Below are 121,896 nucleotides of genomic sequence, written 5' to 3' on the forward strand. Positions count from 1 at the left end.
CTGATATATTAAAAAATGGTAAAAAAAAAATTATGGTTATCCCCATAAATGTAAAAGTCTTCAATTTACAGACACAATTTCTACTTTTGTCTTTTAATCCCTGGGCCAATATAATCCAGATCTGACTACCTTCCTGGGGGCTATATTTTTCAACTTTAGGCACTGATTTTTTTTCTCAAAGAATGGTGAATCATGAGACCAAATGTTCTTGTTGAAGACTCAGATGGGGATAAAGATTATTATGTATCTAATATTTGCTACACAGAAAACATTCCACCTGGAAATTTGTCTTAAAGCCCTATAGTTGTATTACATTACTAGCTTAACACTTATTTGAGCAGAGAGAAATGTTTAACACTATTAAGAAGACAAGCTTGATAGGAAGTGATGGAAAAGTCTCGTCTTGAAGAGACACATCGGTGAGCCAACTCCAAATATTCTCTAAAGGAATTTAAAAGGATTTACTTCAGTAAATCTGTATGTATACATAAAAAATGGACTGAAAAGAAACTAATAAAACAGTACTAAGTGCATGTTTCCACCCACACAGGCCTAATTTCAAGAATTATGTCAAGTAAACATCTACTTATTGATTTTCAGGGAAATACTATCCTGTCAAGGCTTCTTATGTTTCTCCTCCTGTGCTGGAAACATGTAATACGTTGGATAAAAATTAATTTGCTAACAATGGGCAAGATAGAGATTTGAAATATTAAACCAAGCATCCTTTGGAGAATCATTTTATCTTATGGCCCAGTTTCTAAATAGAATGTGTTGTTTTGGACTCCTGAATGTTCTTGACATGAACTACTGAGGCTGATATAGAATCCTTACCTATGAGGTCTTGAATTCCAGAAGGAATTCTGAGTAAAGTGTGGCTCTGTCAGACAGCAAGGGAACATTCTAAGGGAATTACATTCTAAATGTAATTTTCCTTTTAATAAGCAGGGCTGTCTGAAGGACAGCACTATTAGAGGCAGCACACCTGAGGGCAGGGTTTTTAGGTTACAAGAGAACTGAATTTAATGCTCTTCATCTGAAGGTCAGTGGATATCTTACTAAGTCTCCTTCGAAAGTAAAACTGTAGGCCTTAGAGATTGGGACCGGCTGGGATTGCAGAAGGGTCAACATCCCTTTGGCTACAGATTTACTACACCAACCTTAGGAAAGGAAAAGAAAAACAAAAAACAAAAAACAAAAAGAAATGGCTAGTTCAAAGCCCAGAGTCCTATTTGATGGATATAAGATGTTCAGGTTGCTACAAGATTCCCACGGTTTTCCGCCAGGCTCAGATGGTAGTTCAACAGTGTTGTGCCAGCCAACAGGAGGAAAGGGCAGACTCACAGAAGGATGCTCATTTAGAAGAAGAAAGCAGCACTAATGATCTATACCACCTCTTGAATTTGTGTTATACTGCAGAAAGTCTTATCAGTTCAGTAATTCGATTACTCTACCAAGATAATGTAATTATGTTTAATTTTGTAAGGTATACAACAGTGATCTCCTATCTTGGTGTTAGTGTTTCAATAAAGTTTTGGTTATGGGCAAAAAATAAAATTACAACTTTCAGAACCAAATCTTAATTTAAAAATGAGGGGAAACCCATAACCTCACTGCCTATTCAAATAAATTATTATCCATTTTTCTGTGTCTCTTATCTGTTTTACAAAAATAATAAATATTATAATTATAGGACAGGTAAGAGTTTGTATATTTTTCTACTAATATTGTGGAAAACACCTTCTTTTTCATGAGTATGTCATAGTCTCATAATAATTTCTTAACTATTTCTATTATTGTAAATGAAACTCTAATTTTTGCTACCATGAATAACATCACAATACCTTTTTGTATGATTATAACTTCTTTTTTTAGTAGAGAGATTATTCCTTTAGTGAGAAACTGCCAAGAGTGAGATTATATGGTCAACGCCTATGAGTATTTTTATGGCTCTGAAATGTGTTGCCAAATTGCTTGCTAAAAGGGTTGTACCAAATGCAAGTTGGCTTTTAAAGGTCAGACTTATTTTGATACAAGATCAACATATGTGCTATATTAAACTAACCACTTATCAACTAGTGAGGAACAAAACATCATTTCCTAATTCATAGAATTATGAATTCTGCCATATTGTGAATGGGCCAGGCAATCACAAACCTCAGTTCTGTTCATTTTGGTCTTAATTCTAAAGTGGATCCCTTCTGGAAGTTACATTTTAGAAAAGTTGTGGCCCGATGCCCAGAGAAGATAATCTCAGTGCTTCTTTCTGCCTTAGTACACATAGTAGGAGGACCGAGCCTTTACTTGTAAATATGCACAGTGAGCTCAATTTCATTTTGTAATCTTCCCTTGAAAGGATTAAGAAATGACGATTACACCTAGTGCCCAAACTCCCTGGAAACAAGGTAATTTTCCTTTTAAGAAACCAGGCAGTCAGAATCTGGTGCATAGTGTAAAAATACCAGGCACAAGCAGTTCTATCTGCACAATGACACAGTTGTATTATTTTGTTATTCTTGGTTTAGGAGATACATTTAATGAAAAGGCTAAAATGAATACATGAATGGATCCAGGGAAACTGGAGCCACAGGTGACCTATAAGAGAATGAATCCTTTCCATGGCATAGATTTATTTCAGGTGAATGATCACAGGATCCGAGATTCGGTATTTTAACAACTGCCCCAGGATGTCTTGGTCTCAGCGAAAGTGGCTAAATCCCTTCCTCTTTTCTTTCTCTAATATACATGAAGTCTTTGTGTAGGGTTTAGAATAACATTATTTAGTTGTTATTCCACAAATGCCTGCATTCATTCTTCAGGTTGTTTTCAGATATTCTCATTTGACTTCCCTGTCTGGAGTACTGAATTAAACTTCCTTCATAATCAGGGTATCTTTAATTAATGTAATAGCTGTCTCTTTCTCTCTCTCTCTCTCTTTTTTTTTTTTTTAAATTTCCAGGCACATCTTTACGGATCACTGAAAAAGAAGACTTCGTTTCTCAAACAGCACAACCAGCAGCCAGAGGACCTTATCAGGTGGAATTCTCAATGCAGGGAGACACCAAGAAGTTGGCAAAAGGAAACAGAAGGATGGATATGGTAACCCGTATTTTCCTGTTGGTGCCCTGGTCTCGGGACCTGACACAGAGGATGGGAGTGATGGGTGCCCATTTTAGCAGCATTAGCAAAATAAAGAAGTCCTAGAGACTAGACATTTACGCATAAGCTCTAGAGTCAGACAGACTTGGGGTATATGTGTCTCAATCACTTCATAGCATCTCCATTACTCAATTGCTTTGAGACTCTGGGCAGGATCCTGAATTTCTCTAACCACAAATTCAACTTCCATAAAACAGAATTAATGTCTACTTTTCATAGGGCCAGATAGAGGTTTTCTTTTCCAGTCTTCTTCCTTATGGTGGCTACTGGCTGACTACAAGCAAGGGTAGCTGATATTTGAGAAAGAAACCATGACTTCTAATTTTACTTTTAATCTGACTTATGTATCGTGAGTAAAACATTAGGCTTTGGACTCACTGAAAAAACTCCTTATATAATGAATTATTTAGCAAGGTTGTGGGATACAAAGTTGATGTATGAAACTCAATTTTACTTCTATAAAAGAGCCACAACAAGTGGAAAATAAAATTGAAAAATTATTCATTTACAGGAACATTTAAAAACATAAAATACAAATAAATTTAACAAAAGATATATAAAGTTCTACACTGAAATGTGAAAAACATTGATGAGAGAAATTTAAGAAGACTTAAAATAAATGGAGAAATATATAATGTCCATAGATTGGATGACTTAATATCATTAAGATCTCGGTTCTTCTGAATCGAACTATATATTCACTGAATATGTATGTGGAGAAAAATAAATTTCTATTCCAACCTCACGTAATATACAAAAATTAACAAAGATGAATCACAAATCCCAACATAAATGCTAAAACTCTGAAAGTGTCTAGGAAAAAAATCAGGAGAATATATTGAGCCTGGAATAGGTGATAAATTATTAGAGAGAACACATACAAAAAATGTAAGCATAAAGAAAAAATGAGTAACTTGGACTTCATCAGAATTAAAGTATTTTGCTCATCAATGAAACCATTAAGAAAATGAATGAACAAGCCACAGACTAGGGGAAAATATTGTAATACACCGGTATGAACTTATATCCAGAAAATACACAAAGAACTATAAATCAATAAAACAAAAAAATGAAAAAACCAATGAAGTCGGCAAAAGATATGAATACACAGCTCACAAAAGACGCATGATCAATTAACATAAGAAAAAAATGGTCAACACCATTATTTATCAGGGAAAGGCGAATTAAAATTGTAATGTAATATTAAGTTATTATTATAGTATTTAAAATTTAAAAGATGAACAATACGGGATGTAGGTGAGGACATGAGACAACCAGAACTGATACACACTACTGGTGAGAGTATAAAATCCAGCGGCCCCTTCAGAAAAGTGGCAGCTTCTTACGAAGTTAAACATACACTTAACCTATGAACCAGCAATTAGATATTAACAGAACAGAAATAAAAACATCCACTGTTTTTATTTTGATCACACCCAAAAACAATCCAAATGTCCATGGACAGGAGAATGGTTCAACAAATTGTGATATCTACATACTAAAGAATTCGCCCTACAATAAAAAAGAAAAGAAGTACTAATACATGCAAGATGGATGAATGTCAAAAACCCACTGAACAAAAGAAGTCAGATCCAAAAGCAAAACGACTCTATGTCTGCATTCGTATCAAGTTCACGAACAGACAAAACTAACCTGTGACAATATCAGAACCAGGTGTGCCTGTGGATGTGGGTGGGACTGACTGGAGGGAGCACAGGGGACAGGTGGGTGGTTTCGGAAACATTTTTCATCTTGGTCACTGTGTTGGTTTAATGTGTCTACGTTTACCAAAGCTCTTCAGATTTTATACATATGATCTGTACCCTATACATAAATTTTATTTTAATAAAAATACAAAATGAATGCATCGCCATTGTGAGTCAAGCTGGGAAAACCCAATGAAAGCAACTTAATTTTGTTTCTCTGGTTATTTAAAATTCTTAAAACATATCATTTACTCAAGTCTCTCCACCATCTGCTTTGTACATCCTTCCAATTTCAGGTGGTAAACTATGATATTTTCCCCCAAGTAGTTTCTGTCCTTGGAGGGAGACGAAAGGAAAGAACTATTTCAGTTCTTATAAATATTCTAATAAATATTTTAGATTTCAGTTCTTATAAATATTCTAATAAATATTTTAGTTCTTATAAATATCTATATCTTATAGCTATTATAAGGACAAAGAAAGAATTGCAAACTATGGTTTACATTTTCATCAGTTATACAGCAAGTAGTTTTTTTAAATTTTTGTTTGAGAGGGAGAGCAGGAGCGGGGGCCAGGAAAGGGGAGAGGGAGAGAGAACCTCCAGCGGACTCTGTGCTGAGCTCGGAGCCCAGTGCGGGGCTCCATCCCACACCCGAGAACCCCGAGATCATGACCTGAGCCAAAACCAAGAGCGAGAGGCTCAACCGACTGAGACATCCAGGCATCCCAAGCAAGGAGTTTTAATCACATGAAGTTTATAGCATCTCTAGGCGCTCCTGTCAGCCTTCTAACAGTCTTAAAAATAATAAATAAAATAAAATAAAATAAAATAAATAAATAAATAAATAAAAATGAAGATTTATTTGAGAGAGAGGAGAGCAAGAACAGGAGCGGGGAGGAAGTAGCGAGGGGCTGAAGGAGAGGGAGAAGCAGAGTCTTCCCTCCGCCCGGAGCCCAGCGTGGGGCTGACCCCACGACTCTGGGATCAGGACCTGAGCCGCAGGCCGAGGCTTAGCTGACGGCGCCACGCAGGGACGCCTAGTCCACACTTCATGAACTACGCTTCCTATAGATTCAGTGGAACTGAAAGTCGGGGGGAAACCGTGAATTACGCATGATTAAAAAAAAAAAAAAAACAGAGTCCTTTCCCTAACCCTTAACATTTTTATAAGTTAAAAATACCTGAGAGCACGGCGAAGAAGTCATACTCGGAGCAGGTGACCCGGAGGACTTGAGGCCGGATGACCCGCTAGGTGGACCAGGCAGTGGGAGGCTCCCCACCTCCAATCCTGGGCTTGGAAGGTACGTTCCGCTCATTGTTCCTGTAACCGGAGCCATTTCAAGGATGCAACCTTGAGAGAGCAATGCAGTGCGAGGCGCTGAGGGATGTGTGTGATTGAACCCGGTTAAGGCTTCTATATAAACTTTAAAGCTTCTGGCCAGTGAGTGCAGAGACCCGCTGGTCTGGCAACCTCCTATGACGAGCCTCCTAAGTAAGTCCCCTTGCTTATTAAAACTGCCACCTCCCTAGCTTATCCTAAAATGTGTGTAAAAAGCAGGTGCTTTATGTTAAAATTGTGTGGTACATGCTCTGTTTGGAATTCAGAGGAAAACCCAGATTCAATGATTAACAATGACAAAAAAAAAAAAAAAAAAAAAGCAAGTAATTAGCCATTATTCAAGGAAAGCAGTGGTGCTGTTTCCCTTTTGTGGCCTTTTAGACTTTTGTTGCCCCCAAATTCCATGTTACTGGAAACCTACTTTCCACCTAGTCTTTGATTTGTTTGTTTGTTTTCTTAGAGGGAGAGAGTGGGGGGAGGTGCAGAGGGAGTGGGAGAGAGAATCTTTTAAGTAGGCTCCACACCCAGCGCAGAGCACCAACCCCCGGAGGGGTCAAGTTTACGGTCCTGAGATCAGCTCCTGAGCCATAATGAATCAGCACCTCCACTGGGTCTTTCTTTTAAGTATTTTTTTTTTTTTTAAGATTTTATTTATTTATTTGACAGAGAGAGGGTTTTTATTTTGTTTGTTTTGTTTTTCTGCCCCTTTCTCTGGTCTCTCCCCGCCCTTCCTGTGCAGGGCCAGTTTCAGATTTCACCCAAGAAACTCCTCAGGTTGCAAACGAACAGGCTGAGATTCTGTAAATAAATGCAGTGCAGTCTAAAATGAGCTTTTCTTTTAATTTTAAATTTTGCTGCTACTTCATAGAATTATAGATTATGGATTTTTGTGCTCTTTTTTGTCTGTCCAGTTTCTGGAGTCTGTTTTCTTCCTCTTGGTCAGAGGAAGACTTGGTACCTTTCTAGGTGACTGGGGTAGGAATTAGCTGAAAAATGGAGCATGGGCAGGATTCCTCTTTTACTCTTGTTTACCAAGAGCTTTTTAAAATCTGATTTCATTTGGTAGAAGCATGGCATTACTTAATCTGTGCATTGAGCATAGCTTTGCTTAACTGGATGGTAGATAGTGACTCCCTTTTCTTAAAAAAATAGACCGTTTTCATTAAAGCAGTTTTAGGCTTACAGAAAAACTGCAGAAATTTCAGAGAATTCCCATAGTCCCCCCTCTTTCCCCTATTATTAATACCTTGCTTTGGTGCTCTACATTTCTTACAATTGATGAGCCACTATTGATGCATATTGTTATTAACTAAAGTCCATAGTTTAGAGTTCACTCTTGTTGTTGAACATTGTATGTGCTTTGATAAATATATAAGTGTATAATGGCATGTATCCACCACTGTTGTATCCTACAGAATAGTTTTAGTGCCCTAAAAATCTTTTGTGCTCCCCCTATTGACTTCTCCTTGCCCTAACCCCTGACCACCACTGATCTTTTTTACTGTCTCCAGAGTTTTACTTTTTCCAGGATGTTATAAAGTTGAATTCATGCAGTATGGAGCTTTTCAAATCGGCTTCTTTCACTTAGCAATATGCATTTATGATTCCTTCAGGTCTTTAATGGCTTGACAGTTCAGTTTATTCCTGAGTGATATTCTGTTGTATGGATATACCACAGTTTATTTATCCATTCTTTTCTTGAAGGACATCTTGGTCTCTTCCAGTCTTAGGTGATTATGAATAAAGCTGCTATAAATATTTTCTTATCAAAACCACTGTTAACAAGGAGACGATAATGACTTTAGAGTCCGTGCCCTCCATAAATGGGTGTGATACTGGGAAAATTTCTCAGACTTTCTGATCTCTGGTGTCCTGATTTGTGAATGGCGAGGTGGTGGGAAGATTGGAGGTGATGTGAATAAAGCATGTACTTCGCCTATGCCTGGCTCCTTGGGAACAGTCTGTTGATGGTGTGGTGATGGTGATGACGAACAGCAGTTGGGCATACAGCAATCTGTAACCCAGGAGAATTAGGTGCTTTGTGCTTCAATAGGAAAATTTTATCTGCAGAGTAAGAATGGTGACCAGCACGTATAACCGTGTCTCCCAATAGCCTCCCTTCTCCCACTGATGTCCACTTATGCTTAAAAACATTTGGAGCTGTCTCCTTGCCATTAATACCCCGTTCTCTTACTGACCTGCCAGCAGGGTTTCCTCCCATCCATCTCTGTCCCCTCAGGATCTAAGGACCTCATAAATAAGCATTTATTTTTCTTTGTCCATTCCCGTTCCACGTCCTATGGTCAATCTGGCTTTCCTCCTCTCCACGCTGATGTGAGACTTCCTGTTTATCTCCCGAAGCTTCACTGCATGCTCTGGTCTGCAGTTTGCGACAGTTGCCCCTTCTTTCCTGACACCTCCGGAATCATTGGTGACTGGCCTTTCATTAGCTCATACTCACAAACTACCTTCTGTTGTTGTTAATCCACCTAAGCAAGCTCTTGAACTTAGGGGGCCATGACTTCTGTTTTGTGTACAGGGCTCTAGCACACATAGATGTTTAATTAACCGATGAATTAGTTAATTTGACTCAATCCCAGAAACTAAAATGGGTATTTGGCCCATCAACTGATTTCTGGGCGCCTTTAAAACATGGGCAATGTTCATTTGCCCAGAAGAGGTTCAGGTTTATCTAGGAGTAAGAATATGGAGTAATAAAATATCTCTGCAAGTCCTTTCAGCATGGGTAGCTCTCGTTTAAGGTTTTGCTATCTGGGCAACCCTGGTTTTCTGTGGATGAGTTGAGCTTGATCTCTTACATCAGTCTCCAGTCTTGACTTCCACCGTAGCCATGCTGATTCCATCATCTCCTAAGGGGCTTATGCTCAACATTAATGACCCTGTTAGCCCAGGTCACATGTAATTAGGAAAGTGAGCCTTCTTACAACCAAAAAATAAGAAGAGACTCTACATCCAAATAGAATATAGTTGTGGATTACTTCATATCTGTGCTCATATCATTCATTCCTCCTCTCTCCACTAATTCAGCCCAGTGCTTGACTGTCCTTCTAGTCCTCGTCCTCTGTAACACTGGCAATGCATTCTGCTGAAGGGGAAGCTTAACAAGGTTAGTAACTTAGTGCAGGTTATTGGAGGACATTCATTCTGAGTTTCGAGTCCAAGTGAGTCCAGAAAGCAATGGAATATTCCATATATTCCCCCATGTGACTTCTGCTGCCTGCCAGGGTCTGCTTCTCTTGTGAGAAATCAGAGCTGTCTGGCTGTGGCCGGCTAAAATCAGAGAAATCCTGACTTTGGCCATTTCAGAAAGTGACCCAGTATCAGAGGAATGATGAGGACATAAATATGAGTGAAAGGCTTGGAGTTCTTCCTTTTCTCTCCCAGAATGGGTGCTCACTACTTTGACTGTTGTGACTATCGCTTTATCTACATTTTGACTAGCACTTGGAACACTACCTCTGGGCAACTTAAACAAAAACTTGTTTCCCAGGGTGAAGTAAACGAGAAGAAAATTCCATTGTTCATCAAATGTGGTATAAACGGTTTGCCTGAGCTGCCTATTTCTGGGTGCATTCCTGACAAAACAACCGAGGGGGCAATAATGGGTACTTCAAGCTTTTCTTTTCTACCCCCGATATGTGAAAAGATAGCCTAAGTTATCTGGGAAGGGACAGCAGTCAGCTGTGCTGGATTTCCAGTGCTTCCCAGATTCTGCACCATTAGCTTATTTTTTCCAACGTGGCTCTGTAATAACAACCCACTCCTTTCCCTGCACTCCTGGCCCCTTCTGATGTTTTGTTATGCTCATGCTGAAAGAAAAGGTGTCGGTGCATACTGTATCTCTTCATTTGGCTTCAGGGATTTCCCTTTGATTTGGAAAGAATAATCTCTCAAATTCCGCTATAAAATATACAGGAGAAAGAAAAAAAGATAAAGCTCCAGGAATGTGTGCTGGTGTTGACATTTTGTTCTAATACGGCTCATGTGAATGATCAATTACTCCAAGTCTTAATTATCCGCACTGTGGTTCGCCATGGATGTGTGTGGCCCGGTTTAGCTTTGTTGCCATCCCTCCAGGTATGAAAACAGCCACTCTCCCACAGGTACCTCCTAGACACCAGGAGCAACTCCACAGCCCCCTCATTGCTCTCTCCCTGGTTCTGCCCGGAATATTTATGGTGAGTCGCCAGTTATCTCCTCCCTGGCAGCCGTCCCTGCTTTCCTGCAGCAAGCAATTGCCCACACGCACATTTGCAAACAGAGGCTCACTCAAGTGTCACTGAAGGAGACAGGAGGTGGAGCCAAAAGGGCTTTAAAAAGGAAAGGGAGTCATTCTACTTTGCAAAAAGAGAAACTATGTTTGGGGAAGAATCCTATCTCTGTACTTCTTTTTCAGCCTCAGCAAGGGTCGGTCGGAACTTTCCATCACTTTCCTTTTTTTCCTCTCTCTCTCACCGCGGCCTACACTGCTCTGCCTGTCACAGGGAAGTCAGCAGCAGGCCTCTAGAAGTCAGCGGCCGTGAAACTGTGAAATTTGTCATACGGGTGTCAGGTATGTCTTACTGACTTCCCAAGAATTTTGATAAAGAAATCTTGCCCTGGGGGTCCCCGACAGGCTGCAGGCCACCGTCTTGAGTTGAAGAAGGAAGAGCTGGAAGACTATACAGCAAAGGAGCAGAGCGAAAGATGCCCCAGGGCTGCAGGCCAACCCAGGGGGACACGCTTGGGGTCAGACGTACCCACTCTGCCCGGGCTATGCTCAAGCAAAGTCAAGTGATTTTCTGTTGAAGGTTCAAGCCTATCAAGATTATGCTGCTCGTCCTAGTCATTCTGTTGCCAGTAGTTTTTAAATGTAGTTCTGCTAGTCTCTCAGTCCTGGAACACTGGAACTGCCCTGAAGCCTCTCCCTCAGGAAAGGGAAATTCTACTTGTGTGGGTAAGTCATCTCATTAAAAGGAATTCATATCCTCCCAGAAACTGCCTTCATATACCTGTCCATTCTGTTTTGTATACTTGGGTGTTTTTTTCTGATTTGTCTTTGGGTGGGTGTATTTGGGTAATTTTTGTTCTCTAATGCAAGTACATTTCCTTCTGGTTGTGAGAGGTAATCTGCTACCAACTCTAAAAATTCACAGCTCTCAAACTGTTCTTGTGTGTTTGAGTGAATATGTCTCATTTGTAAGTAACTGAACATTTCTTTTCATGTAAACTGCTGTATTTATTCTGACATGAGGAGTATCTATTCACTTGGCTAGTCAGCTTTATATTGGAAGCTGGGGAAACAGATGGATTTTTTTTGGGAAACTGTTTCTATATAAGCCATAAAGTTTAAAAAAAATCCTTCTTTCTGATAACTTTGTATAAGAACTCAGAAGTTGCTAAAACACTGGTGAAAAATGGGAAGGGAATAGGGAACAAATGTGGTTCTGTCATTTTGAAAGCCAAGTTTCAAGTTCAACCTCCTCTCCCCTCTCGCCTCTCCTGCTGTTTCTGAGCTCTGAGGGCAACTTCAGTTTTTGACTAACAGGTGCATTGAAACTTTGAGCACTGCTAAGAAATGACAGTATGCCACACACCCCTCCTATATTAAATGGGTTTTCCATCAAGGAGAAATGGAACTTTTACCAGACGCAAAGAATCATCATGCTTGAGAACTTTGTCTGAAAAACATCTCTCTCTCCCCCCAACTCCTGCTTCCCCTTCTTCCCTTCTCTCCACCTTCCACCCAAAAGGCCCCCACGAACCTGTTCCTCAGCTGTTGGAGCAGAAGTAAAAACTTTTGGACAGTTATGTCAAGTGGATTGGAGACTCTCTGGGGCAAAAGAATTTTCTGAGACTAGTTGGCCAGTGCCCCGAGGCAGGCTCTGCCTTCTGCATGGTATGTGAGGGGAGATGGTAGGAGCCAGTCAAGAAGCAGAATCTGAGAGAGCAAAATTTTAGAGAAATGAACTGCTGCACATACCTTTAGAGGCTCAGGGAACAAACTGACTGATTCCTGCTTGCAAAGGAGCCTCTGCCTTGGGCTCCTCGCTGCTCCTGCCAGGTGGCTCAGAGCTGCCATCACTAAGGCTGGTTGCACCAAGTAAACCTAAAGGCCAGGCTAGAGACAGTGAGTCAAGCGGGACTGGGTCAGAGTGGAAGGCTTTAGAAGCAAACACACCTCCTTTCAAATCCATTCTACCTATTGAATACTTCAGCAAGACTAGATTGTTGCTGGGAACTAAGTATACCCCCGTTTCGGGATTGCCATGGGGATGGCGTGAGATGACACATAAAATGCACCCAGCATGGAGGTTGCAGGTGGTGCTCAATAATGTCCCTTGGCCCTTCCGTGGCTTGACTAAAACCCTTTGATCAAGTCATACCAGGAGGTGCCTTATTTGAACAGTCCTGTGACATGGCACAGACCCCAGAGAGTGTAGAATGTCTGGATGCCACTTGGTGATTCTGCCTCTGCTCCCTTGTTCCTTGCAAGTCACTGGTTTAAACCCCCCTGCTTTACACTCCACATCTCATGTTAGCCGATAACTGCCCGGGTCACACCCTGTGCCCCCTGCATTTCAGAGGATAGTATTCCTCCCCTCTAAATAGATACAGTGCTATCTATTTTTCTGCCAATTAAATTCTACTGGCCTTTTTACTTGCCTTTGGCATTGAGCCAGACAACCTCTGGCCAGCAGGAAGAACGCTTTGTGGTTTGACAAAGTTCAGGTTACTTTGTGCAAGGTTGTCATTCATGTGACTGCTAGCCGGGTAAGCCACTTGATAACACGGAATTGGGTTTTTTCATTCTACCTTCCACCATCCTTCCTGCCTCTTTTTTTTTTTTTTTTTAATTGAATGAGTATTTTATTAGCCATATTTGAGCTAGAGTTAGGTGAGAAGAGCAATAAGGAAAACTGCTGGCAAGTGGCTTCTGAACTTTCAAGTTTGCCCTGGAGGAGAAAAATCAGTTGAAAAAAGGAACTTTTCCTGTTTGCCATGTGTACCTGTATTATTTGTCTGAACTTTCTTAGTAAATAAAGGGTGAGGAAGAAGTACAGGCCAACCGTGAGACAGCTGGCTGCAGGAGGGATCTGGGGGTACTAAGTTAGCCAACTGGGAAGATCGCTCTTCGCCGTAAACAGTGAGATCCTTGATTTCAGCACTGGCTGAGGCTTGGTCAGTTTCCCAGTCCTGTGCAAAGCGGAGTAATTCCAAGATCAGAATCTTGTTTGTTTTTTCAGCCAAGGTTATACAAAAGTTTTTTTTTTTTTTTTTAATCTAACTGCAAAGAAATTATAGAAATGATCTTCTACACATACCATGTGAATGAAACCACCCCCTCAAGTACTCAGTGGTTTGGGGCTTTTGAGGGGCCATCAAGCTTAGTGGTAAAAAAGCTTAAGTTTTGGAGACAGGCCGGGGTTCGGATACCAGTTCTACTGCTTGTGAATCAAGTCTCATTTTTCTTAGTGCAAAACAGAGATTTTTTCCTTAGTGCAAAACACCCTCAAAATTGTTGTCAGGATTATGTTAATGTATTTGTTTTCAATGCCGACCATACATTATAATCGCCAGTGTCTGGGTTACCACCCAGGGCCATCTGGGTCAGAGTCTCTTCTGGGGGTGCAATCCAGGCCCCATTTTCTTTTTTATTCTCCTTTGGCAATTTCACCAGGCATAATGAACAGCTTCGGTCCAGGACCACTAAATTAATACATAAGAAATGCTTAAAAAAAAAAAAAAAGTGCATAAAACAGAGCCTGGCATATAATTAGCTCTCAGTAAGTCTTAGCTGCTATCAGTATTTTTATCATTGTTAACTTTATTTTTATTGGTGGCAATAGTAGTAATATTTTCTAAATGGGGCTTGGTTTCTTCTACAATAATTAAATTTGCTTTTTTTTTTTTTTTTACACACAGAAAAAAATGACACATTGAAAAACTTGATGATGGTTTTACCACATTAAAAAAGTAGTCAAAAAAAAAGTAGTCAAAATAATTTCAACATTTATAACTTGTATTTTTGTAATCAGAAGAAATGTTTATTAAAAATACAAGAACACATCAAACTGACTTTAGTCAGTGTCCATGTGGAACTGCAATTCTGTTTGTCTTTCTGTGTGACATCAACTGATAAAAATTGCACTAAGCACCAATTAAATCTGCTTGCTAGATTTCTTACCAGTAATAATTTTATTTTAATAACAGTATCAAAAGCAAGCCATTTGAAAATGATTATTTAAATTTCTTGCATATTTTTTTCTTGTATTTAGAACCAGTTTCTCTAAGATGTTTAAAGTTGTTGTGGGCTTATAAAGAAATAATAAAATAATTATTTAAATGAATTTACATTTTGAACAAGTTGTGGTTGTCCAAATATTTGACATTTTAGTTTAGAAGTTGGAAGGTGGGAATTCTTTGCTTTTGTTCAGAATTGAACAGCTAATTATTTTTCATTAAAAGTAAATGGACTAGTAATTTGGCTCACATAAATTCAGAATCTTCTATGTTTTGGACTAGTTTAAGAAGCATAGATTTTTTTTTTTAAAGATTTTATTTATTTATTTGACAGAGAGAGATCACAAGTAGGCAGAGAGGCAGGCAGAGAGAGAGAGGAGGAAGCAGGCTCCCTGCTGAGCAGAGAGCCCGATGCGGGGCTCCATCCCAGGACCCTAAGATCATGACCTGAGCCGAAGGCAGCGGCTTAACCCACTGAGCCACCCAGGTGCCCCAAGAAGCATAGATATTAACTCTTTAAATGTTTGGTAGAATTCAGCCATGAAGCTATCTGGTTCTGGACTTTTGTTTGTTGGGAGTTTTTTAATTACTGCTTCAATTTTATTGCTGGTAATCCATCCATTCAAATTTTCCATTTTTTCCTGATTCACTTTTGAGGGTTATATGTTTCTAGTAATTTATTGATTTCTTCCAGGTTGCCCAATTTTTTAACATATAATTTTTCATAATATTCTCTCATAACTCCTCTAATTCTGTGGTGTTGGTTATTATTTCTCCTCTTTCATTTCTAATTTTATTTGTGTCCCCTCTCTCTCTCTCTCTCTCTTTTTAATGAGTCTGGCTAGAGGCTTATCAATTTTATTGCTCTTTTCAAAGAGCTAGCTCCTGGTTTTGTTGATCTATTATTTTTTTTAAGTCTGTTTTATTTACTTTTGTTCTAATCTTCATTATCTCCTTCTTTCTGATTTTGTGTTTTGTTTGCTCTTTTTTTTTTTAACTCCTTTAGGTATAAGGTTAGGTTGTTTGTTTGAAATTTTTCCTGCTTCTTGAGGTAGGTCTGTATTGCCATAATCTTCTCTCTTGTAGCAGCTTTTACTACATTCCAAAGATTTTTTTTAAAGATTTATTTACTTATTTTGAGAGAGAGAGAGGGAGAGAGCAAGTATACTTGAGAGCACATGAGCAGGGGGAGGGCCAGAGGGAGAGCGAGAGGGAGAGAATCTCAAGCAGACTCCCTACTGAGTACAGAGCAGGATGTGGGGCTTGGTCTCACAGCCCTGAGATCATGACCTGAACCTGAATCGAGTCAGACATTTAGCTGACTAAGCCATCCAGGTGCTCCTGGATCCCAAAGATTTTGGACCATTGTGTTTTTATTTTTATTTGTTCCATGTATTTTTTGATTGCTTTCTTTTGGTGTAGGCAGGCTGGGTCCAAGAACCCAGCAGGGGTCCCCCAGGACCAGCCAAGAGGGTTCTTAGGTATATGCAAGGCAAAAATCAAACAAAAGCTTTGAGGGAGTGAGAGAAGAGTTATTGAAGATATAGAAAAAGTACAGGTACTGGCAGAGGCTTTGAGACTCAAAAAGGAAAAGAAGAATCTCATATTTGCTTGGGGTCTGGGGTTTTTACTGAGGATTGTGGTCTGGTACACGTTACCTCCCAGGCATCCAGGAACTGGTCAGATCAAGGACAAAGGCCTGGGTGTCCTCCATAAGTTACTTGGAGCTAGCGGGTCTCGGCGCCTAGATGTCTAACCCCAGTTGTCTGGAATATGGACAAGAAGGCCTCACCCAGTCCTTGCCCAGTCCTTCCTTGGATGTTATCTGTTGTGCTGGAAGACTCTCAAGAAATCATTAACTCCTTGCCCCTTACAAGGAAGACATATATTATTTTACTATGAGGTATGTGTAAAATCGGGGTACAGGTCCGAGCAAGAATAGAAGCAGGAAGAGGAGCAAAAAGCAGATTTTTATGGAGCCCTTTAGTTTTCCTCTCTCACTTTGATGCAGGAATTTAGTTAATGTATGAAAACTTCAGTTGTTTCAGCCACATACGAGGCAGAAACTCGTGCTCTCATCACCTCTTGACCTTCCTCCTAAGCCTGAAGTTTGAGTTGGTGTGTGTGTCTGTTTTCACTTTATGACCTTGGTTTTCTGATTCTCCCAGGCCTGGCTTAACCATGCTAATGTCTCTCAGTGTCTGGGTTTCCCAAGGATTTCCCAGGATACTTAGTCCCCTGGAATTTGTGTGAGGGTGAAAGCATTTGAGAGCCAGCAGACCCCTGTGACAATGACTCATGGTAATCGTTGATTTATTTGCAAGCCCCCTCCCAGTGACAGGAGAGAATAGCGGGCTCAGAGAAAAGCACTACCTTCTTTCCTCCCTTCGGAACAGCCTATCAGTGTGCCTTCATCAGCTTTGTATATGTAAGTGGATTTCATTCACGAGGTGGTTCTTTCTATGGATAGATGGTTGCTAGGATACAGAGAGTCCCAACAACATCATGCAGCTGCCTAGTTCTTCCGCACATGGTGTGGCAGTTGAGAAATATTGTATTTTCTTTATTTCAATACTTTTCTGGTTAAAATTTCAAAAGCTTGAAGAAGGATCTTTCTTCTCCTGTAGATTCCATCCTTGTATAAACAGATCAATGATAGAGGATCAAAGTTGATACTATGAAGCTGCTGACACCAATCCTGTGTATTACAGGCCCTTCCCTTATGAGGGTTAAAACAGGCACAGAGACAAGAGCTACCAGAATATTCTGGTGTTTTTCTCCCTCCCTCTGAAGTATATAGTTATTCTGTTTACTGTAGAATTTGCAACAGAAAGGAATTTAACCTCTCCTTGGTCTGCAGGGAGACTGCAAAGGCTATTGTCTTTAACATTAATTTGTCCAGTATGTGGAAATGTACATCTTTTAGATTCAAGCAACATTGTTGAGAATTTTAAAAGCTCTAAGTGGATCCAAAAGTTTATTGTATTTTGGAAAGCAGATTTGGAAAAAACTGAAACTTTGATATGTCCTGGTTATCCTAATGAATCATGGCAGCAATTTCATCTAAGAAGAAAAAAAAGGTATATGAAGAAAAATTTTCATCTAAAATTTTAATACATTTAAAAGCACCCAGTAGGGAACCTGGGTGGCTCAGTGGGTTAAAGCCTCTGCCTTCAGCTCAGGTCATGGTCGCAGGGTCCTGGGATCAGCCCCGCATCGGGCTCTCTGCTCAGCGGGGAACCTGCTTCCCTCTCTCTCTAGACTGCCTGCCTCTCTGCCTACTTGTGATCTCTGTCTGTCAAATAAATAAATTTTAAAAAAATCTAAAAAAAAAAGTTATTTAAAAAGCACCCAATAATGCCCAAGAAAATATGATATAGGTGACTGTCTTTCTTTTTTAAATTTAACTTTTTTTATTTTTTAAAGGTTTTATCTATTTATTTGACAGAGAGAGAGAGCACAAGCAGGGGGAGCTGTAGGCAGAGGGAGAGGGAGAAGCAGGCTCCCGGCTGAGCAGAGAGCCCAACATGGGGCTCTATCCCAGGACCCTGGGATCATGATCTGAGCCAAAGGCAGACGCTTAACCAACTGAGCCACCCAGGCACCCTCTTTCTCCCTTCCTTCCTTCCTTCCTTTTTCTTTCTTTCTCTTTCTCTTTCGTTCTTTCTTTCTTTCAGATTTTATTTATTTATTTGAGAAAGAGAGAGAATGAGAGAGAGAGAAAGCACATGCACAAGCGGGGGAGGGGCAGAGGGAGAGAGAGAAGCAGGCTCCCCACTGAGCAGGGAGCCTGATGTGGGGCTCAATCCCAGGACCTTGGGATCATGACTGGAGCTGAAGGCACATGCTTAACCGACTGAGCCACCCAAGTGCCCATAGTGTCTTTCAATATTGATATATTGTCTTCTGGAAAAGAAAGCCAAAAAGAAGCACACTGTGCGTGAATATCCCCCTTTAACATAAACCAGGTCGATGCACATGAAATGACCAGATTTTATCACTTCCGACAGAGAGGATGAAATGTCATTTTTGAAACAAAGGACACATTTTAGGCAGAGTGAGTTGTGGTTGGTGCATTACCCAAGTGAATTGAACTTGTCACCAAAAATGAGGGGCAGTTGCAGACAGGTGATTCTGGTGTCACTTTGCTTGTTGTCTTATTTTGCATGAAAGCCTCCCCTACCCTCTGTCGATGTGCTGTGCCTGGCAGGTTGTGTTAGGTCTCAGCTTTTTAAATGGATAAGGTTCCGTTATGTAGCTGATATGAGCTGCCCCTGCTTACCTCATAGGATTTTATGAAGAGTCAGTTAATTCATGTAAGGTGCTTACAATCTTGCCTGATTTAGTGAGTTTCCACTAGACACTAGCTGTTACTTTGTACCAAAGACCATAAGCTGCGACATTAGGAACATCTTCACTTTGTGAAATTTTTCTAATGCCATTTCTTCAAATTTGTAATGATGCTTAAAGAAATCTGAAGTTAGTGTCTTGGGATGAACAAGGCCTCACCATCATCTTACCCACTCTTCTCTGATTTGTCATTATCCTTGATGATAAAGTATGGCACAAAATCCCCAATTCATTATTTTTTCCTAAGTAATTATTCTATTTGTCATATTTGCCTTCAACATTCTGAAGAAATTGTATGAAGCATTTTTTTCCCTCTATTTCTATAGCTATGCATGCAGCTGGGGCCTAGGACTAAGTACTGGCCAGGGTGGAATTAATAAGAACAATGAAATTGGACTCAGAAAACATCTAGAGACCAATGCTTAATTTTCTTTTGTTTCTATCTATTTGTTTAGGTATGCTCAGAATGTAGTATCCATGGGCAAATATTTATTTGTTTCACTTTGCAGTTTGGGAAACATTCTTTTAAAGGCAGTTGAAGAAGATAATTGTGTTAGTTATAGATGAGATCCACACCACATTTTGTACCTCCAATAATATTTTTCCAGATGTAATCAGTTGATGAATTTTCTAGAATCCCTCCAGAGGACCAAGCATATGTCACGGCAAGGGTGGGCATTGTTTTTTTCAGGTTAAGGTTTTATTTCCTTTTGTAGAGCTTATAGTGACACATTATTAACTTGGTGTTTGAAGTTGAGAGAAGCAGAAAGAAGAAGACATTTCACAGAAAATAGGAGTTAAGGTGAATAGCATCTATTTATGAATTTACCACAAGCTTTGGCTTCTTCACAAAATGTTCCAGACAAGGAAACTATTGAATTCTGTAAGACCAGCAGGTTAGGAATTGAATTGTTAATGTTAGATTAGAAAGACCTAGAAGATCATGTATCCAGCGGCCTCCTGTTACTGCTGAAAAGCTGAGATCCAGAGGGGCGAAGTAATTCACTAGGATTCTGTAATACTTTGAACTCAGGATCCTGGACTCATAAAATTTACCATGTATGTGCCACCTTCCATGACTGATGGTTGAAAGCCTGCCAGTGTAATGATTAGTTCTCCTTACCTAAAAGTATTAATAATATTAGGTTGGTTTAGGTTAAGTCTCTTAATATGTCTAGTGGTTTATATTTAAAGCACCTTGAAAGTAGGACTAAAGTTTCCTTTTATATAAATTATACCAATAAGTTAATTCAAATCAATTCAACAAATGTCTATTCAACATCAATTATGTGTTTAGACTGACAGTGTTAATATCATTGATTTAAATGCCCAGGGTCTCCTGAGGGGACAGAGGGGTTCCCAGCTCAGAGAGCTGGATGTGGAGTGTTTACCTGATGACTTATAGACCATATTAGTTGGATTTACCAATACTAACTTTGACAAAATCCAACAAGTGGCTTAAAAACCTTCCTGCAAAGGAACTAAAGATTGCAGACAATGCTACTAATTCAAGCTCAAGAGAATAATGAGGGAAGGACAGAAGGACACTTTTCTTTTTCCTAGAATAAGCTCTTTCTTGGTTGCATAAGAGACAAAAACAATGTAAGTCTCTTTAGACTTGACAAAAAAATAAGGAAAAAATTTAATAAGAATATAGTCCAAAAACTGGATTTATGTTTATTAATATTAGCGATGAACCACACAAGTGTAAATTTTGCCTTGAAATGTTAGCTAACGGTAACATGAAGCCTTCAGGACAGACAAGATATTTTAATATGAGTATCCAGGAATGCAAAATGACTTTTTCTGCTTTTTACAGATGTGCTCAAAATTTGGATATATAGGACTCTATTTACTAAGCTTAATGACAAAAATTTAGAAGGCTCTCAAGATTTCTGACATTACAGCAAAAATAGAAAAGCCTCTTACTATTAGTGAAATACATATTTCTCCTGCTTCCTGCTGTGGTAGAACACAGCTAAAATAATACATGGAAAACCGCATAACAACAGATTAAAATGTGTTCTTTTGTCAGCAAACACTGTTGAAAACTTCACAGAAAGCATTACCGAAATTTTGAAGAGAAAATATTATAAAAATTATGGAGTTGAGTAAAAATAAAGGTGTTTCTAAATATAGCTTGGCTTATGGCATTTTCCAGAAAGTAATAGTCAACACTTATATGACTACTCATTGTATGTGAGGAAAAATTCTAAGCACGTGGCATGAAATAATTTGTTTAGTTTTCATAATAATTCTATGAGGTAAGTACTATTATCATCTCCATTTAAAGATGATGAAACCAATACGCAGAGAGGTTAAGTAATGAGCTAAACGTCAGACAGCTAATAATTAGTGGTGCTGGGAAACAATCAACAGGGGCTTTCTGTCTCAGTGCTAGTGATCTTAGCCACTCTTGCATTCGTCTTTGTTTCAACAATGAAATGCACAAAGAATGAATACTTTTTCATTAACCAATAAAGGAAAAATGCATCAGAGAAGAAATTTTCCCCATAGTCAATGACTTCTTTATCTATTGACAAATGTGTTATGAAAAAAGTGGTAGAAGTGTACCCAGTGCCAATGGAACCATTGAATTTACTGGCATATCAGCAAAAGAGATTCTTAGGTAAGATCACAGCGGGCCCTATACCACAGTCCTTGGCAGTCTCCCAGGGCAGCAGTGTTGTCAAGAAATTGAAACTAGAACTGCATAAAGTGCAGTGGGGTATCACTGATGACTTGACTTCTCCAAAACAAGACTGAACTGGATTCTTTGTGATACTTTGTATTGGATGTGGGGTGGGGGTGGGCAGTAACCATGAACCTATTCTTTCCATAGGCTTGCCATAGAGCATCCTCAAGCAAAGCACACAAGAGAGCTGGTATTACATAGTTTTCTTTTCCTTTTCCTTTTCCTTCCTTCCTTCCTTTTTTTTTTTTTTTTTTTTTTTAAGATTTTGTTTATTTATTTGACAGGCAGCAAGAGAAGGAGTGGGAGAGGAAGAAACAGGGTTCCCGCCAAGCAGGGAGCCGGATGTGGGGCTTGATCCCAGGACCCTGTGATCATGATCTGAGGCCAAGGCAGACGCTTAACCAACTGAGCCACTTAGGACCCCATAGTTTTCTTTTTAAAAAAGAATAAGTGTTTCAGTGTATTGTTGTTGTTGTTGTCTTACCTTTTCTGTGATGACAAATAGATGGTACTAGTATGCTACTCAAAAAAATAAAATCAGACATTTTCCCCCTTCAAACTGAAGGTGATGTTCTAACCATGAGGAAGTAACTGCTGATTGTAAGAAACTTGTGTATGAAGAGAGCACTTTAAGACAGGTGTTTAGAAAAATCTCCATTGTTATGTGATTAGGTTGTTGAACAACCTAATGTCAGTATGCCACCTATTAAAAATTCTTATGTCTGCACTCTTATAAAACAACAACAACCTTGTGAGCAGAGTTTTTGGAACTTTAAAAAAAAACTTCTAAATAATTTTTGTTCTTTCTAATTGGTAAAAAGAAAATATGACACCTTCTGGTTAGTTTTCATTTACTGGTTGAAATCTAGGAAGATAGAGATTTGTTAGCCTAATTCAATAAAATCTGTGAATGATGTGTTTTATGATTTTGTGTATACAGCCAGTGAAGGCAGTTCTTCCATTTGATATAAATATAATTGTGAAATATGTTTGTCTCTGACAGCTATCAAAGTATCAAAACATTGAACTTTAAGCCAAATTTTTTAATTCTTATGTGATATTCAGTCTTTTTAGTAAACATAAACTAATCAGAACGTATTGCATAATCTCAATTTTTCACATGCACAGGGACTTTTGGGACTGTGGGATATCACCAGCTGGAAATGTTCAGCAGAGAGTAGGAAATATAGTAGAAAAACACAGAAGACAGATCAAAATGGGCATTTCTGAGTCTTATCATGTGTGTGTTTGTGGGTATGTGTGAACATCTGGAAAAACTTTTCTAATGCTTTAATGTTGGTGAAAGCAGTTTAGTCTGGTAGCAGCAGTCTTTAAATGAATTTGAGCATAATTTATGCCGACAGGATGAAAGAGATTCAAACATGCTTATTTGAGACGAGGGATTACCTACAGCACAGGAACCTTATAACAGGATTCACTGTTCTATAAAACTGCATTTTTATGAATTTTTAAAAAGTTACACTGAGCTGTAGTATTAATCAAGAGATAGATGCATAAATTAATGGAATGGACTAGAATGTCCAGAAATGGACTTGAGGTAATATGGTCATTTGATCTTTGACAAAAGTGCAAAAGCAATTCAGTGGAGAAAGGATAGTCTTTTCAACAAATGATGTAGGACCCAGTCGGTACCTATGAGCAAAATAATGAACCTCAACCTGAACCACCTACCTTTGCAAAGATGAACTCAAAATGGATCGTAGATCTAAATTTAAGATGTAAAACTATAAAATTTTTAGGGGAAAAAAAAAAGGAGAAATCTTTGTTTTGGGGTTAACAGTTCTTAGAAATGACACCAAAAGCATGATAAACAGAAGAGGGGGGAAAAGTTGATAAATTGTACCTCACCAAAATGAAAACTTTGGCTCTGCCAAAGGCAGTGTCAAGAGGGTGAAGAGGCATGCTGCCTGCTGGAAGAAAACATTTGCAATTCATGTATCTGACAAAGCACTTGTATCCAAAGTTTTTTTTTTTAAAAATCAAATGAGACAATAAGAAAACAAATAACATAGCTAAAACTAGGCAAAGGATTTAAGCAGTTTCTTCACCAAAGAGAATATAAGGATGCTAATTAAGTCCATGTAAAGATGCTCAACGTTATTGTTATAGACTGAATGCGGCCCATGCTTATGTTTTAATTTCTGGAACTTGTAAATGTTACCTTATATGGCAAAAGGGACTCTGCAAATGTGATCCTGCAATGGGGTGGATATCCTGGACTATTTAGGTGGATCCTAAAGGTAATCATCAGTGTCCTTATAAGAGGGAGGCAGGAACATGCAGGGGGAAGAAGACAGTGTAGGTGGGGAGAGATTTGAAGAGTCTGCACCACTGGCTTTAAAAATGGGGAAGGAATACATTAGATATAGGAAATATATATATATGGGGTGCAATATATTATAAAATTAGAGATGTAGTTATCCAGATGATGTAATTGTAGGAATCCATTTAAAGGGACCCACTTTAAAAACTCATTATTATTATGATGATGATGTAAGTTTCAGGTGTATAGCTTTATAATATGACATCTGCATATAATGAAGTCATCACCACCACAAGTCTAGTTACCATCCATCCCAAATGGTTCACTCCCTTCCCCTCTAGTAACCACTAGTCTGTTCTCTGCATTTATGTTTGTTTTATTTTATGCCTCCCTCCTGCCCGCCTTCCTTTTTCTTCCTTTTCTTTTCTTTCTTTTTGTTTTTTCTTTTCTTTCCTTTCTTTTTCCTTCTCTTCTCTTCCCTTTCCTTCTTCCTTTCCTTTCCTTTCCTGTTCTTCCTTCCTCATTCCAGATAGGAGTAAAATTTCTCTGTCTGACTTTTTGCTTACCACAATACCCTCTAGGTCCATCTATGCTGTCACAAATAGCGAGATGTTACTTTTTGTGTAATATTCCGTTCTGTACATCTATGTACCATATCTTTATTCATTCATGTATTGATGGACACTCCATTTGTTTTTGTTTTTGTTTTTTAAAGATTTTATTTATTTGACACAGAGAGAGAGATCACAAGTAGGCAGGGAGGCAGGCAGAGAGAGAGGGGGAAGCAGGATCCCCGCCGAGCAGAGAGCCAACCTCAGGGCTCGACCTCAGGACCCCGAGACCATGACCTGAGCCGAAGGCAGAGGCTCAACCCACTGAGCCACCCAGGTGCCCCACTCCATTTGTTTTCTTACAGTGGTGATTGTAAATAATGCTATAGTAAACATAGGGGTGCATATATCTTTTGAACTAACATTTTTGTGTTTTGATAAATATCCAGAAATGGAATAGCTGGCTCCTATGGTAGTTCTACTCTTAATTTTTTGAGGAATCTGCCTACTGATTTTTTTTAGCGACTGTGCCAATTTACAGTCCCAACAGTGTGTGAAGTTTCCTTTTTCTTCACATCCTCACCAACATTTGTTACACTTGCTATTCATTGTCTTTTGGATAATAGCTATTCTGACCGGTGTGAGGTGTTATCTCATGGTTTCCATTTGCATTTCCCTAGCATAATTAGTGATGTCAAGTATATTTTCATGTGTCTTTAGGCCATCTTTAGGTCTCCTTCGGAGAAATGTTGACTCAAATTCTCTCCCTACTTTTAAATAGGGTTGGTTTTTTGTTGTTGAGTTGTAGTTCTCTGTACATTTTGCATATTTACATCTTATCAGATACCTGCTTTGCAAATATCTTCTCCCATTCAGTAGGTCACCTTATCAGTTGATGGTGCTTTCCTGTGGTGTGCAGAGCTTTTTTATTTGATGTAGTCCCATTTGTTTATTTTTGCCTTTGTTACTCTTGCCTTTGGAGTCTCATCCACAAAGATGGCACTTAGACCAACATTAAGAAGCTTAGCTCTTATGTTTTCTTCTAGGAATTTTATGGTTTCAGGTCTTGCATCCAAGTCTTTAATCTATTTGGAATTAACTTTTGTGTAGGGTATAAACAGTAGCATAGTTTCACTCTTTTGCATGTGGCTGTATGAGTTTTCCCAACACTATTTATTAAAGAGACTGTCCTTTCTCACTGTAGGCTCTTGGCTCCTTTGTTAAAGGGATCCACTTTCTAATCAGTTCCTGGAACATGAATGCAGAGACTCTGGCCGTAGGGTGAACATGCCTAGAGCAGTGTTTCCTAGAATGGGTTTCTTAACACAGTTGAACTATCAGACAGTGCCCGGTAAGAGTTCCTGTTAAATTCAATTGTAAATAAATAGTACAGCATGATGTTTAAAAGCTAGACTCTGTGACCAGAAAGATATAACTTTATTATTTATAAATAATATAAATCTGTTATTTATTGGCTACATGACTATGGCAAATTAACTGCTCTAAACTTCAGTTTCTTCTTCTATACGGTGAAAATGCCGAGCCCCTACCTCCCTGTGTTACCCGATTAAATGAAATAATGCATCCAATGAGCTACCCTAGTGATAACACCCAAGATGTCAGCTATTATTATTCTGGTGATATTCACCACCTGCCTTCTTGGAGTGTCAAAAAGTGTCATGGCACATTAAAAACTGAGAAGTCCTATTGAAAAGAAACAAAACAATTTTTTAGAACCTTATAGTCTCAGTATCCTGAGAACCTGGAAGTGGACCTCTTAAGCTTGATGACACGAATCAGGCTGAGGGTTAGGTAGAGGCTACTTTCTGCTTTAGATGACACATGTCCACCACCGCTGTGGGACTATGTGGCAAACTTCACTCAGGTATTCCAGGAAGCAAAATTGAGCCCCAGAGCTTGTCTTACAGAATTAAGATTTAAATTCACCTCTCTGGCTCCCCTTTCCGGATGTATTATTTCTGGGTCACTTGGTGTTTCTCTCACCTGCCTTGAATGTTGACAGTAATGAATACGCTGAGAAGAAAGCTATGATTGCTCTCAAATTAAATATGTGCCCTTTCAAGTACGGTAATTAAAAACAACAACAACAACACCAAAAAGCCAGGAGATAGAGATGGACTTTTAGAGTGAAATAAAATGTCCTGCCTTCTCAAAACCCAAGTTACTACTCAAGTCAGCCCCTTGAGAGGCAGTAATAAATGACTTTTATCAGGAGTTTATGGGGGGGAGCAGTAAGAGGAAGCATGAAGCTTTCTTCCATCAGGTCTATCGTTTATTTATTTATTTTTTTAAGATTTTATTTATCTGACAAAGAGAGATAGCACAAGTTGGGAGAAGAGCAGAGGGAGCAGGAGAAGCAGGAGAAGCTCCCTGCTCAGCAGGGAGCCCGATTGCACTTGATCCCAGGACCCTGGGATTATGACCTCAGCTAAAGGCAGACACTTAACTGACTGAGCCACCCAGGTGCCCCAGGTGTGTCAGTTTAAATCTACATTCTTTTTCCATGGTGGTGTTGAATCCTGAAGGTCCAGAGCTCCCTTTTCACTGTCTGTCCTGTGAACTTTCAGTCTATCTCCAGATTTAGAGCTGGATACCAGAGGTGGGGAGAGCAGGGTACCATGCTGGCTTGAGAGACGACAAGGATTTGCTGTTAATCAGGTTGCAGGATGTTTCTGTGTTATCTAGGTCCTGTGCGTCTTTGCCCCCTGGATGGGACCTTTGCTATCTCCTTTTATTGACGTCTGTGAGGCCACTCCCACCAGTTCAGAGCCTCTGATGAGGTGCCTCTTTGAAATATTCTGTTTCTGCTGCCCACTTCAATCAAAACCTGCTTGTCCTAATTGACCTCTGAACCAGTTCTTGGAGTCACTAATAAAAGTCATCAGTGTGTTCCAAACATTCTGTCCTTCTTCCTAATTTCCGCAGATCCTTTACGAATCCCCAAGGTTGGGTAGTCAGAGGTTCTGATTGGTTTGCTGTGATCTGTTTGCTGTCTTTGGGTTTGTATTCCTTAGAAATGATGTTTGCTTTTCTATGCACTTCCCTTTTGCTGAATGGCACCCAAAATAAACGGCAAAGATTTTGACAGGGGCAAGTTTAGCTGTTCAAACACGCATACCCTGCTGACATTCAAATCCATGGATTGTACCACACACCGATGTGTACAGAGTCACTGACAGGTCTGAAAAACCTTAACTGATTTATCATTTCCAGTGGTAGTATAGAATGACTATTCCACCAACCCTGATTCTCAAAGTCTTTCATTCTTTAAAAAAAACTGTATTACATTTCAAGTCTACAGATACTTACCCAGGCCCTGGGCTGACAAAATGATGCCAACAGTGTAGGAAAAGAAATGAACAGTGTTTTGAGAGAAGTTACATGGGGTGCCTGGGTGGCTCAGTCAGTTAAGCATCTGCCTTTGGCTCTGATCATGATCCTGGGTCCTGGGATTGGGTCCCGCATGGGGCTCCCTACTCAGCGGGGAGTCTGCTTCTCTTTCTCCCTCTGTTCCTCCACCCCCTTCCCTGTCCCTCTGCTTGTGCTCTCTCGCTCACTCTCCCTCTCAAATAATAAATAAATAAATAAAATCTTTTAAGAAATAAAAATAAAATAAAATCAGTTACCTAAGTAAAATGAAGATTGTAACTCAGACCAAGGCAGAAAAAAGGGCAATATTCGGCTGCTAATTCCAACTCAACCACCAACCAGTGGTGGGTCCTTGGGAAACATCACTGAATTTCCTCATCTGAACTAGATCTATGATTTCCAATTTACCAAGTGTAAGAATCATCTGGAGTGTCTATTAAAAACACAGATTGCTAGCCCTCAGCCTAGCCCTACTGAATTGGAATCTCAAGGGAGGGGATCTGCAAAAAGACCCACACACACTCACAGCACCCTGTGTGATTCCTTTAAACAATTTTGGGGAACACTGAATTACGTAATATATAGGGTCCTTTCAGTTCTAAGAGACTATGATAAACCCTGGATGCCATGATTCACCAGTGAATTGGAAAAATCTGAAGAGAATATTCATTAGTTAATTCATACTTAGTAATTTAATAAATATTTTCTATTTTTTGAAAAGTTACTAAAGTTAATGTTATGGTTTGTGTTTTAGGGATCTAGGTATTCTTCAGATTTTTCTTTTCATTTTTTTTTAAAGATTTTGTCTATTTATTTGACAGAGAGAGATCACAAGTAGGCAGAGAGGCAGGCAGAGAGAGAGGGGGAAGCAGAGAGCCGAACACGGGGCTCCATCCCAGGACGCTGAATCATGACCTGAGCCGAAGGCAGAGGCTTGACCCACTGAGCCACCCAGGCACCCCAGATTTTTCTTTTCTCTTTGATTTATTCATTGTAATATCTGGCCTGTCTAGTCCATGGTGTTCTCTTAAGCATAAATGAGATCAGGATGTGAAAATTTGTTGCTATCATTATTATTATTATTATTACTGCTATTAGTATAATAACTGTAGGATTGACTCTGATTTTATGAATCTGTAATATCTGCTGGTGTCTTCAGCTTTGTTCTTTTTTTTTTTTTTAAAGATTTTATTAATTTATTTGACAGAGAGAGATCACAAGTAGGCAGAGAGGCAGGCAGAGAGGGGGGTGGGAAGCAGGCTTCTTGCTGAGCAGAGAGCCCGATGCAGGGCTCGATCCCAGGACCCTGTGATCATGACCCGAGCAAAGGCAGAGGCTTAACCATCTGAGCCACCCAGGCGCCCCTTCAGGTTTGTTCTTAAGGTTGAAGCCAGACAAATAAGCAAAACACAATTATTTCTTTATTTATTAAAAAATTTTGAGTATTGATTATGTACAAAGCATTATGTTACAGTCTGTCTAAAATGTTTAGAGTGCCTTTTCTTTCTCTCCCTTTTTTGTTTTTTAAAAGTTGGAAACATCCCATTTAGTAATACTTTTATTTATTTTTTTAAAATTTATATTTAACTTCTATACCCAATTTGGGGCTCAAACTCATGACTCCGAGATGAAGAGTCACATGATCTTCTGATGAAGTCAGCCAGGTGTCCCCATTTTGTAATACTTTTATTTTTTTTTTAAGATTTTATTTATTTATTTATTTGACAGAGAGAGAGAGACAGGGGGAGAGGGAATATAAGCAAGGGGAGTGGGAGAGGGAGAAGCAGGCTCCCCACTGAGCAGGGAGCCTGATATGGGGCTCGATCCCAGGACCCTGGATCATGATCTGAGTTGAAGACAGACGCTTAATGACCAAGCCACCCAGGTGCTCCCCCACCAATTTAAAAAATATTTTTAATGAATAAAAAGTTTTATTGGTCTTATCAATGTTATCAGTGCACTATAAAATTAATAATACAGGCACATTTATTCAGTTTATAGAGAATTATGACACACATTTCAAAGAAATGATTTCTAGTGCTAAATCTACAGGCTGACAGATCAGTTGCTCTCAGTTTAGGGTGTCTATTGTATGCCTTCCTCTCCTCTAGGACACATTGTTTTGGGAGAAATGAGTTATAACCAACATTTTCATCCCAGGGTTCAAACCTGAACAGTGGCACAAGACTATGTAGTGAGACCTCGGTTTTAGGAATCAACAATGGTAAATTATACTTATGTGGCGCTCCATAATTAATAAAATACTTTCCCATCTAAAATTTTATTTCTGGGACCCCTGGGTGGCTCAGTCATTTAGGCATCTGCCTTTGGTTCAGGTCATGATCCCAGGATCCTGGGATCAAGCCTCACATTGGGCTCCTTGCTTAGTTCCTCCCCTTCGTTCATGCTCTCTCTCTCTCTCTCTCTCAAAATAAATAAATTCTTAAAAAAACACAAAATTTTAGGGGTGCCTGGGTGGTTCAGTGGGTTAAATCCTCTGCCTTTGGCTCAGATCATGATCCCAGGGTCCTGGGGTTGAGCCCTGCATCAGGCTCTCTGCTCTGTGGGGAGCCTGCTTCCTCCTCTCTCTCTGCCTGCCTCTCTGCCTACTTGTGATCTCTGTCTGTCAAATAAATAAATAAAATCTTTAAAAATAAATAAATAAATAAATAATTTTATTTCTTCCCCAGTAATTCTCTGACGTGGGCAGGGGGGTCTTGTGAGATGTGTAGGGAAGCTGTGGTGCCAGTACTAGAAACAAAGCCTCTCAGCTCTCAGTTCAGTGCCCTTCCCATTTCTTCTATGGTACTTCTGGTTCCACAGCTGGAGTGGGAATAGAAAATGGGCTTTCCTTGGTGTGCCTGGGTGGCTCAGTGGGTTAAGCCTCTGCCTTCAGCTCAGGTCACGATCTCAGGGTCCTGGGATCGAGCCCTGCGTCGGGCTCTCTGCTCAGCAGGGAGCCTGCTTCCCCCTCTCTCTGCCTGCCTCTCTGCTTACTTGTGGTCTCTCTCTGTCAAGTAAACAAATAAAATCTTTAAAAAAAAAAAAGAAAAAAGAAAATGGGCTATCCTCCATATCTGCGCAAGGATCTTCTATCACGGGAAAGATACAAGAAGAGTGATGGAGCTAATTCGCTTGGACACTCATGCTGGCATCTGTTTCAGACTCTCAGGATCTTGCACTTCTTCCTTCCTCTTGTATCTATTCTGATATCCTCTAAAGTGGAGTTAATGTCTTCTGACTGTTGAAAATAATCCCTGAGTAAGAGGAGGTTAATCCATCATTTCATTTAATCCTTAGAACAATAAACACATTTACTATGTCACATTAAGGTATTAAAAGCTAATGTGAAAACAGAATAATGTAAACCTAGTGGGGAAGCTAGACTACGATAGCATTCATCTCCAGTGGCCCACTCATCCCAGAGTTTCCACAGTTTTTTAAAGGCACAGTGGAAGGAGCTCAGGCAGAAGAGACCAAGGCATTTAACCGGGCTGCAGGAGACAAAGCTCTTCTCTGGCGTTCTCCTAAAGCATCAAAGGCAAGCTCTGTGCGGAGTCAGCTAATCACTGGTGCTGCGGTTTCCAAAGAGAAGTATCGCATTCCCCAGCAGGTGTTGACTACTCAGGAGTCCAAGTGGGAAGGTGGCCATCGCCTGGAACAGGAGACGATAGGCTTAGGGTTCAGGGCTCGGTCCTGCAGGAATCAAAAATCCAGGGAGATCCACCACCCCAATTGAGAAATAAAAATATAGGGCAACTAGTTAAATGTGAATTTCAGGTAAATAGTGAAATAATTTTTTGGCGTAAGTATGTCCCGCGCAATATATATGCAACTCAAACTTGACTGGGCAGCCTGTGTTTTATATGGCAATGCTAACAGGGACAACACCCTTCAGAGCATTCACAGGGTGTGTTCCTTGCTTCCGCTTAAGACCTCTTGTTTTCGGGCACCTGGGTGGCCTAGTCAGTTGGATGTCTGCCTTCAGCTTGGGTCATGATCTCTGGGTCCTGGGATCGAGTCCTGCATTGAGCTCCCTGCTCAGCTCCCTGCTCCCTCTACCCTTCCTTCCTGCTCATGAGCTCACTCTCTCAAATAAATAAATAAAATCGTAAAAAAAAAAAAGCCCTTTGTTTCCCCTATCTTCTCTTTCATTACCCTGAAGTTCTGTTCATAAGGTAAGAAGAGGAGGTGGGTCCCATTTCCAAAATGATAATATCTGTAATATTATTTCCATTTTGCATAATTAAAATTTATATTCATCCAGAGCTTATCCAAAACAGAGTTTAGGAGGTGGCTTCTTTTTTCATATAAAATGGCATTTTACAGGTGAGAGTAGAACGTGGTTTTCTCTTCAAATAGTTCTTTTTTCCTGAACATTTCCTTGACAATGTTCATTTCTTACAATCCATTTGTGAAGAAGATGATTTGTGAAATTAATGGAGAACATCCGCAGGAACATGTTCTTCATATAATCTTCTTTACTGAAAATACAAAACCAGGAATTAAAAATTAAACCTACTTGTATTGGTTGCCATGGGGAAATATTTAGTCTAAATCAGATGAAATATTGAAAACATACAGTTTGGTTTCTCTCTTCCCACCCAGGTCCTGCACCCTTCTTAATTTTCTCCCATGGAAACAGTATCTTTAGGATTGACCTGGAAGGAACTAATCATGAGCAATTGGTGGCAGATGCTGGTTTATCAGTGATCATGGATTTTCACTACAATAAGGGAAGAATCTATTGGGTAGATCTAGAAAGAAAACTTCTGCAAAGAGTTTTTCTGAATGGGACAAGGCAAGAGGTAAAGTACAACCCTAAAGCCTTTAAGGGATTTTTGTATAGGTTGACAAATATGGTATCATTAATTTGTAATGAACAGATGAATGAAAATTACATTTTGATTGAAATATTTCTGACATTTGTAGGTATTTGTTTAATTTGTATCTGTGGCATGTTACTGAACAAACTCATCAATGTGGCACTGATACTCAGAAGACCCCAAAAGGAGTCAGGATGTCAATGGAATTTTGAAACTATATAAATTTATTAAGTCAGGTCACCACTTCATGGTTAAAAGAGATTACTTACATGATTACTTTCAGCTCCAGTGGTTCTCAGCTGAGGACAATTTTGCTCCTCCAGGGACATTTGGGAAAGTCTGGAAAGACTGTGGTTATCACACCTGTTCTGGCAAGGAGAGAGAATGTGCTGTTAGCATCGAGTGGGCAGAGCCCAGGGATACTAGCCATCCTAAAATATAGAGGATGGCCCCCACACCAAAGTATTATCTGGCCTCAAATGTCAGTTGTGCTGAGTTTGGGAACCTGATTTGTTGAATGTCATGGGTTTTAAAAAAGCACCTGATATTTAGGAAGAAAATATTTTTAATTCTTTTTTTTTTTTTCCAAGATTTTATGTATTCATTATCCATTTGAGAGAGAGCACGAGTGGAGGGGAGAGGCAAAGGGAGAGGGAGAAGCAGACTCCCCTCTGAGCGGGGAGCCTGACTTGGGGCTCAATCCCAGGACTCCGGGGTCATGACCTGAGCCAAAGGCAGACGCCCAACCATCTGAGCCCCCCATCCCCCAGGCGCTCTACCTTTTTTGATTCTTAAGGTGTTTGCACTCTGGGGGAAAAAAATAATAAAGCAGGTGTCAGATATAAAGTATTTTGCTTCAAGTACGTACAAAAGATCTTTGATCTTTCTCTGTGACTGGTGGAACCCTTAAATGAGTCCCAGGAGGAATGTTCTCTAGATTCCTGAGAGATGGATTACAGAGACGCGTGACTGGAGAAACTTTAAGCGTTTATTCCCAGCACAAAGTGCCCACTGTTTCATTTGTTTTTCTTCAACTCTTTCTCCCTTCAGTTATTCTTAAAAGCTTCACTTAAGTGCTAATTTCTTTTATCACATTCTGGGACTTACTAATGTCACCTTTAACAAGAATGGTTACTCATTATTCTCTAGCCATCTGTAAAATAGTTTCGAAAATCTTGAATCTCAAAATCTGGAGAGTTTCCTGCCACAGACTAGGGAAAAAAGTTAAATACTTGTGAATTTGTGTCAAAACATTAGGAAAGGATTGACCTGGTGCCGAAAATCCACCATTATATCCCTCTCCTTTGGGTTAAAACAGTGTTACAAAAAACACCTGTTAAAATTCACCTGGGGGATACCTGGGTGGCTCAGTTGGTTAAGCGCCTGCTTTTGGCTCAGGTCATGATCAAGCCCCATATCCAGCTCCCTGCTCACTGGGGAGCCTGCTTCTCCCTCTGCCTCTGCCTGCCATTCTGTCTGCCTGTGCTCTCTCTCTCTCTAACAAATAAATAAATAAAATATTAAAAAAAATACAATTCACCTGGGTGAGCTAATATATTAATATGTTGGCAGCTGGTTCAATGGCTTGGCTCGATTACTTTGCATGAGGTATAGGAATAGGGGAAGCTTGTGAGACTAATCTCTGCAAAATCTGAGTTCAGTGATGTCGTATCAGTGGCTAGAAATCAGCTGTGGTGGGAATATTAACAAACCAAGGAAATCTGCAACCACACAGATCAGTTTCTCCCTACCTCCCACCCTCCACCCCCCAAGAAGACTGACCGGTTTACCTGCACATGCTGGAATTAGGAGGTAAAAGAGGTTTTTGTTTGGTCATTTTATCACTACAGAGCAGGAAATGGTACCCAAGGGGCATAAGGAGAGGCTCTAGTCTTTGGGCCATAGGGTCACAATGTGAGGGCACCAAAGACTTGTAGAAAAAGTGGGGCCTGATGGAAGAGAAGGGGCCAGGAAAGTGGGGCTCTAATGAGAAATTGATTTATTTTAGAAGTCTGTGCACAAAGGTCAAGGGCATCTTGCCAGATTTTGGCAAAGCTTAGAATTGGGTTCAGCTGAGAATGTGGAAAATTCCATTAGTAAATGGATAAACTGTCTTTAAGATAGCATGGAAATCTCTCTTATTATAGTTGAATTTGTTAATGCATTATGGTTGATTGCTTAATTTCAATAAGCCTAGGATAATTTTTCACTTTAAAGCCCAGAAATATTCATGAGGGAGGGTTAACATTGCTCCGTCAAAACAATGGCACCGTATCTGTGACTATTTCATGATTTAAATAGTTTTATGAATGCACAAAAAAATGACAAGTATTTAAAAGAATAGACTTTTATACATAAAGATAAAAACAATGTTGATGTGAATGAGAAAATAGTAATATTTTGAAATTTGATTTTACAGAGAGTATGCAATATAGAGAAAAATGTTTCAGGAATGGCAATAAATTGGATAAATGAAGAACTTATTTGGTCAAATCAACAGGAAGGAATGATTACAATAACAGATATGAAAGGAAACAATTCCCGAGTTCTCTTAAGCGCCTTAAGCTATCCTGCAAATGTAGCAATTGATCCAGTAGAAAGGTAACTGCTGTTTTCAGACATTGAAATATATATAAAAATTGGATGATAATTCATAGAATCAACATTTTGAGCTCAGAAGGACCTCCTCCCTGAGAATGTTGCCTGGATTTGAACCAAGGCAGGCTTCCCTCTACAAGTGGGGCTCTTGAGTACCATGATTTCCTACTGGAGAAGCCTAATTCCTTTTTTAACTTGAAATTACATGGAATTTCCATAGCAGGGCAATAAATATTGATTGAATTGGAATTTCCTTCAAAATAGTCCAACTCATCCTGAGTGGCTATCCAGGGACCGCTGTCACACTGAGAGTTGGCCATTTAACTGACTTTACCTTCAATTACATGCCTATATAATGTGTTTGCTCTCAGGGTTATATTTTGGTCTTCAGAGGTGGCTGGCAGCCTTCACAGAGCAGACCTGAATGGCCTGGAACAGAAGATTCTGTTAGAGACGTCAGGAAGAGTAACAGCTGTGTCAGTGGATGTGCTTGATAAACGGCTTTTTTGGATTCAGTACAACAGAGAAGGAAGCAATTCTTATATTTGTTCCTCTAATTATGATGGAGGTTCTGTCCATTTTAGCAAACACCTTACACGGTAAGTTTGGGTTTTAGTGTAAATTAAAGCAATTGCCACTTAAAGTTTGTCCAGCTGAACTGGTAGAATGGCTTAGCACAGATTTGGAAGTCCAAAAGGCTGGATGAGTACAAGTCCTAGATTTATCATTTATTGGACAAGTGACTTTGGGAAGATTACATGACTTTTCCTCAGTTTCCTTTTTTGCTGTGTGTGTGTGTGTGTGTGTGTGCGTGTGTGTGTGTGTTTAAAGATTTTATTTATTTATTTGAGAGAGAAAACACAAATTGGGGCCGGGGGGAAGTGGGAAAGGGAGAAGCAGACTTCTTACCGAGCGGGGTACCTGATGTGGGGCTCTAAGGTCCTGACCTGAGTTGAAGGCAGACGCTTATCCATCTGAGTCATCCAGGTGCCCCTCCTCAGTTTCCTTTAATGTGGGGATAATAGCAGTAACTATTTTTTAGGGTTATTGTGAAGATTAAGTAAAGAAATGCAAATAAAAACATTTAACAGAGTTTTGGCATCTAATAAGTTCGCACATGTTGGTTATAGGTTATAGTTGTTATTTTTGGAATTACTATGTCCTATATTTGTAAAGCAATTATGTTTCATTTGATATGCTATCTTGCCTGTAACTGACTCACCAGCTTGTGGTAAGAGGCAGAAACTAGTGAAGTGTGAAATGGATACAACCAGAATCCACTCTTGGAGTATTTCTATTTTCTTCTCTATTTCTACTTTAATCACACTTAAATGCTGATTAGCAAAAGAATGGGACAATGGATCTGAAGCTAGAAATTATACCCCATTAATTCAGATTATGAATAAATAAAATTTTAAACTTAATATCTGCTTCTAAACCTAAGTGGGATATAATCGAAAGGTAGGTAATTAAAATTAAGTCAATAAATTGAAATGAAGTGAAACGTTAATAAGCCTGGGAACAAATGTTCTGCCATTCTTTATATCTTTCTGTTTTGTTTGTTTGTTTGTTTTGTTTTTTAGGCACAATTTGTTTGCAATGTCCCTTTTTGGTGATCGGATCTTCTATTCAACTTGGAAAAAGAAGACAATTTGGATAGCTAACAAACACACCGGGAAAGATATGGTTAGAATCAACCTCGACTCATCATTTGTACCACCTGGTAGAATCAAAGTAGTTCATCCACTCTTACAGCCCAAGGCAGAGAGTGATGCTTGGGTACCTGGTGAGTCATCTTTGACCTTGAACGGAGTCTGGTATTTTGTCCCCACCCATCTACCTGCTGAAGCCAGACAATTAGGGGCCATCCTTCGTGTCTTCCACTGCACCAATTTTCAGTCTACTGCCAAATCCTTTCCATTCTACCTTCTAAATACATCTCTAATATCCACTTTTCTCCTCTACAGTCCAACAACCAACATTTCTTGCCTGGCCAGTTGTAGTAGCCCCTCAACTAATCTTTCTGTTTTTTCCTCTTGCCTTTAAATAGTTAATCTGATCCATTAACTCCCCTGCTAAAAATCCTTCAAAAGCTTTCCTTTGCATTTAGATTGAAATGTAACATTTTACCAGGCCTATCAATATTTGATGAAACTGATCTAACACTCCTCCTCCTCCCCTCGCTAGAATCTGACTCAAGTCTTTCCATAGTTGCTCAAATATGCTGTCCCTTTCATGCCTTTAGGCTTTTGCTGTCACTCCTTTCTCAGCCTAGACTTTGTCTTCAGTTCTAGCTTAAGTATCATGTCCTCAGATTAGCCTTCTCTGGTCATCCAGTCAAGAGGAACCTCTTCAGTACACTCTTCTCTGAACTTATCCCAAGATGTAATTACATATTATCTTGCTTTCTTTTTGATTTTATCTCCCACTTGATTATAAATATTGTGCAGGCAGGGACCATGCCTATTATTCATTTGTTTGTTTATTATTTAAACCTCCCTACATTCAGTGGTTACTGATAAATTTATAAATGAAGAATTTTAGATAACATTAGTAAAATGGAAGGTTTGACTGAATCTAGTCGTAGTCCCAAATTTCTACTTCCAAATGCAGTCTCTGAATTCTTTAGCATACACTTTTTTTATTTTATTTTTTATTATTATTTATTTATTTATTTGATAGACAGAGAAAGATCACAAGTAGGCAGAAGGCAGGCAGAGAGAGGGGGAAGCAGGCTCCCCGCTGAGCAGAGAGCCCGATGTGGGGCTCAGTCCCAGGACCCTGAGATCATGACCTGAGCTGAAGGCAGAGGCTTAAACCACTGAGCCACCCAGGCGCCCCAGCATACACTTTTTTTTAAAGTAGACTCCTCAATATGGTTCATATACCACACAAATGATGTACTAACATTTTCTATATGTAAAAGTTTAATTTCAGGCAGGCTCTGACATATATTTACTCTTATCCTCAATTAGCCCGGAGAGGTTCTGAGATGGAATCCTTTGTTTTCCTTCTATCTGTTGGGTACCACTAGGGTTTGGCAGTAGTGTGGGAAATGGTAGGGACTGTGGGTCCCTGCTGCAGTTCGTAGATGAATTTGTCTTTTCCCACCCTAGACACAGGTCCTGAAGAGAGCTGTGGAGACTGAACAGAAGGACAGGCATGAGATTGCTGAAGGGAGGCTGGAATCTAGGGGAACTAACATTACTATTTCTTATATCCTCAAAGAGCTAACTAATAGTGTGAGGACTTTTTTTTTTTTTTTTAAGATTTTATTTATTTATTCGACAGATGGAGATCACAAGTAGGCAGAGAGGCAGGCAGAGAAAGAGAGGGGAGGAATCAGGCTCCCCTCAGAGCAGAGAGCCTGACACAAGGCTCGATCCCAGGACCCTGGGATCATGATCTGAGCCGAAGGCAGAGACTTGAACCCACAGAGCCATCCAGGCGCCCCCTGTGAGGACTTTTTAACTGATTTCTTTAAAAACTTAGGTAGAAACCATAATTTAACTTGGGTGACGACTCTGCTTTCAATGCAAGTGATGAGGAACTTCCAAGGATGAAATAAATTCCAAGAGATGAAGTGTTTATTCAGATAAATTATTTTTTAAAAAAACTGATTTAATTTACAAAGCGGAAGTTGTGGGAAACAATTCAGCTGTGGGTTGGAGCATAACATTAAGTAACTACCTAGTGACAGTGTTATAAATGAGATGGTGACCGTATTCTACGCAGTAAGGTGACGAATCTGATATTCCGCCAGATACCTTCCATGGGAAATTTTGACTCAAGCTTTCTTCACATATGACTCATTGTCCAAGTGGTGGTGACTCACCACCAAATTAGAACCAACAGTACTATGAATAAGTAATTATTGAGCCTCACTTGTAATCGTTATAGATACGTCCATCACTGTCGCTTACATTTCTGTATAAGTGCATGCTTTCCAAAGTGTTTTTGTGACCGTTATCTTACTGGCTTGCCATGGTAACATTGTGACGCAGAAAGGTTGGCAACTATCGTACTCATTTCATAGTTGAGAAATCTGAAACCTGGAGAAGTAGAGTGATTATCCAAGATTACACAGCTTGTTAATGAGGGTTTTGGGAGAGAAAACAATCCTGGTGATGAGTCTGTCAGTTTATTGTTCTTTCTACCATAAACACTTGAGCTCTTCAGAATCCTCTGCTATTACTCAGCTTTTTTGAAAGGGAGGTCAAATATGATCATTAAAAGCATGAAGTTTAGTAGAAAATCTACAGTGATTCATTAAATAACAGCTTCAACCAATCTGGCAAAACATGGACTTTGGTTGGGAGGTCACGGCCAGCTGCAGAGCTGCTGGCAGACCTGAAATGCAGAAGGCAGGTGGCATTGGAGATATTGGCTCCAGCTGGTGACCAACGAACAAAGCCACAAAACTTTGCAAGGAAGACTACAGTAATTTGTTGGTTTAAATACTCCTTGGCTTGTCCATTTGGTTGGGCTGGTTACAGAGGAACTGGCTGCCATAGGAGGCTGAGCCCCAAGTCCACTTCACGTATATGCCAAGGGCAAAGGACTCTTGATTTCCAAAATTACTGTTACAGTAGCCACCATTAAATAGGTTTAAATTATGTTAGTGCCTGGTAGAGCAGGAATTCTTCATGTGCGATTTAGGGACTGTCAATCTCTTGATTGTATGGGTGAAGATGAAAATGTGCAATCGTCACTCCCTACGCAGGTGATGTAAAGCTGCTCTCAGCTTCTCCAAGTGCCTTCACATTTAAAGACATGCTACTTCTAGAGGCTGGCTAGTTCCTCCTGGATAGTGAGCTTATGATTTCAGCTCCTCTGGAGAGGTGGATGGTGGTCGTACTTTGGTTTGCAAGGCATTTAGTAGTGAGATTACTTCAACGGGCAAATGACTGAGAAAAATCATGTAACCTAGTTGGCCTTATGTTTTACATAAAATTTAAGTATATGCATGTGAGTACCAATAGACTTTCTTCATGCAAATGCCTAAACTATCATTTATCAAAACATGTTCTACAAAACACTGGTTCTCTGGGATTTAATGGGGTCATTTGGGGGCAAAAAAGTTTCAGGGTCAAATGATTTAGACATACTGGGTTAAATAAAATTCAACAGGGAGTCTTTTCCCCGAATGACTTCTCAGAATCATTCATATGGTCAAGTGCGTTGTTAGTCTCTAAGGGCCATACAACCTATGGCATTTTCCTCTTTTATTTTCTATGCACCAGCCCACTTGACTCCTGAATCTATTGTTTCTAGCCCAGACCTTTTTCTTGAGATCTAGACCAATTAAAAAAAGAGAGACTGAGGCACAATAACAGTTGACCTGCAGAGAAAATTGATTTAAAACATTGGGGATTTATTCATAGCATGCAAACGTGAGCAGCCCCAATGAACACTGTCCACCCAAGGGCAAGGGTGAGGTTTACAAACGAGCAAAGCCACAAAACTTTGCAAGGAAGACTACAGTAATTTGTTGGTTTAAATACTCCTTGGCTTGTCCATTTGGTTGGGCTGGTTACAGAGGAACTGGCTGCCATAGGAGGCTGAGCCCCACGTCCACACAGCAGAGCCACTGTTTCACCATCAGGGTGGTTTCCTGATGTGGTCACCTCATCTGGGCCACACCTGCTTGCTGTCTGCACCCTGCAGGCTCAGGGTCCTGCAATGGCTCTTGGAAAATTTCCTTATCAACGCCCGTATATTTATCTGCCTTCTGAGCCTTTCTGCTTGAATATTTTGCAAATGCTTTAGGCTCAAAGAAAATAATTGACCTACTAACTTTCACACCTTATCTCCCAAGCTTCAGTGTCCCCATCTCAATGAGTGGGGACTCACCTCCATCTCCCAAGACAGAAATCCGGGCGTGAGCCTTTCCTCACTCTTTCCTCACTCCCTCTCCATGAAATTAACCTCCAGCCTCTAACAATTCCCCTGCCTGCAATCTAACTAGTGGTTAGATTGCTGCCCTATTCGGCAGCAATCCATCCCTACATTCTACTTAATCCGTATCCCTGCCTCCCTTCTCCATGCTGCAGGGGGCATAACCCTTCAGAAACGAGAGCCCAATCATGCCATTTCTTGGTTAAAACCAATCAACAATTCTGTTGCCCGTAATGAAAATCCAGTCTCTTTATTTACCCTGTTCACTGCGGTTCGCAGAAGGTTCTCCACTGCATCTCTCACCCTTGTCTGCATTACATTCCCTGCAGCTACCCTGCTCAAAGATTTCATTTCCTCCCATAGAACATGCTCGCTCTTCCCCCCAGGCCTTCGTGGCATGTTCAGAAACATGTTTTCTCCTTCTCTGCACAGACTTACTCTCTCTTCATCCTCTGAGAAGTAGCTCAAATGTTACATCTTTCAGAAACACTTTCCCTGCCCCACTCATGGTGAGCCTTGGTTAGCTTTTCTCAGAATAACACATTTCCCTCACTTGGCACTTCCTGTTAGTCTTCCTTACTCCTATGAGGACAGGAGGATACCTCTTCACTGTACTCCCAGTGCCTAGAAGACATTTTACAAATAACAGTTTAAAAAAAATTTGCAAGAAGCTCAGAGATATGTTCCAAGTGTTTTGTATAGCCTATTCCATAACAGAAAAACAAAAGATTTGTTCTATTGTATAGAACAAATAAAAAAAAAACAATAGTTGAAAAAAGAAAAATGGATGAACACCCTTTGTCACTCTCTCCTCTAAATAATATCCTGACAAACAAATTTTAAAGAGGTATCATGTCTTAGTACATGTTGTCTTCCTTAGGTGTTGTAAGCCCCTGTCTTCCCTTGGTCTGACAGACAGTCTGCTCCCTTTGGTGTTTTATGACTCAATCCCCAATGTTTTAAATCCGTTTTCTCACTTAACTCTCAGTGTGCCTCAGTATATTTTTCTTTTTTCCTTGAATTGGTCTGGATCTCAAGAAAGAGGTCTGAGCCAAAAATAATAGATTTGGGAGCCACATGGGCTGCTGCATAGGAAATAAAATAGGAAAATGCCACAGACTGTATCATCCTTAGAAATAATAGAAATCATCACAATTATCGAGTGTGTAAGGAATTATCTGTGCTGGCATTACCCATATCATCTCATTTAATTTTCACAACAATCCTATGAACTAGGTGTGATTATTACCACTGTTTGATTAAAAAGCTGAGTTGCAGAAGTGCCATAATAGCGTGTTCAAGGTCACACTGTGGAGGAATTGGGATTTGAACCTAGGCAGAGTGACACCATACTTCTTCCCCAACCACAGTAAATAAATTCAGCAATATTTTATATAATGGCAATGATATTACTATTCTCTTTCATTTCATATCTTAGATTTTGCCTTATTTGTTCGAGGGAAACCTTTAATTTGGCATATTCTTATCTATCCATGGCCTCCTGGTGGTTAAATGCTTTGGTGTGCATAGATCATGGGGCCAAAATCTCTCTCTCTCTTTCATACACACACACACACACACACACACACACACACACACACACACACACACACACCCCCTTCTCTCCTGGCTGTCATAGAATTGGCCTCCCATTATTTCAAGCTCAACTTCCAGGGATTTTTGCAATGAGTTTTACTGCTCATTTATACTGCTATAAAAGGTTGATATATTTTTGCTTTCTTCTCTACTCTTGAGATGTAGATTCCAGTTTTATGTTCATAAGAGATTTTCCAAGACATATTCTTTGGAAAATGAAGGGTGTCTACCATCAGGACTGTGTGAAATACTTCAGATTCATTTCATGAACAAGAATATTGCTGAATTTCTTTGGTTCTAGATTTCATGAAGGAGAATTGCTTCCACCTGGAGATCTACCTGCTTTTGGAAGTGATAAGTAGAGTTAAAACTGCTCAGGTGGGACTCCAATTCATTTTGATTATGTCATTGCTAGAATGTCTACTGTAAAGCCTTGGTTATTTGGAAACCTCTAGAAAAGAATCATGCAGAAATTTGAGTATTTTTTCCTTACAATTGTTTTCCACATTTTTTTAATGGTGGTTAACTACACATAACATAAAGTTTACCATCCTAAATATTTTTAAGTGTACATGGAGCATCTGGGTGGCTCAGTCGTTGGGCATCTGCTTCAGCTTAAATCATGATCTCAGGGTTCTGGGATTGAGTCCCGCATCAGTGTCCCTGCTCAGTGGGGAGTCTGCTACTCCCTCTCCCTCTGCCTCTCCCCCCTGCTCGCTCTCTCTCATTCTCTCTCTACAAATAAGTAAATAAAACCTTTAAAGAGAAAGTATTTTGCAGTGTACAGTTCAGTGCCATTAAGTTATCCATACTGTCATGCAACATCATACTATCCATAACTCTTCTTATCTTATAAAATCAAAATTCCATACACGTTCACTGTACCATCTCCCAGCCTCTGGCAATCACCATTCTACTTTCTGTCTTTATGATTTCGACAGCTCTCAGTGCCTCCTAGAAGTAGAATTGTACAGTTGTCTTTTTTGTGACTGGCTTTTTTCACTTAGCATAATGTTCTTGTTTCATCCATGTTGTAACATGTGTCAGAACTTTCTTCCTTTTAAAGGCTGAATAATATTCCACTGGGTGTGTATATTACCACATTTTGTTTATCCATTTATCTGTCGATGGCTATGTGGGTTACTTCCATGTGTTAGCTATTGTGAATAATGCTGCAGTGAACCTGGGCATACGAATATCTCTTCAAGACTCTGTTTTCAATTCTTTCGGATATATACCCAGAAGTGAATTGCTAGATCATATAGTATCTCCTTTTTAATTTTCTGAGGACCCACCATACTACATTCCAGACAGTGGGTATGCCATATTACATTTATACCAACACTTATTTTCTGTTTTCAAATGATTTTAAATGATCAGTTCAAACATCCAAATCTCTGTTATTTCTCATGGAAATCTTGGTAAAATATGGATGGCTATATCTTCCTAAGATTATTTTTAGATAGTTATTGACATTTTGTTAATGAGTAGGATCATACAAAGATACATGCTGCTGGGGCAATCATCAGACTGGTTTGAGGCAAAGCTGGATTTTATTTTTATTTTATTTTATTTTTAAAGATTGTATTTATTTATTTGACAGAGAGAGGGACAGTTAGAGAGGGAACTCAAGCAGGAGGAGAGGGAGAAGAAGACTCCCCACTGAGCAGGGACCAGCCCGGGCTGATGACCCGAGTGGAAGGCAGATGCTTAACGACTGAGCCACCCAGGCACCCCCAAAGCTGGGTTTTAAATGCGAGTTTGCTCTGATACAAAATTGCTGCCCCTTGAAATGCCTTTTAAAAACTTGGAATGGTTCTCTATCACTTTTCTGTCTTCTTTCTTGCCCTCTACTCTCATTTTTGCTGGTTTCCACATGCCTGACTGTGGACTCTGTTTATTTTCTAATCTGAGGCATTTCTTTGCCATTTATTTGTTGAGGAAACAGGATCATTTGTCCTGTAGAATTTTCCACATTTTGGATTTTACAGAGATAACCCTATGGTGTCATTTAACATGATTCCGTATTTCCTATACACAGCTAGTTTGGATCTAGAAGCCTGATCAGATACTTTTTGTATGAATGGTGGCACTGGAGATAGTACTGTATGCTTTACTACTCATCAATCACACCAGGGGCCATGTGATGCCTAGTTGTGGTTTTTACTGTGACGTTCAAAATTTATCAGCAGTTTAGGTGTTGCAAAGTGGTCCATCCATTGTAAAGTTTCCCATCAGCCTTTCACATAATAGCTTTTGAAACTATTGATTATCATTGCCTAGAGCCTTTTGTCATTAGATATTCAAGGAGATGACATTGTATCACTGCTTATGCACTTGTTAGCTGACGAACTTTTCTACATCAGCTATAATTTCCCTGGGGAGGATCTTTTATAGGAAAAGTAAATTAAATATTTGATTCTTTCCTTTATCTGTTTTCAGAATAAAGGGTCTTTTTTATTTTTAAAGCATCTTGATAAACTCAGAGATTTAAAAAATATTTGACGTGTTTCTATTCATTGCTGTTAATATTTTGACACTCACATTGCACCATCTTTCTCCAGGAGGAGCCCCAAACTGAGGCTTCTAGCCTTTGTGGGAGAGATGACCAAGAGGGACCTCAGCTGCCCTCTCCTAGTAGCTGGCCCTGGCAGTCTGGAAAGCTGAGCTGAGGCTCTGTCTGGGCTCATCATGCAGTCCTTTCTGGGGAGTGCAATGGGAGTGGGGTGGTGACATGGGAGAGGCAGGGACACCTTGCATTTCCATCTTTATGCTAGGGGCTAGCCATGGTCACACTTGTCAGAAATGGGTACAAAACAAGAAATGACTGAGTGGGTCCAAGGGGCTCATCTGGAGTAAAAAGTCTATATATTTTTTTAAACTCTTCAGAGGCTATTGATTCTTAGAGAGGTTTAGATGAATGAGGATACCAAGTAGATGAATTCTGGCTAAGTGGCCTTTGTTTTTACTGTAGTTAAGAATTCCAAGAGACTATTCTTGTATTTTCTTCCTCATTATTTTCCATTAACAAGGAAGAATAAACCTATATTATACAGTCTGGGAAGGTGTTTGAGGAAATTGAAGAAGTCATTTATTCAGGAAACTCATTAGTGAGGAAGACAATAAATAAATGAAACAAAACATAACTAGGTTCTGGGGCACATGGGTGGCTCAGTTGGTTAAGCGACTGCCTTTGGCTCAGGTCATGATCCTGGAGTTCCAGGATCAAGTCCCACATTGGTTTCCCCGCTCAGTGGGGAGTCTGCTTCTCCCTCTGACCCTCCACCCTCACGTGCTTTCTCTCTCTCTCAAATAAATGAATAAAATCTTAAAAAAAAAGAAAAATTATAATATTGTATATATAATATATATTTATTCTATAAAAACCTAGCTATATATATGCACATACATATGAGTATACACATAAACATACACACAAGCGTGTGTGTATCTATCTATCAGTCAAAACATGGGTCTACAGCCAGAAGGCTTGAGCTTGCGTCCCAGGTTTACCCCTTATTGATCCTTAAGACACGGTTTCCTAATCTGTAACGTGAAAGATACATGTGCACTGCATAGCTCAAGGGCTTGTTATGAAAATTAAATGAGATAATGTAAATGATTTATAAAATGTTCTTTGAATTTTTTATTGTATGTGCTAAATACTAGGGGTGCTGATAATGAGGTATAAGAATGGTTAAAGGGAATGGGTTCAAACTGAAGATACTAGAAAGGCTTTCTCTATGAGGCGAGTCTTACACTGAATTTGAGAAAAGTCGATGGGGGGGAGCCCATCTACATTATTTCAGAATTGGGCCAGGGTGAAATCTACAGATTAACTCAGCGGTAGAAGAGCTCAGAGAGCCTGTGTGTTAGGCAGGCAGGTATCCAAGGCGCAATTGGTGGTGGACATTAATGCCATGATTAGGAGCTTTAATTTGATCTCAGAGGTAATTAAGCTGCCCTTCTGAGCTGTGGGAAGGGGTGTTATCTGAGGTCAGCAGCAGCTGGATGAATGCTAGCTTTGGCCTAATTTGAAGCTAAAGAACAGCAGAAGATTAAGAAGATTAAGCAAAAATATAGCCTTCAATCCTCTATGTTTTGCCACTTCCTAAAATGACCTTTTAAAGTGTTTAGCGCTTGGGGCACCTGGGTGGCTCAGTGGCTTAAAGCCTCTGCCTTCGGCTCAGGGCATGATCCCATGATGGAGCCCCTCACTGGGCTCTCTGCTCAGCAGGGAGCCTGCTTCCCCCTCTCTCTCTGTTTGCCTCTCTGCCCACTTGTGATCTCTGTCAAATAAATAAATAAATACATAAATAAAAAATAACATGTTTAGCGCCTGAATTCAGGTGCATCCTTAGCCTAACCATTTAGAGGAGAATAGTGATGCTGTTCTGGCTATCTTCATCGTTGAAGAGTGATAGATATGGCTCATGAGGACCATGCAAACCATGGGCACCATGGTAGCTTGGAAGGGGTACTGGGCAAGTGGACGCTGACTGTCTGAGTTCTAACACTAAGTGGGAAATTGTAGGAGAAATGAAATAAAGGAGTTAAGTTGCAGGTGACATGATCACAGGGTTTTTTTGGTGCATGAAGCCTATGTCTATAGTATACCCGTGTTGTGAAAGGCACCATGCTGGGTGCTGTTTGGGCTATAAAATGTGGATGGGATTCGCCCCTTAGCCTCAAGAAGCTTATTGGTTAATAGAAAAAAGAAGCATATTTACATCATCGTCATGACCACGGAATGAGTGCGATGATGATGGTAAGAGCACAGGTACGTGGAGGCGAGAGGTAGGAGAAAAGTACAAAAAAGTGATAAATAATAGTGGATCTAGATGAAGAATGCAGAATTTCCTGTACCCTGGATGTTAATTGTGTTTCTTCATTAAGCAGTTTGACTCCTTATTAACACATTATAAGCAGTAATTAGGGTTTGAGACTCTTTAGAGGTACAAACTTAGAGGAATTTACCACAAACATCTGATTCTGTATAGAACCATAAAATTTTTTTTTTTTTAAATAAGGGATCTCGGGCACTATTCCAAACTTTTATTTCATCTATTAAGAAACCAAGATGAAAGAGATCATGATGCGATGTACAGGCAGAACCAGAAAACTTGGTTTTCCTAGTCCTTAATCCTGTACTCACCTGTCATGCTGGGTTTGGTAAGATTTTTATGAGGGATATTGCTAGGAAACATAAGTCCTCATTTTTTGCGGGGGGGGGGGGTTACATCAAGAAAGTAGTAGCACTTTGGTGCCTTTAAAAGGCTGAGTCAGAGGACTGCTTCTTCACCTTGTAGATAGGGTGCTGTTGGATTCATGAATCATTTAATAAAGCCTATTAGATCTTCAAATTAAAAGAAATGTCAACTTGGACATTTCTATATTTTTATTGTTGTTATTCCCTTGCAAACTTCATAAAAATTAAAGTTTTAAAATGTTAAAGATTAAAATAAAAAAATGTGTTTTTTTTTCCTGACATTCAGAGTCGGTACGTTTGTCTTTTTTTTTTAAAGATTTTATTTATTTATTTGACAGAGAGAAATCACAAGTAGACGGAGAGGCAGGCAGAGAGAGACAGGGAAGCAGGCTCCCTGCTGAGCAGAGAGCCCGATGCGGGACTCGATCCCAGGACCCTGAGATCATGACCTGAGCTGAAGGCAGTGGCTCAACCCACTGAGCCACCCAGGCGCCCCACATTTTGTCTTTTAATCTTAGTCATTTACTTTTAAAATCTGGGTCATTTTATTTTTTCATTTTGCTTAGTTAAAATTTTAATATAAGAAGCATGCAGGAACCTGAAAGCAATGTAGCTATCTATACATGTGTGCTTGGTCTGGAAACCATATATAAGAAATAAAATGTTTGGGATCAATATCTAAGAACTATTCAGTGTAAATCTGAACTGATTCAGTAGGTAATATTGCAACAGTATCAAATACTCGGCAAGATTGATTTTGTATTTAATTCCATCATGAGCTCTGAATAGACAAGTTTAAAATAAGTTCACAGCACAGACTTGCTAAAAGGAGGTATTAATAACTGAGGGGAGGCTGGGATGTTTCATTAGTGCAGTAGGCCGTTTCTCAAAGTGTGTGTGAAGACTCTCCACAACAGACTCACTCTGATTAAGCTGAAAATGCGGAGTCCTTAAAGGGTTTTATTCTTGGATTCCAAAAAAGAAAAAAAAAAAAAAAGAAAGAAAATGCAAAGTTCTGAGGCTTTCTCTTGATGGACCAAGTCAGAATCTCTAAAGGGCTAGTAGTCTCAATGCACACTGGGGACATTTTCAAGAGGGCAAGAATAGGGGCGCCTGGGTGGCTCAGTGGGTTAACCTCTGCCTTTGGCTCAGGTCATGATCTCAGGGTCCTAGGATGGAGTCCCTCATTGGGCTCTCTGCTCAGCAGGGAGCCTGCTTCCCTCTCTCTCTGCCTATCTCTCTATTTGTGATCTCTCTCTGTCAAATAAATAAATAAAAATCTTTTTTAAAAAAGAGGGCAAGAATATGTATTTACTGTGTCATGGTGTTACTGGTCAAGAAGAATGTATAGGGACTTGTAAAAGAAGAAAATTGGTAGAGTCAGAGTGAGGAGACATCTTATAAGTAGATAAACAGAGACTAGAGGAAAAATCTTACATGGAAATGGTCTCAGCTTCTTGAACTGCGGAGCAAAAGCTCTTCCTGGTTTGTTGCTTGTGCCATTCACAGCATGTTTTTAGCAGCCCTTTCGTTGGACCCTTGGCTCTTCTCATTTTTCAGAGGCTCTCACTGATCTCAACCCTGCCACGACCCCAGCTTTCCCCTGCCGTCTGTCACCTCTTGCCAGAGTTCCGACCTCTCTATCTATTTGGGTCTTGAAATCTGCCCTCAGGATTAACTCTGTATTTCCCAGAACATTTTACAAAGGTCCCATCATTGTTACAATGGGCAAAAGTAGGAAGGAACAAAATTTGAACAGGGATATATGCATTACTAGTTTTGTCTCTTGACGCTGGCTCTGAAAATCAAAGGTGCAACATTGTCCTTTTGTTGTTCCACGTATTTGGCTAATCCAGTCCAAGCACCTACCTCACTAAGCAGATTTGACTATCTACTCTGGGTTGTTTTGTAAAACATGGAATACCAGCAGCAATGGACTCAGAAATTTGGGGATAAGACATAAGGCTGTGGTGTATTTTAAGTCTGAAAGATGTTGTTCTTTAAATAAGGATCCTAAAAGCAGCTAAATATATATATATAGATAGATAGATTGGACCTATAACTATTATACTTAAGAAAAGATGTTCTTAAGATTAAAGATTTTTTGTTTCTTAAAAAGATCTTTCATTTTCAGAATTTTTGTTTATGTGCTTTTTCATTTTTTTAATAAAAATAAACCGGAATGAATGAAATAAAGGGGATTAAGAATACAGTTCTCTTGATGAGCACTGAGAAATGTAAAGAATTGTATTTGTATAAAGATAAATGTATATAAAATAAGTAAGCAGAGGGGCACCTGGGTGGTATAGTTTAATTGCCTGACTTTTGGTTTCGGCTTGGGTGGTAAGCTCAGGTCATGATCTCAGGGTGCTGAGAACCAGCTGGGCATCAGGGTCATGTTCAGCCCAGAGTGTGCTTAAGACTCTCTCTCCCTCTACCCCTCCCCACTGCTCTCTCTCTCAAAACAACTTAAAAAAAAAAAAAGTAAAGCAGAATGAAACACTAAGTTGCATTTAGTGTTTATAGCTCAAGGAATGAAATCGCCAGCTAATTAGGATGTCCAATCCTGAGCGCTTTGGTAGGAATAATAAATTAGAGAAGTGGGCTGCCTCTCTGAATGCTTCAGAATCCAGGCTCATACTGCTTGGCTCCAGAGCAGAGCCACTCCGGGAAAGACAGCACCCCTACTCTTGTCACGGAAGGTATTAGACTTCCAAGAACCACAAAGGGATCAAGCAGTTTCCCTGTTACAATACATCTCCACTCCAAATAAACCATCTTCTCTTTTAGATCAGAAACTCTGCAAATGGAGGAAAGGTAGCTGCAGAGGCAGCATGTGTGGTCAAGGCTCTAAATCCCATTCATGCACGTGTGCGGAGGGATATACTTTAAGTCCAGATGGAAAGTACTGTGAAGGTAACGTACGGGGGGTGGGGTGGGGTGAGGGGTAGCTACCTAAAGTAATGACAGCCCACCTGAGCCAGTAGCTGGTCTTCAGTAGGTCCTCCAGAGCCTTGAAGTAGAACCAACTTGAACTTTCTTCCTCTTTTGCCCCAGAAAAATAATTTTCTTTTTCTTCTTTTGTGAAAACCTTCATAATAACTTTCAGATCATCTCTATGTGTTGTGTTCCTAGATCCAGTACTCTTAGAAGCTACTCAGAGCTTGATATGAGGCAGGGATTCTCTGAGGGGACTCCAGAGACCTCTGAGGGTTTCACAGTGGCAAAATGTTAGCATTTTCAAATTTTTAAAGGGAGTACAGTTCCACAGCTATCATTATATCCTCAAAGAGTAAGTGATTCCCACACCACATCTCATAAAAGTCTGGTAGGAATCTTGAGAAGCTATGTAACCAAGACTGTTTATCTATTTTGAGAATTCAGGCCCATTTCAGTGAACTAGGGAGAAATACTGTATTCTCTGTCCTGGGAGGTCAGTCCAGTGAGTTACTAATGAAAATCTTTCAATGGCTATAGCACACATTCAGTAAAGTTAGTTGGGATGTGATGTCAGGTAAACCTGACACTGAGGTGTAAGTTACCATATCCTGCTCACCTGGGACCAGTGGGAGAGAGCCATAGCATAGCAGCCTGAAAGCTGGGTTTCAACCACAGTGAAGCTGCTGGGGAATGTTCTACATTCAGGTGAAAGGTTCCTGTCAGCTCTGAGAAGGCTGAAGAGCAGAGCAGGGGATGTCATATCCCTATCTTGAACTTTCAAGAGTCTCCGCCTTCAAAGCCTACATCTTTTCATGGGAAATTGTGTTACTTTTTCCTGAAGGCAATTCTGGTATGAAAATACAGGTTTATATGAACGTATAAACTGAGACAGTAAAAATGGCTTTCATGACAGTCGAACTGACTTCTTTCATTCTTTGTGAGGGTAGCAAAAACATGGTCAGTTACAGCACTTCTCAGTGTGTCATATTCTACTTTGTGCTGACTTATTAGCAATATTACAATTTAATTAAGAAAATAAACATCTGTGTTTTATTGTTGTCATTGCATAGATGTCAATGAATGTGCCTTTTGGAATCATGGCTGTACTCTTGGGTGTGAAAACGTCCCGGGATCTTATTACTGCACATGCCCTGTAGGATTTATTCTGCTTCCTGATGGGAAACGGTGTCATCGTAAGTATTTATTGCACTATTTTCTTTCATTTTCAGTGATGTTTCTCAGGTGGCTATGATCTGGGTTACAGATAGCCATAGCCTTGATCAGCAGTATATATCAGAATTACTTTGATGTTTTATTATGTACATGAATGACATGACCGAAGACCTTTTAAATCAAAACCCCTAAGGTTGGGGAAATAAGTATATAAATCTCTCTGTATATACATTTCTTGTTTATTTATCCATATTTTCTTGTATATCTCTGAAAGATAAGCATGTAAAAACACAATCATGATACATTATTATATCTGAAACACTCGCTCTAATTCCTTGCTATCATCTATTATCCGGTCACAATACCATTGTCACACCTGAAAAAATGAGCAATAATTCCCTAATAACACCAAATGTCTAGACAGTGCTCAACTTACTTTAAAAAGTTTTTTTAAACAGTTGGTTTGTTTGAATAACCATCCAGACAAGAGCTATGTGTTGTATTAGCTTAATACTTCTCTTTTGTTCTACAGATTCCCTCACCTCTGTTTTTTTTCTCCTTGAAAGTATCTGTTGAAGAAACTGTTTTTTTCCTGTGGTTTCTCACATTTTGGATTTTCCTGATCACACTTCTGTGATGTCCCTGTCTTTCTGCAAACTTGTGGTTAGATACAATGCTTGAGCAGATTCAGCTTTGACATTTTTGACAGGATTGCTTCCTAGGTGTGTTTATACTTCCATCAGAAGACACATAGTATCTGGTCATTTCTCTTTCTGTCATCCATTATAAAGTCCCTTAATAGTCTTTTTTTTCTCTTTTTCCAACAAGTTCTGGCCAATTTTTTTTTTTAAGATTGTATTTATTTATTTGAGAGAGAGAGATAGAGCATGAGCATGGGTAGGGGGAGAGGAAAAAGCAGGGACCCTGGTGAGCAGGGAGCCCGATGTGGGGCTCAATCCTAGAACCCTGAGAACATGACCTGAGCCAAAAGCAGACACTTAACCAACTGAGCCACCCAGGCATCCCTCACCAGTTTTAATAAAGAAAAATTTTACATGATTTACTTTTCACCAGTCTGTTCTGGACATATTTCTTTCTTTTTAAAAAAATACATATTTTGTTTTATTTTTATTCTTTTAAAAAATTTCTGGTGTAATTAACATACAGTTTTATATTAGTTTCTGTACAATATAGTGATTCAACAATTCTATACATTACTCAGTGTTCATCAAGATAAGCGTACTCTTAATCCCCTTCACCTGTTTGCCCCATGCTTCCACCAATCTTCCCTCTGGTAACCATCAGTTTGTTCACTATAGTTAAGAGTCTGTTTCTTGGTTTCTCTTTTTCTTTTTTCATTTCTTTTGTTTCCTAAATATTACATATGGTGAAGTCATATGATATTTGTCTTTCTCTGAGTGACTTATTTCACTTAGTGTTATACCATCTAGAACCCTTCATGTTGTTGCAAATGGCAAGATTTCATTCTTTTGTATGGTTGAGTAATATTCTATCAAGTATGTACACCACTTCTTTATCCATTCATCTGTTGGTGGACACTTGAGTTGCTTCCATAATTTGGCTATTGCAAATAATATTGCAATAAACATAGGGGTGCATATATCTTTTTGAACTAGTGTTTTGTATTCTTTGGGTAAATACCCACTAGTGGAATTACTGGACCATATCGTAATTCTATTTTTAATTTTTTGAGGAACCTCCATACTGTTTTCCACAGTGGCTGCACCAGTTTTCATCCATACCGGCAGTGCACAAGGGTTCCTTTTTCTCTACAGTCTTGCCATGTTAGGTCCATTATTAAACGAAACGAGACTGAGACAAAGTGAAAATTATTTAAAGCTTTATTTTATGATAAGTATTAGAAGTTAGACTGATTGGTCAGGAGAATGAAACTGAGACAAGGTGAAAGTTATGCAAAGCTCTATTCTATGCTGAGCATTAGAAGTCAGACTGACCGTCAGGGCCGTCTCCAAAGAGAGCGACCCCTCCCAATCTTACAGGCTACCTTTTATTGGGTGAAACTGCAACCCATATCTTGGTATCTCAACCCACTGGGTTTGTGTGTCTCTTGCTGATTGGCTAGTTCCATCTGGTCTGGTGACTTGTTATTTAAGATTACCCCATAACAGGAACCGTTACAAACAGTACTTTTTGGGAAGGCTTAGTCAGTTAACATATTCAGTGTGAATAATAAGATTGTCGTCCTTCCCAAGATGGAGTCATTTATGTTTGAGCAAGACCTTCTCACTGTTAAAAACAGTACTTCATACTGATTAGATGTCTCCATCTGGCCTGACTCGTCCTTGTATTCTGGGCTCTGTTATCAGGAACTGGTTTCCCAGACTTGTTTCTAAGTAAGTTTCTCTTGAGGGGGAGAGTCAATTTAAGTTTACTGCACAAACAACAAAATGGCTATTTACCCAAGATGGAGTCCCTCTGGCTAAATAGGTCCTTAAAGCCAGAACTTGTTGTTTCTTATGTTTTTGGTTTTAGCCATTCTGACAGGTGTAAGGTGATACTTCCTTGTGGTTTTGATTTGCATTTCTCTGGTGATGAGTGATGTTGAACATCTTTTCACGTTTCTGTTGGCCATCTGTAGGTCTTCTTTGGAAAACTACCTGTTCAGGTCTTCTGTCGATTTTTAAATTGAATTATTTGGTTTTTGGGCAGTTGTACCAGTTGTATTTATGTTTGGGATACTAACCCCTTATCAGATATGTCATTTATAAATCTCTTCTTCTGTTCAGTAGATTTTTTTTTGTTTTGTTAATTATTTCCTTTGTTATGCAAAAGGTTATTATTATTTTTTTTAACGTAGTCCAGTAGTTTATTTTTGCTTTTGGTTCAGATGCCTTAGGTGAGGTATCTTGAAAAAATTTTCTATGTAACAAAAATTACTGCCTGTTCTCTTTTCCAGTGTTTTTATGGTTTCAGGTCTCATGTTTAGATCTTTAATCCATTTTGAGTTATATTTGTGTATGGTAAAAGAGAGTGGTCCACTTTTATTCTCTTACATATAACTGTCAAGTTTTCCCAATTTTCACCAATTTTTTGACATAATTTTTCATAATGTTCTCTTATAACTCCTTTATTTCTGTGGTGTTGGTTTTTATTTCTCCTCTTTTCATTTCTGAGTTTGTTTGAGTCCTCTCCCTTTCTCTTTTATGAGGATGACTAGAGGCTAATCAAAAAGTTCCCTTTTAAAACAGCTTTTCTTGAATCCCAAGATTTTGAACTGCGTGTTTTCCTTTTCATTTGTTTCTATGTATTTTTATTTCCTTTTTGATTTCTTGGTTTACCCATCCATGGTTTAATACCGTATTATTTAACCTTTATGTATTTGTGTTTTTTTCTGATTTTTTCTTGTGGTTGATTTCTAGTTTCATAGTGTTGTGGTCAGAAAAGATGTATGGTAAGACTTCAGACTTTTTGAACTTGTTGAGACTTGTTTTCTGTTTTAACATGTGGTCTCTTCTGAGAATCATCCATGTACACTTGAAAGGAATTGTATTCTGCTGTTTTAGGATGGAACCTTCTGCACATATTTGTCAGATCCATGCGATCTGATGTGTTAACAATGCCACTGCTTCTTATTGATTTTCTGTTTGGATGATCTAGCCATTGACATAAATGGGTTGTTAAAATTCCCCACTATTATTGTGTTACAATTGAGTACTTCCCTTATGTTTGTTATTAGCTGCTTTATGTATTTGTTGGGTGCATAAATATTTACAATTATTAATCTTTTTGTTGGATTATTCCCTTAATGGTTATGTAGAGTCCTTGTTTGTCTCTTTTTATAGTCTTTCAGCAGTTTGAATATATTATGCAACTTTCTTCTGTCCTGCAAAGTTTCTGCTAAAAAAAATCAGCTGATAGCTTTATGGGATTTCCCCTGTATGTAACTGTTTTTTTTTTTTTTTTCTCTTGTTCCTTTTAAAATTCTCTATCAGTACTTTTTGCTATTTTAATTATTACTGGTTTTTATTTGGACTTCCTTGGGTTGATGTTGCTAGGGCCTTCTCTATCTCTTGAATATGGATATCTGTTTACTTCCCCAGATTTGGGAAGTTTATAGCAATTATTTCTTCAAATAAATGTTTTGCCCCCTTTCTCTCTCTTCTCCTTCTGAGATTCCCATAATGTAAATGTTATTAGGCTTGACGGTATCACTGAGTTCCCTTAACCTGTTCTCATTTTTTATTATTCTTTTTTCTTTCTCCTTTACAGGTTTACTGCTTTCCATTAATTACCTTGTCCTCCAGCTCACTGATCCATTTTTTTTTTACTTCCTCTAGTCTACTATTTATTCCCTCTAGTATATTATTATTTCAGTTATTGAGTTCTTGATCTTTGATTGATTCTTTTCTATATTTTCTTTATCTTTGTTGAGGATCTCACTGAGATAATCCACTCTTTTCTTGAGTCCATTGAGTATCTTTATGACCACTACATTTAATGCTTTATTAGATATATTGCTTATCTCTATTTTTGTTTATTTCTCTTGCTGTGATTTTGTCCTTTTTTTTTTTTCAGTTGAGATATATTCCTCCATCTCCTCACTTTGCCTAATTCTCTATATCTATTTTTTTTCCTTTTTTTAAAAAAATTAAGCTTTTTATTTATTTATTTGGGAAAGGGAGAGAGCATGAGTGGGAAGGACAGAGGGAGAAAACATTGAAGCAGACTGCATGCTGAGTGTAGAGCTCCATGTGGAACTTGATCCCACGACCCTGAGATCATGACCTGAGCCAAAACTAAGAGCTGGATGCTCAATCAACTGCGGCACACAGATGCCCCATTTCTGTTTCTCTGTGTTAGGAAAGTCATCTGTGTCTCCTGCTCCTGAAAGTAGTGGCCTTATGAAGAGGAGGTCCTATAGTCCTCTGCAGTGCAGTGTCCCTTGTTCACCAGAAACTGGCACTTTAGGGGTGTCTTCTATGTGTGTCGGGTGTGCCCTGTTGTAACTGAGCCTTGTTTACCTTTAGTTCAATTATCAGCAATGGCTCTTTTCACCTCTTCACCTGTTGTGGAAAGGATTTTGTTTCTATGTTGTTCTTTTATTGTTGTTGTTGGTCATGATAAGTGTACTCTTTAATCCCTATCACCTATTTGACCCATCTCTCCACCCAACTCCCCTCTGGTAACCATCAGTTTGTTCTCTGTAGTTAATAGTCTGTTTCTTGGTTTGTCTTTCTCTCTCTCTTTTTTCCTTTGTTCAATTGTTTTGTTTCTTATATTCTACATAAGAGTGAAATCAAATGGTGTTCATCTTTCTCTGACCTATTTTGCTTAGCATTGTTCTTTCTAGCTTTAACCATGTCATTGCAAATGGCAAGATTTCATTCTTTTTTATAGCTGAGTAATATTCCATTACAGACACCCCCCCACACCCCCACACACCCCCACAGTTCTTTATCCATTTACCTATTGATGGGTAGCTAGGCTGCTTCCATAATTTGGCTATTGTAACTAATGCTGCAATAAACATAGGGGTACATGTATCCCTTTAAATTAGTGTTTTTGTATTTTTTTTTTTTAAAGATTTTATTTATTTATTTGACAGAGAGAAATTACAAGTACACTGAGAGGCAGGCAGAGAGAGAGAGAGAAGGAAGCAGGCTCCCTGCTGAGCAGAGAGCCCGATGCGGGACTCGATCCCAGGACCCTGAGATCATGACCTGAGCCGAAGGCAGTGGCTTAACCCACTGAGCCACCCAGGCGCCCTGTTTTTGTATTTTTTGAGTAAATATCCCTTAGTGCTATTCTGACAGGTGTGAGGTGATATCTCATTGTTTTTATTTGTATTTCCCTGATGATGAGTGATGTTCAGCATCTTTTCATGTGTCTGTTGGCCATCTGTGTGTCTTCTTTGGAGAATTATCTGCTTATGTCTTGTACCTGTTTTTAAACTGGATTATTTGGTTTTTGGGTATTGAGTTGTATCAGTTCTTTATATATTTTAGATACTACCCCATTATTAGATATGTCACTTACAAATATATTTCCCATTCAGTCGTTCTTTTGTTTTGTTGATTGTTTCCTTTGCTGTGCAGAAACTTTTTCTTTAGTATTGGGAGCTTATTTTTGCTTTTGTTTTCCTTGCTTTAGGAGACATATCTATAAAAAATGTCACTGTGGCCAATGTCAGAAAAATTACTGCCTGTGCTCTCTTTAAGAATTTTTATGGCTTCAGGCCTCATGTTTAGGTCTTTAGTCCATTTGAGTTTATTTTTGTAGATAGTGAAAGAGAGTGAAGAGAGTTTCATTCTTTTACATATAGCTGTCCAACACCATGGTGTCCCAACACCATTTGTTGAAAAGACTGTCTTTTTTCCCATTGCATATTCCTGACTCCTTTGTTAAAGATTGTTGGCCATATAGTTGTGGGTTTATTTCTGGGTTCTCTATTCTGTTCTATTGATCTATGTGTCTATTTGTATGCCAGCACCACACTATTTTGATCACTACAGTATTTTAGTGAATCTTGAAATCTGGGATTGTGATCTCCAGTTTTGTTTTTTGTTTTCAAACAAAAACTGGCTATTCAGTGTTCCATACAAATGTCAGGATTATTTGTTTTAGTTTCCTTCTGTGAAAAATGCTATTGGTATTTTGATAGGGGTTACATTAAATCTGTAGATTGTTTTGGATAGTATAATCATTTAACAATAGTCATTCTTCCAATCCATGAACATGGAATGTCTAGTTCCTTTTGTCATCTTGAATTTGTTTTTATCCGTGTTTTATATGCTTGGAGTGGCACTCCCTCCCAAGGGATGTCTTGCCATGTCAGTTTGTTCCCAGTCATGTCTCTACAACTAGCTGTGAGAGGTTGTCTCCCACAGCCTTCAGGTTGTTTTCTGGGTTATTTACCCTGATATAAAACTCGGATTTTTAGAGTACAGGTTTCTCACCTCTTTGGTTAAATTTATTACTAGATATTTTACTGGTTTTGGTGCAATTGTGGAATGTGATTTGTTTTTCTTAATTTCACTTTCTGTAGCTTCGTTATTAGTATGTAGGAATGCAGGAGATTTCTGTACATTGATTTTGTGTCCTGTGACTTTACTGAATTCATTTATCAGTTTGAATAGTTTTTTGATGGAGTCTTTGGGGTTTTCCCTATATAGTATCATGTCATCTACAAGTGGTGAGAGTTCTTCATCTTCCCTACCAATCTGCTGTCTAATTGCTGTGGCTAGGATTTCTAGTACTGAATAAATATAATCATGAGTGTGTACATCCTTGACCCCTGTGTTATTAATGGGCCAGTCTGGGGCCACTTTATGATTGAGTTGGGTCACAACAGATGTTTGCCAGAGCTGTGGCTGCACCACACTGCAGGGTACTCTCCCTGTGTTGACTCCCAAGAAGCTTTCAGTGGTGGCTGGGGCTTGCAGTCAGACTTGATGTCAGTCCCCAGCCTGCAGCTGGAGTTGCAGTCAAACTGGTGTGTGTGGTTATCTTCCCCTCTCCTCAGGACAGGAGTCACTTTGGAGTGGGGCTGACCCCTGACTGGACTGCTTGCATAAAGCCAATGCAGTGGAGCCACTTGGAACACTTGCCTAGGGCAGGTTGTATGCAGTAGGCGTCCACAGGAGAGGGTGGGGGCAAGGTATGTTGTTGAGAGCTAGGTGGAGAGTGTTGGCACTACTGGCTTGCACAGGTGTCTGTGTATCTGGGCCAGAGGGTAGGGGAGAGAAATAGCACTAGCCAGCTCTTTTATTCTTGGAGAAGTCACCTGAAGATCCTTGCCCCTCCTGTGAACATTCTGAGATTAGTAAATAAATCCCCTTCTTTTATACTCCAGGTTTTTTTTCTCACTGCTGCTTCTATGCTGTATCTCCCTGAGGCTCTTTGTCATGTTCTCTCTTTAAAGGTAGGGATTCAGTTTCCCCTTGCCTTCCAGCTCTCCCAGAGCTGAGCCTACTGGTATCCAAAGGTCCTGGTGTTGAGCCAAGCCTCTCTAGTTTTCATAGCTAAATGTTATGGGGCTTCATCTTCCCAGGGTGGGTCCCCCTGTGCCTGGAGTGGCTGCAATGGGGTCTGCTCTTCCCCATTCTTCATGCTTGGAGTGGCACTCCCTCCCAAGGGATGTCTTGCCATGTCAGTTTGTTCCCAGCCATAGCTCTACAACTAGCTGTGGAGAGGTGGTCTCCCACAGTCTTCAGGTTGTTTTCTGGGTTATTTACCCTGATATGGGTATCTAGGTGTATCCATAGGATGAGGTGAGCTTCGTATCTTCTTATTCTGATGCCTTCCATGAAATCTATTTGGGCATAAATCTGAAGATATCAAAATCACCTGGGTCGTTAACAGCTAGTGTGTTAATGACCTCTCTGATATTTTCCACATGCTGTGCCTAATTTAATGTTATTGTCACTGTAGTGATGGATACTAGTTTTGGCCAACATGGCACAGTACTCTATTTTAGATTTCTGCAAGGCTGGGCAACAGTTGTTGGTGAGGATGACCAGTTTTGTTTGCCTTGTCTAATAATTTTCAGTGCTTTCTTGTACTACAGTATGCACTTTCCACTCTTCATAATGGGTTGGAGCCTAGAGTTGATCTATTCCAACAACTTATCTTGTTCTATGAGGACACCATCTTTCTGCCTTAGGTACAGGACAGTTTTCAAACAAGAGAAGATACTAAGATGGTCGGGAGTGACCAGAGTCCAGTGGTCTTTCAATGAATGGTTGTGGTGGCCATTAACAATAATACATAGGTCCGTGACTTCACCAAGGGTTTCAAATGGTGAGATCTAGTTGTATTATTTAGTCTTAGTTATGCTTCATAAAGAGCACTTTCTCTCATTAACTTTTTTGTTACCTCAAGATAGAATTCTTACATTAAAGTCAGGATAAATGTTGAATTTTTTTTCTTTCTTTATTTATATAAGTAAATGATATGGTTCCTTAATATTTTCCAAAGATGAATGGTGAGTGTTTTTTAAAAATTATTATGAAGTCATGGGTGTTTAACATTTTTAATATGGTTCAACCTATTACAGTTGTTGTTCTTACCGATGAGCAAATTGTCTTCTCCTTGGCCAGTGGGAGCCTCTTCAAAGACCCCAGTAGTCTTCAAAAGTTGCCTTGTTATCTCATAGGACATACTTTCCAGACTTATCCTGTATATTCTCTGTTCTAGATGTGGCATTTGCAATTTCTTAAAGAGAAGTGCTCCTTTTTAATGAGAAAATTATATTTGGAGAATATAACCTGCTATTAAGTTAGTCATTGTGTCTATCGTTTTGGGGCATCAGAGTTAGGAATACGCTTTTTATTTTTTTTATTTTTTATTTTTTTTTAAAGATTTTATTTATTTATTTGACAGAGAGAAATCACAAGTAGATGGAGAGGCAGGCAGAGAGAGAGAGAGGGAAGCAGGCTCCCTGCCGAGCAGAGAGCCCAATGTGGGACTCGATCCCAGGACCCTGAGATCATGACCTGAGCCGAAGGCAGCGGCTTAACCCACTGAGCCACCCAGGCGCCCCAGGAATATGCTTTTTAAAAAGAGAAATATGGGGACACATGGGTGGCTCAGTCAGTTAAGTGGCTGCCTTTAGCTCAGGTCATGATCCCAGGATTCTGGGATCGAGCCCCACATTGGGCTCCCTGCTCAGCAGGGAGCCTACTTCTCCCTCTTCCTCTGCTTGCTGCTCCCCCTACTTGAACTCTCTATCAAAAAAATAAAATCTTAAAAAAAAAAGAAACATGCTATGAATGTATACGGACACACCCATTTTCAATTTAGGATCACATACTCAGGTTTTTCCTGTGGATTTCTTATTGAATCTACTACCATAGCTAAGTAGAAATTAAAGTTTAAAACCATGTATATTGTCCAGTCCTGTTCCAGAGATGATAGTGAATATGTCAGTCTGAGTGTCAAAGTGCTTATGGGATTTGAGGCTCTTAAAAATAGATAATGGTAATGAGTGTTTTGGAAATCACCCACTACATTTGTGCTTGTCTGTGGAATTTGCCCTTCTTCTCATACCGTGTGATTTACCTGTTGCAAATATACATAAGTGCATGATGTTAATTTGTTACGGAATCCACTGCATGCCACGCATGACATGCATAATCTCACTTGATTGTCAAGACTTCTAAGACCTCTATGGTACACATATTTTATATTTTAATCTTTGATTTACTTGGAATTTATTTTGATGTATGGTATAAGGTAGAGATTTAGCTTTTGCCTCAAATCATTTCTCAGTTATTTCTGTGCCATATCAGATGATCTTTCACATGCTCCATGATTCAAAATAACATTTCCACAGGGGCCCCTAGGTGGCTCAATCTGTTAAGCACCTGGACTCTTGGTTTTGGCTCAGGTCATGGTCTCATGGGTCCTGGGATTGCATGAGGCTCTGTGCTCAGCGGGGAGTCCACCTGAAGATTCTGTTCCCCTCCCACTCCTGCAACTCATGCATGCATGCTTGCTCTCTCTCAAATAAATAAATAAATAAATAAATAAATAAATCTTAAAAAAAAAACTATCACATACTACACATACTACATTCTTATACATACTACACATACTATCACATACTACATTCTTATACATACTTGAGTCTTTTCTAAATTGAGTTTTCTATCTGGTTCTGCTATCCTCTCTGTCTAATCCTGCACTCATTTAGTTAATGCTCCTTTATGATACATTTTGATGTTTGTTAAGAGCCTCTCATTCTCTTCCTACACCTAACCACACTCTTACAATGTTCTTCATTTTTTTTTTTTTACATATACAATTAGTTTTCCAAATGAACTTGCAAACCATTTAACTAAGTTCCATTTAAAATATTTTGATGACTGGGGCACCTGGGTGCCTCAGTGGATTAAAGCATCTGCCTTTGGCTCAGGTCATGATTTCAGGGTCCTGGGATAGAGCCCCGCATCAGGAACTCTGCTCAGCGGGGAGCCTGCTTCCTCTTCTCTCTCTGCCTGCCTCTCTGCCTACTTGTGCTTTCTCTCTGTCAAATAAATAAATAAAATCTTTCAAAAAAATACTTTGATGACTAGTAACTTTGAAAATATTTGATATAAAAGAAACTTAGAGGAAGCTAGAAGCACTTTCCAAAATAAGGTCTTTCTTTAATTTTTTTAGATTTGAGATCCTTCTTTATTTTTATATCTCTCTTACCATAGCATTTCATAAATGTCTGATCCTTGATTTAACTTACTGTTTTTAGCATAGCATTTTTGTTAGCAGTTGATTTTGCTAAATTTTCACAAACCTGACTTAACACTAATCTTGACCTTATGCTTCATTAATTAGAATTAATTTCCTGTCCAAACAATACGTCCAAGTGTAGCTATGACTGTGTTCTGACATCAGATGGTCCCGTATGTTTCTGTCCTGAAGGCTCAGTGCTTGAGACAGATGGAAAAACATGTAGTGGTAAGTTTATTGACTTTTGTTTGTTTGCAAACATTAGTTTTCTGAGTGACACCTAAAGATTGATCTTATTTATAAAGGAGAAGAGACTTTCCAACATTACACATTAAAAGATATTTGTACAACAGAGTAACATATACATTTATATCAGGTTTTTGTTGACATATTTTCTGTTTTAGACAGCAAGGTGTAGTAGTTGCCAGGGCTCTGGGCTTTGAAATCAGACAGCTCTAAGGTAGTACTACCTGTTGGTAGCAGTGTTATTTTGGACTAGTTACTTGCCCTTCCTTGGTCTGATTTTTTTCATCTGTAGAAGTTAGTCAGCCCTGCTTCCTGGATTTGTGGCCAACATCGAACAAGATGATGGGTGCAGAGTTTTTAGCCTATTCCTTGCAACTAACAAATAACTCTCTACTTCATCTTTATAGAGACTTAAGCATATAGCAGGCCAGATGTAACTTAGAATTAGCACAAGAGCTATATGTGGCTTTTTTTTTTTAAAACAAAGAAAGCAAAAAAACTCACAAGTCCAAAAATATATGTGAGAAGAAAATATATTACTCACTAGCAAGAGTTGAACCAGTTGTCAGACTCATCAAAATATATTCCTTATTCCAGCTGCTGTCAGCGCAGTGGTCTTCAAACTCAGTGGTAGAACGGAGGACAGAGGCTCCTGTCCTCCATGTGAAGGGTTAACATTCAAGCTATAAGGTTATAGGAAAATAGAATACGGTGACAAATTTCCTCCTAGTCTCTGAAAAATAACCTTGATTGCAGCAGTATAAGATATTGTGGAAATGGTTTTAAAAACCCTCACGTATTGGGCTCATTCAGTGTTTTGATGAAAAATTGTTATATTTTTGAATGACATGGTGTCATCAGCAAGTGCTTGTTTTCGTAGGCTGTTCGTCACCTGATAATGGTGGGTGTAGCCAGCTCTGCCTCCCTCTCAGCCCCGTCTCCTGGGAATGTGGTTGCTTTCCTGGGTACGACCTACAACTGGACAAAAAAAGCTGTGTGGCATCAGGTTAGTGCTGTGGATGTTTGAAAGTGTGTCTCTGCAAAAAGATTATATGAAAACACTTTATTTAGAAATACGGGGAATTAAATTGTATTTGGCTTCTGAGTGGAACGTCTGATTTTTTATTTTTCTGGAAATAGAAAATGAATCACATAGTCAATATAAATAAGAATCACATAAATAAATAATCATGTTTTTGAGGAATGTTTCTAGTTTATCAGCACTCAGCAAAGATTTGCCATTACATCAAGTATGGCATTCCAGTATATGTGAAATCATGACCAGAACTGTTTTAAAACACTTCATAGTTTAGAGGTGTTTAATAAATATTTGTTGATTGATTTGATTTCCATCTCTTCAGAGAATGTAACCGTCATAATACTTTGACAAATTCTGTCCTTTTTATGTCAAGATTTAATATGCAGTTGAATGCTTGAATAATTTTTTCATCTCCTGACATTCTATCTCTTGTGTCCTTCAACAGCCTTGGATTCCTAGATTTATATCAAATTGATGTTATCTCTCCTGAGGTTCATTATGCTTATAATCTGGGGTAACATAATGAGGAGCCTGCAGAGTTTGCCTTACACCCCGATACTCTTAACTTCTCAGGGCCTTCGTGAATATAGCGTAATCTGAAAATTATCAGGGGTCTTGTTATTAACTCAAATAATAATGCCCCCCTTTCAGAAGTGCCAGGTCAGAGAAGTGTATTTATCCCGACATGAATTAATATTATCTGCTAACATTAATATGTTTCCATATGTGTGAATCAAGGAGATTATGGCACTAAGACTTGCATCATCTGGCTATGGTGCTGGCTATTTAATGCTGGCTCTTTTTATAAGTAATTTACATTTTAAAAGCAGGTACCTAGACAGAGGGGAATCCAGTAAAATGGAATTCTGGTAAAATGTCGTCTCATAGGAGAAAACTTCTTCCCTGTCTTAACCTACACCACACTGGTGGAATATTAAGTAGGTAAGAACTGCAGAAAGAGGGCACGATGAAAGGAGAAGTCAGAAGTGCTTATTGGGTTTCAAGACATATTTTAAATGGAGGCATACTTGAATTTGGTTAACAGGACCGCAGCCATTTTTATTGTTTGCCAATTCTCAAGACATTCGACGCTTGCATTTTGATGGAACAGAGTATGGAACCCTGCTCAGCCAGCAGATGGGAACAGTTTTTGCCCTTGATCACGACCCCGTGGAAAATAAGGTATGGCTTTGTCGTTGAACAGAGGTGGCTATGCCTTAAGTACAGAGTAGAGGATTTTATCCCAGCAAATGATCTGAGCTACTTGAAAATCCTCTGCTAAGTTCAGAATGATTAGGTGCAGAGAAATGTAGATATATACCCTGGAGTGTAATTTGGGAAATGTTAAGGGCTCTCCTATTCTCATAACCCTACCCTGGCCCTTACAGTGACTCAGCTATTTTATTGGAAATGATAAATCAGGCTCTTAAATTTAGTCTCCTCTTTGGAGATGACATTGGGAGGCTAGCACAGTGCTGTACCCACAGGAGGACTGCCATAAATAGGTTTTCCATTATTTGCCAATAGCAGAAGCGGTGGGAGGCTGGGGTAGGTTATATTTGTGCTAGGTTAGAATGTGCTTGAAATGATATGGTGTCTTCTGGAGTTTAATCATATGGTAGTTATACATTTACATAGCTATTAGTTAATTATTTAGTTATGACTAGATAGTGCATTCATTCCTAGAGTTTTAAACTTTGTATTTTTGTGTCTTCCTGATTTGAAGCAGTCAGGTAAATGGTCGAAGGAGACAATGAAACAGATTGATTGGGTTTAATTGCTATGGTTTGGTAGCCAAATATAACTCTTTTTGCAAAGAGAAGCTTTATACTTAAACACTAATAAAAAAAATCCTTCTTTCTTTTCCTTGAACTGAATCTATATGACTTACTTGAAGAATTATATTAATAGAAAGAAAATAATAGGAACAAAATCAGTTCAAGATTCGTTACCAAACTAGTTTTTTTTTTTTTTAACGGACATAATCAGCATTTATAAGGTGACTAAAGAGACCTAGAAGAACTTGCAGTCATGTGGCTGCTTTTCATTTCCCTTGTCAAGTTCTCCTGTCCTTGCTCTTCAAACTGGGGTCCTTGGACCGGTGGCACTGTTATCACCTGGGGCTTGTTAGTCCTGCGGACTTCCAGGCTCCATCTCTGACCTCTGAAGCAGAGTCTGCATTTTAACAAGATTTCCAGGTGATTCGGGTGTACACTTGAGTTTGAGAAGAGCTGTAGCTTAGTGTTTTTTAATAGGAGAAGTACCCATTTTTGTCTTATGGAATAGAACCTTTTCTGTTTCATCTGTAGCGAAAGATGATAACCCATTGGTTAATGAGTTACCACTTCATGAACATTCTCATCATTGATTAGAAGTTTAGGTACATTTATCTACTCAGCTAAAGTCCACAAATGCTATCATTAAATTGTCAGCTGACCCACGGCAGTTCTTAACACTCTCACAAAATTCTTGTACCCGTTGGCTAGTCTGCATAGGAGAGTGAAAAAGAGCCTTGCACTTGCAAGTTTATGTTCTGTTGAAGATGGATTAATTAAAATGCAATTAAATATGGTTAGAGATGAAAGAAATGTTAGCAAATATCTAGTTTAACTTTGTCATTTTTCTAGTTGAAAAGACTGAATTTAATGACTTGGCCAACTCAATTAAAACAAAGAAGGGCCTGAACTGGGAGACAAACCTGTGTCTCCAGACTTGTAGGGACGTGTAGGGCTGTGGGTTGAGCAGTAGAAGACACAGCCCAGCTTGTAGCCCCCACTAAACTGTTCATCATTGCTCCCTTTCAAGCTGTAGAAGCCATTAGAGTTCAAGTACAATGGCTTGGTTATTGATCAATTATCAAAGTTTAACAAATTACCCAGTAGTAATAGAAATATGTGCCAGGCATAGGGATAGATCTATATCTATATGTATATAAATGTACACAGATATAGGTATATCTCCTTTTTGGATTCACATTATTATCCCCATTTAACCAAGGAGGACACTGAGGGTGTGAGACCTGGAGGAAGCTGCTTATGTTTACACAGATCTGGGAAGCAGCAGAAGTGAAATGTGGAATTCCATTGCAGGTGTGTCTATCTCCAAGGCCAAGTTCTTAGTGGTTGCACTATATGATCTAAAGATTTACTAACCATGTCTGTACCTATGTTCCACATTATTTTTTTTTTTTAGAGATCTAAATATATTTTTTATTGCAAAGTAACTTTAAAATTAGCAGTCCAGCTCTGTTCTTTGAGCACAATGCAATAACATATATTATTATTTTATAAATAATTATTTCTGTTATTCCACTAAATAAATACTTTAGTTTCTGAGGTTATCTGCGGTCTGATAGGTTATAAACTATTGATAACATGAGCCATGGGAAAGAAACATGTCTTTTGTAAGAGCAGATATGCTTTTTACTGCTTTTCCAGTTGGTCCCTGTTCTTTTTCTTTTTTTTTATTAAATTGATTTCTTTATTTTAAGAAAAACAGTATTCATTATTTTTTCACCACACCCAGTGCTCCATGCAATCTGTGCCCTCTATAATACCCACCACCTGGTACCCCAACCTCCCACCCCCCGCCCCTTCAAACCCCTCAGATTGTTTTTCAGAGTCCATAGTTTCTCATGATTCACCTCCCCTTCCAATTTACCCCAACTCCCTTCTCCTCTCTAACACCCCTTGTCCTCCATGATATTTGTTATGCTCCACAAATAAGTGAAACCATATGATAATTGACTCTCTCTGCTTGACTTATTTCACTCAGCATAATCTCTTCCACATTCATTTTTAAAAACAAATCAGATAGAAATGCCTGTGTTCTTTTTTGTAGATATACTTCGCCCATACAGCCCTGAAGTGGATAGAGAGAGCTAATATGGATGGTTCCCAGCGAGAAAGGCTTATTGAGGAAGCCATAGATGAGCCAGAAGGTCTTGCCATAGATTGGATTGAGCGTAAATTCTACTGGACGGACAAAGGGTATGCTTCCTCCTTCACTTGTAAGCCACGAGGGATGGGAGTGAGGCATAGGTGATAGCGTGGTCTCACCCTCTGCTTTGAACCCAAGAGAATATAGCTGGGCACTTGGGTGGGACTGGAGGAAAGATGCCCCTGATGCTGTCCACGTTCCCTCCACTCCCCCCACACTACCAGGCAGGGTGGTCCTTGTTTCATCAAGACTGGATCTATATCCAAGGGAGAATTGTGAGGACCAAAGAAGTAACCTAGGCTTTTGATCTTCAGGCTGTGATCAGAGAAAGGCAAAGCTTGTCTGAATACAATCACTGAGCATCCTCTGCGCATCTGCTCTGGATACCCCATATCCTCGGTAACGTGGGCAAATGCTTGTTCCACGCACGTATCAGTAGAAGAGATGTAGAAAGAAGGTGGTGCATAAATCATTGCCAAATGAAGGGTGTGCACACCTGGAGGGGCTTGGAAGAGGCTCCAGGAATCAGCTAGCCCCACCCCCTCACTGTACAGACCAGAAGACACATGTTGTCTCCTCGTGAATAAGCCTGAAAGGAGGGAGCAAGGCTGAATGTGGGAGTTATGAGCCAAGTCTTCACGAGAGTGGAGAGATGGTCTACTTGCTCTGATGCTGGCTTTCCCAGAACTAGAGAGAAGCTAGACTGTCCCTGTCCTTTGGGCGTACTGCTGCCCTGGCTGTAGAGGGGCAGGTGTGCTTGGTGTGTGTGTGGCTTGTGTGAATCCAAGGAATGGCGGTGGTGGGAGGAGGGTGGGGAAAGGAAGTGGCTGCATCTTTTCTGTGTGCTATCGAGGGCCACTCCTTGCTTCTGAGAGAGGCCGCTAACCACAGAGAACAGGCAGCTATCACAAGACGGTATGAGAAATTCTCTGTGCTCTAGGATGTTTGATCAGAGCACTTAAAGCCACAGAGTGTAATGTAGTCAATCTATGCAACTGTGTTAAAGTGAAAGAAGGTAGAATTAATTAGGATTTCACCTCTAGGAAGTCAGTGGTCCCAATCCGGAAGGAGAAGTCCCAGGGAACAGGTTTAGAGATCTGGGGGTAGTTTTCCTATGTCCCAGAAAATTTTTTTGGTCTGGATAATCCATGGGAGACAATTGGTGTCTCCCATGACTCCCCTTAAAAATGAGCCAGATGGGGGTGCCTGGGTGGCTCAGTGGGTTAAACCTCTGCCTTCAGCTCAGGTCATGATCTCAGGGTCCTGGGATCGAGCCCCGCATCGGGCTCTCTGCTCAGCCTCTCTGCCTGCCTCTCTGCCTACTTGTGATCTTTCTGTCTCTCTGTCAAACAAATAAATAAAATCTTAAAAAAAAAATGCATGACACCATATGCATGACATGGTGTACAGTTATCAATAACATGGTACTTTTATATTCACAGTAGTCCATTTTCATTCATTCATTCATTTTTGTTTGTTTACTTAAACATACCTTTATTCCTTTATTCTTTGGATATTTGTTTATTGAATATCTGAAATGCATCAGACGTTATGCTAAGAGCTTTATCGTCATGACACTGTGAATCCCAAAATGATAAGTTTTCTTATCCCCAATTTAAAGATGAAAAAAACCTGGGAATTAAAGAGGTAAGGTAGCTTCCCCTATGGCAAGCAGCCAGCAAGAAGTAGATCTGGAGTTTTAGTTGTAGTAATGATAAAAATCATAATAACAGCCTCCTCTGTGTGGAACCTACTTAAAAGGATGTTTTAAAATGTTAGTTGTGTGTAATAACAGAGTTTGTCTGCGGCTGTTCCCAGAAAGGTAAGTGTTGGTCCGGACAGCAGATGTCAGCCGCCCTTGGCCTCTCCAAGGATGCCAGGTCTCCTCGTATTTCCTGCATTTGCATGGCACCTTTAATTTTCAGTGTTTGATTAATGGCCCCATGGTACCTATTGCAAGACAATGCCTTCAGGAGATAGGCGGGTACCACTGTGGGCTGGAGAATCAGACCTCAACTTCCCAAGTTCACGGACTTCAGTAATAACAAGCCCTTCTAAGTCCTCTTCCCTCTAATGGAAGCTGTTAAAAGGAAACCTTTAATTTTTCTGGAAATGAGAGGTTTATAGCTTGAAAACCTCAATATTAGCTAGAAATTGGATTTAAATAACTGAGATTCCAAGCTCATGCTATTAGATTATATGGTAACTCTTAGCCAATTGAAAGAACCAGAGTGGATGCCTACAGTTTATATTGGCTGAGGAAAAGGCATATTCACATTAACATCTCACTGTAGGAAGGAAGCTAAGTGATCATTCCACTGGCAGTGCTATTATTTAGCATTAAGGAATCCTGATTTTTAAAGTCAAATGCCCAGCAAAAATGAATTAGGAGGGCAAAAATATATGTTTAGATATATTTATACCTCCTGGGAGGTATAAATCACTCTTCCAAGGACTCTGGGTGGACAAGTCCTGGCCTGGGAACAGGGTGGGTTTTGGGGCATCCCAGAGGCATCGAGGCCAATTAGATCATGGAAAAAAAGAGAAAGACACTGCATTAGATCAACGGTCTTGCTTGAACTCGTGCACCCAGATGTCCATGCTTGTCTTTGCTTTCTCATCACCTACACTGGAGTTAGAGATTTGCTTTCTGGCTGAATGAAATAGAAGTGTATTACTGGGTGAGCCCCTGGGGAGCTGTGAAAGTAAATTCTAGAAATCCTGCCTAAGACAGCTCCAGCGTCAAGAGCTTACGTCCGTCTTGATTCTCATCAGTTCACTTCTGCTCAAAACAGTAAGAACTTAGAGATGATGTAGCCGTGAGATCAGAACTAACAGTTTTCTCTCCCCTGGTCACAAGCAAGTGGCTTCAGAATTCCTTCCCTCCCACTCAGACACATCGAATTCAAAAATACCTTTCAGCCGGCAGTACCTTGGCGACGGATCACTTCATCTGGAAATAGAATTATCTTTTAAGAGTGGCTCTGTTGTGCAAATGGCTTCCAGTTATCCAGTGCCCTGAGTTGGTGGTTTGTACCATGTACTTGACCAGCACAGGCTCTGAGCCATTTTTGCCTCTGCCTCCCTCCCACACAGAAACTAGGAGGAGGACTATATGAAACCCCTTCCCCACCGAGTGGCTAGAAAGTACACTCACATAAACCACGCAGCGACCTCCTTAGTGTTTAGTAGAACAGGGAGGAGAGAATAGTTCTGCCTTGTGTTTCTGGTCAGGCCTGTTGTATGTGGACATTGCCCACAAGAGCGAGGGATAGGCCTTTCCAGATGTTGGTTGAATGAATTAAAGATAATTATACTTTCCAGTGTACAGGTAGGGAAACAGGCTGAGCAGATGACACAGGGTGGGAGGGGAGGTGGTTGTTCTCTCAGCCTGTGGTCCTGCCTGCTCCTGGTTGCTGCTCGGAAGCCCAGCTTAGTAAACAGGGTGAGGCACGCCGGAATAAGGCATCTGTCTGGAGTCTGCCGCTTGCATTCTTTACGTTCCCTAGACTCTAATTCCCTCAGCCTCTCCTGCGGGACTCTGAGCTCTGTAAGGACAGAGGCAGGGTTTTGTTTACTGTTGTCTCTAATGCTTCAGCAAATCTTTGACACATGGTAGGTGCTCAGGAAATACTTACTTGTAATAAAGGTCAATTTAACAAATAGAAAATTCAGGAAATGAGGATTTTCTCCTCTGCCAGATTCCACAGGTTTTTTTTTTTTTTTAAATTTTTTAAAATTTATTTATTTGTCAGGGGGGACCGCACAAGCAGGGGGAGCAACAGGCAGAGGGAGAAGGAGGCTCCCTGCTGAGCAAGGAGCCCAAGGCAGGACTTGATCCCAGGACGCTGGGAGGGTGACCTGAGCTTAAGGCAGACACTTAACCAACTGAGCAACCCAGGCACCCCTATTTTTTTTTTTTATGTAAAGATTAGCAATAATATTTCCGTACTCCCATTTGTCTTAGAATCATATGGAAGAAAACAAAGTCAACAGAAATCTCGCCTCTGCTGTCCTTGTGCTAGCTGCCTCTGTCACCCTTCGAGGCCCACTCTCTCTCCTCCCTGTGATCTGTGACCATGAAGAAGAGAGCTGCTCCCCTCTGGCTTCCAGTGGGTTTAGCAGGAACTGGGGGGTTGTGAAGAAAAGGGGTCAGTGGTATTTACACTCCTGACTTTGTCCCTGCCAGGCCCCCGACACAGTCCCCTCTTACCTTATCCTTGCACTGTGTATTTTAGTTGTGTGGGATAAATACTGGGGTGCTGATTAGAAGGTTGTTTAAAAAAATAGAATTCATGGGTGTATGTGCTGACATGTGTGTATGTATGTGTGATGACCTTGACTTGTGTTGTGAGTATGTGGTATGTGTGTGCACACATGTGATGGAGGTAGTTTAGAATGCCTATCTTTGCATTTCAGTAAGTAACAGGGAGAAGGGGTAGGTTTGTTTAAAAAGGAAAGTTGATGTAACAAGCTCCTTTTTATTACATGCATCTTAGGAAATCTCTCATCGAAGGGAGTGATTTAAATGGAAAACATCGTGAAATAATCATCAAGGAGGATCTCTCTCAGCCACGAGGAATTGCTGTTCATCCAATGGCCAAGTAAGTATTTGTGAAAATAATGCACTTTCCCATAGGGGTCATGAGAGTTCATGTTTGATGTACTAGTGTCCTAAATTTGTCATAAGACCTCAGGTGTTCAGAGAGTCAGAAATCAAGAAAATCCATGAGATTGGTTCAAACTTTCAGAAATGATATAGCTAGCATGACTTCATCATCCTTTTCTGTCTTTAGACTTTCTATTCTTACATAAAAGTTTTGTTATTCCCATAACCTTCCTTTTAAGCCAATTTAATTTTTTTAAAAAAGAAGTGGGCTGTAATTCATTAACCAATTAGATGTAAGAAAACATAAGATGAGTTTGAATGATAGGTCATTCCTAGATTTAGATAACTGGAAATAGAAACCATGAGAGATGAGAGGACTATGTTGGTGATCGTGAATTTGACATATTGGCGAAAAATGTTGGTTTAAGTTTAGAGAATTAAGGAAAATAATGTATTCCTTCCTAGTTGTTCAAAAACAAGGATTAAAAACTAGGCCTATTTTATTTCTAATGGGAATTTTATGATGGTCTATGGGAAATAATATACTGGCAGTAATTGATCATTGATTTGGAGCCAGCCATGTGATTTAAAAAGTGAGAATGTAACCATCTCTAAACAAACCAATATGAAAGATAATGAACCATATTGACCTCAAAAAATGTGCCTCAGCATCCAATTCATGTAACTTAAAATTGACCAAGTTAAGTGAGTACACTGTATAAAACTAGATAACAGATAAATATGCTATTTCCTTTATGTTGCAACTTTACATGTAGAGTGAGTTTTATAAATGCATATCAAAGGGACAGGCTAACATGATTGTATTGCCTTTTACAGCACGACATGCTAATTTAAGAATATCTTCCTGAACACACTTTCAATTAGTAATATAGTTCAATTTTTCAAACTAATTTATTTCTTTATTTCTTCTTTATCCAATGATCTGAGACTTAATTCAGCATTTCCTGTCCAAGATGCTCTACATAGACAAGATAATTTTTGCTATTGAGAACATTACATGTCCAGAGTACACTGCTGTACTTTCTATATTCCTTGGTGTACCACTTCAGTTTATTCTAACGTGATTTACATTGATGTTTTCAGTGATGAAAGAATAGAAGAATTTTTTTTCATGCAAATTTTATTTGTTTTATGCTTTCTTGATTAAAGGAAATTATTCTGGACTGATATGGGGATTAAGCCACGAATTGAAAGTTCTTCCCTTCAAGGCATTGGCCGACTGGTTATAGCTGGTTCTGATTTGGTCTGGCCCAGTGGAATAACGATTGATTACTTAACTGACAAATTGTATTGGTGTGATGCCAAGCTGTCTGTGATCGAAATGGCCAATCTGGATGGTTCAAAACGCCAAAGACTTGCCCAGAACGATGTAGGTGAGGCTTTGGGATGGGTGATTTCTTCCTTTTGTCCTGAGTGTTGACAATTGTTAGATACAAAATGTGTTTACACATACACACAGACAGACACACACACTCAACTCCCCAGACACACCTGTCCCTCAGCCATATATGGTGAGAGAAGTATGGAGACAAACACACTGACAGATTTCTTTGGGGTCTTCTGAGCTATAAAGATTACCTTCACATTGGAATACTGGATAAAAGCATGATGATTTATAAGCATTTCTTTTTGCCCAAATCAGAAGGAAAATATTAAAAATTTTAAGACCTCTTTGGGGATAAGAACTTTATTCAGTTGTCATTTGTTAGGTTTTAGACAATGACGTTTGTACAACTGTCATAGTATTACCTTTAGGTATTAATGAATATACATTCATAACCAAAGATTATTATAGTTTTCTTTCCTATTATATTTTCAGATTTTTCATGGGGTGACATGTATGTTCATAAACATATTAAAATGCTATAGTCTATGCTGAATGTTAAAAAAGAAATACTGGGGATGTCTGAGGGTCAGTTAGTTAAGCATGAAACTCCTGGTTTCAGCTCTGGTCATGATCCACAGGTAAAGAGATTGAGCCCTGGGTTGGGGTCCCTGCTCAGTGGGAAGTCTGCTTCCCCTCTGTCCTTACCCCCACTCCCGTGAGCCTGCACTCTCTTTCTCTCATAAATAAATAAATCTTAAAGAGAGAGAGAGAAATACTGAGTATACCAGGAGCCACTGCATTTTCTTGAGCAGGAAATACATATGATAAGACTGGCACATCCCTGTAAGCACTTAGGTAGCAGTATTAGGGTTGGTTTGAAATCTGGAGAGAAGGAAATTAGTCACAAGGCTGTTGTCTAGTCAACAGTCAATGTAGGCCTGAGATAGAACATTGCCATTTCAAAGTAAAATGGAGGATTAGAGTATTACAAAAAAGTCAATGTGAATGAAAAACTCCAAGAATTTGGTAATAGATAGAATATCAAAATGAGAGTCAGGGAGATGCTGAAGATGCTTCAAAGATTCAGAAGCTGGTTGGTTGAGTAGATGCAAAAAATACGGTCTATCTCTTCTATGAAGAAGCTGCTTAATAATTCCATATTTATTTTGTCTATTCTTTTTGGGTTAGAGGAGATGAATTTCTAGGTATATATTATACACTAAATTGATTATGATAAGTAAATTTAAAATTTTATGTAGTTCCAAGATTCCTTAAAAATTAAGGGTATAAGGGGCACCTGGGTGGCTCAGTGGGTTAAGCCTCTGTCTTCAGCTCAGGTCATGATCTCAGGGTGTTGGGATCAAGAATCACATCGGCTCTCTGCTCAGCAGGAAGCCTGCTTCTCCCTTTCTCTCTGCCTGCCTCTCTGCCTACTTGTGATCTCTGTCTGTCAAATTAAAAAAAAATAAAAATTAAAGGTATACTTTATAATAAATCATAAGCTTTTGTAAGATCGTAGACTTTACTCACCCAGGCACTTAACAGATATTTATGGAATCGTTTTGGGAAGTGGAGATACAGTAGAGAGTAAAACAAAAATGTTTTATTTTTGTTTGGTCATGGGAGGCATATATTATTTAAGAAATACATCACCCAAATAAGTGGGAAATTATAGCTTTGATACATGAAGGCTTAAAAGGACTTGAAGATTCCTAACCAGAATGTAAAGATACCATATGCTAACCCAAAAAGCATAGCAGATACTTTGTGAATAATTTCTATGCTTTTGTAATCTGTGACTAATACAATTTCCTGTTAAAAGCCATTATCGATGGACTTTGGGGAGAGTATATGTTGTAATGAGCCCTGGATATTCTATAAGACTCATGAATCACGGACCTGTATCCCGGAAACAAATAATTCATTATATGTTAATTGAATTTAAATTTTAAAAAAGCCATTATCAGATATTTGCTTTGAAAAGATCTAAGTGATCATTTCCATCATTACAGTGCCATCTACTGGCGTATAAGTAAGTGGTGGCTTCTCGGCCGCTCACTCAGGATTTTTAATGTAAAGATTGAAGGATTCATTCATTCATTCATTCATTCATTCGTTCATTTTTTTTTTTTTCTTTTAATGAGAGAGAACGTGCGTGGTAGAGACTGGGGAGGGGCAGAAGGCAGAGGAAGAGAGAGAATCTTAAGCAGGCTTCAGGCTCAGTATGGAGCCTAACACAGGGCTCCATCTCACAACTCTGAGATCATGGCCTGAGCCGAAATCCAGAGTTGGACGCATAACTGACTGAGCCACCCAGGTGCCCCCGAAGTAATTCATTCTTCACTTAACATTCAACCGTGGCTTTTCTATTTAAAAAACTAACAAAGATTGTTTCTAGTGTGAGGTATTTGTTGAAAAACTATAGCTAATTCTCATCAACTATATTTCAGTATTAAAAATAAGAAAAATAAAAAAATTTTAAAAAGATTTAAAAAAATAGCTAATTCTGACACGTGCTACAAATGGGTGAACCCTGGAGACATTATGGTGAGTGAAATAAGCCAGGCACAAAAGACAAATACCATATGATTCTATCTACTTGACGTATCTAGAATAGTCACATTCATAGAAAAGTAGAATGAGGGGGGGTGGTAAATGGGAAGTTGTGGTTTAATGGATATTAGAGTTTCAGTTTTGCAAGATAAAGAATTTCTGGAAGTTGGCTGTATAACAAAGTGAATGTCCTTAACACTACTAAAATGTATGCCTAGGTTAAGATGATATATCTTATGTTAGAGGTATTTTGCCATAACAAAAAACCCTCATATCTATATTAAAAATGTCTGTGCTGCATTTATGGCTTTAATTGGGAACAAAAGGCTGGAGACCACTAAGATTCTCTAATGGCTCTGGTCAGTAATGATGGATGGAGACTCATTGTCACCAGCACAAGTCATTTGAGTTTGCTGCCAGAAGAGGGAGACATTCATCCTAATCCACCAAAACCACTGCTCATTTGCAAAAAAAAAAACTGGTCTGGGAAATGTGACTGAACAAGATTAAAGGTTCCAAATTTGGGGCTCCCTAGCTTTAGCCTCTAACCTCTTGAGACAGTGTATTACAGCATTTCCCTGCTTACTACCAATACTTGAATATCTTATCAGGGCAGTTCCAGGGGCATGGAGAGGTGGGTTAGTTGAGGTAGGGTCAGAAGAGCCCACTTAGGGGTTGACAGGAGCCGTGAAAATGGAGGCAGTAGGTAATAAATGACTTTTAATCAGCTTGGCCAAGATGGGAAGGAAAAAGACAAAAGGAAGCTAGAGGGGTCAGGGAGATGGGGATATTAATGAGCTAAGGGAAGGCAGCTAGTAGAAGGAAGAGAGTGAAGATGTAAAAGAAAGGGATAATTAACCGAACAAGGTGTGAGAGAAGGCAGGAAGAATGAGACCAGGAGCACAGGCCAGTGCACTAAAACCAGGTAACAGGAGAGGCAGGAAAGGAGGTGGGGGTCCAATGCAGGGAAATGTGTTGCTGGAGATGGGAATTTAAAGAGACTGTTACTGAGTTACTTCGAATTGTTAAAGGTCTTTACAACAACTTGCAAATTTAGCCTACTACTTAGTGTTGCCACTTAAAATACAAGGAACCTAGTGCAAAAACAGGTAAAATAACTCACTGAAGTTTAGTCTATAGGGACAGAATCACCAAATACAACATTGCTGCCCTAGCCTCTTCCTTCTTGATATTCTGTCAATCAGCCCACATTCTCCCATGCCCCAAATGCTGTGTGACAATGTGAGCACCTCATACCACTGGGCTCCCCTTCTAGAACAAGGTTCCCTCACCATGTGGGTTTTCCCTGGTTCAGGCATAGGTAGTGGTGTGTGCCTTGCTTAGCAGCTATAGCAAAGGAATGCTTTAGTGTGGGAATCACATGAGCATGTTGTAAGCCTTGTTCTTTTAAAAATATTCATGGCAAAGACAAGATGTACTTGTCTTAGATTCAAACTTGGATATAAACTGCTTTCAGGGCACCCTTTTGCTGTGGCTGTGTTTGAGGACCATGTGTGGCTCTCAGATTGGACTATGCCATCGGTAATGAGGGTGAACAAGAGGACGGGCAAAAACCGGGTACGTCTCCGAGGCAGCATGCTGAAGCCTTCATCACTGGTTGTAGTTCATCCATTGGCAAAACCAGGTACACTGGCCATGTCACACAGTGTTTCTTTGGCTGGCATCTGTAACTATTTTAATTGATAGGAGAGGAGGAGGATATGGCAATTCTCACTAATCTGGGTGGATGTTAAGATTTCCCGAGATTTGGATTGGGTTTAAACTGAGACAATCTGGTAGTAAATTTGGGCTTCATCTTTCCATTCTCATGTTTGCTTCTCCTGACCAGCTTCTACTTAAGTTGGTCCTTTCCAAGGAGTCTTGGGTTAAGGGCACTGAGGGTGGAAATGAGGGATGGGGGGTGATTTAGACACCTGCAGCAGAAACTTCTATCTCGACTGGGGCATTTCCCTACCCCCTGAGAGCGCCAGGGCCTGAACATCATCAGTGTCCTGTACTAACTTCCTTCTGGATTGCCCCTTGTTGGTTTGACTAGATTATGAGTCAGCAAATAGGGATCATACCCGCCTAACGAGCTTCTTGAACAGAAGTACTGACTATACTGGGGCGCAAGGGTGGCTCAGTGGGTTAAGCCTCTGCCTTCTGCTCAGGTCATGATCCCAGGGTCCTAGGATCACATCGGGCAGGGAGCCTGCTTCCCCCTCTCTCTGCCTGCTTGTGATCTCTTTCTCTCTCTGTCAAATAAATAAATAAAAATCTTAAAAAAAAAAAAGTACTGACTATACTCAATAAATATGCACAAGGTAATAACATTCCGAGCTGATCTTAGAACTGGCTCCATTAGGAAATCTTCTGAAATAGATCTTGATATAGGTTCCATTTAGATACACTGAAAATTTCCCCCCAAAAGCTGTACGCTGTGATCTGTATCAATGGCACTTTTTTGGATCTCCAAGCCCATCTGTGAATGTTCCTCTTTTCCCCACAAGGAGCACAGCCCTGCTTACATCAAAATGGAGGCTGTGAACATATTTGCAAAGAGAGGTTTGGAACTGCTCAGTGTTTGTGTCGTGAAGGTTTCGTGAAAGCCCCAGATGGCAAAATGTGTCTGGCTCTGAATGGCCATCAGATTCCGGCAGGTAAGATGATAAATTGTATGGTTAAATTATTTTATTTTGGCTCAGGGATGTAGTTCTACATCAATCCTCATGCCTCTGCTGATGTTTAATATTTCGTTTTTAAAAGCTTCCCTGCTTCGGGGCATCTGGGTAGCTCAGTCAGTTAAGTGTCTGACTCTTGGTTTCAGCTCAGGTCATGATCACAGGGTGCTGAGATTGAGCCCTGCATTGGGCTCCATGCTGGATGTGGAGCCTGCTTAAAGATTCTCTCTCTCCCTCTGTACCCCCCACCCCACCCCCAAAAATGCTTTCCTGCTTTTAGGGATGCTGAGTCTTTTTGTTTTGTTTTTCTGCTCTCATGAGTTTGGGCTTCTTACTAAAGATTAAATTCAGTCGACCTGCTCTAGTTGTAAAACTAACAAAAGATACTATCCAAAACATTGAGTGCCAGTCTCCACCCCTCCCTGGCATTTACAGTGGAGTGGCCCAAACTTGGGGTGAAAAAATGCCAGCATTTGACCACCTCGGATAATGTTCAGAGACATTTTTTTAGACATTTTATGGCCTCAATTTTAGAGGTAGTTATATACAGTCCTACCACATAACTGGTCTTAATATGAAAAGCAAAGTTCTTTATAGTAAATAACTTCAGGATAGTAAATAAGTGTAGGGAATGTAGCCTGAGAAGGTTTGGATCCATGTTTAAAAAACTAAGTATGAAACAAACAAACAAACAAACAACAAAACAAAAAAACTAAGTTATGACTTTGAGGCAGAGGAGAGGAAGAAGATATCAAATGTGATGTGTAGCGAGTAGTGCTGATCTGCTTCCCTTGAATGGGGATGTAAGCAGTATTAAAGATTTTTTAAAAAATTGGTTTATCTAGTAGGCATGGTGTAAGTTTGGTGATAGATAAGCGGCAAACACAAGGATTGATTATCCATGGACCAGAATTGAAGATTTTGGATTTTTAGAATTTTCCATGGATTGTTGCTTTAGAAAAACAGTTGTCAATATTTTTTGTTTTAGGACCCCTTTACACTCTTTTTAAAAAAAGACTTATTTATTTCTCTTAGAGAGAGAGAATGCACATGCGCTCAAGTGTGTATGTGAGCAGACTTTGCACTGAGCAGGAAGCCTGACACTGGGGCTCGGGGCCACCACCCTGAGATCATGACCTGAGCCAAAATCAAGAGTTGGACACCAGGTGTCACCCCAGGACCCTTTTTCACTCCTAAACATGACTGAAAACTCCAAAAAGCTTTTGCTAATGTGGGGTATATCTATCAATATGTATAATATTAGAAATTAAAACTTAAAGTTTAAAAAATATGTCCATTATGCTATAACAATATTCTAATATGTATGAGCATCACATATTTTTAGGGAAATAAATGAAATAACTATTTTCTAAAACAAAAATATACAGTGAGCATAATGGCACTGTTTTGCATTTATATCCTAATGTCTGGCTTAATATAGGGCAGATGGATTCTCATATCTGCTTCTATGTGAAATCTGTTGCTTTGTTGTTTTGCTTGAAGCCTATGAAGAAAATCTGACCTCACACATAGATTTGGAAAAGAGAGGATTGATCATTTAATAGCTTTTTTAGATGACTGTTTTGTGTGTCTTCTTTCGATACTGTGGCAGAACTGGGCAGGTCGTAGTTTCTTAAACCATAGTTGCAGTGTGAATCTGAAGCCACACCAATAAACTTTTTGTCACCAGCTATGTTAAAATCCAGTGGTCTATTTTGTACGTTGAGTGACTCTTTTACCAATGCATGATTTTGTGGTGTCATGTTGGTCATATGAAAATACGGATTGCCTGAGTTGTGCATATCTTCCAAGTGTCACACATGTAAATCACGTTCATTAATTATTACCATCAAACTCATTAGACGGGTCTTTGAGTTTTGGTATTTTTGGTCAAGCTCAGGGTAGAGAAGAAAAATTTTCAAAATTCTACTTTTTACTGGGAAGCTAATATTTTATCATTAGCTATAAGTACTGTCAGTTGTTTTTCTTGAAATGACAGATTCACCTCATTTTTGAGAACATGCTTGCCAAATTTCTAAGTGTTCATAACAAACTCTGTCAGTCAGCCTTCCAAGTGAAAATTATATTCAATGTAAAAAGAGGATAGTTTCAGCTTGCAGCTCAAAGAGTACACAGTGCTTTTCTTCCAGATGACCAGACAACCATTGTCACTTCATAATGTACCCCATAATGTACCCAGAAAATACTTCCCATTTTGTTATATAGAATTTTAAAGAGCCAAGTATTCCATGGTTGAGATTTTAAAAAATGAATAATGCTTAACTGCTTCATCATGGCTCTTCTTAAGTGAGACAGGATTTGTTTGTGTATGTGTGTATGTGAATGTGTACAGTGAAGAACATGACTTTTAGTTGAGTTTGGTGCCATAGACTTAATTCATGTTAGGATGCCAGCAGTCTTACCTGATGTCCAATGTCACATGTATTTGCATTTTGTGAAAATAGTTTTGACCTTATGGACTCTGTGCATGCAATGGGAACCTGGGGTCCAAGAACCACAGTTTGAGAACTTAGTGTTTTAGGAGATCCATTTTTCCTATGTACTATGGAATTGCATAGGTCCCATGCCTATGTTAAAGTATGACTTGTTTATACCCTTACACATTTCTAAATACAGGTAAAATAAGTATTGAAAGTAACCTAAAGGAGGAGTATACATGGAAGGCAGGTTAGGGAGATCATCTTATTAATTTGTCCTTAGTGATGGTGGGTTGTGATTGTGAGTTGATAATGTCCGTTAGGATCTTAGATTCTACTCTTACTGTATTTGCCGGTACCTAAAAGAGTCCTGTCTTTTTGCTCTCTGGCTCCCCCAACCCTCAACCATCAAGTGCTCTGGGAGAAACTGGGAGGGTATGGTGTAGCGGGCAAAATTTTCCAAGTCAACAAAACACCGCTAGTTTCCCTGAATGCTCTTGCTGTACAAGTCTACATTCAAACAACCAGCACACAGCCACAGGTACAAATTAAGTCCAAGTTTCTTGATCATAAAAGGTACATTAACTGTATCTTTTGATCTTTACTAGGTAGTGAAGCAGATCAAGGGTTGCCATTGAACGTCTCATCCACGAATAGAGGATCTGAAGAGAGCATTACAGAATCTCAGAGTCTGCTAGTGGCTGAGATCATGGTATCAGGTATGAATGAGGAATTCTCCAACATAGCTTTAGCTCCAGCAATTTCCAGCCTACTAGTTAGAATCCTGAATTCACTCTCTAACTTTGGCTAAGCGTACACAAAACAAGTCAAGCCAGACTTTGGACTCAAACTTTGATCCTTTTTTTCTGAACCGTGTGCCTGAGGAAGATGGCACCATGTTAGACTGGACATGAATTTACTCATCGAGAGTCTTTGAGCTGAAACTTCTTTGAAGAAATCTAACTTGGAAACAAGGGTGAAAATTAAGATGGAACAGACTCAAGTTTGTCTTGATATTGATAATTTTGATAATTAGCCCATCTAGCTAGACTTCCCTTAGTGTGAAAAGTAGATAGTAACTGATAAGCAAATATGGTTTGGTTGCTTCAGCTGCTCCAGAGGTTACAAAGAGCAAATAGTAGAATTGTGTTCTATATTGCACATTTATCACCAGAATGCTAAATAATTTGTTCAGTATGTAACAACTTCAGGGAGCCTAATTCTTTTATACTCTATATTTACTCATGAGGTCAATGGTTTTCAAACTGGGCTTCACTCAGCCCAGGAACCTCTGCAAGCCTCACCCCTTCTTCACAGCTCTCTACCTGTAGTCGGCACAGATCTCCTTTGAAACACGGTATTTATTTATATTTCTAAGATTTTATCTTAACAAAGTATCTATGGCTAAAAATAAGTTTGAAAGCTCCACATTAAGACCTTAGATACACTTAAAGTGCTCATTCAACTTTTGTGGTCTACAGACTACTTTGCCTGTGTAGGAGACCTGGAGACCTTTACCCTTTCCCTATTATAAGAACTTATCAGTACAGGGGCACCTGTATGGCTCAGTCAATTAAGTGTCCAACTCTTGATTTCAGCTAAGGTCATGATCTCAGGGTTGTGATATCGAGCCCTGCATCAGGCTTCCTACTGGGTGTGGAGCCTGCTTAAGATTGTCTCTCCCTCTCTCTTGGTCTACCAAGAGAAAAAAAAAAAAAAAAAAGAAAGGACTTACCAGTAAGATAAAATACACAGATACACAGAGGTGGATATTTTTGGTAATTACAATTTGTATGGAGCTTTAGAGTTTACTAAGTACTTTCCCTCTAAATTGATTTAAAAAAAAAAAGATTTCTTTATGTATTTGAGAGGGGGTTGGGGAGTGGCAGAGGGAGAGGGAGAGGAGAGAGAATCTCAAGCAGACTCCCTGCTGAGCACAGAGCCTGATCTCACAACCCCAAGATCATGACCTGAGCCAAAACCAAGAGTCAGAAGCTTAACTGACTGAACCACACAGGCACCCCTCTAATTTGATTCTGACTACAAGCCATCACTTTACAGATTTGAAAACCTAGACTAAGATATATTAAGGTAATGACTTTACCAAAGATTTTTGAAAATTATGGCCAAATAATTAATTCATATCCAGACAAAGCCTAGAAAACACTAGCACATTAGGAATATTACTCATTTAGTGATTATTTATTTGCTACATGCTGTGCTAAGCACTAGGGATACGATGATGAGCTAAACACAGACCTGTTCTCCAAGGTCACAGTCTGAAGTCAAGAAAAATAAATGATGGGATAAAACAATATAAATAAATATTAGCAGTATTGAGAACCATTTCAAAGTTGCTAAGAATCCCTAAATGTTCACAGAGCACGTTTTGAAAGACTAATGTTTGGGAGACTCAAAGACCAAGGTAATGAGAGATAGTAAATTAGGCACATGGGTGGGATAGTGGAGTGATAAGATGCCCAAATATTTGGAAAACACATACTGTATTAAAGGCTGTATTTGGCTTCATACCTGAGACTATACTCTACCTTGTGCAGAATAGATGGAAATGACTGTCTTCGTGAGAACTGCCTCCTCTTTCCATATCTGAACTGTGTTCTATTTTGTCTTAGTCTATAAAGTTTTAGTTCTAGTGGTGGTAGGCTAAGGGGTCATATTTGTATTTTGTAGTGAGACTTCATTTAAACAAAGTATCTATGCTAAAAACAAATTTGAAAACTCTAGAATAGATTTTAGGTTAGGATCAATATATTCTTATTCCCCAAAGACATACAGACTGCTATGTAGCAAGTAGATCTGTCTACAACAAGGCAAAGAAATTCAATCATAAGATTTCCTTGTCAAGTTTACTAAAATAATGAGTTTTTCTAGGTTCATGAATAAAATGTAAAATTCTGAACATGGCCTGTTGGGTGCTGTCTGAACTAGTCCTTACATACTTCACCAGCCTCTGTGTGGGCCTTTTTGTCCTCGACTTTCTCTGGCCGGCTTCAGTCGCACGGGCCTTGCCTGTAACAGATAGATGGTGTGTTCCTAGCCCACAGCACTCTTTCTATACCCATCCAAGTCGTATGTATCCAGATCTTAGCTTCAGATCCCACTTAGAAAGCTTTTTCTAGTCTCCTAAGTGGGAGATGAGAGTTATTTCATCTCCCTTAGAACCTGGTGTTGTGGGGCCCTGGCTGGCTCAGTGGTTTAAGGCCTCTGCCTTCGGCTCAGGTCATGATCGGGCCCTGGGATCGAGCCCCGTATCAGGCTCTCTGCTCAGTGGGGAGCCTGCTTCCTCCTCTCTCTCTGCCTGACTCTCTGCCTACTTGTCATCTCTGTCTGTCAAATAAATAAATAAAATCTTTAAAAAACAAAAACAAAAAAAACCCAAAAAACCCTGAGAACCTGGTGTTGTTTCTTGATAGTGTGTATCACACCTGTACTTCAATAACTAATCGTACAAGACAGCAGAGGCCCTGTCTGTATTCTCCATCACCGTATTTTTGGCTCATATTAGGATCTGGTGTGTGATAGGTACTTTTTAAAAAATTAATTTTAGTAGTTTAACTAATAGGCCCTGGATTCTTTTTCTAATGTGATAAGGCTAATTCTAATTCAGACTGTCACAATACTCTTCTTCTTTATCATCCTTATTTACATATGTATAAAATTTATTATTCTCAGGTTTTTTTTAATCATTTTTTTCCTCAGTCCTTACAATTATCATTTGAAGTAGACTGGACAAAAAAATGTCACCTGTATTTTGCAGAAGAGGGCTGTGAAGCCCAGGCACTTATTCCTTCCAGAGCCAGCTTGTGTCAAAAAAGAACTTTGGCTCTAGCCCATCCCCCAACCCCCAACAGCATATCCAGTGCTTTTCATTATGCAAAAGCTGCCTTGGGGTTTGCAAGTTACCAAATAAATCCTGAATTATATTCTAATTTAAGGCAATTCTGCAAGTGATTTAAAATGTCTTGGGTAATTGGATTTTGTCCACCATACATTGAGCAGCCTAGTGACTTGAGAGCTAGTCTTCCAAATAAATGCCAAATCAAATGGATAATTGATTTAGTCTGAACTTATCCATCTTGAAGAGTCATGAGTGACAGGAGATGACCAAGCAAGAATGAAGGGCATGTGTTCCTGCATGAGAAATCTCATTCAAATAGCCAAGCAAATCAAATGCAATGACCTAATGTGTGCATTTACATGGGACCTGAATCCTCCTGTGATCATCTAACTTTCTTTAATTTATGGGCAAGTTTAGAGGACTTCTTTTACCTCTTCTGTATTCAGGTAAGCAAACTTACCAGCAAATAGAGAGATGATAGTTTATATCCTGCTGTGGTAGGTCAGATCCCCCCAACTCCAACTGCGGCATTTGGAGAATGATTATATACATAAGTAGTCAAAAGGAAAAAAAAAAAACTTGCTCGTGTTTATGGCTCAACATGCAGCTCTGTCCCCCGGGGCATTTGCATTTCAATGGACTATGAAATGAAACGATCCATTTACAGCGTTTAGTTTATATGGTTCATGACTTTGTAAAAGTGCCTTGAGGTTTGCAAGTCATTGCATAATTCTTGACAATAACCATACATTGTGTCATACATATTCTCATATATGAGACATAATTTTAGTAAATTGACAATAAATCTTTTTATTGCATCTTGTATCATTGTAATAAATTCTTATTTTTTGTATCTCTGCCATGTTGGTACCCAGATCTACTTGTTAAATATTAGTCTGTGTCTTCTGGGGGCATAAGACTATATTGACCCCTATTGTATGTCCTAATGGTTGAGAATTCTCAAACAATAAAACTTTTGATATTTGAGCCTATTACTCCTGGAAATTTTATAGTTCAAGTTTGCAAATGCTTTTTAAAAAGTTATAAACAAGTTCACACAAGGTTCTTTGAATACCAATAGATCTTTAAGACTAAAGATTTACTGAAAGCATATAAATGGGAGCATATAGCTTATGAACCCTTTAATATAGATATAGTTTAGAGGTCAACTAATTGTTTCTCTTTGGAGGTTAACCTGTCCCAGGACTCAGGAAGAAAGTGCTAGAATGTTCTGTAGAATCCCAAACATTCAAGCCCATTTTTCCTCTAAGGCCTGCAAATAATCTGATGGGGTTCTTGCTCTTTGCAGACGCTGATGACTGTGTTCCTGTAGGATGCAGTTCACAGGCTCAGTGTGTTTCCGAGGGAGAAAATGCAACATGTCAATGCTTGACAGGATTTACTGGGGATGGAAAAGTATGTTTTGGTAAGAGCAAAGGCCAATGCATGTATCTGGAAAATAGGGAACCAGAAACATTCTTTCAGATAATACTGATTCAAAATCTCCAGAGGATTTATGTAATCATCATGATAGAATAAATTAGTTCATATTAGCTAAAATGATAATGAACAGCATATCTAGAAAATATGAAACATATAGTATGTTGTTATATTATAATTACATGATATATGCAGTTGATATTAAGGAGAAAATTTTATAATTAGTTTTAGAAGCAAGAATTTGAGCTTGAGTCAAATTTATAAATTCACCAGTTACAATAAGAACACAAATTTCCTCCCCTAAAAGCTGAGGTCTTAAGTTTAAGTTGAATAAATTGGTTGTGCTGGATAAGTTTCCATATTACATTGAGTGCCTTGAAATTTTAAGTTAGTGATTACTGTAAGAATCTCAGTTTTTATCATCTGCAACCCTGGCCCAATGTGATGTATTTACATACACTTAGCTAAGCAGACACCTAAACAAGCTGTAAAAATTGGTTTGGACGTGAACTTTAAGACCAAGCTACGGAGTTTGCATTACATTTGCAAACAGTATCTGAAAGCAGTTGAGTGATTGGTTGTATGAATGCTTATACTTCTGTTTTTCCCATGATTCTCATTTAATGCCAGGATTGTCTACATATTTCACTAGTTAATCATTTTGCCCACAGATATAGATGAATGTGAGACGGGCATCACTGTTTGTCCTCCCACCTCCTCTCAGTGCGTCAATACTGAAGGTGGCTATGTCTGCCGGTGCTCAGAAGGCTACCAAGGCGATGGGATTCACTGTCTTGGTAAGAGAGCATGTGTGCCAAGGGAGGAGGCCAGAGGCAGGCCTCTGAGGATGGGGAAATGCTGTGGGTGTGGTGGGTCAAGAAACGACAGGGTATAATATAAGTGCCACCCATGTTAACACTCAAAGAGAAGTTACGTGAGCTGTTCAAACTGACACAGGTCGATTCTGGATGAACAGTCAAGTTTGTGCCCTTGTGCTAGGATGGGACTAGTCAGCTTCAAGATGCTGCAGAGGTTGTGGGTCCCTCTGCCTTTCTCATTCTTTCTCTGGAGTTGAGTGACGCCAGTGCCCATTAATACTCCACACCTCAAGCCATCATGGCGGGGAGTCGTACAGCATTTTCGTTATCCCTGGATTTTGCAGGTGAGCCGCGGTGAACTGCAGAGCTGAGGGAGGCTTGTTGGAAGTCCCTGCTCTGGGCATAAAGGAAAGGGGGGAGTGGTTCTGTGAAAGGGCTCACGGGACAGCTCTGGAGGAGTGTCAGTAGACGGGAGATGCAAGCCACTGACATTCTGATACAAGGAAGGAGTGATTAAGATGTCTTTCATAATCACCGTCCTCTGCCAAGGTCTGGGTGTGGCTTCTGGGTTGGGAGCTCACTTAATGGCTGTCTCATGCCATGCCAGGTGTCAGGAACATAGCAGCGCCCACAGGTAGGGACCTGCCTGAAGCCACCCTAACCCCATGAAGTGCTTACCTGGAGTTTAACAGGGCTTTCACATGTCTCTAACAGTATTTTCTTTGCCTTCTGAAAACATGCAGATCTTTTCACGGTGAGGGGCAGATGACCTGATAAGAGACTGAAATAATACTGCTTTCTCCCACATGCTGAGGTTAAATATGAACCATCAGTCACGACTACCAAGTGTTTTTGGAGCTGGCTGGTTTAAATCAGACCTTTATCAGATTAGTTTTGTGGAGTCCACAGTCATTTGTAAATAGTCTTTTAAGCACATAGTTGGCTGTCAGTCAAGAAAATGTCACTGCTCTAATTAATCAGGCTCATAGATAATTTAGACAAACAGGCTTTATATTTAATTTACTTTGAAGAGGAAAGAAGGTATGCCTTTTGGATGTTTAAACTCATTAAACTCCGGATTCTGTATTACTAACCTATTTCCTTCCAGCAGTGAACGGGCAATAAGGTATCATGGCGCGGCCTGCCTGGGGGCAAGGAGTCCTCAGGCCACAGGGAAGAATGGGCTGATTCCTGTTCTCTCTCTCTCTCTCTTTCTCCCTCTCTGTGTTCCTTCCCCTTTTCCTCCCCTGCTATCTCTGCCTCACTCTCCCTCCCTCCTTCTTTCCTTCCTTCTTCCAGATATATGTAAATAGAGTGCTTTACATTGTGCTTGGAACATAATAAATGCCACTTAGGAGTGGTTGTGTTTCTTGACCAAGAGTATACCTTTGTTCCTAGTTCTTGGAGAAGCTCTGTCTCTCAAGGTTCACAGAGATTATAAAATTACAGAGAAAGAGAGATTACAGAGATAAAGAGGTTATAGAGATTTCATAGAAATTATAGTAGGAAGTAAGTAAAAAAAAAAAAAAGAGAGACTCAATTTGAGTCATTTGGGATAGCAGTCCAATGTGACACATATTTATTTGGCAACTCTCAGTGCAGAGACATAGTGCCCGGAAGTGCGAGGAAGAGCAGAATGATGAAGGTAGTGCTTGCTTGCGAGAAGAGTAGGACCTGAGAGACAGGGAGCTGTGATAAGTGGTGAAGGGGGGTGTGCATTATGAGAGAAGTAAAAACTACAGTGTAAGTTCCCAACAGGAAGAAAATCTGTTTGAGGTATTAAGAAAACTTCGTGAAGGAAGGATCACTGTGCATGGATATTGGGGCATGAGGAAATTTTCATTAGGCAGAAATGAGAAGGAATGGGGAGCATTCCAGGTACGAACATATGACGGGTCTATTTGGGGCGTAGACAATGGCCTACATGAGCACTAAGTATAGTGTATGTGAACTAGACGGCCTTTCTGCTGTGGTTTGGGGATGGGGGTCCTGGTGTCTCTTTTTTTCCTTATAAGAACTTCAATCCTATTGGATTAGGGCCTCACTCTTACAACCTCATTTAACTTTAATTACTTCCTTGAAGGCCCCATCTCTAAATATAGTCATGTGGAGGGTTAGAGCTTCAACATAGAGATTTGGGGGGAGATACAATTCAGTTCATAACAGGTGGGTTGCATTACATATGTAGAAGACTAGAAGTTGAGGGTCATTAGGGTTTTATGTCTCTAGACCAATCCTATCTAATAGAACTATAATATATGTTACCTATATAATTTAAAATTTTCGAATATCTCCATTACAAAAAGTACAAAGAAATAGGTGAAATTAATTTTTATTTTATTAAGCCCAACATATCCAATATATTAACATTTTAATATGTAATCAATATAAAAATCATTGAGGTATTTTTTAAATTTCATTTTTTTTCAGTGATCCAAAATTCACTTTTTTTGCACTATACCATATTTTACATTCTTTCTTATTTTATTACTAAGTCTTCAAAATCTACTAAGTGTTTTACACTTACAGCATATGTCATTGTAGACCAGTCGCAGTTCAGGTGCTCACACACCCACACATACGCACATACAGAGGGTGATGGCTACCATATTGGGCAGCTCAGCTCTGGGCAAGGGAGCGGTTGAGTCAAGGGGTGCAGTGATGGGAGATGTGCTTTAGGATGTTAATCTGGCGTGCCGTGCCCTTGTTTAGGAGTAGAGTGGGGGAGAAATGGTATGCAGGGAATGTGGGGAGGCTGTCTTATAGTAATGTAAAATTGAGGAGAAGAAAGATTTAAATGTTAGGCTGGTGGTAATTGAGAAAGAAAATAGTAGTAGTTGGGAAAGAAAGGGTCGACTTAATTTATGTTTATGCAGAAAAAAAGCAGAAATGTCTTACATGCTCTAAATACATATCAATGACTGGATGTCTATTGGCAAAAGTTAAGAACGAATCTTCAGGATCTTATTTTCTAAATGTTTACCTAGAGCTGGTTTACCAATCTCCAACCTTCCCACTGAACTGCATGTTGGGATGTCTCCTTTCCTCCCAAGCACTGAGAAAACACTCAGCCTTATTTCAGGAGTTAAGAACACCTGAATGGGCAGGCAACTGAGGGACCCACTTCATCCTTGTGTCCAGCATTCATAATATAATTTTTAATAAAAAAATACAGAGGGTCTGAGAGTGTGCAGCATGGGAGAGGTTGAAGCTGTTCCCTTCCCAGAATGTTGGCTTTTCCAATAATATAACCCTTTGTCCTCCTCTGCACCTCACTTTTCTCTTCCCTACTCCCTTGTTTCTGGCAGATATTAACGAATGCCAATTGGGCAGGCACACCTGTGGGGAAAATGCCACCTGTACAAATACGGAGGGAAACTACACCTGCATGTGTGCCGGCAGCCTGTCTGAACCTGGGCGGATATGCACTGGTAGGTTGGTGGGTGGTCTAGGGCCAAGGAAGGGACTTAATTCTGGAAAATTCTATACCCCAGTGTATTTGCTCTGAAGAGTCTAGAAATTATTCGATTCAACCGGGCTGGTGAGTTTATGTTCCTGATTAGGTGGATGCTGAGCTTGGGAATGGGTAGTAGTCCAAGTTTTCTTAATTTAATAACATCTGGAAGAAATTCCTTTCTTATTACTTACAATTCAAAAGGTGGGAATGCAGGTGGTTCTCTTTAACTATGAGACCAATGTCTTAATTTGTGATATTGATTTCTGGGGCTGCTGGAAAAACTTTGCAGGTCAAGTCAGGTCAGGAAAGATGTCTGGACCCTTAGCATTTTGAATCACTTTTAAAGCTTTTCAAATATTACCTTAAAACATTAGTATTTCTTGATCTGAATTAGAACTTTAGCTCTCTCTCTCTCTCTTTTTTTTTTTTAATGTTAATGGTCAACTTCTGCTTTCTTGAGGCTCTCCCCAAATGGCAATATCTTCTCACAATCTGTACCCTAGAAGGGGAGCTGGCTTCACCTCAACCCTGGAAACCAGGATTGGGGTCTCTTTCACCACCACTCCCAACAATTCACCTGTCTCTGCTCTGCAAGCACAAAACATCTTAAGAAAGGAAATTTCAGGACTTACTTGGGTCTCTTTTTTTTTAACACATTATTTTTCTCAGATAATTTGCTCTTCTTAAAGGTATTGAGAGACTGCTAATATTTATGTAGCTACACACCCTAATGATTTCCTTTTAAAGAGCAGACAATCATTCAATAAAAGGGACTTCGAGGGATGCCTGGGTGGCTCAGTGGATTAAGCCTCTGCCTTCAGCTCGGGTCATGGTCTGAGGACACTGGGATTGAGTCCCACATCGGGCTCCCTGCTCAGCGGGGACCCTGCTTCCCCCCCTCTCTCTCTGCCAGATGCTCTGCCTATTTGTGATCTCTGTCAAATAAATAAATAAAATCTTTAAAAAAAATAAAATAAAAGGAACTTTGCCATTTTGACATTCCCTCTGTTACAGTAGAGTTTCTATTCTGTCAGACTTACCAGTCTGGTCTTTGAGGGCTCCTCTGATATTTACATCATTTTTAGAAGAAAGCATTGTGTGGGAGAAATTTTTGAGGCTTCCAGGATACTGGGGGTAAGTGACTGGTCACTGGTAAAAGACCAGTGACTCGGGATTCATGCAGTCATTTAGAATTGACTGTTTCCTCGCTTGCCTCCAATATGCTTTCTGTCAGATAATACTGAAGCTGAAGAAAGAATGGCTGGCTTCATGGTGAATGACATGAAGTCTGGTTAGGAAAATGAAAACTGGAGTTGCTTCTGAGTTCTTGTCTCTAAAAGACACTAGATCACAAATTGTTCACAAAGACTAGTTCTGAATATTGATCCCTGGAAGACCTAATCGCTTCAGAAAGTCAAAGTAATGTCTTTGATTCTTGTAGACTCTACTCCCCCTTCTCATCTCATGGAGGACAGCCACCATTCTGTGAGAAATGGTTTCCTGGAATGCCCCCCATCCTATGACGGCTACTGCCTCCATAACGGTGTGTGTATGTACATTGAAGCAGTTGACAGATATGCATGCAAGTAAGTCAAGCTGTCTTTGTGACGGCACAGAGATATGGGACTGAAGTCCATAACTTTTAGATAATTCATAAAATTCATATCAAGGAGATTTTTTCTATAATTGGGTTTTTGCTAGGGAAAACTATATAAACACATGTATATAAATTGTGTGTTTGTGTGTGTATGTGTGTGTGTGTGTGTGTGTCTATGTACATACTGCACCCTCCTTGCGTATATAAATATATTTAAAGAATTGGCAATTTTCCCTCTTAACTTAATGTTGCTACTGGTATAGTCTGGGGCTGAAACCTCTCGTTCTGGCTGAAAACAGGTTTGTGAACGAATTCCTTGAAACTTGGATTTATTTCCTGCCGCATGTGTGGACAACATCCACAATATGTTTCTGAATTTACAAAAAGATTATATATACACATTGGACTTCTTACCCTCAACTTTCGAAAATGGAAAACAATTATTTTTCTTCAGTTTCTAATTCTAATTTTTCTAATTCTCAATTTTTTAATTCTAAATTTTTCTAATTTTTCTTCAGTTTCTAATAGTTGCTTAGTAACAATTGCTGGAAGTGGCCCCTGCTTCTGTTTGTTCCTTTTTTTGTCCCCATGACAGTTTCACAGTGGGGACCGTCAGCTGAAAAGTAGATTTGAGGGCGACCTGAAATTGTAGGCCCTCCCACCATTCTTACTCAGAAAACACTTCCTTGGCAGCAATATCTAGTTCTGCATCAAATTTTACTTTTAGTGGATTTCGTATTTTCAAGTCAATCAGAGGGAACTGGTAGGTCCTGAAGAATAAATGGGTACCCGGTGGCTAGACTACTGACTCACTGATACTTTTCTCTGCCTGAGGAAGAAGTGATAAAATATTCTGATCCTCATGAATAGAAGCTATAAGCTTAAAGGCTTTTATTATTTTATGAATAATAGTCAGCAGAAACATAGTCTAAATTGTTAGAAGAACAAGTTGTATTCTGTGACAAAGTGAATGGCTTTGCATTATAAATCACATCAGCCAGACAAAAGTGATGAAAAATGCTCATGACTGTTAGTAAAACTGACTTAAATCTCATAGAATTCTACCCTCATGTTCATATTTGCATGCTGTAATTTCCCACCCTAAGATAAATCCAATCTTCACAATAGTTGTCCTTGATTTTGATAATAAGAATCAATTTTTTTCATGTTCATCATTCCTTATTATCCAAAATAATGAAATTATGAAATAAATGTCCTACTTTATTAGATTGTGGTTTATTTTTCTCTATGATACTTAAACTTTAGATTATAAGAGACATTACAATAGTGTGAAGGGTACTTCACAATTATGAATTGCATTTAGTAGATTATTTTCACTTGACCTGATAACATCGATTCATTAAATGATTTATGAACTCTTTAGTACACTGCTTTTCTTTCTGTCATTAAATCCTGATGAAAATATCTTATTCCCTGATAATGTTTTAAACATGAGTTGCTACAAAATGACAATTAAACTACAGATAACACTCATATTTAAGGACCTTTAATCAAAAGCAATATTTAAAATATCACTAGAGGTCCCACTAGTCTAGGTCGTAACTTTGTTTTTGAATTTTACATTTAATAAAAATGTAAAATTCAAAAACAAATGTTTAATCAGACATCCAACGCTTTCCTCCTTTCGCCTTGATGACTTCACCTTGTATTTTTAAAATTCTGTCATGACACATCTCTAGGAATGCTCACCAGCTCTAACTTTTATTAGAAACACTTGATTGGCATCATTCTGCAGAGTGCTCTCAATACCGTGAGAAGGTTTATAAAGGGCTGCTCTTCTTTCCTTGTTTGAAGGCATTGGAAGACCCCCCCATATACAGAGATCCCCTGGCTATCTGGGGTACAGAGAATGTGAGAACTGAAGTCCCCATGGCCCACATCTTCCTCAAAGGTTCCTGGTCCTGACATTCTCAGAAGACCAAACCTCCTGAGCTAACAGGACATCCTTATTCATTCTGGTTTGGCTTTGAACCAGCCCACACACTTCTGGCCAGGTCTTCTTGAGATCAAGCGGCCCCAACACCAGTGCTGTGAAAGGTTGCATGAGAAAAGAGTTGTGTGGCCAAATCAGTCTGAGAAATGTTATATACTCTAGCCCTCAGTTCTTGATCACAGCACACCACAATGTGAAGTCTTGACCTTCCTTCAGAATTTCTTGAAATTATTTGACCAACTAAACTCAGATTTGAATAATTTATTGGAATAAATAAACCCAGAAATCTTTTGCTTGGTTTAACCAAAGTAGTTGATAACCCAAAGAACTAGCAGGGAGGACCCATCTATGTGAAATGCTGGCCGACTGGTTTGGGCCATGTATGGCTCAGAGAGGCCCTGATACTACAGCTTGCTTTTGCTCCCCAGGACTCTTGCACATGCGACTGACATATTCCTTGAGACCCTAAAGTCTCTGAGATTAATATCCAACAGGTTACAAGTAGCTGCTAGGCATTGATAATAAATGATTATAACCAAAGATAGCTAAAATTAAAACAGTATCCAGGAAAGCATGGAATAACTTGATGGTCCTTTTATACTTCCTACACTCAGATCCTGTCATCTCTTTCATGATGTGTTCTAGAAGAATAGCTTTTCAGTGGTGCTTAGAGCTTAAAACCCTTTTTGGAAGTAGCCCGATGTAGTAGAAAGAACACAAGCTTTGAAATCAGAAAACCATTTGGATCGAACCTGCCATTCACTGGCTAAGAGCAAAAAAGACAAAAAGTAATAAGTATTGGAAAGGATGTGGAGAAAAAGAGCCCTCACACATTGTGGGTGGAAAGATAAATTGATATAGCCACCATGGAAAACTGTATGGAATTTCCTCAAAAAGTTAAAAATAAAAATACCATATGATCCAGTAATTCTATTGGGTATTTACCCAAAGAAAAGGAAAACACTAATTCAAAAAGATAGGTACACCCCTGTGTTTATTGCAGAATTACTTATAATAGCCCTCGGTATAGAAATAACTGAAGTGTCCACTGATATGTGAATTGATAAGGAAGACACATGTGTGTGTGTGTGTGTGTGATGAAATATTGTGCAGCTACAAAAAAAGGATAAGATGTACCATTTGAGACAACATGGATGGACCTAGAATGTATTATGCTAAGTGAAATAAGTCAGACTGAGACAGACAAATACAATATAATTTCACTCCTATATGGAATCTTAAAAAATGAATAAACAAAAAAGAGGCAGAATCAGACCTGTAAATACAGAAAACAAACTGATGGGTGGGGGGGTGGGTGGGTAGAATGGGTGAATGGGAGTAGGAGATACAGTCTTCTAGTTATGGAATGAATGAGTCACAGGAATAAAAGGCATAGCATAAGGGATAGCGTCAGTGACACTGTAATAGTGATATGTGGGGACAGATGGCGGCTACACTTGTGAGCAGAGCAGAATGCATAAACTTGTCACACGGTTATATCGTACTCCTGAAACTGATATAACATTGTGTGTCAGCTATATTCAACCAATCAACCAACCAACCAACCAACCAACCAACCAAATCGCTGCCATTCATTAGCTGTATAACCTGGTACAAATTACTTAACTCCTTTGAGTCTTACTTTTCTCATCTGTAAAATGGGAATCTGCTATTGAAAGGAAAATGGGTAAAAAGTGCCTACACAGAGTCTGATACAAAGAGTGCTTAACAAACGCTAGTTTCTTCTTCTCTCCTAAAGTGACTTTCCAGTGCTCTTAACGACCAACTCAAGGTAGAACTGGGACTAGGACTGAGATCTTCTGCAGCTTTATCTCGTGCTTTTTCCCTTGCTGTCTCTTCCCACTGTGGGGGAATTCATTCCTCTGGGTCCTTTTGCAGTGAGGTGCGGATGGAGGTCGAGCCAGGGCTGAGCTGGGAGGAAATTCCTAACAAGTGAGCAGCTCAAAATACTTAAGAGGGTATTTTTGAAGTTTATGCTCCTGTGAAGGGTAATAGAATACAATTGTACCCGAGCTCCCATAATTTCTGGAAGTATATGATTCCGGTAGATGGCAGCATTGTTTCATTTACTTTTATCTATGCGGTCACCCTGTGTGGTGGTGGCTGGTGATGCTCCTTACAGTTTCACGCATGAAACACCATGAAAGCCCCTTTTCTTCCATTTAGTTTTTTCTCCTTTGAAGAAAGTATTCAAACATTTATGGGTCGCCACCGAGACCTTTTCCCTTTGGGCCAGTGATGATATTTATTTATTTATTTGTTTGTTTGTTTGTTTATTTATTTATTTTTTAAGAAAAGGGTTTCCTTGGCTGACGTGGCTGTCCTTCCTGTTCAGAGACTGCATATTCTTTTACAAGTCTGGTCTCTAGTGAGGGACTCTGCCTTCAAATTCTTCCTTCCTTTGACCTATACTCTCTGCAATCTGGCCAAACATTTGTTCAAAAACTCTCATGGCTCTTAGGGCAGAGTTGCTTTGTGTTGGTCTTAAAGGTAGCTCCTCAGGATTTTAGCCTAACAGAAGCTGATCTTTAATCAATGTTCTGCAATGCTTTATAAAGGCGGGATGCAAATAATTCCTCATCAATCCCAGGGCAAACAGACCAAAGGGGGAAGTCCATGCTGCATTAACTTGTAAATCAGAGAGCTTTCAGCTGACCCCTGATGGATTTTCCATATGCTTCCAAAGAGCTGAGTCTGGAAATGCAGAGGTTGAAAGACAACAGGATATGGAATCTGAAAATACATAAGCGTTTTTGGCCAGGGCTTAGCGCTGACCTCTGTTTGCGTGTTGTTACAGCTGTGTCTTCGGCTACGTTGGGGAGCGCTGTCAGCACCGAGACTTGAGATGGGAACTGCGCCACGCAGGCCAGGGGAGGCAGCGGCAAGTCACCGTGGTGGCCGTCTGCGTGGTGGGGCTCGTCTTGCTGCTGCTGCTGGGGCTCTGGGGGGCTCACTGCTACAGGTGACTTTGTCTTTCCTTTGGCATTTTCAACCTCTCTCTACCACCTCCTCAGGGAATGAACTTCTACACACTTGCTACATTTGTTTAAAGGGGGGACTAAGAGTGAAAAGGAAAACAAGCAATGACTAAGGATTTCACTGCTCTGAAGCCTCAGTGGTTTTGCTTCTCCTTGTTTGGTTATGGTCTTTGTCAGTATATCTACATTGTTTATGTTTTTTTTTTTTTTTTAAGCAATTTTATTTTTTTGACAGAGAGGGAGGGAACACAAGCAGGGGGTGGGAGAGGGAGAAGCCGGCTTCCTGCTGAGCAGGGAGCCGGATGCAGGGCTCCATCCCAGGACCCAGGGATCATGACCTGAGCCGAAGGCAGACACTTAACTGACTGATCCACTCAGGCACCCCTATGGGGTTGTTACTGAGCATAATGCATGTTTGTATTCTATCATTTTTTCTTCTATGCATCACCTGCTTCCCCCCATAGGCTGGGTAAGTAATTTTGCGTGGCTGCCTTCCACTCGGTCGATTTACCACAAAGTATTAACTCCTGTTCAAAGAATCATTACTTTCTCTCACTTGGGGTTTGTGTTTTCAGTAATTTCAAGGTAAAAGTTAAAAACTGTGGAGCAAAAATATTTATACATTTAATTAAAAGATTACTGCATTAAGGAGAAGGGATCATTTTCCATTTTCTTGCAAAGAACTTCATCTTCATCTTTTCCAATCGTTGTATGTGCTGTTAGAGTTTGTGCTGTACAAAATTATTGAGTCATAACACGTTTGGGCAGAGGGGAACTTTGTAGAATTACCTAATTCAGTCTCATCATTTCTTTTTAAAGATTTTATTTATTTATTTGACAGAGAGAGATCACAAGTAGACGGAGAGGCAGGCAGAGAGAGAGAGAGGGAAGCAGGCCCCCTGCTGAGCAGAGAGCCCGATGCGGGACTCGATCCCAGGACCCTGAGATCATGACCTGAGCCGAAGGCAGTGGCTTGACCCACTGAGCCACCCTGGTGCCCCCAGTCTCATCATTTTAATCTTGAAGAACCTATGACCCACTTAACCTATGGCATTAATTCTCTGGAATTGTAGGGAAGACCTACACCACCATCTGCAGATGAAAATCAAGCACATTTGCCAGGGCTGCCCAACCACTCAGGTGGCAAATGGCATGTATTATGGAGAATTTCAGCGTTTGATCCAAGACGTGCTTCTCTGAGATCCCACTGTATCCTAGCATTGTGGTTAAGAGTGTGAGCTCTAGAATCACACCACACAGGGACAAGTCCCAGTCATGCTTAAGGAACACCAGGCATGTTATTTAACCTTTGTATTCATTAATTTCCTTTGCTATAAAACGGGAACAAAAAACTATACTTACCTCGACTTACTGTAAAACTAATTGAGTTAATTTAAGTAAAGAGTTCAGCGTAGAACTGGCAAATGGGACTTAATGAACAGTGTGTTACCATGATGATGACTTTCTATGAGCGGTCATGTGTCCCTCCAAGTCTGAGATGTTCTGAACCATTTTACACCTTGAGAGACAAGGTTCTCAAGCACAAACTTGAGATTTTTAATTCAGAGGTCCAACAGTAACCATTTCACTTTTTAGCCTGGTGTTGGATTTGTAGGAAGAATATTAAGCAACCAAGATTTATCCCATTGAACAAAAGGCCAAAAGAAAAGTAGATACTTGGCAAATAGTGTAGAAAAAATGGAAGCAAGAAAGTCAAGTTCGGGACGCCTGGGTGGCTCAGTGGGTTAAGCAGCTGCCTTCGGCTCAGGTCATGATCCCAGTGTCCTGGGATCGAGTCCCACATCGGGCTCCTTGCTCAGCAGGGAGCCTGCTTCTCCCTCTGCCTCTGCTGCCACTCTGCCTGTGCTCGCTCTCTCCGCCCCCCTCTCTCTGATAAAAAAAAAAAAAAATCTTTAAAAAAAAAAGTCAAGTTCATGTATGTCATAATTATTAAGTACTTTTTCTTATTCTGTGGGTTATTACGTAGTAAGTAAGTTTTATGTTCTGTTGCTGTTCTTCAGAGCTCTAGATTGAAAGCTCTTGTCAGTTTGCTGTCTTTTTGGACTTGGAATTCAAAGACCAGCTTAGTGGGTTAGTGTAGACTTTATATACAAATCAGAACAAGTTTAGCTTCTGATCCCTGTATCCCTAAAATCAAAAGTGGTAAGAACTATTTCTTCAAAAAAAAAAAAAAAAAAAAAACCATAAAAAAAAAAATCCCCAAACAAACAAAAAAGCCTCATCAGCACTCTTTCCAGCTTATCCCTCTGCAAATTTTCAGCTACGTGTTTGACTGCATTCAAGCACTTTTATGTGTTGATTCTGAGAAGATCAAATTAAAATAGCTAGTTTAAATATTTCCATGTCACTAAAGTATACCAATAAATATAGCTCTAGTCTTGAGTTGTTGTTAGGTGTGTTGAACGATTTTCTTTAAAAAGTTCGAATCAGTTATTTCCTCCTTTTGTAGCACTCCTTGCCTGTCTTGGCCAGACTGAGCATTTGACACTCTTTGTCTTGTATATCTTTCAAGATTGTGGAATGAAGTAATTTTTTAAATGTTGTAATATTATTACTTCAAAGAGTTTGATTTCTTGGAAGGACCCACTTGTAAGAAAAGCCACAGGAAGTGTTCTGTCACAAACTATAACTTTGTTATTTTGCAACTTGGAACTGTTTCTATTAGCCACTTGATTGGATATTTTCCCTGATGCCTTTGATTAAAAACAGTACAACATATACTCACTCTCTCAGCATCCATTGCAAGAACTCACAGTTCCTTAGAATGGTTTTCATAGCAGTGCTTACCTTCCTTACTACCGTTGGTCAGATATCCTGGCAGGCCTATTTGCCAGAGGGTCACATTCCCTTAGCTGCCACCTGCCCAACATAGCAGCACTGACTTAGCTGCTACCTGCCCAAGATAGCCGCACTGTTTTAGGAATCTTGAGGCTGGCTAGTGGTCTTCACCACCATATTTACTTCATTGCCTTCCGTTAATTGGCTGCTCAATATATCATGTACCTGCCTTTCCCTCTAGAGACTACAGCTCTGGGGACAGGGATCCTGGCTTCATATTACCTCTCCCTCCCTTTACTCCCCTTTCCCTCAATGCATGACACCATGACCTCTATAGACTTTGTTCTTCGTGTTTGTCAAACAAATAAGTATTTATAAAGCTAGATTTGGAGGCAAGAGACCTATTCTACTTCCTAGCTTGGCAACATGAGATAGTATTCTCTTGGGTCCTCCTCTCTGTGTGTTCTTGTGTCTGATGCCTTTGAGTAGGAGAGGGCACCAAACTAGTGGGACGAGCCCAGGCATCTCACAGAACCTTGGAAAAAGTGAAGTATCTGGAAAGTTGTGCAGAAAAGAATGCTTAGAAAACCCAAAGTTGTGCTCCTAGTTTTCTTGATATTTCTCTCTCAGGCATTTTAAGTACCTACATTTCAGTGGCAAAAGCAGTTGTCCTTGACCTTCACTGAGTGGGCTACTGGTTGTGTTTTGTTTTGAAATTGTCTCACATTTTGGCTTTATTGCAGGACTAAGAAGCTGCCATCAAAAAATTTAAAGAATCCTTATGAAGAGTCGAACAGAGAAGGTAGCAGTAGCAAGCCTACAGACAGCCAGGCTAGGATGGCCTCCTGTCCCCAGCCTTGGGTAATGTGACCAAAGTACATGAAGCAAAAAATTGAGTTCATATGGACCCCAGTTCATTTTTCCTCATTATTTTTCTTCTATCCTGTAGCTTCTTCTTATAATTTCCATTTTTATGGGTTATGTGAGAAGTCCTTCCCAGTTATTAGGTAGTTTCTTTCAAATGGATGACTTAAAAGCCCAAGATTGTGCTCTACCTTTCTTTCCTTTTTGTTCCCCTTGTGATTTCTCCTATAGCTGTTTGTTTGTTCATTAATTTATTTTATTGAAATACAGTAGATGCTCTTATCTACTTAAGAAAAATAAACCTTTTTCTTAAGATTTCTTTTCTTCACATACATTTTAAATGTCTAAATTTCAGCAGCAAATAGTTGCCAGATGTAGCAAATAAAAATACAGGATGCCTAGCTAAATCCATACTTTCAGTGAAGGCTGAAATTTAAATTCAAATTTAACTGGATGTCTTGTATTTTATCTGGCAAACCTATACGTTTGCCAAAAAGCACAGTGATTGGGAAGTTCAAAATGCTTCATAAATTATCCACTTCAGTAACTGATCTTGAAACTGAATAGGGCTAGCTCGAGCTAGGCTAAGCTCCCTTGAAACTGTTGGGATTTCCATTTCCAGACACCTGTCAGGGACAACTTGAGTGGTTCAGTGCATGCCGCTGGTATTATGTGCGGCATGTATTGCACAAGAGGCTGGAATATATGGCAGATCCATGGGGATTGAAACCTGTGGGCTAGTAGGGGAAAGGTTCTTAGGGAGCTGTTTTGGAGGGACAGAGGCAGTGTTTGTTTCCTTCCCAAACCACCTCCCCTCTGTGCTTCCCCCCCCCCCCCCACAAAGAGTAGCTGCCCCAGGGACATGCTTCTGCCTAGCAGGTCATCGCTGATCCCGCCTCTTAGAGGCATCAGCGTATACTTGTTTTCTGGCTGAAACTTAAACTACAAAAACTTAAAATACAAAAATCAAATAAGAAATGTGAAGTCTAGCCTGACCCTCCTCTTAACTGGCCGTCTTAATCTTCAGCAAGTCACTGAAAATCCTGTTTCTTCTTCAGGACACCGAGGGGTTTGGATTACAGGACCTCTGAGATCCCTTCTGTATCTTTGCATTCCCTAAATGTGTGCTCCTGGATGGACTTACCTAAAGAATGTCCTCAGTTCTTTGAGCCCTCATGACCGTGGACTTCTAAATGACCTATACTGCACCTTTCGGTCTATAGGGTGTTTCATTCAGGTTTTGGGTAGCAAGTTTAATTCATGGTATTGAAATCATGGAAAGGAGGGAGAAACAATCTGTATCTAGTTTTTAAAAAACCAAAAACAGTTGCCACTGTCATTAGCAGCTTGTTGGCTCAGAGCTGTGGCAGAAGGCCTCGGGCTGCTGAGCTCAGTCCCCCCGGCCGTCCTAACGGTCCACCGTAACTGTCACCCACACCAGCTGCTGCTGCAGATACAGTGGGAGTGGGAGACAGCCAAGCATCTGAACCAGCAGGAGAAACAGCAGAACCAAATCTGGTTCCATCAGCTGCCTTCCTCATCTCAGCCTAGGATTCTAGGACCTCGGTTCTTCTGGCAGAAAAACATGTGGCTGGAAAATTTGCAGTGCAGAGGGCTGGATTTTGACTTTAGTCAGAAATAATGGGTATGTGCCCTGAAACAGTGAGTTATGTATTGATTTGGCAATATGTTGCTGCAGGGAGACCATTAAGGGAGAGAAAGCAGTGAAGGATAATTAGCATTGTGGAAAATAAGAAAATGAAAACACATGTTCATGGGATTCGCCAACATTTCTCTTCCTAATTGACTCCAGTCGTTATTCTTCCTATAATTTTCTCAAAGAGAAATATGACCAGGGAGGTTTTCTTTTTCTTTTTCTATTCCATTTTTCTTATTGTACTTCTGAGTTCTGGGCTCCTCCTGGGGAGGGGCCATCTCTGAACCGACAGTGAGCATGATCCGCTAAAATCTTAGGGCAGTCCCTCTGCTGGGTTACTGATTGGTGAGGAAAGACTTTGCAGATTGTACTCTTTGTCCAAGGGCATGAGTTAACTTATAGCATTGATCTATTTTTTTTTATTGGTCTATTTTAATATCAAATCTATCTAATGTGAGTGAGAGCCAGTGAACTCTGCGCAGCCTGCATTGCAAGTGCCCAACAATCGCAGATAGTACAGTAAGGACAAAAATAATTAATTTTTTGACCAAAGAGAAATGCTGAACCTTTCTGGGCCTGCCTTTTAGAATTCTTGTTTCTAAGGTGTTCAACTATGAAAAAGCATTTTGAGGATCCCTGCAAAATAGTAGTTCTACTATTAGTTATTATTACCCATTAAGAATCCCAAATTACCAAGAACTTGGTAGCATGTTTAAATGAACTTCATTAACTAAACACACACACATATTTGAAAAGTTGGAGCGCATACATATATGAGATCTTATTTGTCTGGTCTTGGGGCGATGCTTAGAATTAGGGAATCTAAGGGATTCTTGGAATGCTTAAAGTAAAATGGTGGGATCGTTGGGATCCATGATCCAAAAGTTGGGATTCTAGAATTAGAATAGATTCTCCAGTTAAGTATTGATAGTGCCCATTTGCCTTTATCGACATAAGGCTCCTAATTGAAAACAGAATCTTTCATCAGCAAGAGAAAGAAATTTTACAGGGCCTTCCTTTCGGCTTTCACCTTCCATACAATGAACTTAATGAATCCATAAACTTTGGCTCCATGTATGTTGAGATCATTGATGAATTATAGCAAGGTCCTCTCTCTCCTTCCCTCCCTTGTGTTCTCTGCAGTTTGTGGTGATAAAGGAACACCAAAATCTCAGGAATGGAAGTCAACCCGTGACCCTCAAGGATGGTGAGGCAGCAGATGTTAGCCAGTTCTCCTCTCTGGAGCCAGGTGAGTGGCTGTCTTCATCTGGATCCTGAATGTTTTTCCGAGTCTCATGGAAGTGCAGACACAATAGTTAAACTATGTAGGAGCTATGCGAGTGGCTGGGCTGGATTGAAATGCCTCAGAGCCTTGGAGAGATGCATTTGGATTGGATTCTTATTGTGCACGAAGTGACCATGTTTCCTCAAAACTCTGGTTGCACAGCAGTTTGCTAGATCACTTTGGGCCAGCACACAGCTCTTTCTTTTGAATTCGGTGGGATTTTGTGGTCAGTCTTTGGGATCTGTATTAATAGCTGTAGGTATAATTCTGGTGAAATTGTAAATGGCTCTAAGAAAATGTGTTCCATGTTCTAGTAGGAAGGTTCCTGTGAATTTAAGTTGATCTGGGGGTCCTCCTGGGGATTTGGGAGTTTTCACATCTTATCAGGGGCCAGCCCTCAGCCAGATGCCTGAGTCATCTGTGAAGTCCATGCAGGCTACTGAGAGAGGATCCATAAAATCATCCCGGGTTCTCGGGCTGCTCTGGGACTCAATCTGTCTCAGGTGGAATTGGAATTAGATACTTTGCAACATAGTACCTTTGCCAAGAATTGCACGATGATAATAAACATCTTTGGCATGGGGCTCAGATGTCAGTTTTATTTCATAACTCAGAGGACAAAGTTGAACATGTTTTGAATTATAAGCTGTTATAAAGTTTCAAAGAAACATTGAACCCATAAAACATGGTTTCTCTGGATACCTGGCTGGCTCTGTCGATTAAGCATCTGTCTTTGGCTCAGGTCATGGTCCCAGGGTCCTGGGATCGAGTTCTGCATTGGGCTCCTGGCTGAGCAAGGAACCTGCCTCTCCCCTGCTTATGTTCCCTCTCTGTCTCCCTCTCTCTCTGACAAATAAATAAAATCTTAAAAACAAAACAAAGCAAAACAAAACACCAGTTTCTCTGCCGAGAGGGGCTTCAGCTCTGCTTATATTTTCTGATGTCTGACCTTTGTGAATATGCTTGTTACTGGAGCCCCTGGGTGGCTCAGACTGTTAAGCATCTGCCTTCGGCTCAGGTCATGATCCCGGGGTCCTGGGATTGAGCCCCACATTGGGCTCCCAGCTCTGCAGGAAGCCTGCTTCTCCCGTTCCTGCTTGTGTTCCCCTTCTTGCTATGTCTCTGTCAAATAAATAAATAAAATCTTAAAAAAATATATGCTTGGGGGTGCCTGGGTGGCTCAGTGGGTTAATCCTCTGCCTTTGGCTCAGGTCATGGTCTCAGGGTCCTGGGATCGAGCCCCGCATTGGGCTCTCTGCTCAGCAGGGGGCCTGCTTCCTCCTCTCTGCCTGTGTCTCTGCCTACTTGTGATCTCTGTCTGTCAGATAAATAAATAAAATCTTAAAAAAAAAAATGCTTGTTACCCTACTCTCCTCTTCAGATTTCCTTACAGACAGAATGTAGGATTCTAGTTTAGAAAAACTCATTCACATCTGTCTCCTATGTATATTGCCATGTAACCCAAATTCAGTAGAATGTTTTTTTCCCTTGATGAAGGCCTTGGATATTAGGATACACTTAAGAATTGATACAATTTTATATGTAAACTGTTACCGGTGTTGTTACCTACATAACAAAAACATTTGGCATTGTCAAAAGTTGTTTGGGTTTTGTTGTTAATACTAACATTATGAGAAAGTAATAGAATGAATATCTTATAGTTGCGTATTTTTCTTGAAGAGCTAAAAGCACATAATTCTTTGTTACAAAAGTAATTCAGTATAGAGGTACATATAATTTTTCCAGTTAACCAGCAGCACAATGATTTGACCAAGGTGTGGTTAAACTCAGAAAATAACTAAGGACTTAGTTAGCTGAGTACACAGGAAAAGATTAGAATATCTCCCTTTTTGCTCACTCTACTACAGTTTGACTCACTCTCTGTGAGCCATTCATAAAACTGTCTCCCAATTTGAGTGATCACAGCCCAATCATGGCCAGCTGTCTCATAAAATGCATGAGGTGAGAGATCCAAAGTAGGGAAAGAGAAAGGAAAATGAGATAAAAGATCGAGATTGGCTCTGAGCCGAGTCCTTCCCTGCTCCTGGAAAACCCCTTAAAACACAGGCTGTGCTAGTGGTGGATCCATGGAACCATATTCCTTGACTTCAGCCAACACGAGCTGGTGCAGGTTAAGTTAGCATCATGTTGTAGGCAGAGTGCCACGCTAGGGACTAGGCAGGCAAATGCATTGGAAACCTGAGCTCTGTTCCCAAGACTCCCAGAAGGGGAGAGAAGTACACAGAGAAAGTCAAAGAGGAATGTCAGGTAGCATTGCCTTTGAATCATCTCATGCAACCAAGAGGAGTTTTTTAGAAATTGGGTCCACATAGTCTGAGAATGGGTTGATTCTGTGTCTCTCTCGTCTTTTGGGTCTACCCTCCAGTCACTGTTATTTGGGCGTCTCTTGCCGGACATTGTGAATGATGTGAATCCTCAGGTTTCTTTTTCTTTTCATGTAGGATTGGTGCAACGGACATCATGGAGAAATGAACCCCAGGTGTATGTGGCCACAGAGCAAGGCTGCCGCATTCCACTGTCCAGTGATAGAGGCTCTGGTCCCCGGACAACGGAGCAGAGCTTTCCTCTCCCCTCCTGTGGGGCACAGCCCATTGCTTTGGGGATTGAGAAGCCACATTCTCTCCTATCGGCTAACCCATATGACAACAAAGGGCCCCAGATCCACCACCCCAAAAGAAGCTGACTCAGTGAAAACTAGAATTAAAAGGAAGATCAAAAAGGATTAACTGTGTTGGTAGATGGCAATACTTCATCTCAAAAGGTAGAGGGAAAATATGGATTTTGGTGACACAATCTCTACTACTCATCACCCCTCAGGTCCTGGAGACAAACAGGTAGTCATGATTTTGTTTCTTCAAGCAGTCCTGTTGCAGATTTTTCAAGTAAGAGTAATAGAGAGAATCGCTAGGGAACTCACTGGAAACCAAAGCACGGTGTTACTTTGTAAACTGTGTTGACTTCAATAGTTAAGACAGCTAGGTACTTTTCCTCTGCAGCCCCACAAGAAATTGGGCTAAAAGCAGGCAACCACAGTGGTTTGGTCAGTTATAAGATAATTCTTTTTATCTGAACAGAACATTTATCTAAGTCTTACAAAATGGTAGAATATTAAAATTGCTGGTCTGATACATTGTAGGCATTTAACCTATCACTGGTTTGATCTATGCTGCTGATTTCACAGAATGAATTTTGATAAATTAATTAAAAACTGTATTAACTTAAACCTAATTCCTTCAGAATTAGTTGACTTATTTTTTCTATCTTAAAATCTTTGAACAAAAACATTTTACTTTAAAAAATTACCCAGAGATATCACGTTTCCCAAGCATTACTATTCTTTCCCCACAGAATATTTTTTTAAATGAAAATGGTAAATTTTCCTGTCATGTTTTGGCACAGAATTTGTACTTATTTTCAAATATGAGATTGCAAGCAAATTTCCGGATTTATTTTCATTTTGAACAATCGATCTCTTCTAATTATTTCAATAAAATCATTATGAAACAAACATTTTCTTGTATTCCTGGTTAAATAATAAATTATAGTTTAGGGATATTCGAGTTGAACCAAAGTGATTTGCCAGAGTGATTGTCGAAGCTTCCTATTGCTATACTCTTAAAAATAATTTTGAAATCTATTGGAACTTTATAAAGTAAAACTTCCTAAGATCTTCTTCTTCTTCTTCTTTTTTTTTTTTTAAAGATTTTTATTTATTTATTCGACAGACAGAGATCATGTAGGCAGAGAGGCAGGCAGAGAGAGAGAGGAGGAAGCAGGCTCCCTGCTGAGCAGAGAGCCAGATGCGGGGCTCTATCCCAGGACCCTGGGATCATGACCTGAGCTAAAGGCAGAGGCTTTAACCCACTGAGCCACCCAGGTGCCCCCTTCCTAAGGTCTTCTAATTAAACCTTGTTCTTGTAGCTAAGACACTGTTATTACATATTATACTACCTAATACAGTAAGTATAGACTGTTCGGGCCTTTGGATTTTTCAGCTTAAGCATCAGCTAGTCCCTTTGCTTACTTTTTCTTGCATTTTTCTTCAACTCCTTAGACTGTGGTCAGTCCAGAAGTCAGCATAAAAAGGAGTTGAAGCACATCTCTTCAAGTAGAAACTTAGGAACTTTGGAAAAGGTTTAGTGGTGAGGAGGATAACTTAGATAATTATTCAGTATGAGCCCTTTCCCAGATTTATACAAATACAGATTTTTCTGTATTTTGTATAAATTTTTGCTTTGACAGTTGATACCCTAAAGGATAAGAAGACCTATTTTTTTTTTTCTAATGAGTGAAATGACCTCAGAAAACAATACTCAGAATATTCCCAGCTATGGGGAAATTATATTCTGAGGTGTGAATCTTTTTTCTCCTTCCCAAAATGAGCATTTCTGAAGTTTTCTGGGTGTAGATCTTACAATTAAAAAAAATTTTACTACCTCTTTCTTTTAGAATTTCAATGATAACCGAAGAGATGACATGAGACCACTGTAGCTCATAGCATAACATTATCTTTGAGCCAGATACTCCATTTCCTTCAAGCCTTTCAACGAATCTGATACCTCATAAATTGGGACCATGTTAAATCCCAGACCAGGCTGGAACACTGGCTCCCCCATCAAATTAAACAGAAAACGTACTTCACATTTTGCAATCAACAAATCGCCATGAAGAGATGGCTTCCTTTCTTGTGGTTCCATGTTTCTACAAGAAATATCCTCTTTTAAAAATTAATTTTTAGGAAAGAGCATTTTCATCTGAGATGTTTGATTTGCATTTTTCCCAGACTGAATATTTTTATTTCCTAACTCTCATGGTCTCATTGGGCATAGTGCCCAATTGTGATTCTATTTGACTACTTGTCACCTACTACGTATAAAATGAGCATTCAGCCCCCTTCTAGCATCTAATGAAGGCTTAGGACACTGTATTCTTTCAAAATCTGTTCCACATATTAGCCTTGATTTCCAGCTCATATCCTTGTCATGTGAATAAATGATTATTGTGTGATAATAAAAAATGTGTTAAAAGGACTAAATAATAATCCTTAAAAATAATTTTGGGAGAAAAAGAAAATCCCTAGTCATCTTCTTGTTATGTTTTCCTTTTCTTTCTTTTTTTAAGTCTTTAAATAAGAAACCCTAGTTCTATGCATTGTTTCAACCTCAGCTCTTCAAAGTTAGACATGCCTGAGGCAATTCTACCGTTTAGAACTTCATAGGACATCTGTAGCTAGTGACCATATGCTAGCCACAGCATAGCTCCCTAGGAAAGTATGTGGCAGACATTTAGTATCATGTTAGTCATGGACACATCTGAAACAGAAGCATTTAAATTATAAAATGGGAAAATTTCCTAGCTGTGGTCCTATTTTTTCCCTCTACAGCAATATTTGGCCCTTCTGCCACGATTCAGTTTCTGATGGGCCAAAAGAAAATTAAGATGCGTTGCACTCAACAATGAAGACTTCAGGATGCATTCTTCTTCTTTTTTAAGTTTATATTTTAATTTCAGTTAGTTTACATACAATGTTGTATTAGTTTCAGGTGTACAACCTGTACAACCTCATTAGTACAGGTATAGTGGTTCAAAACTTCCATACAGCACCCAGGGCTCATCACAAGTGCCCTCCTTAATCCCCATCACCTATTTCATCGTTCCTCCCCACCCACCTCCCCTCTGGTAACCAGCAGTTTGTTCTCTAGAGTTGAGTCTGTCTCTTAGTCTGCCTCACTTTCTTTTTTCCCCTGTGCTCATTTGTTTTGTTTCTTAAATTCCACATATGAAAGAAATACAGTATTGGTCTTTCTCTGATTTATTTCACTTAGCATTATACTTTCTAGTTCCAACCATGTCATTGCAATGGCAATATTTCATTCTTTTTATGGGCTGCATAATATTCCAGCGTGTGTGTGTGTGTGTGTGTGTGTGTGTGTGTGTGTGGTGTGTGTGTGTATACACAATATTTTCTTTATCCATTCATCAGTTGATGGACAGTTGGACTGCCTTCATGGTTTGGCCATTATAACTAATGCAACAATAAACCTTGGGGGTACATGTTTTTGTATTCTTCGGGTAAATCCCTAGTAGTAAAATTGCTGGATTGTAGGGTAGTTCTATTTTTAACTCTTTGAGGAATCTCCATACTATTTTTCACAGTGGCTGCATCAACAGTTTGCATTCCCACAAACAGTGCATGTTCCTCACCAACACCTGTTGTTTCTTGTGTTATTGATTTTAGCCAGTCTGACAGGCATGAGGTGGTATCTCAACCCCTGGTAGTTTTGATTTGCGTTTTCCTGATAGTAAATGATAGTGACTATCTTTTCATGTATGTGTTGGCCATCTGTACATCTTTTTGGAGAAATGTCTGTTCATGTCTTCTGCCCAGTTTTTAAAATGGATTATTTGTTTTTGGGGTATTGAGTTTTATAAGTTCTTTATGTATTTTGGATACTAACCTCTTATCAGTTATGTCATTTTCAAATATCTTCTTTCATTCCACGGGTGACCTTTTAATTTTGTTGATTGTTTCTTTTGCTGCACAGAAGCTTTTTATTTTGATGAAGTCCCTGTAGTTTATTTTTGCTATTGTTTCTTTGTCTCAGGAGACACATCTAGAAAGAAGTTGCTCAGCCAATGTCAGAGATCCTACTGCCTGTGTCTTTTATAAGATTTTAATGGTTTTAGGTCTCACATTTAGTTCTTTAATCCTTTTTTAATTTATTTTTGTGTATGGTGAAAGAAAGTGGTCCAATTTTATTCTTTTCCATGTTGCTGTCCAGTTTTCCCAACATCCATTTGTTGAAGAAACTGTCTTTTCCCACTGGATTTTTTTTTCTTTCCTTATCAAAGATTAATTAATCAAATAGCTGGAGGTTTATTTCTGGGCTGTTCTACTGATCTCTGCAACTATTTTTGTGCCAGTTCTACACTGTTTTGATTATGGCAGCTTTATAATATAGATTGAAGTCTGGAATTGTGATGCCTTCAGCTTTGCTTTTCTTTTTCAAGATTGCTTTGGCTATACAATATCTTTTGTGGTCCATACAAATTTTAGGATGGTTTGTTCTGGCTCTGTGAAAAACACTAACTGGTGTTTTGATGGGGATTGCATTAAATGTATAGGTTGCTTTGCGTGGTATAGACATTTTAACAATACTTTTCTTCCAGTCTATGAGCATGGAATATCTTTCCATTTCTTTGTGCCATCTTTAGTTTCTTTCATCAGTTTTATAGTTTTAAGAGTACAGATCTTTCACCTCTTTGCTTAGGTTTACTCTGAAGTATCTTAATTATTTTTGGTGCAATTGAAAATGGGTCTCTTTTCTTAATTTCTCTTTCTGCTACTTCATTATTAGTGTATAGAAATGCAACATATTTCTGTACATTGATTTTGTATCCTGCAACTTTACTGTATTTATCAGGTCTAGCAGGTTTTTGGTGGAGTCTTTCAGGTTTTCTATATATAGTATCATGTCATCTACAAACAGTGGAAGTTTTACTTCTTCCTTATGGATTTGGATGCCTTTTGTTTCTTTTTGTTTTCTTATTTCCATGTCTAGGATATCCAGTATTACGTTGAATGAAAGTGGTGAAAGGGAACAGCCTTCCCTTGTTCGTGACCTTCGGGGAGAGGCTCTCAGTTCTTTCCCCATTAAGGATGATATTTGTGAGCTTTTCATATATGGCCTTTATTATGTTGAGTTATGTTCTCTCTGAACCTACTTATTGAGGGCTTTTATATGGATGTTATACTTCGTCAAATGCTTTTTTTGCATCTATTGAAATGATCATATGGTTCTTATCCTTTCTCTTATTGATATGATGGGTTGTATTGGTTGATTTGTAAATGTTGAACTGCCCTTGCACCAAGGAATAAATCCCACATGATTGTGGTGAATGATTTTTAAAATGTATTGTTGGATTTAGTTTACTAGTATTTTGTTGAGAATTTTTGCATTTATACTTGTCAGAGATATTGGCCTGTAGTTCTCTTTTTTTAGTGGTGTCTTTGGTTTTGGTATCAGGGTAATTCAGACCTCATAGAGTGAATTTGGATGTTTCCTTTTCTATCTTTTGGAAAAGTTTGAGAAGAATAGCTGTTAACCCTTCTTTAAATGTCTGGTAGGGAATGCCTGTGAAGCCATCTGGTACTGGACTTTTGTTTGTTGGGAGTTTTTCTGGTTTTGTTTTTGTTTTTTTAAATTACTGCTTCAATTTCATTGTTGGCAATAGGTCTACCCAAATTTTCTTCTTGTTTCTGTCTTGGTAGTTTATATGTTTCTAGGATTTTATCCATTTCTTCTAGCTTGTCCAATTTGTTGGTATGTAGTTTCTCCTAATCTTCTCTTATAATTGTGTTTCTGTGATTTTGGTTATTATTTCTCTTCTCTCATTTGTGATTTTATTTATTTGAGTCCTTTTTCTTTTTTCTTGATAAGTCTGTCTAGAGGCTTATCTATCGTATTGATGTTTTCAAAGAACCAGCTCCTGGTTTCATTGATTTGTTTTATTTTTTTTTTAAGTTCTATATTATTTATTTCTGCTCTAATAGTTATTATTTCCTTCCTCTGCTTGTTTAAGGTTTCATTTGTGTTCTTTTTCTAGATTCTTTAGATGTAAGGTGAAGTTGTTTGAGATTTTTCATGCTTTTTGAGGTAGGCCTGTCTTGCTATAAACTTTCCTCTTAGAGCTGCTTTTTCTGCATCCCAGAGATTTTTGATCATTGTGACTTCATTTTCCTTTGTTTCCGTGTGCTTTTTTTTCCTTGTTTTATTTCCTGGTTGACCTATTTGTTGTTTAGTAGCATGTTATTTAGCTTCCTTGTATTTGTGGTCTTTCCAGATTTTTTTCTTGTGGTTGACTTCTAGTTTCATAGCCTTGTGGTCAGAAAATATGCATGGAATGACTTCCATCTTCTAAATTTGTTGAGGCTTGTTTCGTGGGCTGATGATATGTGATCTATTCTGGAGAATGTTCCATGTGCCCTTGAAAAGAATGTGTATTCTGCTGTTTTAGGATGGAATGTTCTGAATATATCTGTTAAGTCCATCTGTTCCAATGTGTCATTCAAAGCCACGGTCTCCTGGTTGATTTTCTGCTTAGATGATCTGTCCATTGATGTGAGTGGCGTGTTAAGATTCCCCTAGTATTGTTGTATCATTACTGATTACTTCCTTTATGTTTGTTATTAATTGTTTTGTGTATTTGGGTGCTCACATGTTAGGTACATAAATATTTGCAATCATTACATCTTCTTAGATTGTTCCCCTTATTATTAATAGTATCCTTATTATTATTATTATTATTATTATTATTAGTCTCTTATTGCAGTCTTTGTTTTAAAGTCTACTTTGTGCAATGTAAGTATTGATTGTTACTCCCACTTTCTTTTGACATCCATTTGCATGTTAGATGTTTCTACATTCCCTTGCCTCTTCCAGCCTGCTGTTCATCCCATCAGGCGTGTTTCTCATTTTGCTTTCTGAGCACTTTATCTCTGCTATCTTATTCCTTATTTCTGTGGTAAGGGTCTCACTCCTGTCTTCTACTCTTTTTGGAAGTCCAGTGGCTATTCTAATGATCATTACTTTAAATTCTCTATCAGGCATGTTACTTATCTGTTTCACTTAGATCTCTGACCATGGCCCTGTACTGTTCTTTCACTGGAGACAGATTTCTCTGTCTTCTCATTTTGTCTAAGTCTCTGTGCCTGTTGCTATGTGTTAGGAAAGTCAGCTACCTCTCCTGTTCTTGAGGGTAATAGCCTTAAGAAGAAGAGACCTTGTAGTGCCCTGCAATGTAGTGCCCCCTGCTTTCTAGGGCCTGGTGCTTCCAGGATTGTCTCCAATGTATGCTGTGTGTGCTCTGCTATTTTGTCCTGGCCACTTTATCCTTCAGGCCAGCCATCTGTAGTGGCTCTCTTCACCTGTTATGGGCAGTGTTTGGTCCCTGGCCTGAAGGTGGTATGTTTTAGCCAAGTGTGTGCTGGTCTGTTTGTGAAATGAGCCCTGTCATCACCACCACCAGAACCAAGGCTCTGTAAAACTCCAGGTCAGGTGATGGTTTGAATAGGGCTTTGGGCTCATCTTCTGGGGGAGGGGGCCTGCTGTGCTGAGACTGAGTCTCCCCAGCATGACTGGGAGGGGCAGTTCCAGCAGAGTGCAGGGAGGTGGGGCTTGGTGGTAAGCAAGTTAGGTAGTGAGTGTCAGTGCTGTGCTGGTTCCCACAGGGGGCTCTGTTTTTATGCTGAGGGGCGAGAGAGGGACATGGCACTGCCAGTTTCTTTGTTCCCACAGCAACCTCTCCATGAATGCTATCTCTCTGGGATGTGCTCTGAGATGAGCGAATAACCTCCCACTGTGTGCCCCAGGTAATCTTCACATCACTGTTTTCATACTGTATGTTTCTGGGCTATTTGCTGGCCTTTTCTCCAATAGCAGCCTTAGTGCCCTCCAAGCTATCTGAGAACCAAGAATGCTGACCTTTAAAACTCCAAACTTTAACTCCCACTGGTTGCAAGAACTCAAGCAAGCCCCTCTTGCTTTCCAAGTCATTTGCTCAGGGATTCCTTTTCTCTTTGTGCTCCTCTGTGTACTAATCTGTCTTTCACCCTTTGCTACGACCATGCTCCCCACCTCCAGCAATGCCATGATCCATTTCTCTCCCAAGCCCATCGCCACACTTCCTAACTTCTTCAGTGTGGCCTCTTCTCTACATTTAGTTGTGTGGTTTGTTTTCCCTGTCTTCAGGTCCATTTCTGGGGTATTTAGGATGATTTCAAAGTTATCGAATTGTATTTGTGGGACAGAGAGAGCCGTGGGTCCTCCTACTCCACCGCTGTCTTCCACCAGTTGTCAGGATGTGTTCTAAATGAAGGGTTATAAATCCCAAATTAGTGCCCCAGTTATTTGGGTTCTTATTTTTAAATTTATACCACTCATCTGCCAAAATAATGAAAGCATAGTAAAACTGTTATCGTTCAGAACTTTTAGGGAGTTATTTTGGACAGTGAGTCAAATGTTCACAGCTTGGTTTCTTTAGCTCTAAAATGAAGCATTCTTTGTGTGAAAACAACATAAGTCCCAGCAAGCATCAATACAAACTAAGGTGTTATTACTATTTCCAAGATATTGAGATGTTGTAGGCCTTAACTGCTTTAAATACTGATGCTCTTTTATCAGTCTAGGATAACTCCTTCTCTATCATTAGATAAAACATGTTAAGCATAAGTGTATCTATCATTGTATAAAACACATTGAGCATAAGTGTATCTATCATCATATAAAACATGTTGAGCATAAGTGATGCCTGGGTGGCTCAGTCAGTTAAGCGTCTGCCTTGGGATCAGGTCGTGATCCTAGGGCCCTGGGATCAAGTTCCTCATCAGGCTCCCTGCTCAGTGAGGAGCCTGCTTTTCCCTCTGCCTGCTGCTCCTGCTGATTGTGCTCTCTCTTTCTCGACCTCTGTCTAATGAATAAATAAATAAATAAAATCTTAAAAACAAAAACATGTTGAGCACTAGTATACGTTTTCTTAATAAAATAAGGACTTTATTACATATAAGCCATAATAAAATGCTATCATTTGGGGATGATCAGAGCTCCTTTACTGCATATTAAAGGTTCTTAAATCTTAACCCACTGAGCCACCCAGGCGCCCTTAAAGGTTCTTAAATCTTGAGTCTGAACATTTTAACCTATTATTTACGTTACTTTTCCTGTGGACTTTCCAGCTGTCAGCCCTCATGGCTCCATCAATTACCTCCCATGCAAGTGCCTCATCTCACCTTTCTTGTTGCTTGTTTTGTAAATGTGGTATTCAGATAACCAAGCAAGTTAGCATCATATATAAAGTAAGAATAAATGTATATTGAAGGCAAGTTTATGAATATTTCCTGAGTACAGTACATAAATTTTAGCCCTTAAACTTTTGGTATGTTGCAACCTTTATTTTTTCCTTACTGTTTTCAGCTGTATTCTTAGCTTGCTAATACATCAATTCCAAATAGATGAGGTGATGTCATTATGTATATAATGATGATACATGATGTAGTGGTTAAAAAGATGGTCTCTGAATTCCACAGGACTAGATTTTAAATACCATGTATCACCTACTGGCTTTGTAACCTTCTTCAAAATACTTAATCTCTCTAAATTTCAATTTCCTCATATTCACAATGGGGAGAATAACATTACCGTTGCCATAGGGTTGTTGTGCTTTGAAGTGAAATAATGCATGCACGGTGCTTACCATTAATGCTTGCCACAAAATTAAACCATATTATTATTGTTATTATTTTACCCCTTTTTGAGACCACTGTTTCAATCGTATTAGCTTCCGGTATGGTAAACTTGTTTGCACTGCTTCTTTTCCAGGCGAGTGGCATATGAAGATTGGGCTAAGAGGAGAGCCCTAAACCCCTGGGTCAGAATTTCACAAGGTGTTGTACACAAATATCAAGACAGGTTAAACATTCAATTTCACTTTTACATTAAAATGACCATCTTAGACATATATGTTTGGGATATGTTGGTCATTTTTTTCATCAAGTTTTATACATTGGATAAAGAGCATTAATAATGACTATATTTGTTTTATGAGACAACATTGTACAGTTTATCTATGTCCAGGTAGATCTGGGAAAATAATTTTTGTTTTTATCTATTGTTTTAAAGGCAAGATGCTTATAAGCTAAAGAGGTTTTTGAGAAACCTCATAAAGCTTCTGAAAATATCAGCTGACTTTCCATAATGCAAATTATGTGTTATGAGAATAACCCCTTTGTCTATATATTCTAGGGAGATTGTTCTCTAACACTTGTTGGCAGCTGTTAAACCAAGTAGAAATTCACTGTCAAATGTGGACATTAGTTTTAAATACGTATTAATTTGTTAGAGCTGGAGACAGCAGCACAAAAGACACAGGTGGTGGCTTCTAATGATAGGTAAGCAAATATATAATTAGAGTTCTAGAACCACTTGATCTCTGTCAACAGCCACTTTCCAAAATTTTTCACTATCATCACCAGCTTTTATTAGTATTTCCACCTGTTGCCTTAATGGTAAGGAAATACCACCTAAAAGCAGTATGACAATGACTGGGCTATGATGGAGCTTTTAAACCATTTATACCCAAATCCCATTTAAGCCTACCTAGTATGATAGATGTGGATATGTATGGTAGTTTGCACTATCAAAAAGACTTTGAATCTGTGGAATTAAAATATTTTTCTCCAGAATTATATCTTACATTTGCATTGTGGCTTCTGATTATTGTATTCCTTATCTTATATAATCTCATTGGTTCTCACATCCAATCTAAAAAATTTAGTGGATCAGATATTCTTTCCATTTTACTTATCCTTAAAGATTGTATCCAAAGTTGAAGGAAATTAAAGATGAATAATAAAACTTATTACTAGAGATAAGAAATTACTTCATAATAATAAAATGTTTATTTTTTCCAGAAATATATTACAGTTCTAAAATCATATACATATGATACCCATCCTCAAATATATAAAGCAAAAAATTGACATTTTATCAGAAGTATTGAAGAAAATAACATCACAGTAGATTTTGCCATACTGCTCTTGGTAATTAATAAACTTGGGAAACAAAAAAATTAGTAAGGACATAGAAGACTTTAAAGTACAGTAATTAGAATTGGATATATATGGGGCACATATAACTTCATGAAAATTAATATGTATGTGCTAGTCCATAACGTAGCTTCAATAATTTTCTGGGGACCACATGAATGTGGTGATACAGACCATATTCTCTGATTGTAATGAAATTCAGTTAGAGTTAATAATAAAGTGATAAACAAAATGTTTGTAAATTACATAAACATTTCCTAATAACTTATGGGCCAAGGAAGAAATCATAATGGAAATTAGAAAACACATAGAACTGAACAATTGTGAAAATTCTATATACCACAATGAATGGTATATAACTAAATTGGCATTGAGAAGGAATCATATAAAGGATATAGGATATATCCTTATACAGACAAAAAAAAATTAATGAGCTAAGAAGTACCCAACTGAAGAAGTTAAAAAAGGAAAGTAGAATAAATCCAAAGGAAATGTAAGTGAAGACTTCATAAAGATAAAAGGAGAAATTATTGAAAAAAAGAAAAAATTGAGGTACCTGGGTGGCTCAGTGGGTTAAAGCCCCTGCCTTCAGCTCACGTCATGATCCCAGGGTCCTGGGATGCAGCCCCACATAGGGCTCTTTGCTCAGCAGGGAGCCTGCTTCCCTTCCTCTCTCTGCCTGCCTCTCTGCCTACTTGTGGTCTCTGTCTGTCAAATAAATAAATTTTTTAAAAAATCTTAAAAAAAAAATTATAAGAATCAAAAAAGCCAGAAGTTAGTTGTTTGAGAAGTTTAACAAATATACAACAATATTAATCAAAAGAAAGAGAGAGAATGAACAACTAATATTATGGATGAAAAGGGCATAAAAATACAGGTGTGGTAACAATTTAGAAAGTAAGAGAATAGTATGAATGACTTTGTAACAATAAAATTTCAAATTTAAGCCAGTGGACAATCATTTAGGGAAAAAAAGTTAGCTTACTGAAACTGGCAGAGAAAGAAACAGAAAATCTGAATAGTCCTAAACCCATTAAAGAAATTAAAACATTTAACAATCTTTCCACAGGGAAAATATAAGCTTTAAATATTTCATGTCTTTGCATTGTGTCAACTTGGTCAACTGGAAATGTTTTTCAGAATTTTATTCCTGTGTCTTATTATTTCTCCAATATTTCTTTTATACATGATGTCTGGTATTCAACAAAAAATTAATAGGTAAACCAGGAGATAAGACAATTGACCAAAAACCAAAAGAAAAGAAAAAAAAAAAAACCGGGCAAAATAAATAGACCTGCAGGAGATGCAATTATCGAAGTTATCAGACATGGATTTCAAAATAACTTAGGTTTATATATTGAAGAATATATCCTGAGAATAAGAATTCCAGCAAGAATTTGAATCTATTAAAAAACTAATTGAAAATGACAATAACTAAAATAAAGAACTCAGTAAATGGGTTTAAAGATTAGACATAGCTGAATAGACAATTAGTAAGCTAGAGTATAGGTCAATAGAAAATAAATATATATTTAATTTTAGAAGGCTAGAAGAGAGAAAATGGTAAAAGCAGTATTTGAAGAGATAGTGTCTGAGAATATTTTAAAATAGATGAAAAATAATAAACCAGGTTGAAGAAATGCCACAAAATCAAATAAGACAAATACAAAGAAAACTTCTAATACAAAGAAAATGAGAACATTTAAAAAGCATTCAGAAATAAGAAGCATAGTTTCAAATGAATGAAAATAAGACAGATGACAGAAATGATGAAAGCCACAAGAAAATAGAATAATATGTTTAAAGTATTGAAAGAAAATAACTAGATTTCAACATCTAGCAAAAATATTGTTTACAAAAATGAAGGCAAAATAAGAACTTTAGATAACACAAATTTAAAAAACTGGATACCAGGAGACATGCACTGAATACTAAAGGAGAATTTTCAGACAGAAGTAAAATGACCCCAGATCAAATCATGAAAATATAAGAAATGAGGAATAATTGAAAGGGCAAATATGTGGGTAGATTTAAATGAATAAAGACTGTATGAAAAATCAAAAGTTACCCACGAAGAATTAAATAGGAGGACTTGATCTATCAAATAGCAGAAATTATTATAAAGCAATACAACTAAGAAGTGTAGTATTGTTGCAAGAATATACAGAAACATGGAATGTAAATGAACCACACATAGTAACTTGAAAGATGATAGCGTGGGTGGGGCACAGTGATGGGAAAGAATGGACTGTGGGTAAGGACAGCCGAGGAAATTGGTTTTCCATATAGAATATAATGAAACAGATCCCTATCTTACACATTTACACAAAAATCAACCCAAGGTAGAATATAAATTTTAATGCAGAAGGCAAAACTGTTATTCTTTTAGAAACATTTATAAGAGCGCATATTTAATAGCCTTGGGTTAAAGAAGAATTTCTCAATCAAGGCCCCCAAAATGAAAATATCAGTAAACTATCATGAAAATTAAGAACTTCTCTTTCTCGAAATACACCACAAGGAGTCAAAATACAAGATGTACCTTTAAGAAGAAGTTTGCAACAGATATAACTGACAAAGTTTGCTATAAACCTGGAATATATAAATATGTCCTAAAGGCAATAAGCAAGAGAAAACAACACACTAGAAAATGAGGCAGAAGACGAAACACAAATGTGACCTAATAACCGCACGAAGTACCATTACATTATTATTCAGGGAACAAAGCACAATGGGATGCCATTTCACACCAAGCCTCTGGCAGACATTTCACTCAGACAAGTCCAAGTTTTAGCAAGAGCGTGGAACAAACAGTCCTCTCACACAGCTGGTAGGCTGTTGATTGGCATAATTATGTTGGCACTACCAAGTGAAGTTGGACATGTTCATATTTCACAACTTATCAAGTTTAATCTGAGGCGTATATCCTAGGGAAACCCTTACACTTGTATCTCTCAAGGCACATATAAAATAGTTAATCTTTTATGCAAAATATCCATCAACAGTAATGTGAACAAGAAATTATCGCATGATCTTGGGGTGCCTGGGTGCTTCAGTCGGTTAAGTGTCTGCCTTAGGCTCAGGTCATGATCAAGTTTTGTTCAGTGAGGCGTCTGCTTCTCTCTCTCCCTCTGCCTCTCTGCCCTGCTCGTGTGTTCTCTCTCTCTCAAATAAATAAATAAAATCTTAAAAAGAAATTATTATAGAGTCTTATATAGAATCATTATTATATGTATTATATATAATATATATTATTATGATATGGAATACTGTATAATAGCTAAAAATAAGTGAATTGTAGCTACACACTTGAAAATAGGTTAATCTGAAAAATAGGTAAGAAATAATGTTCTATTGCTAAGTCTTGGTGGTGGTTACATAGGTCTTTATTATTGTTGTTATTGTTAATTATTTCTCTGTAAACTGCCTACATGTAAGACAAAAAAAGGGGGGAATGTATATTTCACAGTTCCAAAATGGTGAAAAGAATACAATAGAAATTGTTCCTAAATTCTACTAAGCA

General features: G+C 39.2%; 1 protein-coding gene, 1 long non-coding RNA gene and 1 pseudogene across 3 annotated transcripts; all 3 read left to right on the plus strand.

Annotated features, from left to right (window-relative positions):
• LOC116584597 overlaps positions 1 to 1,381 on the plus strand; it is an 8,595-nt pseudogene extending 7,214 nt beyond the window's left edge.
• A 9,174-nt stretch (positions 1,382 to 10,555) lies between these two features.
• On the plus strand, positions 10,556 to 108,280 carry EGF (epidermal growth factor). Of its 2 annotated transcripts, XM_032333146.1 has the most exons (24): positions 10,557 to 11,162; positions 32,328 to 32,527; positions 34,965 to 35,146; positions 35,515 to 35,742; positions 36,727 to 36,929; positions 50,637 to 50,762; positions 51,857 to 51,979; positions 63,273 to 63,395; positions 64,294 to 64,419; positions 65,498 to 65,634; positions 68,293 to 68,441; positions 72,891 to 72,995; positions 74,171 to 74,394; positions 78,379 to 78,546; positions 79,412 to 79,561; positions 82,629 to 82,739; positions 87,189 to 87,305; positions 87,991 to 88,116; positions 91,446 to 91,568; positions 93,036 to 93,180; positions 97,964 to 98,128; positions 101,687 to 101,804; positions 104,608 to 104,713; positions 107,212 to 108,280. In XM_032333146.1, exons 1-24 carry the CDS (start codon positions 11,036 to 11,038, stop codon positions 107,451 to 107,453), a joined length of 3,624 nt encoding a protein of 1,207 aa, XP_032189037.1. In that variant the 5' UTR covers positions 10,557 to 11,035; the 3' UTR covers positions 107,454 to 108,280. The 2 variants fall into 2 exon arrangements, with proteins under 2 accessions (XP_032189038.1, XP_032189037.1); XM_032333147.1 differs by lacking the exon at positions 97,964 to 98,128 and having other exon boundaries at positions 10,556 to 11,162.
• A 5,563-nt stretch (positions 108,281 to 113,843) lies between these two features.
• LOC116584598 lies at positions 113,844 to 118,186 on the plus strand. Its single transcript, XR_004283247.1, has 2 exons — positions 113,844 to 115,142; positions 117,148 to 118,186. It is a non-coding gene; the product is annotated as an uncharacterized LOC116584598 (long non-coding RNA).
• Positions 118,187 to 121,896: the final 3,710 nt, after the last annotated feature.

The sequence above is a fragment of the Mustela erminea genome, chromosome 2 (assembly GCF_009829155.1).
Source record: "Mustela erminea isolate mMusErm1 chromosome 2, mMusErm1.Pri, whole genome shotgun sequence".
NCBI classification, from domain to species: Eukaryota; Metazoa; Chordata; class Mammalia; order Carnivora; family Mustelidae; genus Mustela; species Mustela erminea.

Coding starts and splice junctions, on each gene's coding strand:
- EGF (XM_032333146.1), top strand. CDS start 11,036: ATGCTGCTCGTCCTAGTCATTCTGTTGCCAGTAGTTTTTAAATGTAGT. Junction 87,306..87,990: donor GGATGGAAAAGTATGTTTTG/GTAAGAGCAAAG, acceptor TTTTGCCCACAG/ATATAGATGAATGTGAGACG. Junction 88,117..91,445: donor CGATGGGATTCACTGTCTTG/GTAAGAGAGCAT, acceptor TGTTTCTGGCAG/ATATTAACGAATGCCAATTG.